Here is a 124892-nt window from a genome sequence, read left to right as displayed (position 1 = left end):
GGGTTGCTTCATCCAACAAACCACACTCTTCCACACTCTTCATCATGACCACACGTCCTCCATGGCTTCCTCTCCCTCTTCTATTTGTTGGCTGCTAATACTAAACTTGATGAGGCAATCTGCACATATGACCATACCATAGTAGCTGTCTAACTGCTACATTCTCTATCAAAAATGATGTGACCTTCATAATTTCTCTTACTCTGTCACTTCTGACTACCCATCAGTGTAACTTGACAACATCTCCTCCAGTACATCATCTCTACAGTCCTCAGTCTTTGTTTCACCATTTCATGTAGAGTCCATAGCTCAGATCCATACACTATACTGCTTTTAACTAAAGGTTTTAAAAATATTGTTTATTTTTCATTGAGATATGGTTATTCCATAAAACCAAATGCAATCTTCTTACAATTCTCTTTCTCTCTACAATCGTATTCATAATATCCATAATATCTCTTCCATCAGATGTTAATGTTATCCCAGGATATTTAAATTCATCAGAATGCTTTACATTTGCTAACAATGTTTCTAAATCCTCTCCTTTTCCTCCGGCCACCTTGCACCATATCTTTTTTACATTAATTTCCAGACCCCATTTCTTGAATTCAGTATTTTAAGCTCTCTATCACGTACAAAATATCACCTTATCCTCTGCCAAAATAACCTGATCATCTGCAAACAATAAATAGTAAATTTAGTTTTCCTCCATCAGAACTTCCATTTGGCCACAATTATGAGTTCAATATTTCAGATCCTTCTGCAAATAAATTTTAAATAACTTTGGGAAAATACAACACTGCTGCCATAAACCCTTAATGACAATGAAGTCATTGAACAAATGTGCACCAACCTTTACCCTACATTTAGAACACTGATAAAAATCTTTAAGTACATTTTTATAAATTTCTAACTCTACAGTCTTTCATAGCAGTCCAAAGCTACTTAAGAACACTATCATACGCTTTTTTCAAGTTAGTAAACACTATATGCAACTCTCTATTACAGTCTAATGACTTTTCAATCCTCCTCTATGAATCATGAGACCTTGCCGTTGGTGAGGGGGCTTGAGTGCTCAGGGATACAGAGTAGCTGGACCGAAGGTGCAACCATATCGGAGAGGTATCTGTTGAGAGCCAGACTAAGGAATGATTCCTGAAAGAGGGCAGCAGCTCTTTCAGTAGTTGTTAGGGGCGTAAGTCACAATGACTTAAACGGCAATATCAACATCACTCAGTCCTCTGAGTACTGCGCAGCTGAAAGCAATGGAAAACTACAGCTGCTTTTTTTCCAAGAAAATGTGGCTCTCTGCATTTTCATATAGCAATGATGGAGGCGCCTTCCTTGGTAAAATATTCCGGAGGTAAACTAGTCCCCCATTCAGATCTCCGGGTGGGGACTACTAAGGAAGGGGTCACCAGAAAATTAAAAAATAACATTCTATGAGTCGGAGCGTGGAATGTTAGAAGCTTAAAAAAGGTTGGTAGGCTAGAAAATTTAAAAAGGGAAATGGATATGATAAATGTGGATGTAGTAGGAATTAGTGAGGTTCGGTGGGAAGAGGAAGGCGACTTTTGGTCAGGTGATTTTAGAGTAATTAACTCAGCTTCAAATAATGGGCAGGCAGGAGTAGGTTTCATAATGAACAAGAAGATAGGGAAGAGAGTAGAGTATTTCAAAACGCATAGTGATAGAATCATTGTAATAAGGATAAAATCAAAACCTAAACCGACAACGATTGTTAACGTCTATATGCCTACAAGCGCCCATGATGATGATGAGGTAGAGTGTGTATACGAAGAGATTGATGAAGCAATTAAACACGTAAAAGGAGATGAAAATTTAATAATAGTTGGAGATTGAAATGCAAGCATTGGAAAAGGCAAGGAAGGAAATATAGTGGGTGAATACGGGCTGGGCAAAAGGAATGAAAGAGGGGATCGACTTATAGAGTTTTGCACGAAGTATAATTTAGTAATTGCCAACACCCAATTTAAAAATCATAATAGAAGAATATACACTTGGGAAAAGCCAGGCGATACTGCAAGGTATCAGATAGATTATATCATGGTTAAGCAAAGATTTAGAAATCAACTCGTTGACTGCAAAACTTACCCTGGAGCAGACATTGATAGCGACCATAATTTGGTGATAATGAAATGTACATTGGGGTTTAAAAACCTGAAGAAAAGGTGTCAGATGAGTCGGTGGAATTTAGAGAAGCTTGAGGAAGAGGAGGTAAAGAAGATTTTTGAGGAGGACATTGCAAGAGGTCTGAGTAAAAAAGATAAGGTAGAAAATGTAGAAGAAGAATGGGAGAATGTTAAAAAGGAAATTCTTAAATCAGCAGAAGCAAACTTAGGCGGAATAAAGAGAACTGGTAGAAAACCTTGGGTTTCAGACGATATATTGCATCTGATGGATGAACATAGAAAATATAAGAATGCTAGGGATGAAGAAAGTAAAAGGAACTATCGGCAATTAAGAAATGCTATAAACAGGAAGTGCAAACTGGCGAAAGAAGAATGGATTAAAGAAAAGTGTTCAGAAGTGGAAAGAGAAATGAACATTGGTAAAATAGACGGAGCATACAGGAAAGTTAAGGAAAATTTTGTGGGGTACATAAATTAAAATCTAATAATGTGTTAAACAAAGATGGTACACCAATATATAATACGAAAGGTAAAGTCGATAGATAGGTGGAATATATTGAGGAGTTATACGTTGAAAATGAATTAGAAAATGGTGTTATAGAGGAAGAAGAGGAAGTTGAGGAGGATGAAATTGGAGAAACAATACTGAGATCTGAATTTAAGAGAGCATTAAAAGATTTAAATGGCAGAAAGGCTCCTGGAATAGACGGAACACCTGTAGAATTACTGCGCAGTGCAGATGAGGAAACGACTGATACAATTTTACAAACTGGCATGTAATATTTATGAAAAAGAGGAAGTTCTGTCAGACTTCAAAAAGAGTTATAGTCATGATACCAAAGAAAGTAGGAGCAGATAAATGTGAAGAATACAGAGCAATTAGCTTAACTAGCCATGCATCAAAAAATTTTAGCTAGAATTCTATACAGAAGAATTGAGAGGAGTGGAAGAAGTGTTAGGAAAAGACCAATTTGGTTTCAGAAAAAGTGTAGGGACAAGGGAAGCAATTTTGGCCTCAGATTAATAGTTGAAGGAAGATTAAAGAAAAACAAACCAACATACTTGGCATTTACAGACTTAGAAAAGGCATTCGATAACATAGTCTGGAATAAAATGTTCAGCATTTTAAAAAATTAGGGTTCAAATACAGAGATAGAAGAATGATTGCTAATATTTACAGAAACCAAACAGCAACACCGATAATTGAAGAACATAAGAAAGAAGCCGTAATAAGAAAGGGAGTCTGACAAAGATGTTCCCTATTCCCATTACTTTTTAATCTTTACATAGATCTAGCAGTTAATGAGGTTAAAGAATAACTTCGATCCGGAGTAACAGTACAAGGTGAAAAGATAAAGATGCTACGATTTGCTGATTATATAGTAATTCTAGCCGAGAGTAAAAAGGATTTAGAAGGAACAATGAACGGCATGGATGAAGACCTACACTAGAACTACCGCATGAAAATAAACAAGAGCAAAAGAAAAGTAATGAAATGTAGTAGAAATAACGAAGATGGACCACTGTATGCGAATAGAGGAAGAGAAAAGATTATGGAGGTAGAAGAATTTTGTTATTTGGGAAGTAGAATTACTAAAGATGAACAAAACAGGAGCAATATAAAATGCCGAATAGCACAGGCGAAACAAGTCTTCAGTCAGTCAGCAATATAGTTTGTTTGCATCAAAAATTAATTTAAATGTCAGGAAAAGATTTTTGAAAGTGTATGTTTGGAGTGTCGCTTTATATGGAAGTGAAACTTGGACAATCGGAGTATCTGAGAAGAAAAGATTAGAAGCTTTTGAAATGTGGTGCTATAGGAGAATGTTAAAAATCAGATGGGTGGATAAGGTGACAAATGAAAAGGTATTGCGGCAAACAGATGAAGAAAGAAGCATTTGGAAAAATATAGTTAAAAGAAGGCAGACTTATAGGCCACATACTAAGGCATCCTGGAATAGTCGCTTTAATATTGGAAGGACAGGTAGAAGGAAAAAATTATGTAGGCAGGCCACGTTTGGAATATGTAAAACAAATTGTTAGGGATGTAGGATGTAGAGGGTATACTGAAATGAAACGACTAGCACTAGATAGGGAATCTTGGAGAGCTGCATCAAACCAGTCAAATGACTGAAGACAAAAAAAAAAAAAGACTTTTCAATAAGCTGTTTTATGCAGAATTATCTATACAAGAACAGCTAGGATTAAAACCACTCTGCTCCTCCAGTTCCTGCATCTGACCCACCAAACTTGTCCCACTGATACCTCTGTAATTTCTACAGTCAGATTTATCACCTTTTTTATTGATGATTTTTTTCTAATTTCCATTGATGTGGAATGTTGTCATCCTTAAGACAAGCAGTGAACAAATCAGCAATTGATTCCAGCACCACTAGTGGAGCATTCTTAACCTGCTCAATGAGTATCCCTCCAGGGCCTGGTGACCTATTGTTTTTCAAACCCCACAAAGCATTCATTCTTCATCTCCTCCACCAATACATTAATGGAACTAGAATCCACCATTTCTGGGGCATAATCTATCTCTAATTTTTTTCCTTTCCTCTAACAATATCTGTTGGTAATATGTTTTTCACTCTTCAATGCTAATTGGTTCTATCCTTAAATTCTGTCTGACATCTATTTTCATCAAATTCAATATCTTCCACACTTCTCTTAATTGAGAGCTTCCCAACAAAGCATTTATTTTATTACATGATCCTTCCCAAAAACCATTTTTAACCTTTTTAACTTCATAGTTACATCTTAAATAAGTTTTTCTATCCTCAAGGTCTCCAGAGAGAAGCCACATTTGGTAAGTGCTCTTCTATAGTTCCACCAAGCCTGCCAATTCTTCAAACCCCAATAATCATTTTTCTTCCTCTCACTTTTAATTTTTTTCTCCCAATACTTCTTTGGTGGTGCTATGAATAATGCCCTTTATCTTTCTATGCTGCTGCTCTGTATCACCCCACTGGAAAGATCTTATTCTCTCTACTAAGCGTATCTTGTATAAGAAGACTGTAGTAGAATCATCCCTCAAAGAATCCAGATTATACTTAATATCATCTCACAAATTTTAGGCTGAATCAATTGAGTAAATAATAAATAAAGTACATTCATACTTATGCACACTGTATTTGCTTGTCGTTTTTGGGCCTTTTTTAAACACAACAAGGGATGACCGGTAACTGCCTAAAAAGATGTTGCCTCGATCGCACATTAGAAGTAACACAATTATAGCTAGTATTCATATGGACAATGGTAAGTGAACAATCTATCTACAGGGTACAGTACACCACATTATGCATAAGTAATACACTGATGGACCATGTGTCAATTAACCATTTACCTGTAGACTGTTGTGTTATGATAAAGTTCTAACTGTGTTAATATAAAGTTAGATAACTTTGTATTAACACAGTTAGAACTGTGATAAAATCTTTTTTTCACACTCCCTCTCAATTATGAACATTTCCAAAGAGCAGCTTTAATTTTTGTCCCCATTAATGTTTGTCACTCAAAGGTTTCACTGTAAAACATTAGTGTTACACAAAGTTTGTAACACAAAATTATAATATAAATCATCAGTGTTTTTCAATTAACAAATAACTTCATACTTTACAAATAGTATTTGTAGACAAAACTGAGAAAATTTCTTTTGATAATCCAACTTACTCTAAATCCATAATGAAAACATACCATTTGTATGAATATACACAAATTAATTAATTTAAAATATTTAATGTAAAATTAAATATTTTATATTAGTGCCTATGAAGTAACTTTGATACAGATATGATAAACTGGCTCCTACCCTACCAAGCAGTTTGGCACTAGTGCTCAATAGCTAGGTATGTTATAATATGGTTTTAATAGTACGAATACCTTCCTCTCTACAACATTCCCTTATTTTGATTTTTTAAAAGTAATTTAAAGCTACTAACAAAATAAAAATTCCCCACACCTTTTAAGTAATCAATTTTACCAGCTTTAATCAGCTGTAGCATGTCTAAGATTGTTTAAAAATAAATACTAAGAGTAAGAAATGTTAAAATGATGTGCTCTACTAAAAAAAAATCAATAAAAAAATAGATGTTACATTTTTACTAAAATGGCAGACAGCATACTTTATAAATTGGCTGTGTAGTGCTTTAAGGATTTGGTTTAAAAAAATTTCAAGATAGAAATTAGTCATTTTAATTATTATGTTTGTTCCTTAGTGGAAAAATGGACAGTTACACTTAATTAGTAAGCCTCGCATAGGATTTTCTTATCTTGACACTGGCTATCCCAGTTTTAAGAGTGGCATTGTGTAATTCATGTCATAACACTTTTTTCATTATGGTGTCTTACAAACGTGTACACACTTCAGGATGCTGGAAAAAGTTTACATGACTTGAAAAAATTTTAATAAGTACAGATTAGATTAAATAAACAACAGTTCAGTTGTTTAGAAACCAGATCACATAGCACTTTGTTCTTCTGAAAAATAAAAACTATCTGATACATGCACCTCATTTTGCAGACTACTTTTACTTAACTTTTATTTTTTAAATTAGAATTTGTAAAATTAATTTTCTAAAAAATATATTTCTATATCTTCATTATTATAATTATATATAATTGTATCATCATTATTTATTTATCTTGAACGCTGAGTTGACAGTGAGAAAAAAATAATAATGCATTTCTATGAAATATAGGATACCTATAAAAAAAGTAGTAACTCTTGTTAATTTTAAGTACTATTTTTAAAAAATATCTTCTAGCTGACACGTCACTTCTGTACGTGTCAGTCAACTTGCTTGAATATTCACTACAACAGGACAGGGAAACAGAAACAGCTAGCAGTACGATTAAAAATTTCAGAATCATTGATTTAATACAGTAATAATGGATCTCTTCAGACTGCTGTTTACCTGGTATTCGCTTCTGACAAATATTGTGGAGCACATCAGTAGTATTCAATGAACCCACCCACCCGGTCGGTCGGTCATTTCTCCGACCAAATATTTTGTTTTTTTTTTTTTTTGATTTTTTGTAAAAATCGATTTACACTGATTTATAGTGTATGATATGATAAATGAAATACTCGAAACTTTTATATAATTATGAAATACAAAAAATATGAAATGTAAGTTTTTTGTACAGATTAATTAAAAAAAAAACACCAGTGTTGAGTGATATGATTTAAATCTAATTCATTACTGATTGAACCCGTAACATTCCATAAATGGTTTATCACTCTTCTCTAGATACCATATAAAAGTTCTCAGAATGTGTATTTAATTATTTTTTTACAATTTTTAATAATTAAATAATATTAATTTAGATTCTTTTATTTCAGTGTTTTGGAACATTTTCTTAAAATTTTCATCAAAAACTTTCCCGCTTTATATTGTTATATAAACACTATTATGAATATTACAAATTCTTTTATCATTATGTAAAAATGTACAAAAAATTTCGTTAATTCGTAGTTTACTATCACTATTTTTTTCTCTCAAAAAACAAAAGTTAATTCGAAAAAATTTCTGTTATATATAATTTATCTAGAGATCATACAAATCATTATTACTTATGCAGATTTCAAATATGCAGCTTTAATATTGATTATTTGTTTTCATGGAAGTCCTATTCTCCTGGTATGTTTTTTAGTAGTTATAACGGCTAGATTGCCATTGTTCCTTCATTTAAGTAAATTATTGTAAAATGAATGAATGGATCACCTCAAAGTTCAGAAGAAAATTATTTAAATGTAAATCAAAAAGCCCATGTCGATTTTTAAATAATCATCATTAGTAGACAATAAGGAAACATATAAGTAAACAATAAATAAATGTCAACAAAAATGAATTTATTTTTTGTTATATCCAATATTTTTTCGTTTTACACACTGCTTCCTCACTTTTGACTGATGATAATTGTTTGTTTAACAACACAATTTTTTTTTGAGCAACTTATTTTTACAATTGGCCACCAATAGGATTTCGACCGTAAGTAAAGGTAATAAGTAACGTTTCAGGAGACGACACCAACGAAGCAATAACAAAAAGCAAACAGATAACAAATAAAGTCAGATAAAACCAGTAAAGTCACAAAACAATAAAGAAACAGAATTTCAGCAGAGAATCAGACCGCCGATTCAGAGCCATCCATCACATATGTCAAATTTCAGTATAGATGGTCAGAGTTTAAACTATTTTTGACATAATGACCACTGTAAAAATCTCACGGGTCATATACTTAAACGATAATCCATGCCCTCAAAGATCAGCGAGTTCCACGTGTAACCTCCTTAATCGTCTTCCTCACCATTATCAAGCAGATTCAGCTCCAGATGATTCACGTGCTTTGATATATAATCCCTACCGGTCCTCCATATCTCCTCACGAACACACAGCACTCCAAGATATCTGTGCACCTCACCGACAATACAAATAGCCATATATTTTAATTTAAGGTTTAGTTGTACTTTTTTACTAAATGGTCTAAAAGCACTTTTTGTTTTTTACTGTATTCAACTACTGTTGAATAAAAAACTCTTCTTTGTATTTTACTTTTAAATTATTTATTTAAAAATTTATTTTACAGTTTTTCAATTTTAATTTACGTACATTAAATTTTTTAAAATTCATTAAATTTAATTACAAAAGTAATTTAATTACTCATTTTTTTTATTACTTTAGTAAATTAATTAATAATTTATTTGTTTTCTGTTTTACAGAAAACAGGAGTTTCACTTTATATAGCTAAATTTGTAATTAATTTGGTACAGAAAAACTGAATTAATAAGTTTTATCACAATTAATATTACTTTTGTTTATTTATTTATTTTTGTTTTGACATGTACTAACACCAGCTGACTTTTGAAAAACAAGCCGTATTTTATTTGCTTTATGTAACGAATTTCCTCAACTATATCTTATATATAAACCCGAAAGTTTGTTTGTTTGTTTATTTGTTGGTACGTTTTCGTATCACGCGAGATGGAAATTTGCTTTAAAAATTTACAGGATACATATGTGTTATCCCAAGGAAGGTCATAGACCGAGGCCCTAGCCCGTATGGAAATAAATTTGTCACTTAAAGGTAATCATTAAAAAACAAAAAAATTAAAAATTAAGTTAATCTCTGTCACCATGGCAACAAAAATAATCTGTGAAGTTTTCTTCGTCGAAGGTATGTGTACTTCAATTACCATAATTACTACTACTACTCCTTGGTCTACTCCTACTACTCCTTGGTCTAGTGGTGAACTCGTCTTCCTAAATCAGCTGATTTGGAAGTCGAGAGTTTAAGAGTTCAAGTCATAGTAAAGGCAGTTACTTTTATACGGATTTGAATATTAGATCGTGGATACCGGTGTTCTTTGGTGGCTGGGTTTCAATTAACCACACATCTCAGGAATTTTCGAACTGAGACTGTGCAAGACTACACTTCATTTATACTCATATATATCATCCTCATTCTTCCTTTGAAGTAATACCTGAACGATAATTCTCGGAGGCTAAACAGGAAAAGAAAAAAAAGAAAAAGTTACTACTACTGTTCTCTCTTCTCTAATTTAGTTTCTTTTTCAGATTTCTATAGAACCTGAATCCTTTAATTTTATTTATCAGTGTTATTCTCACAACGATGAGGGTAAGGAACCCTGTGGAGGTCCTGGCTACACAGGAATGGCGAACGAAGCTAGCTCTGCGGCCCCGGGACCGTCTCTCAGACGTCTTGAAGAGCCCTTGGGTCGGCTCCGGGGGGCAGGAGGTGCAGCCCCGACAGGCTAGTTTTTACATAAAATAAAACATTATTATAAATAAATAATAATTTTTTATCTATATTCAAGTACTACTCTTCATCAAACGCACTGACTAGATGAATTTTTTTTTTTTAATTTTGTAGAGAAACGTTTTTTAATGGACCTGCACTAAGTTGTTTTCAAAAAGCTTAAATGAAAAATCCTTTTAAGGAAAAATTATATTATTTACATAGACAATTTGAACACATTTTTGAATGATTGCTTGATAATAATGATAATCATTTTTATATTAAAAAATTTTTATATTCACACAAGTTTAGCTCGTAAAAATTCAATAAAATTAAGTGGTAGACAAAAGATTAAAAAGAAAAATTACTTATATATTTCTGCACTCTAGAAAACCTTAGTTCAAAACTAGAGCAGTCTTTTTATATCGTTCATCACTTTTCATATTTTTTTAATTTCATTAATACAATTTTTTTCGCATTTACGTTTCTTGTGAACGAACAGTAAAAAATCAAATTAACTTTAAAAAATAATGATAATACAATCTACTTAAAAAAATCGCATAAAATAATTGTTTTTTTTTTCAATTCTTCAACTTCATATAGTTTGATTTAAAGAATCGAAACTAAAAGGAAATTAGTATTCCTTTTTAGTACGGCTTTTTTAAAGTGGGTGTTTTTGTTTTTCACGTTTACCTTTTATAAAAAAGACGCATAACTAGACTTCCACTTATAAATGTTGAGTAAACAGTTCCGCTCTGTTTGGAGTCGACCACTCAGTTACGTATAGACTGTATAGAATTTTCAACTTAATTGTAATAGCAAAAATAATAATAAACACTCTAACCATCATTTAACCGCACGTTTTATCAAGTTTAAATAGAAAAAATCATACATCGGTAAATAAATGCCATTATTAAAAAAAGTAGTGACATAACTTATATAATACCGGTACTCATAATCTCAAATGAGACGAACACAATAAAAAAGAGTTATCCAAGCAGTTTGCGCAGAAATATTGCAGGATAGTACTATATATTTTTTCCTAAGTACACACTTTCTTCACCTGTGCTCATAGACTACATTCTATAAAATGGTGAATTATCTCTTATCATTTAAAACCATATTTATTATTTATACCATAAGTAATTAAAAACAAATAAGAATATAGTAAATACACATATTATTATTTTAATATTGCATTATTATGAATATTTTTATTAATTGGAGCATGAATTAATATAAATTATTTAGGTTAATTAAATCTTAGAATGAATGAATTCCTTACACAATTGTTGTAATAGTTTATATAACAATAAACAATCCAAAAATGTTTACAAACTTTTTTTCATATAAGTTACGAAGTTTAAAAAAAAAAAAATAAATGAATTACGGTCCATCGAAGGATTTTCATCCTTTCTATCTTTCATCTGGAAGGTTTTGGATTTAAACCGTAGTCTAGCATTTTGGCTTTTTTCACGCGCAAAAAATTTCATTTTTTATCCACCTAAAGAAGGTAATTCGGCGCCAATCTGTCGATAATAAATGACTGAATTAATAATACAAAAAGATGAAACTCCAAGTAAAAATGTGAATTTATATAGGTTTTAATTAATTAATCTATTTTAGTACGTTATTACCGTCTAACTTGTCAAAAAAAAGATAACACGCAACACTTTTTAATAAAAGTAAAAATCATGAATTAGATGCTCAAATGCTCAAATATATATATATATATATATATATATATATATATATATTTGAGCAAATATTATACTTACGTTAATAATAAATATTATAAAAAAATACTTCATATTTTTTTTATAAAAAAGTCTAATTATAAAGACTATTGACGTATGAATGTTTTCGTTATAATCCAGGCTTAATTAATTTTTTCTGATTCAATAAAAACTACGCTGATATGTAAAATAAAAATAAAAAAAAAACCTCCCCGGCGGGGAATCGAACCCCGGTCTCCCGCGTGACAGGCGGGGATACTGGCCACTATACTACCGAGGACTGTTGAGCACCTTCCAACATTACTTACAACTTAGATTATAGAAGAATTAAAGATTAAATAAAAAATAATAATTACAAAGCAATATAAACAAATTTTGCAAATATTTCTAAAAAAAAAAACAGGACAATTATCGTATAATATTTTACTACAGATACATTTATTGAAATCCATAAACAGAATTTTACAGAAGTGACGTTTCTTTTAAAAATGTAAGTTATAACGGGCTATTCTTGTATGTAACAAAAATAGGCCTCAAATGTCAAAAGTTAATCCATTAATTTTTACTAATTTTTTTTACATATACATCTATATTAGAAAATAATTATTCCATAAAATGACACTTTAAATTAAAAATTTTAATTTATACAAAATTAATATTTATTTGAAATTATCGTTATTTAAAACGACAAATTAAGCTCCCTCGTTTACGCTAAATTTTAGTTTGAGTTGTTATCTCTCTGCCTTTCATCCGGAGGTTTCGGATTCGAATCCCGGTCAGGCATTTTTCTCACGTTACAAAAATTCATTATCATCCATAATAATTATTACTGGGTCTGTGTTTCTGTTAGATAAGGAAATAAATGTGATGAATAGCAGGTTATTTTTATCTTTCCCTCCTTTCTGACAAACTACCGCCTTCAATCTGTTAAATGTATATATATATATACATTTAACAGCAATTATGAGCAAATATTATACTTACGTTAATAATAAATATTATTATAAAAAAATAATTCTTTTTTTTTTTTTTATAAAAAAGTCTACTTATAAAGACTATTGACGTATGAATGTTTTCGTTATAATCCAGGCTTAATTAATTTTTTCTGATTCAATAAAAACTACGCTGATATGTAAAATAAAAATAAAAAAAAAACCTCCCCGGCGGGGAATCGAACCCCGGTCTCCCGCGTGACAGGCGGGGATACTGGCCACTATACTACCGAGGACTGTTGAGCACCTTCCAACATTACTTACAACTTAGATGTTTGATAATGAAATTCATGATTTTATAGATTTTATACGTGTATTAAAAGCGAGTATTCTACAAAATAAATTTTGAATAGTCGTGTATAAAATAAAACTAAATATCAAAGTCGTAATAAAACATTAAGAATGAGAATAATAATGAACAGGCAATTTAAATTTAATTATTCGAAATTCCTTAGAAAAATAAAACGAAATTTTTTATTGAAAAAAGCAGAAGAGAAAGACGGTCATATTATAAATGAAATTGACAAATATGATTCTACATTTTAAACAAATTCTGAGTTTTTTCATTGATGCATCAAATTCTACGTTTCAGTCTACAAACCCACAATATATATATATATATATATATATATATATATACTTTTACGTTTATCACCTAAAAGTAGTCTTCGTCTTGAGAATCTCATCATCACTAATATGTTTTTCTCCTTTCTTTTTTTTTATAATAAAAGTAATTTTGTTTACGTTTCCAACAAAAGTAACAGCTACGTCTTGCTAATCCTTGTCATAAGGAATAATATTTTGTAGCGTATAAAAATGTCAAAAGCCTAACCGAAAGATTCGAACTCAAAACATTTTAGATGAAAGTCAAAAATTCTGCAACTCCATCACAAAGATCAAAGAGTCATTCATAAAAACTCATTAAAAATCGACCATAAGTGGTTTTTACTTCGTTATTTTTTAACACACCACTTATTTTATTCAAAAATATTTTATCATAAGGGAAAATTGAAAATTAAATCTAAAGAAAAACCAAGATTTAAAAAAAAAACGCCAGAAAAGTTTACTCGGCTATTTACACAAAGTTATTAAGATATTCAATTTCTTTACTAAAATTGTTCTTAAAAAATGGAAAAAAGTAAAAAAAAACTTTTAAATCCTTTCGGCACGCCGGAAGGCGGAGGTAGATTTCACCGGTGCTAAGTAGAGAAAAAAAGATTTCCGCCTTAAAGAAAGGTGGAATTTACTCAATACGACAATGGTTACGTGAAAAAGGTTTCACGTGTTTAGTATACGAAAAGCCCCATCTTCTTACAATTTCAACAATATTTTGGTCATCCCTTGCCGTAAAGATTGGTCATATCAAAGCTTGTTTCAGGCAAAAGATTTAGGTTACGTTTAGAGGACTAACGCCCTCTTAAACCGATTTCACACTGTGCCTGTTAATGGAGGTATGATTTTTTTTGTCTTCAAAACCGCATTTTTTCACTCCCTGGGCCAATGGCTGGTGATATCAAAAAACTTTACTTTGATAAGTTTTAGCCCCTTATCCAAAAAAAATAGTAGGAACTTAAACGAATTCAATATTTACTTAATAAGAAAGTTATATAGATATTTTGTTTTTTCGAAACATTTTCATCCCCATAGTCCCATTTTGCCCATTAACGAACCTGACCGAAAATTTGGATCATTATATTTTATGTATCAATTTGAAGGTGATTGGCGCAAAATTACAGCAGTTATCGTGTCTACATGAAAGTGAAATATATATATATATATATATTTCACTATATAAACTTTTGAACTGACGGTGATTTTGGGGTCTGGGGGATGTTAAAAGCGAAGATATGTTGAAATTTTCCGAAAGTCGAATCATGGTACCCATTACAACAGGAAGCTTTGTTATGAGATCTACCTAAAAAGCATATTTTGCATTTTGACTACTTTTCAACTTAATACGGATTCAGAACTGTGTGAACATGTTAAGAAATTCTATGTCTACGTCCTAATAACAGCTTAGTAATCAATTTTTTCTTACTGTTCGCCTATTTTTCGCCTTAATTTGGCTATTTTTCGGCCACTGCTTTCCAACACCAGCCTTTTTATTTAAAAATAATAATTTAAAGTTAACACATTACTAAAACGGAAAGAAATTAAAATTAAATAAAATTGTTTTAAAATGTTTCCTACACAACTTCTTGCGAAAAGAGAAGGTACTTCAACTATTTCCTGTTGCTCACCAGACAGCGCACCGACTAATAAATAGCTTTCTTAAGAATACATTGATCGCTCTTACTAGCGCAACATTATTTCATTAAATACACACACACACACACACGCGCATATATATTATTTTTTTCTTTTTTTTTATTAAATTCATCCGCGAAGGATAAAAAGATAGTTGCTTTCCATTTCTACACACAATTCCTTACTCATGTTTTCATTATGGACATACCGGTTCAGTTAATTCTAAAATCAACCGTTCCTAACTGATATTACTTTAAAGATTGACGATAAACTGAGAACCTTTAATTAAAAAAAGGCTTAAATTTGGCAAAGATACTAAAAGAAGGTTTATTGTAAGGTTAATAGGGTATAATTTGAATTTTTTTGTGGGTTTCAAACACAAAGTCAACTTAAACGCGTACTTGGAAAACGGTTTTTTTTTATAAGATTCCATTAATGAAATGAGATTGCATAATTTGTCAGAAAAAAAGAGATTTTGGAAATAAATTAAAGCCACTCTTGATATTTTACTGTTACAAAGAAAATTGTTAAGCCTCAAAGTCATCGGCAAATTTGGCATGTCACGCAGATTCACACTTCGACTGCCAAATAATGATCTTACCGCATATAAAGAAACAGATCAAAATAAATATAAATACAAAAGAAAAACAGAAATAAACAAATAAAACAGTTTAATTTCTCTTCAAGTATTAAAAAAGGTCCTTTAAGTGTATAAAATATTTCTGTAAAAAGTACAAGTCAAAAGTATCAATTTTTAAATTTACTCTTAGATTGGAACATCTAAGTCTATTTTTAAAAATTAGGAACAGATTTTTTACTTTTTATCAACTGTTCTAGACCACTTCTTTGTTATCTTATTTTAATAATTGTGAACATTTGATCTAGTTCTTCTTTGGGCTTAATTTATAACTATTCTTACTTCAAATTAATTTTTAAAGGTGTTTTTAGAAATTATTTACCGATTACAATACAAACCAACTTACTAAGAGAACTATGAAGATTTCTGGTACATTACAATTAATTTAAAAGGCTAAAAACTACCCAATACGGAAGAGGAACAAACAGTTAACTCCCTATGTTTTTCCTATTGTGTACGTTGCAATCTGTTCAACTAGTGAACAATAAGCAATACCTCCACGGCCCAGTAAAATGAGGATAATATGTAAATGAAGTTTAGGCTTGTACAAACTCAGGCAGACCGTTCCTGAGACGTTTGGTTAATTGAACTTCGACACCAAAGTTCACCGGTATCCACCGTCTAGTATTTACATACGTATAAAAGCGATTAACCTTTACTAAACTTTGAACCTCAGAACCTACAACTTCGAAAATCAGCTGTTAACTGATTTGCGACGACGAGTTAACCGCTAGACCGATCCGGTGGACTGACTATTTAAAAAAACCTGATGTGAACACCACATGACTTCCTTGTACGCCTATTAAATTATACAATTTTTTTTTTAATGAAAAGTACATAAAATTTTATTTCATTAATAACTTCAGATATTTTTTTTTTTTTTTGTTATTGAATTATTATTCACTGTAAAACTTTTTTTTATAATCAGAGGTTAATAATTATTAATAAATAAATATATATATTTAAATTTTAAAAAAAAGTTTAAAAAAACGAGATGAAGTCTGATTCGAACCGATTCACCTTCCCCTTTTAAGATCGAAATATTTCATCAATTAAAATTTTATTTGGCTATAACTCTGGAACCAATGAAAATAACTACCACTTATGATATATCGTTGAAAATCTCTCAATGAGGGCTTATTACTGCAGTTAAGAAAAAGTCCAAAATCAGATTTTTGGATTTTGGGCTTTTTTGAACGTTTTTGGTTCAGTCGATTACAATCAAAAGGGGAGTTGCCCAACTAGATGTTGCAACAGTCCTAAATCCAAAATTTCAACATCCTCCGGCTAATCGTTTTTAAGTTATGCGAGACACATACGTACGTACAGACTCACACCGAAACTAATCAAAATGGATTCAGGGATGATCAAAATGGATATATCCGTTGAAATCTGAAAACCGAAATTTTTCGCGATCACAATACTTCCTTTACGTCGTACAAGAAAGTAATAACTGATTTGTGACGACGAGTTAATCGCTACACCGATCCGGTGGGCTGACTCTCTACTTAAAAAAATAAATATCAAAAATATTTACACTTGTAAAATCTTCCAAATCAGAATCATTAGTCTGTTCTAGATGCCGAACTTATTCTTGAGAGAGCCATGGATGGCTTCAAATCCCGTAATGATCCCTAATCTATTTACTAAAATTTACATTGTACAAATTATAATCTCTGGCATCACCCTTATCATATTTTTATGAAAAATCTTGAATCGTATAATATTTTACTATTATTATATTTAAAATAATATGAATAATCAATTTCAAAATTTTGAGAAACCAATTTATATTAAATTTAACTCATTAAATCGATTTTAATTTCCATTATAATATGTACATAAACTTAAATAATTTAGAATTTTGTACGGAACGCAATACCAAACTACCTAACTACAACCGTAGGATTTACAGCTAAAAATATTTTTATCTAAAAAAACGTTAATAAAAATGTAACCAACTTTAGCCTAAAAATCACTAAATGCACAAAATTTACTTCTTTGAAAAAAAATGTTTATCCATAATATTTAATGAAAACAAATATTTATATAAAACAAGCTACACAAATTTGTAATAATGTTATTAAATCAGTCTACTAATACTTACGCTGATATATTATGTTGATACAAAAGTCTCGCGTGACTGATTACATGAGTAGAACGGACACTCTTCAACTGAACTGACTAACGACGGTTTCTTACATTTAGTTATAACAAATTTCCCACTCAAACAATACTACCATTTTGTTACATGATTTTTAATTCAGCAATACGATTTATTATAAAATGATAAATGAACGTTTTAATAAATCAAATATAAAAAATTTCTTCCGGTTTGTATAATTTTTATTTTTATTTCAGTTAAATTATTTTGATGGTAGAATCTAGGCTAATTGTTTCTAATAAGTTTAAATATCTTTTTTATACTCACTTAGATATATAAACACTTTTTTATATCTCTGCACCAAATTTTTAAAATTCTTTGTAAAATGTATTATAATTAAAAATTAATCTTTCATTCGATTTCCAATTAAAGTTCGTACCGTTTCAAAAATGAAAATAATGAGATAATTCATACAAGGTGAAACTGTTTTCTAGCAACATTCTGAATTTTTCATTCATTACCCCGCTTTAACAGAGAAGCAAGAGAATTCTTAAATTCTGAATTTCCAGAAAAATGGAAAGATTGAAAAGGATCAGTGGAATGCCCAGTAAGTGGTGTTTTCCCTTATGTGATTCGGATTTACTTATGGAGGTAAAGCGACTGTTTACAAAGCTTTTGTAGCAGTTATTAAAGATCTTAAGGACAGGACAACCGACGCGTGTCAATCCATTAACTTACCTTTGATATGCTTAAAAATATAAAGAGTGCATTTCGAGATAACATACTACTGCCTAGAGATTAGAAGATTCCATTTTTAGAACCTTCCTCCTAATAATAATAATAACTATAAATAACAAAATAATAAAAATGTTTAAAATTTTTTATAAATATTAGTTTTAAAAATTAATAAAACCGCAAATTTCAAATCTGGAACAAAAAATAAACAAAAAGCTTCTGTTTTAACAACTTTAAATACTAAAATCGTTTTCAGCGCCCTTGAAAATGTATAAATTTATACCTCACATGACAAGCAAGTTTGTACTTTTTGCGCGAACCCCAAAGTGGGATTCAAAATACAATTTTATAAAAAATCTTTTTTTAAAGCAGTGTTAATTATAATAAAAAAGGGAAAGAAGAGAAATTTCAAAAAATACATGACTTTTGGTCGGGTCGGGCCACTTGGTGGGGTTTGGGACTCCCAATTTAGTAAATAATTGCATTTTAAATAAATAATTAATTTTCAGATATAATGATTCAAATTTTCACAGTATTTTATATTTCCGCTAGGATTATCATAATTGATTTGAGTGTTATTTTCTGCCCTTCCTAGCACTGACATACATTTGTAGTTGACATTTTCAGAGGACTTCCATTCTCAGAACTACTTTTAGTACCTCATTCGTTTACTAATATAAGTGATTCCTTTAGTTATAAAATTATAAGACATATTGAAAAGTAAAAAAATATTTAATATTAATAACGATTCTGTATAATTTATATTAATATTTTTTAGGCTCCTTTAATAGAAAGTTTTTATATTTTTTTTCTTATTAAATAGAACACACGCACAATATATATATATATATATATATATATGTAGATAGTGTGCCTTAAAAGTACGGTGGGTTTTCAATCCCACAACAAATATACCTCAACGTAAACAGGAAGTAAAACTAGATATAGAAAACCATTAATCAACAGTTCAAAAGCTGCTTCAATATTTTAAAGATCATTATTTCTTAAAGTTTAGTGACTTCCAATAAGTACTGGGAAACAAAAATTTATAATTTTTAAAAGGTTTTATTATATTTCGTAAAGTATCCGTATTAATATGTGTATTAATGTAATATTATGGGTGTATGGAAAGGTCAAAAGACTACATAAGAATATGAGGAACAGAAAACCCTAGAAAAAGAATTTTTGCAATATATATGCAATTCATCTAAAGTGATCAGTGTTTTATCCAATTTCCCGTAAATAGGTGTATAGACTGTTTTGTTTTCTTTTTTCTTAATATATAGTAACGGAATGAATTTAACTACATGTTAAATGAAGATTAATACATCAATTCGACTAAGATACTGAAAACTTCATTGTTCCACCTCCCTAGCATATAAAAGTTTTAAATTAATCTGGATAAAACATCTTCGAAGAAATCAAATTGGCTGAGCAAATGACAAAAACATCAAACTGATACGTCGCCACCAAGAAGACCACTTATGTCTTGTAACTACTTTATGTGTGGTTTTATAAAATTTTTTGTAGTCCTCCCTCTTCCTGCTAATAACTCTATGAAAGCGGAGATATACTTTCTCATTTTTAGGATGATTGAACTACTATGTTGATATCTGTCGCGTGACTCCCGGAGCACACGCAGAACACTTATAGAGATATAAACTAAGAAATTCTTTTGTAAAATCATCCAAGTAAAATAATCTTCATAATTGAAAAATATAATTTTTATAAATCTTCAAAAGTGTAATTTCAACTGTAATCACCCTTAATAAATTTACTATAAACAAAATCGCCACCGCCTACTAACATGTAAGAATGCAATTATTAAACATTTTTTTAACTGCAACAAATAAATATATTTCTTTTTTTTTAAAGTAAATTAATTATTTAATTTTTAAAGCTCACAAGATATATATTCGTAGAACTGTATATGGTATCATATATATCGTAATCATATATATATAAAAATAAATAAATATATATAAAATATATAGTATAGTAAATATAGTATATACACACACATATATATGTATATATATATATATATATATATATATATATATATATATATATATATATACACATATATATATATAGAACTGTATATGGTATCATATATATCGTAATCATATATATATAAAAATAAATAAATATATATAAAATATATAGTATAGTAAATATAGTATATACACACATATATATATATATACACATATATATATATATGTGTATATATAATATATATATATATATTTTTTTTTTTTTTTTGTCTTCAGTCATTTGACTGGTTTGATGCAGCTCTCCAAGATTCCCTATCTAGTGCTAGTCGTTTCATTTCAGTATACCCTCTACATCCTACATCCCCAACAATTTGTTTTACATACTCCAAACGTGGCCTGCCTACACAATTTTTCCCTTCTACCTGTCCTTCCAATATTAAAGCGACTATTCCAGGATGCCTTAGTATGTGGCCTATAAGTCTGTCTCTTCTTTTAGCTATATTTTTCCAAATGCTACTTTCTTCACCTATTTGCCGCAATACCTCTTCATTTGTCACTTTATCCACCCATCTGATTCTTAACATTCTCCTATAGCACCACATTTCAAAAGCTTCTAATCTTTTCTTCTCAGATACTCCGATTGTCCAAGTTTCACTTCCATATAAAGCGACACTCCAAACATACACTTTCAAAAATCTTTTCCTGACATTTAAATTCATTTTTGATGTAAACAAATTATATTTCTTACTGAAGGCTCGTTTAGCTTGTGCTATTCGGCATTTTATATCGCTCCTGCTTCGTCCATCTTTAGTAATTTTACTTCCCAAATAACAAAATTCTTCTACCTCCGTAATCTTTTCTCCTCCTATTTTCACATTCAGTGGTCCATCTTTGTTATTTCTACTACATTTCATTACTTTTGTTTTGTTCTTGTTTATTTTCATGCGATAGTTTTTGCGTAGGACTTCATCTATACCGTTCATTGTTTCTTCTAAATCCTTTTTACTCTCGGCTAGAATTACTATATCATCAGCAAATCGTAGCTTCTTTATCTTTTCACCTTGTACTGTTACTCCGAATCTAAATTGTTCTTTAACATCATTAACTGCTAGTTCCATGTAAAGATTAAAAAGTAACGGCGATAGGGAACATCCTTGTCGGACTCCCTTTCTTATTAGGGCTTCTTTCTTATGTTCTTCAATTGTTATTGTTGCTGTTTGGTTCCTGTACATGTTAGCAATTGTTCTTCTATCTCTGTATTTGAACCCTAATTTTTTTAAAATGCTGAACATTTTATTCCAGTCTACGTTATCAAAAGCCTTTTCTAGGTCTATAAACGCCAAGTATGTTGGTTTGTTTTTCTTTAATTTTCCTTCTACTATTAATCTGAGGCCTAAAATTGCTTCTCTTGTCCCTATACTTTTCCTGAAACCAAATTGGTCTTCTCCTAACACTTCTTCCACTCTCCTCTCAATTCTTCTGTATAAAATTCTAGTTAAGATTTTTGATGCATGACTAGTTAAACTAATTGTTCTGTATTCTTCACATTTATCTGCCCCTGCTTTCTTTGGTATCATAACTATAACACTTTTTTGAAGTCTGATGGAAATTCCCCATTTTCATAAATATTACACACCAGTTTGTATAATCTATCAATCGCTTCTCACCTGCACTGCGCAGTAATTCTACAGGTATTCCGTCTATTCCAGGAGCTTTTCTGCCATTTAAATCTTTTAATGCTCTCTTAAATTCAGATCTCAGTATTGTTTCTCCCATTTCATCCTCCTCAACTTCCTCTTCTTCATCTATAACACCATTTTCTAATTCATTTCCTCCGTATAACTCTTCAATATATTCCACCCATCTATCGACTTTACCTTTCGTATTATATATTGGTGTACCATCTTTGTTTAACACATTATTAGATTTTAATTTATGTACCCCAAAATTTTCCTTAACTTTCCTGTATGCTCCGTCTATTTTACCAATGTTCATTTCTCTTTCCACTTCTGAACACTTTTCTTTAATCCACTCTTCTTTCGCCAGTTCCTGCACTTCCTGTTTATAGCATTTCTTAATTGCCGATAGTTCCTTTTACTTTCTTCATCACTAGCATTCTTATATTTTCTACGTTCATTCATCAGCTGCAATATATCGTCTGAAACCCAAGGTTTTCTACCAGTTCTCTTTATTCTGCCTAAGTTTGCTTCTGCTGATTTAAGAATTTCCTTTTTAACATTCTCCCATTCTTCTTCTACATTTTCTACCTTATCTTTTTTACTCAGACCTCTTGCGATGTCCTCCTCAAAAATCTTCTTTACCTCCTCTTCCTCAAGCTTCTCTAAATTCCACCGATTCATCTGACACCTTTTCTTCAGGTTTTTAAACCCCAATCTACATTTCATTATCACCAAATTATGGTCGCTATCAATGTCTGCTCCAGGGTAAGTTTTGCAGTCAACGAGTTGATTTCTAAATCTTTGCTTAACCATGATATAATCTATCTGATACCTTGCAGTATCGCCTGGCTTTTTCCAAGTGTATATTCTTCTGTTATGATTTTTAAATTGGGTGTTGGCAATTACTAAATTATACTTCGTGCAAAACTCTATAAGTCGGTCCCCTCTTTCATTCCTTTTGCCCAGCCCGTATTCACCCACTATATTTCCTTCCTTGCCTTCTCCAATGCTTGCATTCCAATCACCAACTATTATTAAAATGTCATCTCCTTTTACGTGTTTAATTGCTTCATCAATCTCTTCGTATACACACTCTACCGCATCATCATCATGGGCGCTTGTAGGCATATAGACGTTAACAATCGTTGTCGGTTTAGGTTTTGATTTTATCCTTATTACAATGATTCTATCGCTATGCGTTTTGAAATACTCCACTCTCCTCCCTATCTTCTTGTTCATCACGAAACCTACTCCTGCCTGCCCATTATTTGACGCTGAGTTAATTACTCTAAAATCACCTGACCAAAAGTCGCCTTCCTCTTCCCACCGAACCTCACTAATTACTACTATATCCACATTTGTCCTACCCATTTCCTTTTTTAAATTTTCTAGCCTACCAACCTTTTTTAAGCTTCTAACATTCCACGCTCCGACTCGTAGAATGTTATTTTTTAACTTTCTGGTGACCCCTTCCTTAGTAGTCCCCACCCGGAGATCCGAACGGGGGACTATTTTACCTCCGGAATATTTTACCAAGGAAGGCGCCTCCATTATTGGTATGTGAAAATGCAGAGAGCCACATTTTCTTGGAAAAAAAGCAGCTGTAGTTTTCCATTGCTTTCAGCTGCGCAGTACACAGAGGACTGAGTGATGTTGATACGGCCGTTTAAGTCGTCCTGACTCACGCCCCTAACAACTACTGAAAGAGCTGCTGCCCTCTTTCAGGAATCATTCCTTAGTCTGGCTCTCAACAGATACCTCTCCGATATGGTTGCACCTTCGGTCCAGCTACTCTGTATCCCTGAGCACTCAAGCCCCCTCACCAACGGCAAGGTCTCATGATTCATAGAGGAGGTATATATATATATATATATATATATATATATATATATATATATATATATATATATAGTAAATTTCTTTACATATATATATATATATATATATATATATATGTGTGTAAAGAAATTTACTTTGTTTAATATTGAATTTGGCGCGCTGTCCGTATACAGAGTAGTGACGGACTTACACAGTAGAGGGGGCTAATGTTGGAAAAAGCCACGTGTGGATTGAATGTAATTATGTGTAATATAAAGTGAAAATAAATTAATTTACAAAGATTGTTAAAAAGTAATTGACACAACAAAGAATAAGCTTTAAATGTCGTTTCTTTGTTTACAGGTGAAAATTTGCGTAAATAGTGTAAATAGAATCTAGGATTAATGAAAATAAAACTTTGTTTACAAAGCAACGTCTTTATTAGAAAATCTTAAATAAAAATTAAACGACTAATACATCAATTTATCACCGATAATATCAAATCTGCTTTCTTGTAAGTATGACAAAGTACCAAATCCATAGTATATCACATCATTTCATGTATTAAATTAACATCGTATTGAATTGGGTTAAAATTGCTGAATTATGAGCGTATTAGATTTTTCATTTACTAATCTTAAATATTAATGTTGTAACAGTCAAGATGATTCCGTATTGCGGTTGATCAAAACTTGAGTTCTGGAAGTTTCATGTATAAATCCTTACGACTGATAAAATAAAAGGGCCTATGATTGGCTGGAATATGATATTATTAGTGTTCAGAAGAAGATCGTTAAAGCGCCGTTTAGTTTTGTGATGATTTCTATTATTTATTCCAAAAATAATTTTTTTTTTTTCAAGTGTACATGCCATTGTTACACAGATTCAGAGAATTATTTAAAGAACCATCCTCAGTCTCTTTAATGGCTATTTGAAAACTGTTAGCGATATCAATGCTCAATTTCGCCATCGATCTTTTCGTTAAATTTTACATCTTAATGATACGTCATATGACCATAGTGCCATTTGAAAAAAGCTGTCAATAAAATTGTTATACTGTCCTGGCATACGTTATTTATTCTTATATAGAGAAAATATAATGATATACGTATGAAGAATTTTTAAAAATTAAAAAAAAAATCGGTATTTTTTACTTTCTTCTGCTCCCAATCTGCAAAAATCATCTGCAAAAAAGTTTTTTTTTTATTTTTCCACGTTTACTATGTTAAATGAAAAAAATAAAAACAATTCACTGAAGAATTTGCCTAAGATTTTTTTTTAAGGGTGGGATTGAAGGTGAATTTTGATGAAATTTTACTGTAATATTAAAAAACTTAATATTTTTAAACTTTTATGGGTTCCCCTAACCCCAATATTGCCTTAATGTATTGTTTTTGAGTCACTTGCACCTCTAGTATGCCTTGGAAGACATAAAAAAAAATATACAATAACTAAAAAAACGTTTTTATTTTGATTTTGGGGAAGGGGGGAAATTTGGGGGGGGGCCATTTTTCTAATGGTAAGATAAGCATCTACAAATGTACTGAGCTTAATATTAATTGGGGTTATGTTAACAAAATTTTGGGAAAATTGACCCCAACGAAACTTACCACACTCTCTGGAGATACTGACCCCAAATCTTTATCAACAAATTGCCCCATATACAACAGCCTCTGTGCCAAATTTCATCAAAATCTCACCAATACACGTACTTAGATATGAACATTAGCTACTACATTTTTCTGTTTTGGGGTTAGTGGGCCATGAAACATCAAAAAATGCAAAAAACCCACACCCCATTTTTTGACTCATTACCATGCTTCCCTTCTTGCAGCATAGCTCTAGAGTTATGATGCCAGGAAAGTAAAAATAAAGTGAATCCAATGTGGCGGAAATAACATGGCAGCCAAAATGTTAGATTAGGGTAAAGAATACATTTTATGTCCAAAATAGATATGGCATTGGTCAAGATTCTTTAAATTAACAAATATTAAAAAAATGGGATCAAAATTGATCAATACTTTAGTTCTGAGAGTTTCATGTATAAGTTCTTATGACTGATAAAAAAGAGCCTATGGTTGGTTGGAATTTGATGTTATTAATGTTCAGAATAATCAAGAAGAACTTACTTTATGTATACTCTGAATATTCATATAATGAGCATGGTATTTAATATAAGCAATTTTGAATTGGCAATACTGCTTATGTGGGTGTGAGAGTGGTCAGCAGTGATTTGGTCTGTTTGTGTGTGACCTTGGATTCAGTGAACAATGGAAAACTGGTTCGTGCAGCAACCCAGATTTTGTGTGGAACTGTTCTTTTTAAGTAAATCGATCATATCCATGCAAAGAGAGTTTCGTTGGACATTTGGTAATATCAACAATTAAAGCTTCGATCAAATGAAAATATCAAGTATGTGGAGCAATCTTGAAGAGAATTCCACTTTGATCAGTGCAGTGATGTTTATTACACTTGAATTTTTCGAACAGTAATGTGGGAAGAATTCTACACCATAATATGTATTTTCAACTGTATTAACTGCGAACTGCCCTAATATGTTTTTGACAAGCACAAAGTGTTGTGTAGACATAGTCATCAACAGATGCTGCAGATGTGCAGCTGTATCGCAGACAAACTGTATCAACAGGTGCCTCATCGTAAGTGACAAAGCAATATTTTCGTTCAACTACTCTGTAAAAAATGTATCTGTCAAAAATGGAGGTCTACAAAATTCAAATTTTGCAAACTTCAGAAGTTTGCAAATTTTATTCAAGATAGTCTATATTTCGTCATGATGAATTTACCTGGAACATGGGAGCAATGCCTTAGGAGATCTCACATGTCCTGAGAAATTTCATAGAGGACATCTCTAAAAGGACGTATTCAACACGTGAGACTTGAATACATGAATTGTATTTATTACTGGGTACAATAAAAGTATTATACTACTTTGAAAATGAGTAATGTTAAATGCCACATTACTAAACTAAAACTCAAAAAAACTTTGCAACAATTTTTGTCTATCTTTTCATAACAAACTACTTAAAATTGAATTCTTCCCTTTTTAATAAAAACTAAAATGAAATTTTTTTAGAATAATAACTCAAATTAATTTTTACGAATATTTTTAATTTTACCATCTACCATTGTAACATAGTCCAAAAAATATCTCCTTTCTGAATCCCTGTAATTTTTTTTATTGGTTTCAAATTGATACATCGAAACCAAAGAAAGTATGAAAAATTGAAAGGAATCTTATTTTTAGAGGTGTATATTTTATTACTACCAGTTTAGTAGTGGTATTCGTAACGGTTAAAATCTCTTTCCACCTAGTTAAAAACCTGTTTCCATAACATCACATTTAGAGAAAAATAATTAAAAAATTCAAGTCATTAGGTCTATGAAACAATCTAGAACTAGAGAAATGTATAAAAATCAAAGTTAAGTACTGGTGGGTATATATAGATCTCTAAAACGTTTTAATGGTATTACTTTCAATGATATTTCACATTATATTTTTTTTATAATCTAAAAAAAATAAGTCAGATTTTAATATCTCCCCACCACAACATTCAGTTAAAAAAGTATAACTAAATTTAATTAATTAAGTAAATTCTCAAAATAGTCAAGGCTAAATTTTGTGACTAGCTGAAACTGTTCCTTAAGTTAAAACCAGACATGAACACGTACATGCACTTTCATATACAGAATTTTTTTAACTTATTTTACAAAATCAAGGTACTAAACGATAAGAAATGCAATTTTTGTTGAAAAATTAAACTCAAAAATAAAAAATTGCAAAAAATTAACTTAAAAACAGTCGAAACGACTCACATTTAAAGTCAAATCACAGAATTCTAAAATGAATAAAGGGCTTGATGTGAAAAGTTTTACTGGTTTAGATTGCTGATAAGCTAATCATTCTTTAAACTGTGTTTATCTAGAACAGTATCTCATTTTTTGGAGACAGTTATTTGTTGTATTTTGTAAAAATTGTTCAATTATTTTATTATTATGCTTTCATATTTCTTTACTATTTATATATATATATATATATATATATATATATATATATATAAATACTAATATTAGATAATTTATTTATGACTATCTAACAATCGAAATGGTTATCTTTTTACATATTAAATCATTTTTCATAAACTGTTTTTTCTTGTTATTAGATTTATTTAAAAAATAATTTTAAATTTACTAATTTTTACTGTGTAATAAAATTTTTAAGTTGATATTTTTTTTAAATTATTTTATAACATAATTGAGAGAAACCTGTTTCTTAATAGAAGTATGAAACAGGGCTGATAGATAAACAATGCAAGAGATTATCACTAAACATGAACATTAAGGCTCTTAAAATGGTTGCTGGATTCTGAGAATACATACTATATTTTTTCTTACTGGATTTATAAAATATATAAGATTATATTAGAAAATAGAAAAGATTTAATTAAGAATATAAGGATTTTCCTAGTGATTTTGTTGGTTTTGAATGAAAATACTTTGAATAACAGTACTAAAAATCAGATTAAAGAAAACGTTTGCTAATTAAAATTAGTTACACTCATATATTCCTAAAGAAAAAACTTCTTTTAAAAACAGACATTATGCTTCAATTTCTATTTTTTTTTAATAAATTACCAAACAGTCTATAAGATCTTATACTACAGGTAATTTATTTAAGAAGAAACTAAAAGATTTTCTTTTACAGAAATAATATTTTTCTGTTGAGAAGTTCTTAAATCACGGTTACGAATAAACCTGAATTTTTTGTTTACTTCTTTAACCTGTAATCAAATAATTTTAAACATTTTTTTTACTCTATACAGGTTTTATTTATTTATTTATAATCTCCACAATACTGTAACTTTATTATTTCATAAAATAATTATTTCTATGTATCTTCATGGACATTTATAAAATATATTTTTTTAATTTTGTTCTTTATAATTCTGCGCTAAGGTTTTTCTGCTATTTTGCTGATCCTTCTGCACAAATGCTAGAGCAGTTACTCTCTATTATTCAAAGGATATCACATTTGCCATTACTGACATCTTTTTCACATACAATTATGTATGAATAAGTATATATATATAAAGCAATCATCCATTCAGACCATGACTTTTTTTTTTTTTAAATTCAGTTTAGTGATCTAGAAGAAATATAATACAGGACTATAAAGAAAAATTCCTGTGCAAAATAAAAAGAATTTTTGAAATAAGAGTATTTAATAAAGAGTAAGACTTAAAAATGCTTGAAAAAACAAAGATTAAATTGAGAACCCCTTCTTTTGATGTCAGTTAAAATGCTTTGAATATTCCTACTTTATTATTCAATGAATATTCATGAAATGAGCTCTGAAACTTTTGAAATGAAATCAGAAACAGGATAGTTTTAAAATTACACATCATTAATATTTTATTTCATATTTGTAAAGCGAACAGTTAAATAAAAAAATGAAAGCGGATGTTAAATATATATATATATATATATATATATATATATATATATATATATATATATATACATATCTTAAAAGAAAATATTGACAGATACTAAAAAAGAGCTGTGTAATTTAGCTAGTTATGAAATTATATAACTTGTTTGTATAACATGCACTTAATTTGACTAAGAGAGTCAATATATTATTAATGGATGAAAAATATTAGCTGTCCTAGATAAATTACCTTAAAAAATAAATAACAATAATTATTTCATAATTAACAAATAATAAATAGGTAAGTAATTTTTAGGATATGCAATTCAGAAGAATAATATTTAATATACTTTACTGTAAAAATATTATTACTTTTTTCTAGAAATTTCTGATACAATAATTTTTTTGACAGTGATTTAATATAATCATGTTTTCTTAATGGATGTGCTCATTATTAGAAAAAAAAACTCTTGACTGCAGACTAGCACATTATATAAAAATAAGTAAATAAATTTATGAAAACAAAATTATAAGCTAGATTTACTACCACACACTCAAATACCTTCTTTAACATATACACACACATACATACATACATACACAAAATTATCCAAGTAATAACTGTACAGACCAAACTAATATAGCTGTACAGTATCTGACAAAAAAGTGAATAAAACAAAGGCATCAATCACTTTCTGAACAGACGAACAGTAAGCAAAATTTAATTTAATAATACAATGTAACTCAATCCATACAAAAATATGTTTAATGTTAATTTTAAACGAGTTTGCAAATATAAAATGAGTGTATTTATGGTTTTAGCAGTGTAAAAGACAGGACTTTCTCTTATCACCTGATTATCTGACTACTACTTTTCTCTAAAAACATAGGATTTGAATTTTGAATAAGCATGATTCTGTTATTTATTTCATATTCTAATTTAATCTATCACATCCATCTAAATTACTCATCTGACTTCAAAAAAAGGAAAAAGTTTTCAATTCGCCCATGTGTTATTTTACTTTTTTGTTTATTTCATGTATGATCACTTCTTACAATCTTCTTAAACAGACTGATTATAATGAGGTCTTCCTTTAATTTTGTACAGAGAATTTACTTAGTGTTCCACTATAACCTCTTTCAATGTAACTTAGCTGGAAAATTTTATCAAATGAAGAAATATATACATTGTCTGCATATATAATTGAAAGAAATTTTTCATTTTTTTATAATCAATGATATATACAATCCATCATCAACAATGTAATATTAAAGATACACTGCCTGATATGACCATGATACTCAACCATTTTCATTCAAAACGTTTTTTGGAAATTATTAGAAAACTTATTGTAAAAAAATAATTCACATTCTCAGATACCAAAGACACTCAATAACTCAATAACAATCTCTCCCATAGTTTCTTTTAAATCATTTTCTCATTTTTTTCAAGACACATTTCTTGCCTTATGTTTCTTGTGAACAACTTTTTGTCACATATTGATTTTTTGTTGATCTATCCAAATTTTTAATAAAATGGAACTAGAAATGTAAAAGAATAAAGATTAAAAAAGTTAAATCACCTTCAAAAAACACCACAAAAACTAAAAATAATTATATTTTTTAATTTGTCATTATTTGAAGTTGACCCCAAACTACGAACAACTTACTAATCCAAAGCGATGTATATGAACTGCAGACTGATTACAACATTCTTACTCTCTTGGCTTTTATAATATTTAACAGAAAAAAATGTTTCAGTCAAAAATTAACTGTCCAAAAAAAATTTTGGATGGTTACTATTCAATTCATTGAGTAGTTAATTTTTCCTCCTAAAGCAGAATTTTCAAACTTCTCCTAAAAACCTAATTTCTCCTCCCAAAACATTAAAATCTCTCCTCCCAAAACATTAAAATCTCAGTATAAAATTTTGTGTGCAGGTATTATTTTTATTTAAACTTCAAAATCTTAAACTAAAATCCAGAGAAATGGTTATAGCAAATGATTATTGAAATAAAGTTAAATAAAAAAACACTCAAAAACCATTTATAACAAATTTTATTTTAAATGTAAAACTGTGGTTGTTTCAAATGTTAAACAATAATACTGACAAAACAGAGTAAAAGTAAAATAAAATTAAAATACTACATATATGATTTATAGAATAAAATAAAAAATATGAATAATTGCTTTAAGCAATCTTGATCAGAGTAAAAATTTAGCAATGATCTAAATCACTGAACCTCATCTCAGATTGTCCACCACGACCTTATTGTCAAAAATATCATTATAATTATTGTAAAAACAGGAAATTATGAACATTATTTCTGAGTTTATTGCATTCCTGTTATTATATGATACATTAACACAGGTATGCAAATAAAGTTAGAAAATAGAAACTTAAAAGTGGGTTAAGTATGCACTTTATTCTTTTATTACTGCCATTTAAAAGCATTTAGCTGTTTCATTTAGCTAAATTGTATCAGCAAAAAATATATTTTTTTATGTCACAGCCTCAACTAAAAATTACCAACAGTTTAAGATAAATACTGTTACAAAAAAAAATGTTTACATTTTTAGTTATTTTTTTAAAAATATACTTTATAGAAAAAAAAACCTGAAATATTCTTTTAATGTTTCACCATTAGGGAACACTTTTTATGAAATTTTTTTAATAATTCAAACTAATATTTAATCCCCACTAAATTACATTAAAACATGCTTAACCAATTTTTTAACAAATTTAGACATTCATGAAAAATAACTAAATTTGTATTTACAGCATAAGGATATAGAAGAAAAGAACCATGAAAAGATTTTCAATATATAGTGAGACATCACTTTAATTTTATTTTATGACCGAGATTTTCAGTTTTGACCAATATGTTCAGGGTTATTTTATTTTAGGTAAATTAGCTTTTTAATGACTAAAAATGTGTTATTAGTGTATAGTTAGTTTATTATACATTACAAACATCACTATCACAGTTCTGCATGCATACACACATGTACGCATGCTTGAAGAACTTCCTCATTAAAATGCCTTAAGTACAACAGGCACATTTACAAACTTATCACATCCTTGGCAACCGACTCAAATCATAATTTCGCAGAACAATGGGCAAGTGTTTGTTGATGATCCAAACTCCTAGTGTTCCCAAATCACCAGACTTAATAGTATTAGATTTTTGTAAAAAGAAATACGTTAACATATATACAACTCTAAAGTACCCATTAAGCATCACTTGCATGCATTGTGAATGATACTGCACAATTCATGGACAGCCTTGAGGAACTACAATTCAATGTATCAGTTAAATGTACTATAATAGAGGGATGTATTTTGAAAATTTATTACAATCGAACCTCCTCAATTTGAATAACTCCCTAAATTGAATATTTACTTTGTCCCTCTGAAAAATCCTCTTTAAATTGAATTAAATCACCTCTTTATTTGAAAATTTCAAGCGCTTTATATACATAATTCATTGATGAAAACATTTTTTTAAACATTTTCACAAAATATACATAGTGTACACAATTTCCAAAGAAGCATAGATAGCAGTAAATTCAGTTTAATATTATATAGCGATTGTTAGTATGGAATGTGAATTTTTATCCGGTACTGTATGCCTAATGTTAATAAACTTCTGATTTGTTTATTTCTGTCCCCAGTTGCCGGAGTAGTTGATAACAAAACTACGTGCATGGTGCCACTGTATGAGTAATATCCAGTCTTATTCCTTCACTGACAAAGCATGGAGTCTGCCCTGAAACAATTGTTAATTGCTTCAAAACTTCTGGATTTTCATTTGGAAAAAATCAAGATAAATTTGTAGACCCTTTATCAATTTCAGAAGAATGGAGTGTAATTTGTAAAAACTTTAATGGATGTACAAAATTTCATTTGACTTGTTCGCACACTTTGATGATGATAATGCGGTTAGTGCCACTCCAGCCAATGATGGTATCATCACATCTATATCACATTCAACTATTCATAAGGATTCCTATGAAGAAGACAAAACGGAACAAGTAGAAATTACAATTACAGCAAAAGACGCGAAATCAGCAATAAATAACCTTAATAATCAAGCGAAGTAGAAGAAAAAAATAAATATATATTTAATGCATTTGTGAATATTGAAAATGCCCTTGATTTTCAAATCCAGAAGAAAACTAAAAAAAAAAATGACAAGACTTTTTTTTCACGAAATAATTAAAGGTATTTCACTTTTTTTATTTAACATAATACTATATACATTTAGTCTTTTCTAATGTAATTTAGTACTGAAGTACATTATTATAGATTAACATAAATTTTTATTAAATTATGAAATTCTTCTGTACAATTTTTGAGTTTCATTATTTTACCTCTCTAAAAAAAATTGGTCCCTTGAGATTCGAAGAGAAGTTTGATTGTATAAGGATTAATACACTAAGGATTTAATAGTTGAAAAATATAGATGTGTTGATAAAAATCAGTGGGGACAATTGTCTCATATGCTTGGTGATGACAATAAAAATTGCTCTTAGAAAAATACAACATAGATATGTTTTTCTTTCTTCAGTAAGCTCGAATTCATTTTCATTTTGTATTAATTATTTATCTTTTACTAGAAAGTAAATTCTAATCCCAAATATTAGCATATTACCAAAAAATTCAGAATTGGTTAATCAAATCTGATACGTTTAAACTTTTTAAGAATATTGTTATGAAGGTTAACTTACATTACTTTGGCTATGAAGGTTACTTTGCATTAGGCTTTATGTTTATTTGCTTTATATTAAAGAAAGCCAAATCTACAACTGTTTTATTGTTAGATGATTTATTTTTGGTTAGGTTTAGAATCAACTTTATTTTTGAGGATTTGACCCATTCTGCTTGAAACATATAATTTTTTTAAATTTGTATTTGTTTTCTGCTCACTTTACATCAATTTTTCTCAAAATTAGATTTCCCATAAATTTTGTTGCAAGTATTTGTTTACTAGTTAACAAAGTTAATCAAAACAAACTTAAGAAGCACTTTTTTAATTTTAGTTATTTTTAGCTTTACAGTACCTTTCTCAAAAACTGCTGGTTCTGAGAGCCAACTTTTTCAAAGTCAAAAAACATACTATAACAGGTAGAGAAGTTTCCAGAAAGAGGAAAGAAAAATTTAGAAGGAATAACAAAAACATTCTTTCTAGAAAAGGACTTATAGAAAAGAGTAGAAGGCTCAAACAATAAAATTTATTCCACTACAAAAATCAAAATGATGGTCGGGTGGTACTGCAGGTCAGGTAACATAAACAGTGCCAGGAACTAATGGAGGACAGTTAGTAATTTTTCAAGTTCAGTGCAGTGTGCGACCGTAATGTCAAGTGTTCAGTAACAAATGAAGAGTGTGTTACAAGTATTCTATTTTGAACAATGGTTGAAAACAAGAAGCTGTTGAGTGTTTTGTGAACAGGAGTGAGTGAGAGTAACAGTATTCTATTCAGGGTAGGGTAGTTCTTATGTAAACAGTAAAAGTAAATAATACTTGAAGAAAGTGAATTGTATGAACTTTAACTATTGTTACCATATTGTTAATTAATTATTAGTTTTTATTAGTCAATAAAGTTTTTAGTAAACCTGATTGTATTTTGGTATTTATAATTTAATCATTATTAGATTAATTTTGTTTTTAACTTGAAATTACTATTTTTTTATATTTATTATATAATTATATTATTATGTATTTGAGAGTAATAAATTGTATTTAAAAGAAATTTTTCCATGTGTAATTTTTCAATATCCTTGTCAAACCATGACACGTGACAACACTACACCATTAATTTTTCAAAATATTTTACAAGCCAAAACTCAAAAAAGCATTTCCAGATCTATGTTTAAACAAATCTATACTTACAAAACATGAGCTGAAAGTTTGCCCCTCACAAACTGCTGTCTAGTATACTAGTCTGTTGTGCTTGCATTCTATACACAAATATGTCATATTAATATTGGATGATATCTGCTTAGATAGTACAACAAACCCCTCACCTTTGGTTGACAAAGACAGAAACAAACCTTCACCTCACTTAGTACACTCTCAGAAAATGTGCATGTTAATCCAAAGTTAAAACTAAACAAGATACCTAAAGGAATAACTATCAAATTTTATTTGGAAAAAAGGAAAATTAGTTAACTAGTGAAGTTCTTCACTTGAATTCATGAATCCTTGAATTTCACAATAAATATACTTGAATTACAAGATAAACATATTTGAATTTCATGAATTTATATGATAAATCCTTGTTTTAAGTGTCCTTATAATCCTATTATAAAAACTTACAACCTCTATTAAAAGTGTACAGAATATTAATATAAAAAAAGACTAAGCTTTTTTATACTATTTCTAGATTTTTTTCCACGACTTGAGTGAACATATAATGTTGTAGGTATGAATAAATAGGTAAATTGCAGTAATACATTGAAAGTAGCATTGCTAGCCTATCAGACACTGCAACTAAAACACAACATTAAAAATTAGTTTTCATTAGATGAAGCACCAATCAACCTCAATGTAAACTAACCTGACACAAAATGAAGTGTACTTAAATTTACCCCTACGATTGAAAAACTTACCTTTAATTTACACTATTTAAAATAAAAGTATGCATATTAGTCTTAAAACAAAATTATTATTTATTAATATTAACAAAATATAACAATGTAAGAAAAGAGATTATGCACAATCACTGACTTCAAGGATCCCATTACATAAAATTACTAGGCAGCAAACTTTTAATCACAAGTCCATACCCTTTTACAATCATTCTCTATCTTAAGCAAATCTGGTTAATTATTGTATAATTTAACATCTCGCAATATTATTAGCACGAAATATTGGGCTCAATCCAATTTAAAGTGTAAATTTTGTGCAGTGATTACATAAAAACTTGTTCAATTAAACTTTATCCAGCTTATACTTTACATAACTAATCAATTCATAAATGTAAATTGAGCTATTTTTTTTAATTTCTAAGCAGGATTCAACTATTATGGGCATTATCAACTTCTCTCACTAGTCTTCAATATTTCATCCTAATGATATCCTTCCAGAATTAAAGAAATATATATGTACTTTTTTTTAAAGAATTATTTAGTTAAATAACAAGATAGTATGAGCATGCCCAAAGTAGTCTGTAACAGATGATGACATGCAAAACTTATTTTAGTACAATGTTAAACAAAGTCCAACACATTGAACATGTTTGTTTTCTTTACAATGAAAGCCTACTTTAATTTATTCCGTTATTTACAAATTGTAAATGGGAAAAATTCCTTTCTGATTAGCTATTAATATCGGTTAATAAATACAAGACATCAACTTTTTAAAAAATCAAACTCTACGAGAGATCTACAAAGTTGGTGGGAAATTACTAAAAAGGTATCCTACAAATTGCAGCAGAAATATTAACAAATAATTTAAAAAATTGGCAGGACTTTTGCTGGAATAAACTAATTTTTAACAAGGATTTCTATTTAATAATTGTTTTTATTAGATGTTCAATAACCCTTCCCACCAAAATTATTTTCATTGTGAATTTAGTATCAAATACTGAAACTTCTTTTGTTAATGTAATTACACTGGTGTACAAAATTTTTGTCCCAGAACAAGTAGAAGTGGTTTATATGTATTTTCCCCATGAATTCAAAAATGTTAACAGGATTTTTCTATCACCCTTAGTTTTCAAGTTATACCCTGTTCAGTGTTATATACATTATGAAATTAAGTTATCATACTACACATATGAATAGTGTTAGGAGAAGACCAATTTGGTTTCAGGAAAAGTATAGGGACAAGAGAAGCAATTTTAGGCCTCAGATTAATAGTAGAAGGAAAATTAAAGAAAAACAAACCAACATACTTGGCGTTTATAGACCTAGAAAAGGCTTTCGATAACGTAGACTGGAATAAAATGTTCAGCATTTTAAAAAAATTAGGGTTCAAATACAGAGATAGAAGAACAATTGCTAACATGTACAGGAACCAAACAGCAACAATAACAATTGAAGAACATAAGAAAGAAGCCCTAATAAGAAAGGGAGTCCGACAAGGATGTTCCCTATCGCCGTTACTTTTTAATCTTTACATGGAACTAGCAGTTAATGATGTTAAAGAACAATTTAGATTCGGAGTAACAGTACAAGGTGAAAAGATAAAGATGCTACGATTTGCTGATGATATAGTGATTCTAGCCGAGAGTAAAAAGGATTTAGAAGAAACAATGAACGGCATAGATGAAGTCCTACGCAAAAACTATCGCATGAAAATAAACAAGAACAAAAGAAAAGTAATGAAATGTAGTAGAAATAACAAAGATGGACCACTGAATGTGAAAATAGGAGGAGAAAAGATTATGGAGGTAGAAGAATTTTGTTATTTGGGAAGTAAAATTACTAAAGATGGACGAAGCAGGAGCGATATAAAATGCCAAATAGCACAAGCTAAACAAGCCTTCAGTAAGAAATATAATTTGTTTACATCAAAAATGAATTTAAATGTCAGGAAAAGATTTTTGAAAGTGTATGTTTGGAGTGTCGCTTTATATGGAAGTGAAACTTGGACAATCGGAGTATCTGAGAAGAAAAGATTAGAAGCTTTTGAAATGTGGTGCTATAGGAGAATGTTAAAAATCAGATGGGTGGATAAAGTGACAAATGAAGAGGTATTGCGGCAAATAGATGAAGAAGGTACCATTTGGAAAAATATAGTTAAAAGAAGAGACAGACTTATAGGCCACATACTAAGGCATCCTGGAATAGTCGCTTTAATATTGGAAGGACAGGTAGAAGGGAAAAATTGTGTAGGCAGGCCACGTTTGGAGTATGTAAAACAAATTGTTGGGGATGTAGGATGTAGAGGGTATACTGAAATGAAACGACTAGCACTAGATAGGGAATCTTGGAGAGCTGCATCAAACCAGTCAAATGACTGAAGACAAAAAAAAAAAAAACATGAATAAAAAAATTATATTGATTAAACATTTAAAAATGATTAGTTTGTTACAAAAGGTCTGCAATGGCATAAAACATTAGTCAAAACTGCTGGATGATGCAATTCTAAAATGAATCAGATGGCTTTCTTACAGAGTTAGTCATCACTGTTTATCAAAGTGATGTCATAAGAATTACCTGTTTTGTATGTCGTGAGTTACTGGTTCAAGCCAAAGCCAGTCTGTGTTCAATGTTCACTCTGTTGACATCTGGATCTTTCATTTGGACGTGCTGATATAATTCATTGTAAACATTTCTCAGTTACAACATATTCTAAATTTATATTTCGGCTTTCGAATTCAAGACGTGTGATGAATAGTTTTTGTAATAAATATTAAATATTTTTTGTAGTGTTTGTATATTGTGCAATTTTTGAAAATGCCTAGAAATTGTGTAAACCCCCCCCCCCCACCCCAAAGACAGCTTTTGCTACATTTTTGGTGAAGTAACATTTAAACTTCAGAAAGTTTTTTACTCCTCTCATCAAAAAATGTTATGAGCTTTATTTTGGATGCTAAGTTGGTAACAAAGACACTAAAAGAAAGAATAATGTTGCTAAAGCACCACTTGATTAAAAAAAATTATTTACCGCCACTTCATACAAAGATGGGGCTATGAAAAACTTTGTGAAAGCAATGGATCAAAGTGGGTATGGATTCCCTTACTTTAAACATATGTTTCCAAAGATCAGTGAAGCAAAACTCAAAGAAAGAACCTTTATAGAACCTCGATGACAACTTCGACTACATTAGATGTGGAGAAAGCGGCATGGAAGTCTTTTGAGAGCATTTTCCAAAACCTCTTAGGAAACCATAAACTCAAAAATTACAAAAAAAAACTATCTTATAAAATCATAGGTTGCAACATGTCACTGAAGATTTACTTCACGGATTTACACTTTGATTTCTTCCCACCAAATTCAGATGACAGTAATGAAAATGGTGAATGGTTCCATTAAGAGATTTCAGATATGGAAAAGTGGTACTAAGGCAAGTGGGGGTCCAAGCATGCTAGCAGACTATTGTTGGACCATAAAGAGAGATGTTCATGATGCAAAATATTGTAGAAAATCAAATATTACGACTGTATGTAAGATTATATTATACTAAGAATGCATTTTAAATATATTTTGTAAAATTAAAATAGTTCTCCAAAAATCCTTACATGATAAAACTAATTCTGAACCATATTTGAATTCAGTGTGAAAAACTATTAGTTAACCATTTTTCAAGGCCAACCAATCAGTTCATCAGTGGCCTACCTTTATTTCACATATTACTAAACACAGTATTTTTAATTTTTTGTACAAAATTACTGTTTGTACATTTATGCTTGAACTGCCACATTATGAACTGTTTATTTTTCAACAAACCTCTTTAAAAGAGTAAATCTTGCTCATGTTTCTCAAGTTTAGCTCCACACATGATGATTTACATTCCAATTCAATGCAATTAATCCCCTGAAGAGGTGAAAGTAGGATTTGTAAAGGACTAAAATGCTTATGAAGGTAGAGTGTGGTACGTAACCCTAAATTATTAATTATTTAGTCTGAGGTGTATTAGCAACTCCAATACACACCATCTTTTCCAAATTAAAGAACGATAACACAAGTTAAAATTTTATCACTAATATAATTTCATCCTCGCATAACAATTTGATAGAAGCTCTACTTGGTAAATCAGAAATAATAATGACCTAACTATAGTTGCATTCATTACAAAAAAAAAATTTATTAGACAGAAAATATTTATAAGACAAGGGTGTACAAATAACACAAGCATCTATCTACAAACAAGGATGTAATATCTTACTTAAAACTGGATATAAGCAAATGTCAATAAATAATCAATGGATAGCCTACCAAACCAAGTGAACAATATAAGTTTTATTAAAAGCTGACAAAGGCCAACTGAGAAAATGATTTGGCGGTTTTAATTGAGATCCTCAAACAGATTAAGAAAATTTTATAAATGAAGTCCGGTGGTGTAATACTTTTTAATGAAGTAATTAACAAAAACATAAATAATCTCATTTGCTTATGTTTTATAATATGGTTGTAAAAAAGGATACTTTAAACATAACAGAAGTCACAACAGAGAATTTTGATTTGTATTCAGGCACAATATACTCACTATGTATTGATCAATAGATACTGTACATAAAAAATTGATGATGCACCTATGCAAAGATCCAATTGTGATCTGGCAGTAACTGTACAATGAAAATCACAAATTGTACACTGGTAGAACGAATGACGGATTCATCTATGAAAATCAAAAGTTAGCAACAAATGATTTCTCTCCTATATGTACAGATTGTAAACACAAAATTAGCTGATCACAATTCAAAATTATTTGATCAGGAATGTATGTATGCAATCCAGAAGAAAAATGAAGCAGACCAAAAATTATAGACAACAGAATTGGGAATAGACAGCTAAAATAAACTGGACAAGGAAAAGAGGATCTACTGTTAGAAGTAGAAGGGGTTAAGTTATTTTAGGAAGTTTTTAGACATAGTTATGCCAGTAACTAATAAAAACCTAGAAACAGAACTATGTAATAGAATAAACTTTAACTGTATTCGCATTCCAAGTTTGCACCCCTTACCTAGAAATATCATATCAGCTGTTGAAAAAAATCTCTATTTCAAAATTTGGTTCCCCTTGAAACATGTACCATGGAAGAAAATTTTATAAAACGCTTCTTTTTTTTACTCAAGGTGTAAAACCAGCCAAAGTTCACTGCAGTTGATAAAAGAGTACATTAAAAGTGGATTGGATAATTTAAATTGAAACAAAACAAGCGTAAATAGATTTTTATCGTAGCAGAAGTCTGGTGTAAGTTTTGACACTCAACAAAAGTGCATTAATGATCTTATTTGCAAAGGACAAATGCATAAAAATTTGAGAAATTGCTGAAAGTTGTAGGCTGAGCATTGATACTGTCCATTCAATTTTTCATGATAAGCTGAATTACTGAAAAACATGGTTCAAAGACTCAAAAATCACCAATACCCAAATTCACATTTGCACAGAACTTAAACAATGGTTTTTGTTTGAAGGTAAATAATCAAAATTGTATAACCTGAAACTAGGATTCATAATTTTGAGTCACAATCCAAAAATCAAAGCACGAAATGGAAACATCAATCTTCACCCATCAGCAAAAAATGTAAAACCTAAGCAACAGCCAGTAGTAACAATAACCTTACTTTAAAACTATGAAGGCTCAATTTCTTGTGATTATTTGGAAGAACAACATACAACAGCAATTATTGTGGCATGCAAGAAAATAACATAAAACCCAGAATAAAGTAGAAACATCCTGGTTCTCTCTCAAAAGGCTTAATTTTTCTACATGATAACGCTCGCCCCACACCTCTCAAGACATGAGAAGTTATCAAGAGACAAATGTTAAAATTTTTTTCAATGATAGTGTGAGACACCAGAATAATTCCTGTGTAAAGTAATAAATAGCCAGCCATTACACTCAATTGGGTTTGCATCCTGTCAGGTTTTCTACAGAATTTACATTTTGACAGCACTTAATAAATTTGACTAAAACTGTGCCAAAAACTAAACTCCATGAAAAATAAAATTAAAAAATATCTTTAATTACTTTTTACAGACATATCCACATTATGACTAAGTCTCTTCTAATTTAATTTTTTTATAAATGAGTTTTGCTTTTTACACAAAATAAAATTCTAATGAACAATATGCTTCTATAAGAATTGTTTTAATGGCTGGTCCCATTTGAAACCAGACAAAAATCTTATGAAAAATACAACACTTCATTCAATTTATTTTATTGATTTTTACAATTCTGATAAAAACTTGAGTTCAATATGCTTAACACATTAAGACCTAGGGAATCATTTTTACCAGCTCAAACATTCATTCTGTAAGAGTTTTTCATTTATATTACAAAAAAGGCTTCATACTTATCTTTCAAGTTATTTTATCTTCAATGAAATAATTTCCTTATAACACTGGTGTACCACACTTAGTGAAGTGAATAAACTATACTTTTTACTTTAAAGTAAATACTGGTCAAGTAAAGTTACAAACACTTGTAACATTTGTAGTTGTCCAAGTATTTGCCAGTAGTTTTCCCATTTTGCTTTTACTTATCCAGTATTCTCTTTACTTATCAAGTAAACACTTATATGATTCATATCCTGTACATCATCATGTTCAGACACGTTTGTCAATACATCAAACGTTTCTTTTGTTTTAATCTTTTCCCATCACAATGATCCGCGGTTGATTGGTATCTGCGAAAATATGTTGGTATCTGATTGACTCAAAAATTACGATAATTTAATTGCAGAATTATTTTGCACATTTCTACCGCGTTTTTTATTAGCAAATTTTTTATTTTTTTTTGCTTTCTGTTATGAAACATAGTTTGTTGATTTTAAAAATAATACTTTCAAGCAAATCGGTTGAAAATTGGGCAAAATATTATGAAAAACCCGTGTCATAAATCACAGATTAGTAACATATGTTAGTATAAGTGAACGTAGATTCAGAAAACTACGTTTTATAAAAATTCCCACCACTCAAAAGGCTATTCATATTGACAAACAACCATTTTTACTGTGAACTCTTATTCATTATGAATCATTACGTGTTACATGTTTACAGATATCATTTGTCAGAAAAGATATTTATAGACAAGTAAAGTGACGTATTTATGACCACAAATTCCTTCTTTTTTTTAGCCGTTTGATATCCTCACAAGCGTAAAACGTAAATGATTCTTATTTTTTGCTCTAAGCAAAGTTTAGAACAACAAGTTAGCTTATTCTTTACTATTGTGAACAAATGGTTTTGCATAAACTGCCTTATGAAAGTAGGAGGATTATATTAAACTAAATAATGATTTAATTTCCGTTACACAGATAGGCGTTTTGTTTTTAATAGAGTACCGTAGAAATAGGATTTAAAAATTTTTTTTTAATGAGATTTTTGTTGAACATAAACAAAATTTTTCCTGTTTATAATGTTAACATCAGCATTGCCGTTGAAAACTAGTCGATAAACAACTGAAATTGATAAAGTAAACATACTACTTTAAAATTTATTCACTTCATCCATTGAAGAGAACAGAGATTTTGATCCCAGCCAATACATATTGTTGAAGTAATCCTTATTTTGTATTTCTGTAAAAAAAAATGTATGTATTTAATTTTGTATTTGTAAGCCTTAATAAAATAAAATAAAAACCTATCACTTCCAAAAAAAAAATAAAAAATTGATTTATACTTGCGGGGGCCGCGTGCGTATGTGTGCTAACACACTCATTCATTCGTGTGAACACATGCACGCACACACACCAGTATAAAATAGAAACATCCAGTATAAATGATTAATTTTGTTTTTTTCTCTTGTACTGATTTTTCTCTTTATTTATACTTATTACATTTTTTTATCTACAAAATGAGGTAAGGAAAAGGGTAACAAATTTATAATAATAAATTTTATTAAAGTTTAATAATAAATGATAAATATAAAAATGGTAAAATGATGAGGAGTTTATTCCAAATCAATTTTTCAACAACAAAGCCATGATTTCATTTCTTCTTGCTTGCCCTCTGAGACGAATTCCATCCTCTTCAAGTTCTTCATTTTCATCCTCTTCTCTTTCATAATTGATATTTTCTTCTAACTCACAATATTCGTTATTTAAATGTTTTGCAACATTGTGTAAAACAGAACAAGCCACAAATAATTTCGGAATTTTTCCCAATTTTACACGAACAAGATTCGCCAATATCGGGAACCGTTTCTTAAGTTGACCAATAATGTGTTCAATAACAACTCTTTCTTTAGAATGTTGTTTATTGAACACTTCTTCCTGCTGGTTTAAAAGGTGTTATTAACCATGGGGCAATTCCGTACCCACTGTCCCCAAAAGGCATACCGTACCATTAAATTTAGCCATGGTTTGGCAAACACTGATCCGTTTCCAAATGCGACTGTCATGGGTGCTACCCGGCCAAGAAGCATCAACGCTAGTGATTTTTTTCAGTGGAATCACATGTTACCTGAACGTTGATGCTGGGATACTTCTTACGGTTTACGTAACAGTCTCCGTAGCGTGCTGGTTTATTTATTTCTGTGCATGCAATCCACAGCACCTATTACGCTCGGCATTTTAAAGTGAGAACTCCATTTTCTCTTGGCTTCATTTAACTCATGAGCATTCTGTGGAAAGTGAATCCACTCAGATGCCTTTTCGTTTATTTTATTCAGAACGTAATCGAAAGTTTTGCATACTGTAGAACGGTGAATGCCGAAGTCTTCACTGACACCGTTTTGAAATCTAGGGTCTGATAAATACCGCAAAAATAATTCCATCTTCTGTTGCGATGACAGAGCACCTCCTCGCTTTTCATTACTTTCTTCCAAAAAAGCGTTCGTCAAAAATTCAACTGATTCTTTTGTAAAACGAATTAGTTCTTCATATCTTCTTGGACTCAATACTCGCCTTTCTTTGTAAGTTTTTGGCTGACGAATGTTGACAAAGGCAGCCTTACCAAGTATAAAAAATTAAATGAAAGTATGATAAGGTTACTAAATAAGCTACCTTGAAATTCAACCAGTAAATACTTGAATACTCTTCCGAACTTAGGATTTTATTCACTCGTTTTAAGTAAAGTCTGACCGGAATCAGTAATTGCATGTAGTTACAAGTAAAGGTTATTAACTTCCCTATTTTACAATTTAAGAGAATACTTGTCAAGTATTTGGTTTACCGTTGTTTATTCACAGAACTGCAAGTAAACACTTGTATAATTGCAAGTAAAAGTAAATACTGGTTTTTATTCACTTCACTAACTATTTATAATGCTTACAGTACCAAATTCTTTTTCTTTGTAACAATTTTTATATGTGCGTTTCCCCTCATATACTTTACACAATATATTCACTAGTGCATATATATAAAATATTCCAATTATCCCACAAGCTAATAGTGTGATTGAAATATATTTGTAATGCATAAATGTTTATATTAGCCTAAAATTCTACATAATTTTTATTAATATCAATTTTTGTGGGGAATTCAATAGTCTTTAGATGTGACATAGAACAGTGTCACACGATTTGCAATAGTCATCACATCTTGTTTCCATCCTTATTTTCTTGTCTTCAATCCACACTTACTCAGAGCAAACTTTAAACTTTACAACATCCAGTATTTTTTTTTGGGGGGGGGCGAAAAACACCTGTGCATTATCATCGCTTCTCGGATAATAAAATTAAGAACAAAAACAATCAAAATTGAAAGTAAAGGAAAAAAATTATCAAAAACTCTTCTAGCATAAAAATATATATAATATTAAATTTTTTGCAGTAACCTGATACTACACAAAAACAGAAACATCCGGTTCAAAATTTCATTATTATTGTACAAGATACCACGGATGTTTCTGGGTAGATTAAATTTACAACGCAACACCGCATAACATATGCAGTCTATGAGAATGTGGTGCAGTCATGCGGCAGTTGCATTGTGTTTATAAGGGGTTTTTCTGCAAGAGGAATCCCACGGTAACACTGAATCTTTAATCCGTCGGAGTTTATTATCGACGGTAGTCACCCAGTCACTTTGCCACCTTGCTCTCAGTGATTGTTTTACACGATTAATAAAATCAAAGGTAGTAACTCGGGTGGTGAAAGGAGGTTGAATATACACTTCTTTGGCAGCATTATCTGCTTGTTCATTACCTGGAATCCCTACGTGGCTAGGGACCCAGCAAAATCGTACTCCTGTGTTGCGATTACTCAACTCAGCAATTGCATTGTAAAGCATTGCATTGAGAGCACTACACGAGTCACTGCAAATAAGGTTTCTATATTTAGGGTTAATGATATTTAGAGCATATAAGTTATTTCATTGACAACAAAAGCACAACCAATATCGTCTTGTTTCGATCCATCAGTGTATATCACCCCATCTGGGTTCGTCTTGGTGAGAATACACTATCCAGTATTTGCTGACTGGTTGTTTTTCTGGGAAGTGGTATCTTTACAACAGATTTTTATACTTAAAGAACCAGGTTTCACTATGGCTGAGCTCAATTCCTACTGATAAACACACTAATTCACTAATATAGAACTAAAGTATTACTTGGGATACATGCTTTATAACACACAGAATTAGTGAACACAACCAAACATTATGGCAGACTACTTGTTATAATGAACTGATGTAGTACATTATATAATATAATGAACTATTATATAATATATAATGAACTATCATGGCAGAGAAAATCAATCTCCTCTGTGGGTTGATTCTTTTTCTCTTTCCTTTCTTTTCTTGGATTAACAGATTCCAGTGCATTTATAGTTTAAAAAAATACTAAGACTGCTATCATAAAATGAGATGCCAGTCATACAGTTTGACTGGCATCTCTGACTGACTTTCAGGACATACTCCAGTATGTCCTGAAAGTTTCATTTTAAGCTAGGCTTCACAGGATTTATGATTTTTAACAGGGAAAACAAACACACTTCTCAATTCAAAGAAAAACATTTATTTCCTAAAAATGAAATACAAAAATGAAGTTAGTCTGTTAGCAGGAATGAGCATTTGTTAAAATATCCCTGCAGGCTAAATCTTTTCAAAACAAAATGATTCTGTAATAAAAAGTAAAAAGATAATCTTCGCCATACAAGAACAGCACACTATATAATTATGTATTTATCAATAGTATTACACAAAATGAATCAACATTGTAAACTCTATTAGTAATAATAGTGAAAAACTAACCTTGTATTTTAATCTGTATAAATTATAAATGCAAATGTTCATGAAAAAATTTGGCAATCTGTTCTTTTTACTATATATATTAAATAGTATGAATAATTATATCTAAATTTATGGTTTATTTGACAGACAATTTACCAGAAAACTACAATAATTGTAATAAATCTATAAATTCATTAATACAAATACAAAAATTAAATGGAATGGAATAAGAAATAGCAGATCATGTTACACAAGGTTTGTTTCTTCACTTATGATGTTTATAATTGACCACAGTCCCCAATAGAAATCTTTGCCGAGGTCTTTCCACTCTGAGACCCGTAAGACTCTAATTTCTTAACGACATCCATGCCCTCAACAACAATACCAAACACAACGTGCCTGTTATCAAGCCAGCTGGTTTTTACAGTCGTTATAAAAAACTGACTTCCATTAGTATTTGGTCCAGCATTAGCCATCGATAAAACACCTGAAATAAAAATAAAATTTAATGAACAATAAATAATTTTTTATGTTTCTTCTACCTTTTATATATATATATATTTTTTAAACAGGTATCAATAATTTAAACCTTTCAATACTCTTAACTGAAATAGATTCTGCTTGTAAACGTACAATTGCACACAATAATTTAAGAAACTATATCTAACAAGTACATGCATACTCTAAATACATAATTTAATAAAATAATCTAACAAAGAAAATAATCTTATCAATAAAACAAGAGATACACAAAATTTACTGAGTAATATTTGGATTTTACAGAATTTTCTCTTTAATTAAAGTTATTTACTAATCAATAAAATCTCGAAAAAATCTATTAATCACTTGGTCAAATTTAATATTTTGAAAAAACTGAAGTAACCAGAATAATCTTATAAAACTGAGTCACTAGTATTAAAGGCAATATAATTACTAGTAGGAAGAATTAAATATATATAAACTGAAGCCAGAAACTTATCAGAAAATTGGGACTTAGTATGTATAAAAATATTATTAGATAATTTAGCAAGCCTATACCTAATTCAGTTAGCTTATATAGTTCAAGTAAACAGACTGCGCATGCCAGTGTTTAGGCAGGTGATTCATAAACATCTCCTGCAAATCCTGATGCATATACAAGAAACTATGCAACGTTAATATTCAGTAACCACGCACTATTATATTTTACAAAAATTACATTTATATATATATAAAATATATTTTAAACTTAAATATATTAAAACAAGTTTCTTTGAGTTTTTCAGTTATGAAATTGTCAATCCTCCACTAACAGTAAAAGTTCACTAACATTTTAGATTAAATTTCTACGATAATAAGTAATAAATTCAATTCAATTTTCATCATCTGATTGCAGGAAATCTGTAGTGCTGTTTGTATTAAGAAATACAATGAAAATCTCAATTTTGTTTTTTATTATATTACGCAATTCCCAATAATTAGGTTCAACAGTATCCATTACATGTTTTATACAATTTTCCATTCCACCTGGCCTGTTTTATCAATGGCTTTTAAGCATAAATTTTTAACATCAGATATTTTAAAAGTAGTATTGTCTGTCATTACATGACTTGTCATTTCTCCCCAAATTAATTCAATTTGGTCAAGTTCACAATGATAGGGAGGTAATCTAAACACAGTTTTACAATTAGATTTTTCTAACTCAGTTTTACACACATTAAAATTACTTCTATTATGTGAAACCCTTTGCAATAATTGGACCTAAAGTTTATCCTATTCAAAAATCACTCCTTTTGAACTAAACAACATTTTGATATCTATATTTTCCAAGACAAGACAGGAATTTTTTCAGCTTTAATGAATAAGATGCATTGTCTAAGACAACAAACGTCTTCCAGAAGAGGAAACACATCCCTAAACATTTATCAAACAAATAGGATGTTGAAATTTTTTATTTTTAGGACTGCTGTAACATCTAGTTGTGTGCACCTCTCCTTTTGATTGCAATCAACTGAACCATAAGTGTCCAAAAAAGCCCAAAATCCAAAAAAATTTGAATTTTAGATTTGTTTCTTAACAGCAGTAATAAGTTCTCATAGAGACTTTTTCAGTGATATATCATAAGTGGTACTTATTTTCACTGGTTCCATGTTATAGCCAAATAAAATTTTAATTAATGAAATATTGGATCTTAAAAGGGAAGGCACATCGATTCGAATCGGCTTCAACTCCTTTTTTTAACTTTTTTTTTTTAAATTTAAATATACTGATTTATTAATAATTATTAACAACAAATGATTGTAAAAAAATTTTTAGAATAAAAAAAATTAAAAAATATCAGAAGTTATTAATGAAATATACATACTTTTCATTTTAAAAAATGTGTATGTAACAGGCGTGCGTACAAGGAAGTCATGTGATGGTGTCCACATCAGATTTTTTGTATTTAACATTCACATTATTTCATAATTGATAAAATTTTGTTCTTCTGAAATCTGATGGACCATTATTGTCATTTACCACTCGTTAACACTTCGTCTATTATCAACAGTTGGTTTCAAAAATAAAATCCATGTACTTTGTACATATCATATTTTTTATCAAAATTTTTTCTTCAATTGACCTCTGGGATTTTGTTTTCTTATAAGACCATAATTCATTAGTAAAGTTATTCTTGCAAATCACACTGTACACAGAAGCAGCACAACTTCCACTTATGTTAGCTGTTTTATTAATGACATCCAAAATCAATGCTGTTGGATTACTGTGCAATTTGCTTTTGTAAGAACTTAAAATGTGTTTTACCACAGAACTTAAGAGCTTTTTTCACAGCCTTTTTTCAGAGGGGATATCACTAATTATGCACTATTATAAGCTGAATCTGTATCAGACATGGTGTAAAATTAACGGTAACTCAAGTCATACAGACATAAATCTAGGAATACACTACTCAAGTTCCAAAAAACTTTAAAAAAAATTGCATTATATCAACTACAAATAACATTACAGTAACTAAATAAATAAATAACAGAAACAAAAAAATTTAACATGAGAACAAAAGAGTGATCATAGGAAAAGATCAAATGTTTTAATAGAACTGAGAAGATAGAAAATTATATATATTAGATTACAAGACTAATCATAGACTTAGTCATATAAGTCAATTAGTCATATAAGTCATAGACTTATATGACTAATTTATACAATGACTAATATGAGTAGTGATTATAGTGTTGTATATAGATATTGCCACACTATGAATCAGCACTGATACATGGGATGTCACTCAGCAGAATCATGATGAACTCACTCACACAATTGCAATCTTTCTTTATTCTCCTTTATAAGCTAACAGAATGCAGTATGATTATCTTTAGTCTTACTCTTTGTACTTATTTTTAATGCTATGTCTGTATTGATTCTCATGACAAAAAATATGCAAAATCAATTTTGTAATTCTTTAAAACCCAAGTCAAGTTTCTCTAACTGATATATTTTGAATTAATCTTATTAAAACAAAAACTAGCATTAAACTAACAAAAATATCTTAAAACTTCTAGTGTGTTGCTACATGTATTTCTTAGCACAGAATATTTTACCAATTAAATCAAAAACAAACTACCCTCTTAAATATTGCATCGGTAAAATAGACAACTAGCATTAATATGTTTACACACTACTACTCTGACTTCCAAGCCTTCTGATAGATTTACTCTATACTAAAACAGAATGTAAGTCTTAGAGGAGATTGTGCAGGTATATTATTTTGTTCACTACTGTTTACTAACTTGATTTTTATTTTAATTTTTAAAACTTTAAACATTAAAAATCAGTTTTCTCTGATTTCTGATACTAACAGATAGACAATTCCTTATGTAACTGAAAAAATAATATTTGGTCATCTTCTTAGTTTATGCATTCTGTACAATGATACAAGAATTAAAAACATTTTACAAATATAATTTTGTTCTGCAACACTGTTCCACAAACTCAACAAGCATAGTGTCCATTAATTTAGCACAACTCATATTTCTGCAATAACCGACAAGAAACTCACAGATTATACTTCGAAGACGGAACGTCATAGATTATAGTTTGAAAACAGCATGCATTCAGAAACTCAAAGTATTTCCATATATGTGTGACAATATAACTAAGAATTGGACAATTAAGAGCAGAGATTCCTTTACTTATCAAGAGGAAGGAAAAGAATCCACAAACAGAACAAAAACAAATGACATGACGGATGGAAAAACAAGCACAATCCATTTATCTATTATACACAAGGTAGCTTTAAATCCATGGAATCCTCTTAAATAAATATAAATGTATATATAGAATGTCTTGCAATATATTTCCTTCAAAGCAGTTAGCTTCAGCAATTACAACTGCTACCAACTAACAAGTTTCTTGAAATATTCTGTTGTTCATTCTTGAAACTTTGAATTATTCTATTGCATTGATATCACAGGTTTTCATTTCTAAGAAAACTTTTAAATCAAATTCAGTGGCAGTTGTAATTTTTATGTTTTTTTTATTTTTTTTTTTGTTAAAATAACTTCAAGTTTAAATTATCGACTACAGAAAAAACATCAATAAAATAAAAAATCCACAAAAAAATCACTCAAAAATTATAGTTCAAGCTACTTGTTAGTAAAACAAAATTACTTTTTTCCTAGCATACGAAAACTACAAAAAATTATGTATTCTGTAACACAAATATTGTTGCTGTTTAAAGGGTTAAATAATAATTAACTGTTATAATAAATTCTCAATTAAAAATTCAAGAATACAGATCTAAATTGCAACAATACAGTATATTTTCTCAATTTAAGAAAATAATTCTTACAAGATTTAAAACCAATATGATAGAATAATTCACAATAATAATTTATTAACTGATGAATGCACTTTAAATTAATTATTAATTAATCTCTAAATATCAACTGAACTGATAAGAAAGATTTATTACATAAATGGGGAAAATTTTTTTATTTATAATAGATAAAACATCACACTACATAAGTAGATTAACTTCTTAGTTACAGAGAAGAAAATTAAACTATAAATCTCTACAATACTAAATACTGAAATATTTGCTTGAATAAAAGCATCAAGTAAGTATAAGGTTGAGGAACTCACAATGCTTTAGGAAATTTATTATTTTTCATGCCACCATTAAATTTCATTTTAAACTTTACTTATACACAAAATGAGAATTATAAAAATCAGAATAAAATCATTCTCTCAGCTGTCAAAAACCCAGTGTATATGCTGGGTTAATTAAGAATATTTGGTGTTAGCAAAATAAAGAAAACAAAAATGACACTAAGATGTAATTTATAACACTATGATTAAAAATAATCTGCATACAGTACCATAATACCCTATAAAAAAATTTGTGGATATCACAAAAAATGTAGAAAAACTACTTTACACAAATTTCATGACTAATGTACTCATACTGCAGTTGATAAACAAGTTCTGTTACTACACTTTCCTACAGCAAATCAGCAATCAAAAATACAACTTTTCTGGTCGATAGTTTAAATGTTATCTAAATTTTAAAGTACTATATAAACAATTTTAAACAGAAACTGAGAAGAATATATATTTTATGGAAGACTATTTTATATCTTTCTTATGAATGTTTTTAAATCTTTGTAACCACTCGCTAACTTCTATGCATGGGAAGAAACTGAAAATTAGATAAATATGAACTCACTTGACTCCATTTTCAAAAAAAGACTTTTTCAAAAATAATTCTGTCTAAAAAGTTTTAATTAGTTAAAAATATCCATGCAGTAAACCATAATTGTGGTATAGATTTATAAAATATTTGTAAATTCTGAAGAAGTCTTTTGTAATAGGCATTTTATAGTAACAAAAATAAATTTTGTTTTATAATTTTCATAAAATAAACTATTTGTAACAGTCCACATACAGAAATTAAAGTTAAAATAAAAAACTCATTCAATTTCAGAAAGCTTTATATAGTTTGCTATAAATAAATAGTACCCTGTAAATAACCATTACACTAAACAAGTAACTCCTGCCGTAAATACCTAAGTGCAAAAAGTAGCACGTAAGTAGCATGTAAAACTGGTTTCAACAGAGTGAAATACAAAATATCACAGCTTTTAGCATTAAGACGTAGTTGCCATCACCTGAAAGAATGAGTTAGTAAATTTTGTTCTCAGATACAATCTGTTTAAAAGTAGTGATTTTATTGCATTTATAATTTATAAGGTATACTCTAGAAATTTTTAACCATCCATTTATTACTATTAATTACTTAATCAAAAGTCTAAAATTTACCTGGTCCAGTATGCTTCAGAACAAAATTTTCATCCTCAAATTTATTGCCATAAATGGATTTGCCTCCAGTACCATTATGTTTGGTAAAATCACCTCCTTGACACATGAAATTAGGGATGATTCGATGGAAAATACACCCCTTGTACCCAAAACCCTTCTCCCCTGTGCACAAAGCACGGAAGTTTTCAGCTGTCTTCGGTACTACATCACTCCTCAGCTGTGAACACATGTATTTGAATTTATTTTTTAAAAAAAAGAAAAAAAGAGGCACAAGACAAATTTAAATCGTACACACATATGACTATTTAAAAACACACACTAACATGGATTTTCTGTTGTTTCAGCTAGAACAAAACGTGATAATTATAACATGAAACAAAATAAGTAAAACAGCTTCAAAATACATTAGCTATTTATTGCACTCATAAAAAGAAATGTTACACAGATGTAGTACAGGAGGGCTGATTAGTACTAGTTTAGTGCATGTAACAGTTTACTAATATCTGAAACATCCACATTAAAGAAAAAGAATGAAAAAGCCCATTAATAACTGATTTAAAAGTGTTCATGGGAAGACAAAATTTATAAGTCACATTAACAGAAAATGTATATGGAACTATAAAATATTAAAATTTGTGAAAATTCAAACATTCATTGACTTTTACTTTATCAAAACATTCAATTCTACTCCAACGGATTGAATAATAGTAATATTTAAATAAATTCCTTCATTCTGTAGACTTATGTACATTCTTGTTATTTATATCATCAGTTTAATAATCAGACATAGAAATTTGGTAGTTCTTTAAGCCTCATTACAAATTATATTATTCACACTATATTCTACATCAGGTCTGGTTTATACTTAATAAAAAAAATTCTACTACATACACTTCAGTTCTGTTATAACTTATACATTTTAGTCATCAAATTTTCATCTCGCTGAGTAAATATTAATCAATAACACTAAATGGCAAAATCAAGAAATAGATTTAATTATTACGGATTTAAATCACATTTCACTAATTAAGTAAAAGAAAAACATACAAAATGAATTAGAAAATCCTTAAATCTTATCGTGGCTTTAAAATTTTAACTATTAATGCAGCTATGCCTGAAATTAACTAAATATGTTAAAGAAAGATTTTATGAGGAAATAAAAACTTCCATTAAAAAAGTTTAAAAAAAAACACTTTCTTTATTATCTGCAATGACTCATGCATTTGGTTATTTAAATGTGTTAATCTATCATTAATTACAGCTTTTCCTGTACTTAATATCACAAACAATACTATATTACTACTTCTACATATAAAAATGAAACATTCAAGTTCAAAACAATGTAATTGAAATATTGAAAAATGTTTGGTCCAGAAGGATAAAACCAGTATAAACAAATCACAAAAATTAAATAACTATTATACAGATATTAATTTAGAAATTAATTTGGCAATAATAAGAGCACAACATTTAAAATTAATATATAGGCTGTGCACATTCTCATTACTTAACTGCAAACATGTACAAGGTAGGAAGCACACCTACACCTTTTTAAAATGAACAATGATTTCTTTAGAATACTAATATAATACCACATAGCAGTCTTGTTTTGAGCTAGTTTTTCACTATCACTCCTTCTACTATGTGCAATTGGCATATTGCAGGGTAATTTTAAATTTAGTAATTTACAACAATCTTAAGGAATAGCTTGCTGTAATAATAAAAAATCAATTTGCATTATACCACCCAGTCAATTTTTATAATCATAAGGCAATTAATTAGAAGGTATAATCTTTTTCAAAAGATACATGCACTCTAAAGATACTCAAACGCATCTAAAAATTTATTAAAACTTTACTCTATGTAATCTTTAAATTTCTTACTATTGTAACCTTTGTTCGTATGAAACTGTTTGTTCCAAATGGACAAAATTGTACATTGGTGGTTCTTTGAGGCTGCAGCTTTAATACTTTAATTTTACTTACCAGAATTGGGAATGGGCTTGTCTGAGATCCTTTTTCGATCCAGAGGTTATACAAAGGGCACTAGTAAAATAAAAGCCGTCTAAAGGATAACTGTGAGTCTTCAAAAAAAATCTTCACAACTGATAGTAATTATGTATGCGATATTACTGCATGATTATGCCGTCTAAACCTTGCACTTGAAGGGCACTTGACTACTTTAACTACATAATGGGCCAGGAACAAACCCCCACACAAATAAACAATTTACAAGTATATTTTCACTGATAAAATATTCCTACTAAATTATACAATCTTTTCTTTTATGAAATAAAAAAAATTATAAGAAAATCTCATTTCAGCTGTTAAAACAGTACTGTTAAACAATGTCGATTTAGTTTAATAAACATGGGCAGGCTAAATTTACATCACTTACCATTTTCACCGGTACCTTTTAGAATATTTTCACCTGATCTTTCACATAAAAACATATATAAAGACATGCATAAACATATACAGTCTGTTACAACTCACTATTGGCAGAATTCAAGAGATCACAGATCCAATTTGAAATTCTATTTTTAACTTTGATTTTTTTCAAGACCAGTTTTTATTTGTCCTTTACAAAGTTTCATCTTTAATTCAGGTACTCTAGCAACTTTTATGGGAAACTGAGCAGAATTTTTTAACATTCTAATAATAATAACATACATTTCCATTTGAATTTGCAGCATTTATCAATGTAATTAAAAGTACTTTAATACCACAATCATATTTGCAACATAGGTCAAACCCAGCATTAAACAGTTGAAATGAGATATTCTTATTTTTAAGTATTTTTGGTTGTATTACATTCTTTTACATCACTAAAGACCGACAAGCACATTTTCCAACAATTTTAAAATACTGAAAATATAAACTGATAATTAAAAATTTGTAAATAATTTTGATTCTTTAATAGTAAGCTGTTTACATAATTTAACTATATTTTCTCAAATTGTAAAAATAATTAATAGTGTTATTATGTAAACAGGTTATAAACTATTCCTTTTTCAAATAGTTGAAAATGGAATACTTAATTTTTCTGTATTATAAGCATTTGTCTGATAAAAATGAGCCTTTAACATGTAATTTTATATATTTTTCTTACTATGTTAATAGATTTAGTTTTTTCATTTTGTGATTAAGTTTCCAAACAGTATTGTAACATATATTTTAGATTGGCCCGATGTTCAAGTAATAGCTGTTTTGCACATCACAATGCTCTTAAAATGCAATAACTGAGATTAGCTAAGTACAACTCTATGTTTTAAAAATACATTAATTCACAACAAAGCACAGGAAATAAGCAAATTAATTCAAATACAAATACCACTAGAAAAAAAGTGCCCCTTTAGTTTTCAAACATCAGCAAATAGGTAATTAAGATACTAAAACTACAATAGTTTTTGGAAATGCTTGAAGATATTACTAAGCTTTGTAAACTGTCTCCAATTAACAAAAACAACTACAAAACATGCCCCTAAATTCTAAAAAATAGAAATAAGCAACGTGCAATAAAATTTCACTGGAGGATGTGACACCAGAGAAGATAACATTACAAAAAAATCAAAACTGTAACAAGCACACAAATTACTTTAGTTTATTTACTACACTGAATATGAAATAATTTGTAAATTCTAAACAAACAAATCACATAACATAATTTAACAATAACTACTTTTTAATATTTTATAGTTTACTGTAATTAATATTTATAAGATAAAAGTCTCCCTCTATGAATCATGAGACCTTGCCGTTGGTGAGGGAGCTTGAGTGCTCAGTGATACAGAGTAGCTGGACCAAAGATACAACCATATCAGAGAGGTATCTGTTGAGAGCCAGACTAAGGAATGATTCCTGAAGGAGGGCAGCAGCAGCTCTTTCAGAAGTTGTTAAGAGCGTACGTCAGGACGACTTAAACGGCCATATCAACATCACTCAGTCCTCTGAATACTACACAGCTCAAAGAAATGGAAAACTACAGCTGCCTTTTTTCGAAGAAAATTCTGCATTGTTATATAGCAATGATGGAGGCGCCTTCCTTGGTAAAATATTCTGGATAAACTAGTCCTTGTTTGGATCTCCGGGTGGGGACTACTACGGAAGGGGGAATTTAAAAAATAATATTCTATGAGTCTAAGCGTGGAATGTTAGAAGTCTAAAAAAGGTTGGTAAGTTAAAAAATTTAAAGAGGGAAATGGATAAGATAAATGTAGATGTAGTAGGAATTTGCAAGATTCGGTGGAAGAGGAAAACGACTTTTGGTCAGGTGATTTTAGAATAATTAACTCAGCTTCAAATAATGGGCAGGCAGGAGTAAGTTTCATAATGAACAAGAAGATAGGGAAGAGAGTAGATTATTTCAAAATGCATAGCAATAGAATCATTGTAATAAGGATAAAATCGAAACCTAAACCGACGATTGTTAACGTCTATATGCCTACAACCACCCATGATGATGATGGGGTAGTATACAAAGAAATTGACGAAGCAATTAAAACACATAAAAGGAGATGAAAATTTAATAATAGTTGGAGATTGGAATGCAAGCATTGGAAAAGGCAAGGAAGGAAATAGATTGGAATGCAAGCATTGGAAAAGGCAAGGAAGGAAATATAGTGGGTAAATACAGGCTGGGTAAAAGGAATGGAAGAGGGGACTGAGTTTTGCACAAATTATAATTTAGTAATTGCCAATACCCAATTTAAAAATCATAGTAGAAGAATATACACATGGAAAATCCAGGCGATACTGCAAGGTATCATGTTTAAGCCAAGATTTAGAAATCAACTCGTTGACTGCCAAACTTACCCTGAAGCTGATACTGATAGCGACCATAATTTGGTGATAATGAAATGTAGATTGGGGTTTAAAAACCTGAAGAAAAGGTTTCAGATGAATCGGTGGAATTCAGAGAAGCTTGTTGAAGAGGAGGTAAAAAAGATTTTTGAGAACATCGCTAGAGGTCTGCGTAAAAAAGATAAAGTAGAAAATGTACAAGAAGATGGGAGAATGTTAAAAGGAAATTCTTAAATCAGCATAAGCGAACTTAGGTGGAACAAAGAGAACTGGTAGAAAACCTACGATTTCAGACGATATGTTGCAGCTGATGGATGAACGTAGAAAATATAAGAATGCTAGTGATGAAGAAAGTAAAGGAACTATTGACAATTAAGAAATACTATAAACAGGAAGTCAAACTAGCGAAAGAAGAATGGATTAAATTAAATTGTTCAGAAGTGGAAAGAGAAATGAACATTGGTAAGATAGATGGAGTATACAGGAAAGTTAAGAAAAATTTTGGGATACATAAATTAAAATCTAGTAATGTGTTAAACAAAGATTGTAAACAAAGATTTACAATACGAAAGGCAAAGTCAATAGGTGGGCAGAATATATTGAAGCGTTATAGGGAGGAAATGAATTAAACAGTTATAGAGGAAGTCGAAGGGGATGAAAGGGGAAAAACAATCCTGAGATCTGAAATTAAGAGAGAATTAAAAGATTTGAATGTCGGAAGGCTCCTGGAATAGACGGAACACCTGTAGAGTTACTGCGCAGTGCAGATGAGGAAACGACTGATACAATTTTACAAACTGGCATGTAATATTTATGAAAAAGGGGAAGTTCTGTCAGACTTCAAAAAGAGTTATAGTCATGATACTAAAGAAAGCAGGAGCAGATAAATGTGAAGAATACAGAATTAGCTTAACTAGCCATGCATCAAAAAATTTTAGCTAGAATTCTGTACAGAAGAATTGAGAGGAGTGGAAGAAGTGTTAGGAAAAGACCAATTTGGTTTCAGAAAAAGTATGGGGACAAGGGAAGCAATTTTGGCCTCAGATTAATAGTAGAAGGAAGATTAAAGAAAAACAAACCAACATACTTGGCATTTATGGACCTAGCATTTTAAAAAATTAGGGTTCAAATACAGAGATAGAAGAATGATTGCTAATATTTACAGAAGCCAAACAGCAACACCGATAATTGAAGAACATAAGAAAGAAGCCGTAATAAGAAAGGGAGTCTGACAAAGATGTTCCCTATTCCCATTACTTTTTAATCTTTACATGGAACTAGCAGTTAATGAAGTTAATGAACAACTTAGATCCAGAGTACCAGTACAAGGTGAAAAGATAAAGATGCTACGATTTGCTGATTATATAGTAATTCTAGCCGAGAGTAAAAAGGATTTAGAAGGAACAATGAACGGCATGGATGAAGACCTACACTAGAACTACCGCATGAAAATAAACAAGAACAAAAGAAAAGTAATGAAATGTAGTAGAAATAACGAAGATGGACCACTGAATGTGAATATAGGAAGAGAGAAGATTATGGAGGTAGAAGAATTTTGTTATTTGGGAAGTAGAATTACTAAAGATGGACGAAGCAGGAGCGATATAAAATGCCGAATAGCACAAGCTAAACGAGACTTCAGTAAGAAATATAATTTGTTTACATCAAAAATTAATTTAAATGTCAGGAAAAGATTTTTGAAAGTGTATGTTTGGAGTATCGCTTTATATGGAAGTGAAACTTGGACGATCGGAGTATCTGAGAAGAAAAGATTAGAAGCTTTTGAAATGTGGTGCTATAGGAGAATGTTAAAAATCAGATGGGTGGATAAAGTGACAAATGAAGGTTGCGGCAAATTGATGAAGAAAGCATTTGGAAAAATATAGTTAAAAGAAGAGACAGACTTATAGGCCACATATTAAGACATCCTGGAATAGTCACTTTAATATTAGAGGGACAGGTAGAAGGAAAAAATTGTGCAGGCATACAAAGTTTGGAATATGTAAAACAAATTGTTAGGGATGTAGGGGGGGTATACAGAAATGAAACTACTAACACTAGATGGGGAATCTTGGAGATCTGCATCAAACCAGTCACATGACTGAAGACATAAAAATAATAAATAAAAAGTAAGATGGTTTCTTTTAAGTTTCATTATATATAAAAAAAACCTTTAACAAGATAACTCGGCAGAATAAGTTTGGATAAGAAAATACAAATTTGAGTTTAAATTATTTTGTAAAAAGTAGTTATCATATGAATTAATGTAACAGTTTTTAACAATCCATATACCAATATCAAGCCTGTTATCTATACTATTCCATAACTAAGAAATATATAGCTATTCATATAAGTAAGAAATATATATATAGTTTATGTACAAATATTCTATATACTTTTTTACTTTATGTAAGCATAAATTCTAATAATTTTCAACAATTAAAATACAGTAATTTTAATAAAAATGACATTACCATATAGAAAACTAACTTTTGTACCTTTTTACCTTCACGAAATATCAAAATAGTTCAACCACTTTGGCAGTAAGAAGTTGTAAAAACGTTTTCTCAATTCCAGCTCATAACACATCAAAAAAATTTTCACAACAGTAATATCTTATAATCAAAATTTAATGATAAAACTGCTAATAAATTTGAACTGACAGTTAAAAAGAGAAAAGTATTGAAAAATAACTTCTTTTATGAAATAAAAGAAACAAAAAAAATTAAGGCAAAATTGATTAAAAACTTCAAAAAATAAAAACATCTACCCAAAACTTACTAATCCTTAATTTGGTGAAAACAGATTATCTGCAATAACACAAAGCCTGGTTTGACAAAGATAAAAAAAAGGGCAATGAAAACTTTCTTTCTGATATTTGAACTACGGTAAAATTGAAACCATAAATACAATCTAAGTATGAAGGGAACAAAACAATACAATAACATTACTGGTTACAATCAGAATAAACTTGAAGATGCTAAACTAAAATAAGGATTAATATACTGCAAAGAATTACACTAGATAAAAGTAATGGGAATAACAAACATTGGTATACAGGAATATTGTACTGAAGTATGCTACTCAGGGAGGGGCAGTAGACTTTCAAAATCATTGATTTATTTTGCTTTTACAACAAACAGTAAAATTAAATAATTTGTATACTTACTTATGCCATTCTTAAAACAAGATAGAAAAGTGTTATTGTCCACTTTTCACATAATCATTATAATATATTCATTTTCTGTAGTATTCAATTTTTCTAAGGAAAAATACATATTTTGCATTTTACAATTGTATACTTCCATGTAAAAGCATATGAGCACATGTGGACATTAAAGTACCAAAAACTGTATATTTTATTACTACAGTACTTTTTATTTCAACAATTATTTGTATAATTTCTTGGTTAAACTTTATGATAACAGTACAGAACAAAAAAATACATAATTATAATTTTAGAACAGTTATAGTTCTAAATTATAGAACTATGGATATTCCGACATAGTATAGGGTAAATATTATTAATTGTAATTGAAATACATAAGAAATATGCACAAAATAATTTTTTTTATAGCAAACCTTTAACTTTAGTTAATGTGAATGTATAACCAAACTTCAGGCAGCAAATACTAATGCCATTTTGTGTAAGAGATTCTGAGCAAAGCGGTTTTTTACAATTTTGTTTTTATTTACTCTAAATTATGAAAACCAGGAAGTGGGAAAAAGTTGCATTCAGATACCTGATAAGGAGTTAAAAAAATACCATTATGAATAATAATTCAATTAATTTTTTCTGTGATATCGACTTAAAACTTTATTTATCATATTTTTTACATTAATATTTGTGCAAGAAAAAAAGTTAAGTTCACTGACAGAAGCAACATAGGCCTGTTTTAACATTTTAAATTGATATTTAAATGTTAAATACTTTAATTTAATTTTTTTTAAGTTAGAATATTTAATATCATTATTCAAACAACTTTAACAAGAATACATAAAATGTCTGTTACTATCTTAAGTATATGAACATTCTTATTCTAATTACAAGGTAAAATTAATTGTTTGATAGCCGGGTTTTAAAAGAAAACAGTTTTGCTTGAAATAACTTTTAAATTGGCCTTCTTTATAGGTTAATTTTATGATTGAGCACAGCATGTCATCATGTATATTAAGTAATATCAGTATTATTAGTAAATTGCTTAAGGCCAGCCAGTATTCTCCCACTGTCCTTGGTTGTTGGAAATTTATATATATTTTTTTACATTAAAAAATCTATTTCTTATTTTTTCTCAAAACAAATCAATGATGAGAAATCAATCAACACAGTCTTTTATCATTAATTTAAAAATAGACAAATTACTACAAGGACAAAACAAATAGCCCATAAGTACAGAGGGGAGAAAAAAAGTACAGAGGGGAGAAAAAAAGTACAGTACAGGTTATTATCAGGCTTATTATCTGATATATTTCAATAACATCTGTAAATAAAATCTATGGTAGTAACTTACACTTAAGTTATTAACATAAATTTTAATTACAGACCTTGAAATTTTTAAATTATATAAAAAACAGCTCTGTAAATAAATATGTCAATTAAACAATGGCAAATTAAATCTAATATGAATTATGACATAGAAAAAAAGCAATCGCATCACAGCAGAGATTGTAGAATAAAATAGTATTCTAAAAATCACCAAATTAAGAAACATCGATAGTTTTACCAATCAATAGCAAAGAAGAATACATAACATATACAGATTATCACAAAAATTAGTCTCAATGAAAAAAATTAAATACATTAATTATTATTCAGTTAGTTTAGTTATAACGCTAAATATAAGTTTGTTATAGTATTAACAAAGCTAATAAAAATCTGAGATAAAAACATTTGATGGAAAAAATAAAAAGTGAATCTTAAAATTTTACATCATCTAATAAAATTAGGGTTATTACAAGACTGAAAGGAATTTGTGGATTTTCAATATGATTTTTATGTATGCTGTTGCATTTATCTTTAATAAAATACGAAGAGAATATGTTCCCTTATATCTATATCAGATTCAATAATGTCACCTTAACAAATAACCATGCAGATATCAAACAAATAACAGTGAATTATTATTTTTCATAAAGAACTTGATTAAACCCTTTAGTAATCAAAACAGCCTACGTAAGTGCCGGTACTTTTATAATAGAGCCAAAAATTTATAATAATCTGCCAATCTTTCAAAGGAAAACCCAAGGGAGAACTTGATTTCACAATAAAGAAACCAATGTTTTTAAATGATAAGATTAACACTTAGCTTATAAGCCATCTTCATTTATTAAAAAACAAAAAATGTATCTATTACAACTATTAAAACCAATTAACACTCATAAGCTATCTTTATCCATCAATAAAAAAATAAATCACAATTATTAAACTGCCGAAAAAAAAACAAACACCAGTTCATTACAAAATGTTTATTTTAAATGTTTATTTCTCGCAAAAAGAAATAAGCTTTTGTAATTTTAGACCTCTGGAAAAAAAATAAATTTAAAAAAATAATTCTAATGCTCAAATCTAATAGCTTTTCAAGACTAGATAAACAATGTTCCAGAAAAGTCTAAATCGAATCATCGATATATCATTAATAATTAAACAAATAAACCACATTGAAGTTCAGTCCAAAGCAAACAGAAATTTATTTAAGAAAGAATCTTCCATAACCCACTTACATGAAATAATTTTAATATAGAAACTACTTATATAATATTACTAATATGGAAATGTAAGTGGTCACCAATTAAGATTTCTTTAATTTATTCATAGCTAAAATGCCAAAAAAATTAAACTACAATAAGTTTTTGAAATTGGTAATTCTTTAAATTTGATTAAACAAATCCTTTTGTACTTTTAGATTATCCTATAAATAAACAAATTTTTAATACACAGAACAATTAATTTGTTTTCAAAACAATGTAAAAACATGATCCCAAAGCAAATAAAAGAATATAATCTTTACACAGTATTTATGTATAGTATTCTTTATTAATCGATCTAAAATGGCAAGAATCCTAAATTTCAAAAACATTTTTTTAATATATTAATGTAGCATTTTTGTTTAGTACGATTTAACTTAACTGCTATTAGTACAGTAATCTAGAGATACAATCTGGCAACTTGACAAAGGAAAAGAATGGTTACTCTAACACTACCACATCCCACACAAAATCTGTAACATTCCACACAGTATAAGTCACTGAACTGCATTATGTTCTGTAACTACTAAAAAAAAATCATATTAGTAGCACAATAATAAAATCTGAATTCAATTTTTAGCATTATAATTATTATTAGGTCAACTCAGTTTTATACTTGAATAATTCATTTACTTACTAATCAATAGAGTGGTCAAGGAGATTAAGAACACTATCTAATCGAATAAAACAGAAATAACTACATAAAGTAGTGAAATATTCACTAACTTCCTAATAAAAATTTAACTGAAATGAACTAATAACTTAAGGCACAACAATCCGGCATAAGAATTTTATAAAAACCCAGATAATCCAATCCATCCAGCTTTATCAGTTACACATATATTAGTTCTCTATAATGAATTTTTAACATTAAATTCATTTTAATGTTACTCAAATTTTAATACTTTTAGAACAATTAATATGACATTTTTGATCAATCTATTTCAGTTTAAAGGTGGTTGCTTGCTGGTAACATTTTTTTTTGTTATTATAGTCAGCTGCATCTATACAGCCAATCTTAGTCATATATATCCTCTCTTTTTCTGTTAAGCCTCTGGAACCACAGTAAGGTATTACTTCAGAGGATGATATGTATAAATGTAAGTGAAATAGAGTCTTGTACAGTCTGAAGTACAATACCTGAGATGTGTGATTAATTGAAAAGTAACTTAAAATTATCAGGATTTGAGCTTTAGAACTCTTGACTTCAAAATCCGCTGATTTGCAATGACGAGTTAACCACTAGACCACCTCGATAAGCTAGTTGTATATACCTTGATTTTTCAATTTACCGTAATTTAATTTTTCTTATTCAGTTGAACTATGAGTATGCTAATCTTCATAAACAAATTGTTTTCTCAAATCTAACTGCACTTAATTAAAGATATAATTTTTATAAAATATATTCCAAATGGCTGTACTGAGAGCTGATTTTCTATTGGCTATGTATGTTTTATCATTATATTATAATCACTTTTATTAGATATGTTTGTTGTTAACACATTCGTTGTGCAAGAAGCAAAATTACAATGAAAGTGAAAACAAAATGAGTGAAGCTATAGTCAACAAAAAATATTACAGCATGAACTTCATGCCTGAAAGAAAAACAATGCTCATCGCATCAATAGCCAAATATAAAGGCAACCTGAGAAACTTTTAAATTGATGCTAGAGTATTAAAAAAAAAGAGTAAAGAAACTATCCTAGTGCATAAGCAAACAGATAAATAGCAACAGGTTTTTTGAAAATTATATAAGAACAAAACAAAAATTTGACTACACAGGTTAAATCTATTTACAATGAGAAGACAGGGACAATGTCACACTTACACTGAATGATATGGAAGACATTGTTGAGCATTATGAAGACAAGCATTGATCCTCTAATGAACTCTTAAGTGATGCTACTACTTAACAATTTTAATAGGCAAGCTAAATTGTTAATGTTATTCAAAAAATTATTTGTTTTAGTCATAAAATAAAATGTATAAGCATGAGCTAATGAACTGTAATTATATGTATATAGACTAACAATTTTTCTAAAACACTGTTTTACAGAACCCTGTTGTACAGTCTTAGGTAGATAAATATTGTAACTGAGCATCATAATGATATTTTAAAATTTAATTTAAATCAACTTGTCCTTAAATGCCATAAATTATCAATAATTTATGAATTTTATTTAGTTTACCGTAATCTTTTTTCTGTTTAGCCTGCGGGAATCACCATCAGGTATTACTTCAGAGGATGAATGAGGATAATATGTATGAGTGTATGACTGTATGTATGAATGTATGAATGACTGTATGAGTATAATATATATGACTGTCTTCTACAGTCTCACGTCAACCATTACTGGGATGTGTGGTTAATTGAAACCCAACCATCAAAGAACACCGGTATCCAGAATCTAGTATTCAAACACATGCAAAAGTAACTGCCTTTACTAGGACTTGAACTCTCGTCTTCGAAATCAACTTATTTGCAAAGACATGGGTTTTACCATAATCTTGCCATACCACAACTGAAAGCCCGAAAATTAATATAGATTATATTAAAAATATGAAATTTATAACAATTTGACGATGAAACTAAAGCATTGACTTTAAATATGCTGCAACCTAGTATACCGAACTATACTTAAGTTAATGTACATAGATCAAATTAACAAGCAAATGTTAGTCTTGTCTTGCAATTTTGTTTTATACAAGCTAAAGAAAATTATTTCAATTAGTCCATATAACCAACCAAAGCATTAAAATTAACTAACTTCAGGCTCTAAATTGTATAAATTGAGATGTGCATAAATGAAAGTGTCAGGTCAAAGACATGAACGAAATATTAACTATGGTTATAGACCTATCTGTTAGGCCTACCTTATAGTATAATCTAATCTATATACTATAATCTAACTTTTAAACCTCCTACAGCAGCCTGTTTAAAAAATAAGTAATGTGCTTAAATTTTTTATAAAAAAATAACCTAATGTCTATCAAGTTTGAATTATGCTGACTTTGTGTAAAATATAAAATTAATTTATAAACAAAAGGTTAAAACTGTTGCCCTGTTAATTTATATTTAGGTACTTATGTATTAACGCCACCGAAGCTACAGCTGTTTAGGTTATGTTGACTTCGTATACTGACAAATTGTACATATATCAAAATAACCTAACTAAATATAACCTACGCTCGCTTCGCTCGCTAATCTCTTACGTATTAACGCCACAGCAGCTACAGCTTTATTTAAAAACAAAGTAGTCAATCGGATTTCAGTGGATTAACATTAATTGGTTTTCGGTGCTATAACATTAAGGTTATATTATTAATAAGTTGTATATATTATGCATATTTAATGTTAATTATAAGAGGTTAGCGAGCAAAGCGAGCGTAGGTTATATTTAGTTAGGTTATTTTGATATACGTATTATTTGTCAGTACATGAAGTCAACATATCCTAAACAGCAGCTGTAGCTGCGGTGGCGTTTATACGTAAGTACCTTATATTTAATATAATAGTGGTGAATTTAGAACTGCTGAAGACTGAGAAATGTTTCCAACAGCTAACAGGTGTAACAAGTTCAACTGAAGTTACTGTTAGGAAAGCAATTATTACAATGAATATTTTTATGACATTTGGGGAAGAATTATTTCTATACAATCAGTGAAATAGGAACAGGTTTAATTTATAATTTCTTATACTGAATAGAAAAAACATGTACTATAAATTAATGTAATACAACTTGGCAATGAATAATCTCTCATTAATTAATTACTTGATTAGCAAGACATTTCATGAGTGTCAGAGAAATATAGGTTGATGGAAATATTAATAAACATGTGTAGATAACATAATTTTTATTGCAAAAATATTACTTATTCAACAATGTAAGATAAGGTGTAAAAGATTAATGTAAAGATAAATAAAATTACCCAGAATCTGTTTTCTTTTTTTAATTAAAACAATATTATTAAACTACAATTTGAAAAATATTCTGAAACACGAAAACTTAAGTTCTTATGTATATGTACACAAAGAAAATAAATAAAATTCATAAAACAAAAGCATATAGGTGTACACACAAAAAAAATTATTAAAAAGGTAAGATTGGTAGATAAACCATATACTTCAGGAGTGCTGTAAACTATCCATTTTTCATTTTAACTGTATATTACAATCAACTTTTACAGATTCTTTGAATTAGAGATTGCAATAATACATAACATACCCCAGCTACCTCTAATTTGTCTATATTAATTTTATTACTAATTTTCTTGGATCATCACACCACAGACCAGTACACCTATAAAGGAAAATTGCAGAGAGAAAAATGAAGAATGAGACACAGGAAAGTCTCAAAAAAGATTTGAAGCAGCCAAGTACTTAAAAATATTAAGTTGTCTGAGGCTCTTAATAAAATTAACTCAAATGGAAGAAAAACATTCACCTAACCTGCAATTGCAACTAAAAATGGAACATAAAACATTTTTTAAAGGAAAATAAAAGCTCTCAAGGACATAATATTAAAAAAAAATGTAATTTTTTTTAACACGACTGATACAGAACCTGATATCAAACCTCGTTGAGACTATACTTAAGCAAAACTATGCTTATACTTCAGTTGAATTACAATATTATGTAGTAAAATTGTTGAAACAATAATTAACTATGTAGCATACATTAATATTAGATTATTAATGACGGAAAACCCATCCAGACTTTTGTCTGCATTTCTCATCCAAATGTGGAATATGTTATAACTTTCTTCAGATCTTTTTGTTTATCTGTCTACATAAGTTTTTAAATAGATTAAAATGAATTTATCAAATGAAATAAATGAAAAATTATCCAAGTACTCACCCTCGAGTAAAAATAGAAATTAAAAAGCAAGTATAAATTAAACCAGTTAAGTTAAAATAATATAATAACGGTAATCAACCTATTTATATAACTTAGAAACTTTGAAAACGAAGGTAAGCTAACTGCAACTTGGTTTACACATTGTATACAGTTTCACAGAGTTATTTGTACAGACAAGTTGTTGACAAGAATTTAATTTGTTTGAAATTTTATAACTGCAAACACAATAAATTTTTTTTCTTTCAACACCATATAATGTTTTGCATAACCTTTTATAAATTCCAATTCAGAGATAAAAAAATTCAACAAAAAATTTTTTCTTCAATAATTTACAGGTTTAGAAATTTGTGAATAAATTACGTGTTACTCTACCAATAAATAGCATCTTATTTTCTGATTTAAAATTTCATTTGTACTTTACTTACAAAAATATAGTTCTGGACATAAAATACATGTGTACAATTATAGACTCATTCTAACAATCAGCCAGCAGTTTAATATTTAAGGTTAATCCTACAAATTAGCAAATGAAGCAAACATTAGGTGATGTTGATATATGAAGTTCAGTAAACAGAATCATTAGTTACCTAGCCTAAACCTAACTAAATTTAACTTACATAAAGTTATTTACTCCGTTACTGCATTTAACTTAATTTAACATAGTCTTAGGTGAATCTAATCTCAATCTTAGCTTAATTATCAAACTTAATCAAAATTATTTAGTCCGAAAATAATGTATATTATACTTGTAGTGTTGAATCACAAAATTCTTGATAAAGGTACTTTTTAACTTATGAGGAATGTAACTCAGGTGAAAGGAATTTCTGACGAATAATTTCAATTATAATGAACAAATTGGATCCTAAATAGAGTATATTCAAAGTTTCATCAAAATCAGAGGCGAGTCCCTAGTTGTATGGAATTACCTAATACAGCACTTTTACAACTTTTAATACATAGCTTATGAAATGTTCTATTTGTATATAATGAGTGTTTAGGTTAACTAGTTCTGTGTAAAAGATTTAAATATTTTTTTGGTTGTACAGGTTTTAGAGGGACTTATTCTTTTACAGAAAAAGAATATCTTAAAATATGCTTCATGTGAGAATTGACATAAAATAAAAGATGGAAATATGTTCAATGATGCAAATTTTTAGGTTAATAACTTAAATGGCAGTAAAAATGTACTACCATTTGTAGATCGACATGATGAATTGATGTATTGCTATAAAATAATAAAAATCATTACAAACTTTCTAAATACCTGGAAATATGCTTCCAGGCCTTTTCCAGATTATAGAAAATCATGATCTCTTCTTTCCTTTGTTATTACTATTTAAATTGAACTACCTTTAAAAATATTGTATAAAAACATATCTCCAGTAAATTTAGTTGTAATGTTTATTATTTTATAAAAATTTATTCATAAATGACAATGAAATTCTTGTAACTGAAAATAAACTTTACAGTAGTTTAGAAGTAAATTTCTACACATCTTATGAATCTGTTAAAGACCGATGAAATGGGAAAGTTAACAGATAAAAAAGAGAAACAAAAACAGTGTTCAGCTGAATCTGATTAATAAATAAATATTTTAATGAAAAGAAAAAAGGACAATACATTTACTATTACAGAAGCAGCAAATAAATACAGCCTAGTAAACTATTTTAAGAAAATACTTTATATTATAAAAAGTTCTGTTTTAGTTCCAGTTAACACCATGGACACTGAGATTACATACTAAAATATATGTTAAATTCCCCCCCCCCCCCAAAAACCATTATAAAATTAAACATTTTATGTCTTATTAAGTCTTAATAAATTGTAAGTGAACATTTTGTCTTACTCTGCATGAAAGTTTGCTAACAAACTAAAAATAAAGGGAAACAAAAGAAAAGGAGGGTAAATTTAATTTACATTGCACAATAAAAAATACACCTCAGTAATCTTTTAGCTTAATACATATGAATTTGAGAAAACATATACACAGTATTCTACAACCAGTGTTAAAACAATTTAAGCAGTCAACACAAAATTTAGCACTATAACAAATTGCAATTGACCTTCAAGAAACAGATAACATAAAACTTTCATCACAATAGGCTATGATGTAATTCAAACCTACACACTTACATGCAAACTTAATTATAACTACAAACAAAATAAATCCTAGGCTATTATATTATACAAATGCAAAAGTGAAGCTAATACAGTTTAGACTTAAGTAAATTCAATTTAAACTCAACTCTACACAAAATCACATGGGCTTGAACGGTTACAATACAGTTTTCATAAAAATCTTAATACTAATTTAAATAGTACATTTACATTCTATTAAATTACAGACTGATAAGAAAAAACTAATTGACTCTACCTATAATTATAAAAGTTAAAATTATTAACCATTTTTAATAAAAAATTAACTTTTTATTAGGTTTACAATGTTATCTTTTAAGGATCAAATAAATAATCTTCACGCTGATAAAATTTGTATTAACATAATTATTTCTCAACAAGCACAATTAAAACAGTTAAAGAATAAAATAAAAAATAATCTCCCTTCCCATTCTAACAGCCTGCAAATTTAGTTTTCATAATTTGTATAATACATAATGATTAAGTAAGAATTGCCATTTTTGTTGGCAAATTTTGGGTGTGGTTGCATTGAAAAATGAGGGGGGTTTGATAAAATATCTTAGTGCCCATTAAAGTAACTCCTACTCACAATAAATTCTAAATGAACTGAAAAAGATCCCTCTTACAAGTCAGAAATAAAATTGAAAATATCATAACAGCATTACAATAATTGGTAACAGACTCTTATAATTATAAAATTCACTTCAAAGTTAAAATAAATATTAAATTCAATATGAAAATGTCTCCAAAAAAATGATAATTTTTAATCTGTTTAGCAAATCAGCATATTCCAGTATTGTTATCTAGTAGCTCAAACAATAATGTAAACATACAAAGAAACATTCATACTAGTTCTACTGAAATAATACAATCTTTTATTTTTAATTTGGGGGGTATAAGAAAAATTTTAACAGAAAAGCTTTTAGAACTAAAATTTAATTAAAAATTAAATAAAGGATTATCACACAGATACAAAGTGGAATTGAACTGCCAAAAGCATATAATTACTGATAATGCTTCATCATCCCTGCAGGTAAATGATTGATTCATGGGTTAGGTAAGATAGTTTGTATCTTACACCTTAACTACGAAAGTTCAGCAATCACGGGTTCTTTACCTTCACACATGCACATTATCTTAATATACATATATTTTCAATTGCAGTTAAACGAACATAAGGACAATATGGGTTACCCTAATCGCAAGTATTCAGCTTAACTTATTCAACTTTAATTAGACAGACCCGAACATCAAAACCAATTCACATAAGAATTTGGGAATAAGCTAGCTTTACATAAAATAAAGTTTTTGATGAAAAAATCCGATCTGTAATTAAAAGTTGCTGATTAATCAATTAAAACGTGTCTTAATCGAGAAATATCAACAGGGCAAGAACAGAAAACACTATCGTGAAGGCCACGCCATTCCATTCATCGGCATGCTTCATCCGGCAATTAGGACTTCAGTAAAGAATTCTATGATTTTACTCCAAAGAACACTACATACCTCCATCACAATTCTTCCAACATGCTGATCATTAGCCGACATGTCGAAATATACTCTTGGAAGTGCCGACATCTTTTTAGAATATTCTCTAATAATCCACTGCGAATACCCCGACTGCAGCCACCTACTACGCTCTGCTAACGCTGAGAGAGAGCGGAATTGGCGGCAGAGAATAAAACCAGGTAGGGCCATGTTACAATCGGAAGTAATTACCAATAAATGTACAGTAAAACGTTTTAACTAAATAATTAAAATTAAAAGAATATAAAAATAAAATAAAAAGATAATTAAATTACATAGAAAGTTATTGCAACGACCTTTAACCAGTAATAAATATAAATAGATCTTATAAATACGGAACTATTTTTTACGCAAGAAACACTTAGTCATAACAGCATTTAAAATTTGCAGGAAGTAAAAAAAATTAACCTAGAATAAATATTTGTACACTTTATCGTAGAACGTTGTTTGCTACATAAAAAAATAATCCATTACCCTGAAAAAAATTGTTTAGGGTACATTGACTCAGTTCTCAAACATTTTACGTTGTCTTCTGCAAACATTTACTATAATTATTAAAATTAAAAAATAATAATAATAAATAGAGACAAATTAAATTAAAAATTGCAGTATCGTTAGCCCAGATTAATACATAAATTGTACGTATATACATGTACACATATGTATATGTGTGGATGTATACATACCTACACATTCATATATAGATAGTATACTTTACAAAATTATTCGAATATTTTTATTTTATAGTATTAAAACTTCATAATCATTATTCAGTAAAGTATTTTTTCAATTCCATGATCGAACTTGAACATTCCAGGATACACTTCCCGCGCCATTTGCGTCGAATTCAAAATAGCTAAACATTCAATTGTGTCTTAGGTTAGGTTAATGTAAGAAACAATTTTTGGTTTTCTGCAACTAAAAAATCCTTTAAAGTGGCATTATCTCTCAACATTAACAAAATATATCTAATTTTTGCTGGTAACTTATTAAAAATTTGGTAAGTTACAGGATGAGAGATATTTGCTGTCATATAATTAGTATTGTTTTTTCTTTCTCCAATGACAATATTAAACTACTCTGACAGTATGTTTTTAAATACTCAAAAGTAAAATACTATTAACAAAAACAAGGGTTTCAATATTATAATATTTTAATTATTCTTATGTTAATTCAGAGGGTTATATACTTGTCACACAAACCCCCCCACCCCAGCGAAAATCCCCATTTTAGACCACGGGAATATATATTTTGGTATTTGACAAACTTTTAAAAGATTTTTCTAACACGTATCATAGATCTAGTACTTGTCAATGAACCAATGCAATTTAATTTACGTTATTGAGCAAAACATGACTATTTTAAAATGGAAACTTTTTAGCACTACATGTTGGCTCAGCGCTTCTAATGGAACCACAAAGTTAATTTAATTTTTTAGTTATCTTGGAGGGTTTCATATCATGGAACAATGGCTTGAGCATGATCATATTGTAACCTTTAAATTATTTATCACACAGAAACAGTGATATTCTATTAGGCATCAAAATAATGTTGCATCTTATAATACAGTTATTTTGAGAAGATTCTGTTATTATAAAACCATCCCTTCTACACTTTTACAAAAATCTGTTCACAAAGGTAATCTTACATTAACAAAGTGTAAGTATCCTCATCCACAGTTCAAGAAAATCAATATTATAAAGAAAAAATGCCAAAGACATTGTCATGATGAATATTTCCATGATATTAATGGATATTAATTCCAATGCCTACTTGAAAATTCAAGTAGTACAGCTGTTAGCATTATTACGGCCAAGTAAATAAACAGAAACAAGTAAAAATTTAATTACCCCATTAAATATGATACAAAAACACTCTGAAATATTTTTTTTATAAATAAATTTACATCTCTACAGTGTGATTAAGAGACAGATCTGACTCATTAAGCAGTTGAAAAAATCATCTGCAGTCTGAATAATCTGAAAACTGTAGTCAATATTTTGGATAACCAAACATTTCTTTGAAGATTATGATAGAATTTGACAGTGGCAGCGAGTACAAATGCTATACAAATATATTAAACTTTTTTTCTCAAAATCAATAGTATATGAATTAGGAAAAAGTATCATTTCAGCACAACAGGGCAAGAGGTACCTGAGTATGTTTAAGATGACTGCTGAACAATTCATGATTTAGAATTATCAATTGGCTACCTGATCCAAATTCCACGTACTACTTTTTTTTTTTTTTTTTTTTTTTTTTTAGTGACACTTAAAGGATGTAATAAAAAAAAGTCAAATTAGCCAATCTAATCTTTTTTTTTTCCCATATATTTGGCTTAATTTGAGTTTGGATATTCAAGCATAATATATATTTTATAAACAAACAGCACTTGTTAAGACAGTTAATCAAATACATAATTCCACGTGGTTTAAAATTTAATATGAGACTACTTTCACTGTTCATGTTCAAAAAAAAGTTACATTTGAAAAATATCTAAAAGTGGTATCTAATGATAATATCAAACTATTGATATGGTACCATTAAATAGTATCTAACGGTTTGAATGCCAGTGATGCATTTTCATACACTATAAAAGCTCCATTCTACATTCCCATGTAGAACCTTTGAGCTTATGGAATGAATTATAATTATCAGCAAAAACAGTCTTAAAAACAGGAAATGAAGAAAAATGAAAACTGATAAAAGAGAACTTTTTTTAGTTTTTTCAGTGAATAGATTCAGATTCTCATAAGTCAGAATTGCTGATCACAATATCAACATCTCAACAACAATATTTAATTTGATTAGCATGGAATTACTAATGAAGATGATTTGGTTAGCCAGTCAACAACCATAATGTCAGTTGGTTTTATTTAGAATAAACTGTGTTCTTTTCTAATTTATTAACGCATTTTGAAAATATCTTTTTGTTGTACAGATTAATAGTGAACTGCAAACTATAAAAGATTTAAGACAAAATTATAAATTAATAGAAAATCAAATCCCAAAGAAACTTTAATTGTATTCTATTGAATAAGAGCTACTTTTTTATAATTTGAAAAATTAAATATTTTAAACACAAAACAATAGCAGTCTCAAATGAAAATTTCTCATTATGTACAAGAAAAACACATTAACAACAAAAAAAATAGTTCTTTTACTAACATTTTTAGACAATAAAAAAATTGTAGGTACAATAATAATACAAATACATATTGTTATAGCAATATAAAAGTAACCTACACATCGATTAGTATAATCATTTTACTACAGCAATGTAAAACAGAACCCTTGTGAACAAAATTATTACAACTCAACTTTTGTAATTATGATGGAAACAAAAATTAACTACAAAAAGCAATAATTTTATTCATCACATTCAATTTCCACTAGATCATAATCAACATTTCCTCTATCAGCTGTTGACCTTAGTTGGTTAAAAATAATGAAAAACTAGTAGTGCATGGAAAACCTGATTACATAAGTCGTGCCTCTTTTCTACAGAAATTGATACCACTTTTAAGAGAAGAATATTATATAGATCTATTTTCTTACTCTGTAGAAAGTTCAGTTATTTAAAGGGAACTTCAAATAAACTTCTCTAGTTTGTTTTCCTCCTTCTTTATTGTAGTACTATATCTACTGTATCTTTTGTCCCTTAAAAGATTCTACTTTTTTTTTTTTCCTGGCTACTAGTGTAATTTCAAAAAAGTAATGCAAAATTTAAAAAAAATAATTTTGTTTTACTTCTTTAACAGCAAACTGTTTGAGGCTTTGCTTAGCAGTAGATCTAAATTGTTGGTATCAGTCACCACCTTGCTAACTACAGGGGATGCAGGGTATATAAAGAGATTTTGTGAGGAAGCAGAAGCAAAGGACATAAGATGTGACAAGAACTGCTAATCCACTACAGAATTGGGAGAAACGGGAACATGTTAGATCCAAGCACTGCCAATTTCTCTTCATTGGGTGAAAGAAAAAGTAGGAATCCGAGTAACCATTCTGACACTCGTCTGAAAGCATATGGTGTGGCTATTTAATGCAATACCTGCAGCAAACTACTGAGGATAAACTAGAGAAACAAACATCAAATATAGAGTTCCTGATTCAGCAAATAGTTAACCTAGTAAGCCTACTCATGATGATGATCTCCAAACTACATAATATGGCCAGATTCCTCAGGATTACTATGTGGAATGTGAATAGGCTCACTTGTCGACATCAGGAATTAAACGCTTGATGTTTATTTAACCGTTGGATGCTATATTAATATTGGAAACATACTTTACTGATTGAAATTGTTTCCATCTTCAAAGATACTCGGTTTACATAACCAACCACCCCCAAATGGTAGGACCCATGGTGGTACTGCAATCCTTGTCAAAAATGTTATAAACCATCAACTACTGAAGTATAGGATCGATCACATCCAGGCAACCTCAGTTGAGATTCTTGCCTAGAATTTGCCTTTAATAAGTGATCTTTTAAACTGAGCACAAAATTCACAGATTGTGGTGGTAACATTGATTTTGTTTTGTTAATTTTTTTTCAATAGTTTATGACAAATCATCACGGAATGGTACATGATTCTCAAGATGCTCAACAATATTCACAACCATAAAAATTTATTATTGAAATATGGAATCGATTACAGCTACATATCATATACTTCACAATATTTATGGTTTCATTAATTGGCCAAACAAAAGCACAATTCATCGTTTGGTTAAAAAATTAGAAGAGAACTTAATATTGAAATACCATTTCATAAAAGAAATACAGGTGTCAAGGGAATAATGCTGCTGAAGTGCAAGTGTTCGTGAAATCAAAATTTATCGGTTTCACATTGTTCGCAAGAATTGGGGTCTTCAACTACAACATGGTGAATTTTGCATCAATATTTTGGTCTACAACTATATAAGATACAACTAACTCAAGAATTAAAGCCACAGGACCATTTTCTTCATAGACGGTTTGGTAACTGGACTAGAGCTGCTCAAAGCAGATCCAAATTTTCATTTAAAAAAATCATCTCTACAAATGAGGCTCATTTTTGACTTTATGACTTTCTAAGAAAGCAGAATTGTCATATTGAACAGTAGTAGAATTGGAGTGTAGGTAGATCACTCACCAAGGCTCATGTCATAACTTACTTCGCACTGATGCATCAATGGCTATCATTAAGCCTATATTTTATGTATGTACTTTATGTTTCAGTAGTAAATGTACTACTGAAAAACTTACCAAAATTAGCCATAAAATTTTATTTAGCTAATTGTCATTTTTCATCCTAGTAACATTAAAAAGCACAGGTTATGTAAAAGTAAAAAAGAGTAACAGTTAAAAATACTGCTTAGTGATATTAAGAATATCACTATCTGCATATAGTTAATCTCATAGATTATGCCAAGATAGTCCATCTATTTGAATGAAGAAAAACAGATACTGGAATTCAGAACAAATTTTTTTACTTCTGCAGTAATACTAAAAAATGCTATAGGTTCATCAATAAGTATGTACACACAATTTAAAGGTAAAATATAGAAAATTAAATTTCAATCTTTCATTGAATTTCAAAAAATAATTTTAATTGAATAGCACTGCCGTAACAAAATTACTGCAAACATAGAAATAAACATATTTAAATATAAATGAATACCTCAGATAAAAATATTACTATTAAAAAAAAGGACTCGCTTCATGTTTAAACATATATGGCAAGCTGATATTTTTGAAGTTATTATGCAATTTTTTCATTTGTGACAATCTACACATAGCAATATATTTCCATGAATATAAAAGTGGTTTTTTTTTTTATATTTTTAAACCAAATTTCATTAGGTTATTCATAATAAATAATATTCTTTTCTTAAACATCTGCAGCAATGATTTTTTTAAAATACAAATGAATCAATATTCAGATTAATATAATAATTAATGTATAATACAAAATAACACGTAATAGAAGATTGTACATCCTTTATAATAAAAATTTTGACTTTAGTTTTAACAATAAAATAGAATAGTACAACATCCAATCGGGATATTCTGTTAATAGACACTATTACATAGTGCTATTTTATAGTAGTTATGTCAACATAAAAAATAAACAATTTTTATAGCTGAGTATATAGTTTACTGAATTCAAATGCTATATTTTTAAACCAAAACAGTTAAATCATTAAGAATTCATAGGCGCTTGTCAACACTGTCACTTACTCATTCTCCTGGCAGACAGAAAGAATGTTATGTGTCAGATTTTCTTACAACTAATTGCTATAAATTTTAAAACATCATGTTTGTTGGTCCAATATAAGACTGATAAATTAATTGATGAGTGCAATTAAACCATAAATTAGATTTATTAAGTCACTAAAAATTCTAACAGTTGTGCTAATTTTTATTAAGTCCTAGCAAGCAGGAGGGAAAAGAATGGCTCTGCATCATTCAACAGTTCCATGTTAGACAAAGTAAGCTTGCAGTGACTGCATAAAGTTACTGGTGACTAGGAAATATAATTTTATCCAAATGTTATTTGATCATTATTATCAATCAATATATAAGGATAATTTGTTAGTTCACATACATAAGTTAATTTGTTGGAATATATATGAATCTCGCTATATAAGTAATAAAAATATGTTTATTAAAGTGCAGTATGGATTCTAATAACTGGAAGTTCCAATAACTAACAAAAAGCCTCATTGTGAAATATAAAACTTACTAATTATGGAAAAATATAACATATGAATGTACATGATATGTTCTATATTTATAAAAGATAACACTGTTAAAAATTAATATATTATAACTGATGATGTAAATTTATTAGCAAAAAGAATGATTAGGGAAATGTTAATAATAAATATACATAATGCTATAAGTATCAATATAATATTAAGGCAACATGGTAACATTATAGTAATCTGATTATTATGTAAAAAAAAGTATATCTTCAATTATTTACTACAGGAAGTAGCTATTACTGTTATGGAATAAAAATATTTCTCCATGAAATACTTCAAATGAAAAAAAAATTAAATCAAATTACTCAGTTACAGATGAGAAAATTCTCAAGTTAAATCACAAAGTGAAATTGAAAACATAGCATACTAATAAATAAATTATATGTTATTGTTGGGCCAATTAACTGGTGACACATGCTAACTGTTTTATAGTAGCATATCATGGCAACAGTGTCCATTAGTATGCGCAATGGACATTGTTTGTAATTTTAAAGATTTATTATTTTAATAGTTTATTCACAACACACAGCAATTGCATTATCAGTTCAAATGTCAGTACCATTCTAATTTGAATACTATTAATTAAATTAGTGTGGTAAAACAATCACCTAAATTAAAATGATTACAGTACACACATAATATACAGATGGTTCTGAATTCAGGTTCCTACTGGCAAATCTCACAGTTAATCAGCAAGTTACATTGCATAATGGATGCATGTACAATAATAGAAAATAATTCACTACAGTGCATACCTAACATTAGTATAGAATATTTTGTCCCAACATATGAAAAGCGTGGAACTAATTCCTAACCTAGGGTGAATTATTTGTTACTTCTTAGTCTATAGTGCCAGGTATATTCATTCTTACATACTTTTTATATATTTTGCACCCTTCTCTAAAATCAGGGTGATTAACCATGAGGCAACATTGAAAATTATAGAGATTGTAATTTCTGATCTGGAGCACAAAATTATACAAATAATCAAATGTCTTACCATAGTTCAAGCCCAGTACAAAACATTAACAATTAACAAATTTATCAAAGCAGTAAAAATTTATGGAGATTTCTCACTGACATAACGCTGTTCAGGATTAGTTAAATAATATTTACCTGAACTACTGGATCAGTCAGCAAGGACCTGATCTGATCCCCTGTGATTTTTTCCTTTGGGGTTTTATTTATAACGAATCTTGTGTATGTGCCTCCACAACTTAATATTACCTAATTTGAGGCAAAGAACTGAAGCACTTGTTCCTTCTATTACTCACAAATATGTCACATATTACTCACATATGTCACAAATACAAGCTAGTAGTCACAAGTATGTGATAAATTCTCATATCTGTTGGATGTGTGCTGTGCGACAGAAGGTGCTCAAAATAACCACTTGTAGGGAAAAATTGTAAGAATTATTCTTTCATTTTACTTGTGATCCATTACCAAAAGTCAAAGTTAAGAGATATAAATAGCTTTAGAACTCTGATATTTTTTTTGTACATCTGTATATTTACTAATGTAAAACCAACAGGAATCTAAAACAGGACTTCCAAAACATTTGAGAGAAATAAAAATATAAACATATTTAACATAATCAAGCACATCTTAAAAATAAACAAATTACAAATAGTTATAAGGTAAATGAAACATTAATGAATTAAGAGCAGTAAAAAAAATTATATTTTTACGATTTAAAGTAGATATAAGTTAAATGATTTGAGAGAGTATTTTGTTTAAATAATCTGAAAAAGTACAATAGATCTAACGAAACTGGCTACAATATAATAAATGCAAAAAAGTTTTTAAAATTAAATGTAAATCTTTAATAAAATAATCTGGTTATTTAAAATTTGCTGAATGTTTTATTATGACATAATTAAAAATTTAATATTTTTTTTAAAGAAGTGATAGTGATATGATGTTGATAGAAGTGATCTGAAAATGGATTCTATAAATATCAGTTTTTTTTATTTTTTTTTTAATATATTTCTTCAATTTTATTATGAGTAATATACACAATAGAATGAATAATTTGTAAAACATAAAAATATATTAATAATACAAAATAATAAACATAATAATACAATATAATACATATATAAGAAAACCCAGATACATAAACACATGCATGTATACACAGATTTACATATGTGTGTGCACACAGAGCTTACTTACATACAAATGCTTTTTTCTAATTTCACATCACAATAAATCTTTATGACAAATTTGAAGACAGATGTTGAACAACAGTTAAATTATTTGCAAAAATTAATGTAATAATGAATCAATAATTGAACTAAAAACATAATTTTTCATTATATGTTAATGATACACCTAATTTTTAGGTAATCTTATACCTATAGTCTAATAAACGGCTTTACCACACATCCTTAATTATTCGATTAACCCATTGCCTACTGACCATGCAGCAATTGTGTGGTTGTGATGTTGCAATATGGTTCAGAATACGCAGGGTCTGCATGGTCTTTTTTTGTAAAATAGTACTTGTGTAAAATTCTACTTGCCTTACAGTTGTATTTTTGTTGATTCTACAATTCATTTAGTGTTTGATTTGTGTACATTTCACATCGTTCTAGTGTTCAATCATTTTTTACCAGATCAGACAGTCAATTTTCAAGTGTATAGCTCCAAAGTAAGTTTTACCATTTTATAAGGTTATTTTAAGTTTTTTATTTTATAATATATCTATTTTCTTACTGCAGTATCAATTCATAAGTTCTAGCAGATATTTATATTGTTTTATATGACTTAATTTTTTTTTTTTATACAATAACTTGTGAAAAAAACTCTTCGTTGGTATGTAAAGTTAGGAATACATATATTTCATATAATAATGAATAATAGTTATCTAATGTTTAAAAACCAACCATACTAAATCCATGATGAAATTAATAGATTTCAGAGACAAAGTTATTAGTGAGTGTTCTTCTTGGACCAAGAGAACTACCAATACTACAAGTTTCTGCAACAACAAAAAATTCATTTGCCTTCAAAATTAAGTGGGAAAAGAAAAGCCTGTACGATATGCAAAAAAAAAAAAAAACAAACTGAGAAAATTGACACCATTTGGCTGCAAAGATTGCCTTGGTGAACCAGGCCTCTGCTTGGAACCACGTTTTAGACTGTTTCATAAATATTGATATAATAAAAGTGCTTTATTATATAAACATTTATTTGTTTTTACTGTTATAACAATTATTATGTTTTATATAGTACAGATTTTTCTTTAATATTAAGTTGCAAGTAGACTAATGTACTTCCATGGTTTACTATTATTCCACAGTTTTATATTTATTGTTTTACAAAATTTGACATAGCCTATGTGTATTTTTTATTTTTGAAATTATTTCAATTTTAAGTGTGATGCTGTATACATATATGTTTTTATACTTTTTGAGCCAAGTAGTTTTACATCATCTGACTTTATTTTTAAATTTTGTTACTAAAAATATACTAACTGCTTTATAAATACGAGAAAAAATGTATTAAAACTGTTTAAATTTTACTTATTATTAGTATTCTTAATGTTTACATTTATTTTTTTAGGTATTTGTAATAAATTCACTACGATGGACAGAAAATTTTTTTATTTTATTATAATATTGACAAATAATTGCCATTTAGTATTTTATAAAAAAAATCTAGATTTTAACTTTTTAATGTTTTATTATATAAAACGTAATATTTTTTTAAAAAATATTTTGTAAATAAATTAAACAAATTGTAAATTGCAATAGTAATTATAAATAAAATAAAAAATTAGTAAATTTATTTTAATGAATGTTATTATATTTTTCATGTTTTATGAACAGCAAAAAATATTCATAAAATATGTTATATATTACTTTTTATCCTTATTTTCACAATATATTATTAAAGATGAATTTACATGCCTACACTACAGGAGTAAAATCACTTCATGAGGCAAACCACGCAACAGGTGTATAGTGAAAATTTCCTTTGTTTTCCATCTTTATAATCACTTTTACCAAGAAATCAAGTTAATGCATAATCAAAAACACTGATTTAACAAGAAAAAAAAGAAGAAATTCCCTCCCTTAAATTAAGAATTTGATTACAAGTCCCGCAGTCAGTGGGTTAAGACATACTGTTTAAATAAAAAAGTTGCAGTTTTATTACAAACTTATATATAAAAATACACATTTAAACTGAGATATATTATTCTTTACATGATTGGTTTACTGTTTCTTCAGTCAAATCATCAGTAGATGGTTCAGAATTACTTAAAATGTAACATTTTGATGTACTAGAGTCAACATCATTATTATTTTCCTTGGATCTGAAATGACAACAAACCACACTAATTAGCAAATTTAAAGACATACCACAGTGATTGATCCTAAGCTATGTTAGTGGATATAGTTTTGTTTATAAAAAAAAAAAACTTCTTGACATTTACTGTCTAATAATGTAAAGTAATGTTTAATAATTATTTTGGATTTATAAATAAATGTTTTTATAATCTTGTGTTATATTAAAACATAACTGTTGTATTCGTATTATGGTGTTTATCTTCTGTCATGAGTTAGATCTGTAATAAACAATTACATTGTTATTTTAGAAAAAATTATACCATGAAAATATAATTAGATCCACAAAAGAGACAGAAAAAAACTGCTATAAAATTAGGCATGCCACAGACTGCAGATGTAGGCAGTAAAAAAGTCATAGTATGAAACAGGTACAACTGGAAGTAAAGAAAAGGAAAGTATGAAGATTGGCAAATACAAAAAATTTAGTGAGGATTTAAAAATATAGTTTCTATTACAGAGGAATAATCACATTCCCACAGAGGGAGGAAGAGAGAGAAAGGTATGTCTATGTGTAAGGTAAGGTATGTGTATGTATGTATGTATATATCATGCAACTGAATCTATAATAAAAGAACTAGGCTTCACATTCACTATGAATTTCAAGATAAATGGGAGCCAGTGTTCATTATTACGCCTAATCAGATTGACTAGTGGAAGAAACACAGGCAACTGACAAACTATAGACAAAAATTTTCATCAAATAAAGAAAATTTAGATAACTTAAAAAAATTCAGTTAATTGAAAAAAAGGTTCTCTCAAGATGATCACACTTATTATCGAAAAAAGTCAGGTATTAATTTCTGTATATTGTTATCACACAATTTCTAAGAAAAAGAAGTATCTGTACTAATAGATAAGAGAATTAAAAATATTGATATGATTGCAACAGCTACAATCATAAACTAAAACCTGCACTGAAAGAAAAATCAAAACTCCTAGAATAATAAAAAGAACACAAATAATAATGGAAATTTTTGTGAAATGCCTATTTAGTATAGGAGTTAACAAAACTCTATGATAGACAGCAAAATACAAAAAGGAGTAGTTTTTTATCAGTCGTACCTCAGTAAATGTATTTCAGTAAAAAGGTTTCCTGTAGGAAAGCTTTCAATCCTCTCCAACTCTTCATCACACAGTAATACTAAAGAGCATTGTTACGAAGACATATGGACTCTTACTTCTGATACAAAATGTAACATTCCTATTTCATCAAATGAATAAAGCTACATTATATTTCATCAAATATAATGGCTGCAAGAAAAAGAAAATATCAAATATCTCTCATCGATACAATCTTCTCATGCTTAAACTTATAAATTAAAATAAGTGAAAATATATAGTATATATATATATATATAGACTAGATATATACGATTGGATGAACTCCATTCCAAATAACATGCTCCTCACATAAAAAAAAGAACTTTTCAGTAAGTAATAGTTTATTTTTATACTGTTAGAGAAAGTAACTTGTACGATCAACAAGCAGAAAATATTCACTTACTATTTATTTTACTTAAATTTTTAAGCAAAATTTACACCTTTTCAAATAAAAATATAGAAAAATTATTAAATTATTTAATAAAAATGTTATTATTACTTACCTATGGGTCTTTTGATGTCTTATCATAGTACCTTTGCTACTAAAAGTTCTTTTACACACAGGACATGGAATCAGTCTAACTACAGAATGCATCATTTTTACATGTTTACTTTGATTAGAACGTGTTTTGAATGTCACTCCACATAATTCACACAGGAATGGACGCTGAGTCGTATGTACAGTCTGCAACAAAGTAAATTATCATAATAATTATAGTACATCAGTGAATAGTATAACAACACAAAACATTTAAACAGAAATATAAATAATTAACAGTACTTATTACTCAGATATAAGACAAAGAGTTAAAACTAAAAAACTGTCATTCAACCTGGAATTTTATTTGTACGTTCAAGTTTTGTACAACTAAGACATCAGGCGTCTACCAAATTTCCTGGATGCAATTCCTTAATTTGTAATTGTACCCCCACAATAATCTCATTCCCAGTACACTCTTAAACAGAACTGCATTGAATTTCACTAATCTATTCTACAATCAATCTACTGATAATGAAAATAATATCCTACTTGTTTCCTCATTAAAATCTGAAAACACAATTTTCACCATCTTTTATAATAAATAACAATCAACTTGGTAAAATGTTTATTTACTGACCATCAAACGATCAATGTATGACAGAGACTGTAATTCTATTCAAGGAGAATACAGTATATTTTTACATTTTGATAATATTTATATTAAATTACACTCCTCTTAGTACTTTTCTTTTTTAAAAAAAGAAGATTATTACTGAAGGAATAAAAAAATAAATTATTTTATAAATTATTATAAATTTCTTATTTATATATCAACAACAGGCTAATAGTTACTGATAGACAATAATGAATTATGAAGTGTGTGAAAAATACCATGCCAGACCAGGATTTGGTGTCAAAATCGCCAAGCAAATTTTGTAAAAATCAACACCTCAGCCAAACACAGAAAAATGTTATTTTTATTCAGTAAGGAACTATTTTGGATTATCTAAAACAAAAAAGGGAAATTATTTTGATAAAAATTGATTTTTAATGTGTGCCAATCACAATGTAGGCAAATCTAACTACTAAAGCTTAGCTGACTCGACACCTGTTAAATAAATATACACATATATTGCTTATTTATCTTCTCACACATTTACTATACTTTATAAAATACATTGCTATTCTCCAATTATAAAAAAATAAGAGATCCCACAAAAAGTATATAATTAATTGTACTTCACTTTAAAATTAAGATCAGTTTTATTTATTTATTTTTTATTAAAAAATGTAGTTTATTTATTTACTTTACTTTTTTATTATTGAAGTAATAATTAAATTTTTCTCCAAACAAAAAATCATAGATTTACTGTAAACTGTTTTTAATCTTGCAACTAAGACTTAACGAGAATTAATAGATTATTTTATAAAAATATCAATAAGATCTATTTTTAAATGCGAAGTTTGACAAATAAAAATCAAGATAACTGGCTAATTCAGTTCAGTTTTTAAATAAACAAAATAATGCAAAAATTATTTTTTTAGTTACTCCTCCTTACTTTTCTCTTATAAATTAATTTTTCTACAACTGAAACGTCTCTGAATGTTGGAGAATAAAAGGATGTAAAGATAAAATGGCCAGATTTACATACATATAACAAAAATTAAAAATTAAACATTCCTGGCAAGATGGAGACATGCATAGTGTTGAAGAAAATATACCTCCCGACATTCTGTTGAAATGTCACAATAAACAATTCACTGGTGTAGTTATATGTATAATATGTAATAGTCATATCACAAGTGATTATAACAAGTAAAAAAATCAATTTTATGTGACAAATGTACTCATAATTTGTGAAGAACATCAAAACCTTAACCTAACCTCAATTTCCAAACAAGAGTTAATGCTGACAGAATTATAACAAAATTGAAAAATTTAAAAAGATAAAAGCAAAATAAAAAAACTTGAAGAGAATAACAAGTATAAAAATACATATATAAAACCTTAAAACAGGCATATAATGAATTGAAAGCAAAACAAAATACTAGAGTAGATGACACAAACTCATAATTTACTGTTAACAAAAAAACCAAAATAATATTCACATAAAAGTACAACATTTAGAAAAAATAAATACTAAATAAAAAAAAAATATATATATTCTGAATAAAAACAGAACTTGCCGAGCATAATAAATATCTCAAAGATAAATTAAAAAACATCAAGCAGTAACACTTTTAAAAGCAAACAAATCAAGTGTGATATTGAAACCTATAGATACATCAAGTGATACAGAAACCATGTATACAAAGGCAAAGGAAATACTGAATGGAGCTTAAAAATTCAAATAAACAATATCTTTACTGCAAGAGAAAAGATTACTGTTAAATGCAATATTGCTACTGATGTTATAAAAGTGCAGAGTACATTAAGTAATGATGCAATAGGGTTAAATACTGAAATTGTAACATTAAAACACCTAGATTAAAAATATTAAATATCGACTTGAATGTAACTTATAAAATAAAGAAGGCATTGAAAAAGACATAATCACAGAAATAAAGTGGCAGATGATGGAGCAAGTAAAAATACTGCAACAAATATTTTAGCAAAAATTCTACCTGTTGGAATTTCACAATATGAGAAAGTAATAATATATCATACCAGAAGATAATGAGTGAAAAATGAATATTTATAGAATATAATAGGTTTCAAATGGTGAAAGATTTCAAATTAAATACATGTTACAAATGTGATAATTATGGACAGAGTGGCAGTAAATGTATGTCTGATTAGATGACACAATTGTTCAATGAATCATCTCGATAGAGAATGTAAAAATAAATCTAGTCCCAAGTGTATAAATTGCTTACACTCTTGGAAAATTTAATGAAAAATTTAACATCAAAAGGAATGCTGAACATACTGCTACCAATTACAAAACCAGAGTAACCTATGAATATTTACTTCACAGAGTAATTCAAAAGACTGACTACCCATTTATATTCAGAAATGGAAAGTAAAAACACACAGTAAAATGAAATACAAGAAGCATTTTGTGAAATAATTTTTGATCCACAGGATGAAACCACAGATGATATCATAATAGAAGAGTTAACTGCAAAATAATGTAAAAGATTTAAACAAATTACGTGATGTATGTAACTTTACAATCAATAAATGTATAAACTTTAATCAATAATGACTTTTTTTATGAGTTTATTTTGCATTTTTAGATAATTATTATTTTCTTACAAATCATATATAGGTTTTATTTAATTTAAATTTTTTTTTTTTGTAAATTTTATAACTGTAATAATAATTATTTTCTTGTTTTAAAGGACAATGTTATCAATAATTTCTTCTAATAGCCATGAAAAGTAATAATGTATTGTTTTAATTAATGATAATTTATTTTATTATGCAAACAATGAGTAAATTAATAACGATAGATCAAACTTCATTAGTGATTTCATTTAGTTTTGATAGCCATTATTTTTCATTTTGCTTTCACTATAAATTTATTTTTCATTGTTATTACAAAACTTTGGATTTTCATAATAGGCTACGTTAAATTACATAGTTTTTGATACACCAATTTTAAATTTTGTTTAGCATTTATAATTTTTTATTAGTTTTTTGATATAAATATGGTATTTAGTAAATAATTAATCAAAATTCTTTCTTTTGTTAAATTATTTACATTTCTTTTACTTTAGAAATCATAAATGAAAAAGTACATAAAATGAATTGATAAAATATTTATTATTTTGCATTATTGTTGTACCTTATTCTTCTTCTAATAAAGGACGTAGTGCTTTTTTCCTCAAACATCTTCTATAACAATTTTCATTTTTTACTACAGAGGTAAAAATGTCCTGTATTTTGAAAACAAACTGAAATTTTAAAAAAACTGAAAACGTAGTGTTAAACTTGATTATAAGGTTGTAATGACTGACCTAACAAAACCGGAAAATAACTTTTCTAGAAAAAGAGCCAGCTGGACAAATGTAAAAAAAAACTTTCATTTAGCTCTCCTGTAAAATTTGCATTTTGTGACATGATGCTCTTGACCTCCCATAAACAGAACTATGAAAATGAGAAAATGTTCATAATAAAGTTATCAAGTGTCTCAAAAAAAAAAAAAATAGTAACAAAACTCAGTTACTCAATAGTTACAAAAAAAAAGTACATATTAGAAAAAATCACATTACACTATAAAGAACTATCACATAAATATGTTCATAACAGTTCTATTACATGAAAAAAAACAATACTTTGCCTAAAGTCAACAATGAAAAACAAAAAAATAACATGTATTTATATAAATCAGTATTTTATTTCAATTTGTTACCACATGAACTTAAAAATAAACGCTTCAAATATATTGGTTAAGTTTTTCCAGGCTGTTTACAGATGATTAAGCATCTCTGCAGGGTTCAATGTATAGTTATGTAATATTTTATGTAATTATGTATGGTATCTTATTCTGTAACCTGGTAATGACCAATAAATAAATACAAAACTGTTTTTAAAAACAAATCTCAAGATATTTACTTCAATTTAAGTTTTTTAAACCAAGTAACTTTTTACTCACTCTTGCAACTATCTGCAATGATACATGAACTTTATTCAATACTTGTGGCATCAGCTGATGTAATTGAACTTTTTTTTTTAGTTAGGAAGTCATACATTTAGCAGATAGTTTATGTTAACTGCCAGGAATAATTTCAGCTGATACAATAAACACAATAGCACTAATGTCACTAAAATTGATCCAGTTGAGAAGGTAACCTCTTCTGCAAGTTCTCTGACAGTCAATTGGTGATTTTCATGCACCAGTTCATTGATTTTCTGAATGTGGGTGTCATCAGTTGAAATCAAAGGCCTTCCTGGTTCAGGGTCATCTTCAACTGACCGATAACCACTTTTAAATCGTGAAAACCATTCGTAACATTGCATACAACCCAGAGCTCTGTAAGCTTGTTTCAAAAGTTGAAACATTTCTGTGAAAGTTTTCCCCAGTTTCATGCAAAATTTTACATTGTATCGTTCCTACTGAAAATCACACATTACAAAAATCACTACTAACACATTGCATTCAAATAATAACACGAAAACTAAACGTGATATCAGCAATCCAAGAACATGTGGTTACAGGGGAGTTTATGTGGACACAATGCTCCCAACTGCATATCACTAAATATCTCTGTTGACGCATAATTAAAAATGTTCGGTTATTTTATGAACAGACCTCGTAATAATCTCAAAACAGTTTCTAAATAAACAGAAATAAAAAGTAAAAAAAATTAATTTTACCATATGTTCCTTCAACTGTGTAGATGAACGGCATACTTTATTACAATGAGGGCAAGTAAAAGTTGGTCCACTTTCACCATGAATCATCTTATGTTGCTTTAATGTGTCATGTCGTTTAAATGATTTTCCACAGTGATGACATAGAAATGGTCTCATTAATTTATGCACATCATTTGTATGCCTCTGTAAATGGCCCTTATTCTGTGTCTTATAAGCACACTGAAAAATAATAGCATCAAAATTATATTTTTTCCATAAAATAATAATCAGTTTACAAACATTCAAAAATTAAAAATGAATTTTTATGAGCTATAAAATATATAGATATTTTTTTCTTTTAACTAGATGACATGTACATATTCTGCCAATACTCAATTTTATTTATTTTTTCACGTTTCTTAAGGAAAAAGTAAATTTAAGATAAACAGACCACAAAACATAAACCTAAGAAAACAGATATAATACATATTTATGTAAAATAAATTTTATTAAAATCTTCTTGACCGATAAAACAAACTGAATGGAAATAAGTCACGTCTAACACAACAGCACTCCTTCAGAAGGATCACAATATTGGTTTTTTTAAAAATATATTTAAATAACTTCTAACTTCACAATTAAACACATATTTTAAATTCCCCTTTCTAATGACCGACACAAAAATATATCAATTAATTACACAACATTTATAAATGAGAAGCATATCCATGTGCAAGATTAAAATGATTATTTGAAATCAATCCATTGCCTGGTTTAACAGACACAGATATAGTTTATAATATCAAATGTGATGCTGTTTCTTAAAGGCAAAATGGTGCTCTTTTCAGATTATCTTATTATTATTTTGATTTTCAATCACATTCTTATAAATATATATCTTTTGCTTTTTTTTCTAATGATAATAAAGTATGGCAATACTAATTAAATATGAGAATAAATGTGGTTCAAAATAACCAATTAACATGATTTAACCATACACTTCTAATTATATAAATTCAATATATGCCATCTAAGAAAAAAAAAATCAACATGTACTTTCTTATTATTATCATAATCTTAATTACATTCCTTTCCTTTTATCTAACTACTACACGTCAAGCTGCAGATTGAGACCTCCTCTTAACTTTACTTCTCCTATATTCTTCATTGAAACCTTCTTTACCTCTGTTTTCTTTTCAGGTCTTCCTTCACATTATCTATCAATTTTTTTTCTAAATCTTTTTTGTATTATAACTAAATAAAATATTTATTTTGTTACTATTCACTTGGCTATGTCTGAAATATACACTTTTTATTAACTTCAATTCATAAAAAGTGTTCAACTTAAAAGAGGCCCCATCACTTAGTAGTTTATATTAAATGCATATTTTTGTTAAAATGCATATACTGGTGTGAGATGGGTAAAATAATATGGAAGATGTTGATACGATTGGAGCTGGAGTGATGATGGCTGTCTACTGCCTACACATTTGAGTATTTCCAGTCTGTGACAAGCACTGGCTTTTGAATAAGGTTGTGTAATTGTGTATTGTTTGTTAAAATGCAGTTAACTATTGAAGAATGTGTATTTGTGACGGAAACTTATTTAAAGACAAAATCTCATGTTGTGTGTAAGCAAATTTTCAGGGAAAAATCTGAAAAGGAAGCACCAGTGAAAAGTGTTTTCAAAAGTTAGTTAAAAAATCACACATGACAGGAGTTGCCAGGAACTCAGTCAAACATTTTGACAAGTGTATAGATGTGGATGAACATCATTTTCAACACCTTCGGTAAATTATTATATAAATGGTTTGTCAATGAGCTATTATTTATAAATTAAACTAAGTGAAAGGAGCCTCGTTTAAGTTCAACACCCTGTAACTTAGCTAATAATCATCACAGCTTTATTTCAATTTCATCATCTCTTCATCCTTCAGTTTGATTTTGATTTCATAAATTTAAAATGAAAATATAACAAAAAATTTAATTCATTTAATAGGTTTTTAAAATTTCTTACAGAAAATTCATCAAATATAATTTCTCACAGTGAATAGAAATTCACTAATACAAGAAAACATGTTTAATGTTATCTAGGATAAAATTTAATTTAATTTTTAAAGTGAAATTTATTTCTTTTTTTTTCAAACTTCAAATTTTCTATTTATTTATTAGTACAGGTGAATAAATCAGAATTTATCAATTCAGCAAACACGTGAGTTTTCAGAATGATAAGAAAAATAAGACAAGCACATGAAATTTCAAATATCAAGCTGATTTACAAATAAGTTAAGGTTCATAGCACAAACCTCCTTTTATTTATTTTGCACACAGCCCTTCATACCAGTAAAATATAAGTCAATAAAAACTATTAAATGTTTTCTGCAGGGCATCCACACACCCTATATATTTTACTGTCTGTTCTACAAATGTGAAAAAGCAACAGCCAATCTTTGTAAATACAGATATACACTTTTCTAAAATTTCAAGATTCGGATTGAAAGATACCTCATTAGCCGTTTTCAAATCTCTCATTCTGTTTTTAAGGCAAATTAGTAATTACTCAAACAAACAAGTAAATTGATGTCCAACAGATTTGTAGGACAAGTGAAAACCAAAGATATAAATATTGGCACCAGTATGTTTAATAATCAGTTTAAAGATGTAGCTATTTAAGATTTTTTTATATTAATTTTTAGGAAATTCCAACAGTCTATGAAGTAAGTACCAGACATGTTAGATTCCTAATGAATTTTTTCTGGACAAGTTCTACTTCATTCCTTGTTAATATGATGTCATAATTACAAATCACACAGCATTAACCTACAATCAGAATAAGTCAAATAATCCTTCACAGAATTTTGATATTTGTGCTGATTCATTCAATCAATCTAAGATTCTTCTTGCTAGAAATGGCTTATTTAACTGAAAATTATGCTCTCAATGTGATCAGTAAAATGAAATACTGTAACACTCTCAATATCCAGTTAACTTGATGTTAACAGTAGGTTCCCCATGAAACAGTTACACTTCTTTGACAGCACCATCTTTCTAATGAAGGTACAGTTTTTTTGAAATGAAGCAGTGTTGAATTATATCTACAAAATTTAATTAATATCATCTTACAATATAATTTTTACCTAGTTCACTATTTATCTCATAGCTTATCTTAAAGTCATCTGCAAAAAATAAAAAGTTCAATATTTTCCCTGAGATAATAAATAGAACAAACAGAAGAAGTCTAAGATTCAAGTCCTGGGGAGTGCTGCGTTTAGTATGGAATTATTTTGATAAGTAAAGTATCTCTTTAAAGGTAGACAATGTATGACTGCAACCAACAGTGATTTTAAATAAATCACTTCTTAAAACTTTTAAGCAAGAAAAATACGGTTTTACTGAAAATACAGATCAACTGTTAAAAAAGTGGTCAGGCATGTACAACAAACAATCTAAATCCATTAAATAAAACCCTAATTGTCAGAACTAAATAGGTAATATTATCATCATCATTTACTCCTTAACATAAATGTATTAATGACAAATATCTTATTATTATTGAATTTAAAAATATTCTAAAAATTTACAGTAAAACTTTGAAGAAATATCTCAATTTGCTTACAGTGATCTACAGCCAGTAACAAGCTCATTCTTATACAAGAAATGATATAAAGAATTCATACACATTTTTAAAAGAATCAGGAACAAGGGTGGAAGGAAGTCCAAGGAAGATAAACTGCAACAAAAAAAGCGGTTTGTTCGTATGGTTGGACAATTTTTTTTTTAATAATTTATTATCTATTTTTAAATTGTTCAACCAGTTCAGCATCTATACCATATTATTAACCAGCAAAGATGAAACTTTCTAATATGTTCACATATGCAACTACCAAATTGTACAACAAAAACTGCTTTACATTTTTTCTCTTTATTCATTCTTTTTTTTTCTAAAACAATAACATAAATACATAGATTATATCTATGCAGAGCCCAATTTAATCTAAATTTTAAAATAACAGTATTAGTCCAGAGCTGCCTACTGTGTTGCCCACAGTGACACCAAATTTTCACACAAGTCGGGTATTATTTTTTTGAGATAACTTAAAAACCAGACAATCTCTGTTCTCCCACATGTTAATATAGTTTATTTTTAAACAACTAAGATTACGAGACAACCAAACTGATAAAATTCATTGTATACCAAAAGATATATATATACTAATAATTTAAACTGATCAGTCAATAGCAGTAACCAAATTTTACAAACTTGAAAGTATAATTTAAATAATCACCAAATAAATAAATAAAAAATAAATCTTTTATACTACAGTTAAATCTCATAAAAAGGACATCATAAAGTCAGTTTATTTAAACTTTACTTTGAAAAGTATGTTATACTTAGTTGTAATGAAGAAAAAATCGCATATTATGCAATGCAATTATTCTGTCTTATCTTTCACCTAGACCTACTGTAGTTGCATTCCAGTGATAACAAAATCAGCAGATAAAAGAAAATCTTAAGGCTTTTACAATATTCCATGTAATAACACATGGAGATTTAGAAAATAACATGCACCATAATGCTGAAAAAAAAAGTAGTAAATAAAAAGGTTCGTAATTACAACAAAAAAAAATTGTACATGACTTAAAGAAGTCAATGATGCTTGTTGTATTGTTTTCTTTGGGTAAATATTCTATTTCAAATAATAAATTGAGAACTGTCTGTGGAACATCTTTGGTTTTTGGACATAAATTTTTAAACTTTCAACTTCTCAAGATGCTTCACTACCTCTGTTGAAGATACAGTTTCAAATTTTTTTCTTCCTCCTCTTCATTAGTTTCTTGCAATTGTGCCATGGTCACAAATTCAACAACTTCACTCTCTGTTAGGCGGTGACTTGTTTCAATTCCAGTATCAATGTTGATGTAAGTCATCAAAAATGTTAATGATGATGATTGCAGCCCTCCAATACACCAATCCATTTGTATTCCCTGCACGATGTTGATTTCTGTGGGGACTTTCAATTCAACATGGATAAGAATGCATTGAACTAGTAGATACTTATGAAAGTAGAACTTTACATTACAAATAATTTCCTGGTGCAGTAGCTGCAATACAGATATGCAGTTAGCCGGGTGGAATTTAAGTTTAATATTTTCTAATTTGCAACCTTTTTAATGAGCAGAGAAATTATTCACCAACAATAGAATTTTCAGTTTTTGTTTACCCAAGTTTTTGTCCATTTCAAGATCCAGTCTACAAATAATTCTTTGGTCAATCATGTTCTACTATTGGCTGCTTATTTTACTGGCAGAGATGCCACACCTTTAAAGCATCTAGGCTTTGTAAATTACTCTACAACCATGGTTTTCAGTTTGTCTATACCATTAACACTGTAACAAAATAATGCTGATAGTCTTTTTTTTGACTGTTTGCTACCTACACACTTCTCTCCACTGTTGATGTTATTTTATTATATAACATCTGACAAAAAAATGCAGTTTCATCTGCATTGAAAATATCTTTTGGATTGTAATTTTCAATCACATTATTTTGATGATCTTCCTTCCACTCACAAGCAGCATCCATATCATCTTTAGCTTCCTAACAGTCTTCCAAGAGTAATTGCTTGAAAATCCTGTACATTTAACAATGTTGCAAATTTTCTTGTTCTGCTTGAAGCACTAGCCCAGAAACAGTAATGCTACTAGATCTAACCTCTTTAAACCATGTGTCTACTGTCTCTTCCGTTTCATGACAGTCCCAAAGACAAATCTTCTTCTTACTGGGGCAGATTACAGTATTTATAAATTTTTAGTTTTTCCCTTGTCTTTTATTACTGCCAATAAAGATGTTGACTTCATATTGTAAGCACGTGTTACATCAACCTGCTTTATATCACTTTTGATCTTTTATATTGTCTCCACTTTCCATTCTATGTGAACTGCTTTCTTTTTTTTATTTCCATTGCAATAGGGCAGTAAACCAACAATTATCAAAAGTCCTGATATATCTCTTTTCAAATTCCATACATGAACACAACTACAAAATTTACTTATAAGATTAAAGTGTATTTACCATCTTTATGAAGATTTACAGAGCCATTCATGCTTCAAACAGTATTATTGATTAGCTCCAATAGATGTTATCAATAGCTGAACGCTGCATACATACCAAAGAACATATTAACAGAAGTCTTACATGTGTAATGTGTAAAAGTGAAATATCCGTGTAATGTGTTTAAGTAAATATGAAGTCCATTATTATTACATTTCACTATATTTCAATGCATATCAGGTAGATAAAAAAAAATTAATTTCACATATAAATTTTCAAATAAAATTAATAGTGGAGACACCTTTAAATAAAATATGATTTATTTAACATATTGCACTGTTGATTTTACATATAATTGATAAAGTCTTTTTAATAACCAGCTGATGATGAAGTAAAATAATATGCAGCACTCCTATAAGAAATTCTCATTTTTTTTAGAGATTTGAGGTATTTCAATATTTTGCAACATACACATCAGTAGTGGTTACATTGAATAACCCTCTGCCTCAAACATGAATATTCAGCAGTAGTTAATTTTTTTTAAGTTAACTAAATTTTTTAAATTTCAATGAACAGCATGAAAAACATAACATTTAAAATTATTAAATATTACAATAAACTTTCTTCTTTGTTTCTGAAAATGAATCATTTAATACTTTTAAATTATATGAATGGAACTAACATAATTTTAAATATTGAAAAACATAGAAAAATAGAAAATTAGACTATATAAAGTGAGGATAAGATAATATTTTATTCCTCACAATATTCTGGACTTTAATAAAAAGCATATGACTTATCAGATAATTTAAGAAAAAAAAAAATTAAAGTAAAGCAGCTTGTCTCAATTTATTCCTGTTTCTGCATAAATAAATTCGCACAGAAATTGCAACCAGTGGTTCACCAGAGGTCTGCAATAGTTCAATTAAACTTTTCTTAATGGACTTAACACAACCTGAGATAAAAAAAAAAAAAAAAACAGAATTTTCAAACCGTTTCCAAATAGAAATTATTTATATTACCACAACACTACTTTTTTTTTTAATGATGATGTCATATGGCTAGAATAGATTATGTACTTATACCCAACACACATTGAAATAAAATTATAACACAAGTGTTCAATAAAATTAAATTGCAGTAAGAAAAAAATCAACCAAGAAATTAATTACTTTTATACTATAAAACATATAGAAAAACATAGCTTAATTTAACAGCTTACTAAATAAATAAAAAGTTGAAAACTGAGGTCAGTGTAAGTCTACAAAGCTGCTTTCAATCACAGAATTTATCGAACCAAATTACCTAAACAGTGACTAAAAGAAACTAAAGAAAAGCCATGAAAGATCAAATGAACAGGATTAGATAAGCACATATTACAGTAATACTCATACATGTACCTGTTTTTAGTGTGGTAAAAGAAACAGATTCTTTAATTCAATTTCAGATTTGGGTTCATTTTCAAATTCACAGCTACATTAAAAAAATGATTCCCCTGTGAACCCACCTTTTTCCTTCTTCAAAATTGGTTTACATTTGGATGGCTTGAATAAGAACAACACATAAATATTTTTTTCAAATATTCAAAGTGGTGTTTTTTTGGTAATTAGGAAAAATGTTAATTTTGGAATAAAACTGTAAAATTTGATTTCTCTTGGTTGAGTTCTGCTGCATAACAAATTAAAACCTACTAAAAGAAAATTGTATAATCTAAAAACCGTAAAAAAATCTACAGATTGGAAAAAACTAAAAATTTAGATTTTCAATATGATTTACAGCAGTGGTTCCCAAACTTTTCTGAGTCGTAGCACCCTTTTTCAATTAAAATGTTTCCATGGCGCCCCACCCTAAGTAAAAGTATGACTACTCATAAGTTAGAGATAAAAATAAATAAAATTCATGTATCTTCATTATTTTTTTACTTTATTAACATTAAATTAATAATTATAAATGTCTTGGTTCAATTAATTATGAAGCTTTTACAATATTTGACGGCACCCTGTGAAGAAGTCGCAGCTCCCCGGGCACCATGGCACACAGTTTGTGATCACTGATTAACAGGAACAATTTGTAAACCAAAACTTATTGTAATCTCTATCATGAAAATTAAAAAAAAAAAAATTCCTCACTCAGTTGATTTATGTGAAATGAGCCTGTCTTCTGTAAGTTTTAAACAAATGAAATCACATATTAATCAGAGTGATACAGACATTGTGATCACTATCTTATTAAAGTGAATTAAATAGTTCTTGAAAAAGTGTAAAGACACAATGACATGGTTTACTTTTCCTAATACAACACCCAAATCACAAAAAATTATTTTTGATTCCAAAACATTAAAGAATATTTTTTTAAAGCAGATCAATAATATATACCATTACATGATAAAAAATGAATGAAATAAAACATAAAATCCATATTTTAATTTTGTTTTTTTAGATGTAAAAACTACTTAAGAGAGATAAAAGATACACTAATTTTTTTTTAAATATTCAATAAATTCTCCTTTACCAGATTGCAATTCCAAAACATTTTTGGTTTTATTTGATTGTGTACATGACTATGACTCTTCAATTCACGCATTGATCCACCCACAAAATTACACTGACAACACTGAAAGTTAGGTTTCTGAAAAAAAAAAAAAAATTTTTAAATAATTCATACACATCACTTTTTTTTAAATTTTATTTACCTAATAACTGTAACATAAAGCTGCAAATTAAATACAGATGTAGTCTCAAATCCAAACATTTGCAATTATAAAAATATTGATCTGAAAATACATCACTTAATTATGAATTTATGTTTTAACTAGACCTAAAAAACTGTATAATACAAGCCATAGTGTATAATAAAAATATAAAAACAAACCAGATACTTAATTGATGGATAGATTAAACAATAAATAAATTATTAAAGCTGGCTTTAATTGTGAGAGGACTTGAGTGCTCAGTGATACAGAGTAACTGGACCAAAGGTGCAATCATATCGAAGAGTTATCTGTTGAGAGCCAGACTAAGGAATGATTCCTGAAAGAGGGTAGCAGCTCTTTCAGTAGTTGTTAAGGGCTTTGTCAGGAGAACTTAAAAGGGCCATATCAACATCACTCAATCTTCTGAGTTCTGCACAGCTGAAAGCAATGGAAAACGTAGCTCTTTGCATTTTCATGTAACAAAGATGGAGGTGCCTTCCTTGGTAAAATATTCCGGAAGTAAACTAGTACCCCACTCGGATCTCCAGGTGGGGACTACTAAAGAAGGGGTCACCAAAAAATTAAAAAATAAAATTCTATGAGTTGGAGTCAGGAATGTTAGAAATCTAAAAAAAGGTTGGTAGGTGAAAAAATTTAAAGAGGGAAATGGATAGGTTAAATGTAGATATAATAGGAATTAGCGAGGTTCAGTGGGGAAAGGACCTACTTTTGGTCAGGTGGTTTTAGAATAATTAACTTAATGATAATGAAATGTAGATTGAGGTTTAAAAATGTGAAGAAAAGGTGTCAGATAAATCAGTGGAATTTGGAAAAGCTTGAGGAAGAGGAGGTAAAGAAGATTTTTGAGGAATATATCACAAAAGGTCTGAGTAAAAACAATAAGGCAGAAAATATAGAAGAACAATGGGAGAATGTTAAAAAGGACATTCTTAAATCATCAGAAGCAAACTTAGGCTGAACAAAGAGAACTGGTAGAAAACCTTGGATATCAAAGGATATATTGGAGCTGATGAATGAACACAGAAAGTATAAGAATGCTGGCCTCCAGTATTACGAACTGCAGACCATGTCACCTAGATATACACAACAGACCTTTTGCCAACAAGAAATCTTGGACCTTCGGTCTGAATTTGCCACATAAATATGGAAAGCATAAGTTACTTTAAGAGCCAGTATTTATCTAAACTACTGAAGAACGAAAAAACTGAACTGGTCGCAATCCAGCACATTGTAACACTGAGGAACAATTGCAAAAAAGAGGCAAAATATCTGGATATGAATTGCTTGGTGCCACATATCATGATGCGTACGACGTCACTACTTATGTTAGACGCGATACAGAAAACACTACTCTCATCCCACCTCCACAGGCAATAAAATTCATAATGTTGTAGTTAAAATCGGAAGTATAACAGTGTCCAACATCTTACTCCTTTATTTTTCCTGTTTAGCCTCCGGTAACTACCGTTTAGATAATTCTTCAGAGGATGAATGAGGATGATATGTATGAGTGTAAATGAAGTGTAGTCTTGTACATTCTCAGTTCGACCAAGACTACATCTATAAACCACCAGCTGTCTCGTGGCCAACGTCAGTAATCCAAATACAATCTCACTCTGCAGTCTACTTGGGCGATTTTAATAGCCACCATGAGCAATGGAAATATAAAGACTGTGATGCGAACAGTGAGGCTCTAGTGAGATGGGCGAGGATGAGAATCTTAGTCCTGTCTTTGATGCTAAAGACCGATTTACTTTTAAATCAGCGCCTTGGAGGCAGGAATATAACCCGGATCTATGTTTCATCTCAACTAACCTGAGACCTTGCGTCAAGAATGGACCACAAAGCAGAATAACCAAATCCCATGTATTACTCAAAAGCTGCCGGGTTTTGACTTGCCACATAAGACATGGTCAACGCTAAAAAGAATACGAACTCAGCATGGTAGGTGTGCCTATTTCCTATATAAATGGGGTAAAACACTGATGCCCCTTTGCGAGTGTGGTAAAAATCAAACTGTTAAACACAGGAAGATTTCCTGATGGCAACTCCAGAATCAGTACCTTGTATTAATTTGTTAGATGTTTGTTTGCAATTTTTAACTGTAATTGTTGTTGTGTCTTGGTACCATACGCTAAATAAATAAATAATTTATTGTGTAATGTTTTTTTTTACAATTAAAGGTTAATAATTATTAATAAATCAATATATTTCAATTAAAAAAAAAAAAAAAAAAAGTTAAAAAAAACGAAATTAAATCATGTGCCCTCCCCCTTGTAAGCCAAAATATTTCATTAATTAAAATTTTATTTGGCTATAACTCCAGAACTATTGAAAATAAATACCATATACTGTTGAAAAGCTCTCAATGAGGGTATTACTGTAGTTAAGAAAACATCCAAAATCCAAATTTCTGTAGATTTTGTAGATCAGCGAATCGTTTTTGAGTTATGCGAGATACATTGTACGTACGTATAGACATCACGCCAAAACTAATCAAAATGGATTCAGGGATGGTCAAAATGGATATTTCTGTTGAAATGTGAAATTTTTCATGATTAATTAATTTGTACAAAGAAGTATTGGATTGTAATTGTATTAAGCTGTATCATATGCATTCAAAAATTTAAAAACAGAGGAATCACTTCTGTATGGTATATAGGTGGCAGAACAAAGTTCAGTTTATACCTTCCCTTACCACAAATAAGCTGGGTTGATAATGACTTGAGATATATAGTTATACTTGTAATATTTCCTTAGTGGCTTCCTAGCCAGCTTCCAGCTAACTCTTTCACAACTTTCAGAGTTTTTAGCTATTTAATGTATCGGAAGCATATTTGTCATTCAATTCTCTGTATGACTCAACAAAAAAACAACAAAAATCAAAGTTACGCTGAACAACAACCAGATCACATTCAAGATCACATTCAAGTAAATAGAAAAAATTAAACGTACCTATTTCAAAGAGCCAAACATATCATTATAGTATAGCAATGTGACAAGCCCACTCAGATTACCAGAGGGACTGGTTACATAGTGAAAATCATTATCAGTATCTGGAAAATACTCTATCTGACCAGTACCTCAAGTACAAAAATACTTTAAATGTGTTACAACTATTACGAAGCAGGAATACTAATGTAAATCAACAAGTTAAAATGTATGGTATAAGTATTTTATCAACATTTAATATTTCTTTACAAATCAAAGGATAAGGATGTATACTCACATCTGTAGAATGCTTTGCCTGCACATGTCTTCTAAGAAATTTTAAGCTATCAGTTTCATATGGACAATGGGGGCAATTTAGAAGATGACCTTCATTATGCTGCAATTCATGTCTACGTAATGTGCTAACTCGAATTGTTGAAAACTGGCAATGGTTACAATGATAAATAACCTTATGCTGCAATATAGAATACAATGAATGAATTTAAAATATGAGATATAATCATATGAGATATTTTAATTTTAATTAAAATATTTTAGGAAAATTAGAATTAGTTAAGATGATTCTTTATGAAAAAGAATACACATCTACACTGATACAATCCAAACAAAATGTCAATTCAAGAAACAAAGAGAATTAGCATATTAACAATAAATGGCACAAAATAATCTCTGCTGTAAAAATCTCCAGTTGCTTGAAACAGTATAGATCTCTAGGAAAATCTGAAACTGAAGACAATTAAACAAGGTCACAAAAAGTACACAGAAAAAGCATTTGAATTTATGTTACTGTACAAGGATACAATAATTCTTATCTTTATAGAACAAAGTATAGGTATACTAAAACCCATTAAACATAGGTAATAACTTGTCACTTATTTCTAATATTCTTTATCAGAATCCATAATTAATGTAACAACTGTCAAACAAATTGCCAGTAATTTACAATATAATGCTCTTGGTACTACTGTAAGGGAATGTTGCTGAAAAGTACAGCAGAGAATCATTTGTACTACCCATAAGCTAAGGAAATAAAAGAAATTAACTGGAATGAGCTACAGTTCTCACATGAATTATAGCATTAAGCTCATATGAATTAGCACATATTTTCCCACATCCACAAAACAGTTAAGCCTATCTACTCATGATAAATAAAAGATTACCTGCTAATCTTAATTTAATCTTTATTTATTATAATCCAAAGCATTTATATACCTCATTCATAAAGTATAAAGTAGTTCTCCTACCCTGCAGCACTGAGAAAAAAATATGTATCTGTGTATATCTACATCTACCTCGTAATTCTCACAGTTGTAAGGTTTCATTTTTCTCTAAGTCAAAAATGTCAGATGGCATAAATCATGAGTCAAGACAAAAAAAAGAATGACAAAAGTGAGTCAGACTAAGCATGCACAGTATCTAGTATCTTCAATTGCTTCATTAGGTAGCACTCCAAATTTCCTAATAAATCTGTCATGATCTCATTTCCCTCACACCAATGTGTAACAATGATTAAAAAAAAAAAATTTATCATTTGTAAGGGATCAGGGTATATGATATTATTCTTAAATGTAAACAAAATTCATCATGAATTGTTATATATATATATATATATATATATATAACAATTTCCTATATAAATGGGGTAAAACACTGATGCCCCTTTGCGAGTGTGGTAAAAATCAAACTGTTAAACACAGGAAGATTTCCTGATGGCAACTCCAGAATCAGTACCTTGTATTAATTTGTTAGATTGATTAATTTTTGGGTTGTGTTTTGAATTTTTAAGTCATGCAATAGTACTTTAAAAAATAACCAGTACATAAAAATATACAAATGATTAATGATTTTTAATGTAGGCTTATATATATATATAAGCCTACATTAATGAGTGGAAGGAAGATGAAATAAAATCACCAAGAATGTCAATGACTAGAATTATTAATCCTTTAGTCAAGAATCTAATGAAGCTCATAAAAATAATTCTAATGAAGAAAAGACAATTGGCCTTTCACACTCTCCTGTCTGTTCAGACAGACAAGTTTGTTGTTGTAGTAAATGAGATGAAATACTCAAAGAAAATTATTACTTCATGATTGGTGTTAATGCCACAGAGTTTCCAAATGCATCATAGAAAACAGTTTACAGAATTCATACTGAAAATCTAAGTTATCATGAACCAAGTGCAATATGTTAATCGATCCACAAAAAATTAAGAATGTCATAAACGTAAGCATTTTTGGATCATTCAGGAGACAGAGAAAAGTCTTTCTCCACATGACTTGCGATGAATTGTGGCCTTAATAAATCGATGAGTCAAAACAACAATCTACATAATGCTTTCATTTAAGTTACATTCAAGTAAACTTACCAGGTATATTATGGTACCATTTACTGAAAGTGTTTTTGAGTCGTTTTGTTGAATTTTATGCTTCTATGTAAAACAACTACGAGGGTTATTTTTTTTTCAAGGTCTGATCGGTCACGAAATTAAAATCACAGTGAAAATAAAAAATTTTTTATTTGTAACAAGAGCTGCAGACCAGGATAGAAACATGACTGAAAACACAGGCGGCTCTGTTCTATGACGAGGGTATTGGAAAGATGGTACCACGCTACGACAAATGTCCAAATCGGAGTGGCAACTATGTAGAGAAATAGCGTAACTATGTAAGTACTGGTTACAAATAAAAATTTTTTTATTTTCACTGTGGTTTTAATTTCATGACCAATCAGACCTTGAAAAAAAAATAACACTCGTATAAATAACATATACTGTGAAATGCTTTCAAAACTGAACTGTCACTCAGTACTGGCAATATAAGATCCTGATATCAAGAATTAAGATTCCTGACTATAAATAAGAAGTAAGAGGGTTTGTATACATAAAAAAGGATAGTAAAATGAAACAAATATGGCATAAAAGTGCATTTTATATTCTACAACAACTTACAATTATTTCTCTATACATTCACCATTTACAGTCTCTCAATATATCATTATCTCAGCTGTCACCATAACACATCTCTCTCAATGGTGAACCAATTTTCTCTCATTTTATCAATTAAGAATTCTGGCAGCCTTTCCTTCACCCACAACCTCATTGGGCCCTTCAGTTCATCCATGGTGAAATGAATACCCTTAATATTCCTCTTTAATTGTAGAAACAAGTGAAAAACACAGGGTATCAAATCAGGTGAATGTGGAGTATGTGGAATACGTTCAAATTTCAACTTCAAACAACAGCTGTGGCAGCTGCACATGCCGTGTAACTAGGTGATCACTAACAGTTGAAGAACTGTCTATTCCGTGAATTGTTGGACATATATATATACATCTCCTGGTATTTTGACATTTCTATTGACCCAGCTTCCAGGTAGTAAATCATGTACATGTGTTTTGATTCCCAGAATACTACCAGGAGAATTTTTGGGTTGTGTTTTGAATTTTTAAGCCATGCAATAGTACTTTAAAAAATAACCAGTACATAAAAATATACAAATGATTAAACTGAAATGCATAATAATTGCTGTACAACTAGAAACTAAATTGACAAAATTAAAAAAGTACAGTACATACTTTTTCATGAAGTTTTATATGTTTCAAAAACTGGTTTTCTCTTTTGGTTTTAAATGAGCAATTGGAACAGAAATATTTAAAAGGCATATTCTCCTCATAACGACGTCTCCTTTCAAACTCCACACATTTCTCTTCAGTCACTTCATTTGCAATTTCTTCCTCATCTATTCTTAACAACTGACATAATTTATCTAATGGATTTTCTTTTTTTTCACTTTTCAACTTCTCTTCCTTTTTTTTCACTTCTTTTGAGCGTGCATTAAAATTTTTTCCTGAGGCAAGCACTATGTTCATATACAACTCCTCTTGTTTCTTTTCAATTTTTGCAGTATCAGTCTACAACAATAGATATATATTTCAATAAGATGATTCAATGAACCACAAAAAGCATTTACATGGTGGGTCATTTAAAATATTTTAATTTAATAACTGCAAAGCTAATAACTTTAAAGCTAATACTTTTTTTTAATTTTATCAACATTTTCACAAAAAACAAATATAATTATTGTTACTGAATAAACAGTAATAAAACTGTTAATAGTATTTTAAATTGAATTTTATATAAGATGAAAAAAATTACATATACTGAACATAGGAAAAAATAAACCAATATTTGCAAGAGAGAAAAAACATATATAGAATGTAATATATAATTGTACTGTAAAATCGAAATAAAATCAGGAATTAATTTCATTATGCCAGTAAGAAACGTAAAACACAAAAATGCAGTATTTGTTATTTAACAAATGATATATAGGCATTATATTTAATTTTGATCCTTCCTACATTACATAAATATATATTATTGTACTAATGAATATAAGTGCCACAATCTCAATGGTTGTGGGCAAACAGACATGTATTACAAGTCATTATCACTTATGGAAGACATTTTTAAGAATAACAAGCATCCCAAGCCTGGCTTACTACAGAGAGTTAGGCGTTTCCTATTTATTCCCCTTCTTCACAGAGCCAAATATAAAATTGCATATTATTACAATGAGCCTACCAAAATGCAAGTCACAATCAGTCCTACAAATACTTTCTGCAAATGAACTGTTTGTAGAGCAAACATCATTATTTTCAAAGAAATCATCCCTGTGCTGGTTCCTCTTCTACTTCATGTGCTTTACACACAGCCATAAACACCGAAACAGACAGTGTAAAGCAATAAATAGGTCCCTTTCTGCTAAAATCAATGCATATTATATGTTGCATCTATTAAGCAGGATAAACATTACTACATACATTAATCTCAAACAGCAAATAATTCTTATGTGTTTACCTCCCAATCAAAAGTTTTTGTATTGGTTCTGATTAAATAAAAACTGAAACATTTTTCTCTGTTAATTTTACAAGCCAGATTGAATACTTAATTGAAAGTGAGAAACTGTAAAACTGGGAAATACAACAATATTCTGAATGTATCAGACTACAGTAATGTACCGTTGTAGATAAGGTAAAAATTAAAATAAGATTTTACAAAACAGATAATACGGTAACATTCATAATGAGATGATATATTTAAATAAAATTAAAAAGCAGAGAAAAGTGAAGAGCTGCTTCAAATCAGTCAAATAGCACTGTTATAAAAAAGAATTACTAATAACATTAAGTTAAAAAATAAATTATTAATATTTTTTTTTAAAGGATCTTTGCTTACTCAGTAATAAATATTATGTACAACATAAATCATTAGATATAATTTACCTTAGCATCAGTTTTAACAACAGCACCAGTTGTCACAAGAATAACTTGTGAATTATTATTTACTGACATTGTAACATGGTCAACACGTTGTTCATCAGAAGAAGATGGCTGCTGCATAGCAGAAGGAACAGTGCAGGTTAAAGATGGAATTATATTTAGCTGGCTACAATCATCAGATAAAACAAATACACTATGAACATCTTGTTCCAACTTTCTTCCATCAGAATTATCATCAGATAATGAAATATTTTTTTCTAATTCAACTGATGTTTCCTGTAAATTCTCTGGTTTCGATGCAGATAATAAACAATTATCGGTGGAATTATTTTGTGAAAATTCAGAAACACTGTCGTCTAAATCTTTAGGGACCTTTGAATCAGAATTACTGTACACTATATGATTAGTATTATTATTGTTATTATTACTATGTACAGAAGAAAGTGAGTTTTTTTTGCTGTTTGCTTGCCATTTTGTCAGTAAATCAATAAGTTTTATCTGAAAATAAAAAATTTCATTAATATTAAAGAAAAAGAAAAAACTCCAGAACACATATACTGTAATAACACAAATGCATAAAAATCAAGTCTATAAATATAATTTTTTATCATCTGAAATGAAGTAAATACTAGTTATAACAAGAAAAATATTATGATGTTAATTTATCATTGTTCCTTTGATTACAACAGTGATAATTCAAATAAAAACATAAATGAATTAGAAACAAGAAACACAAGTTAAAAAGAATGGAAGATTCAAGTAACAGATATTAAGTTTGGCAGAAGTATGACATGTAGAGGAAAAATATAAGGAATAAAGCAACAAGAATTTTAAAATATAACAACAGGATTGAACAGACTCAATTATGGTGGTTTAAGCAAATCACGTGAAAAAGTGAGAGAACAACAGAAATAGTTCTTGACAAAGAATAGTGAAAGAATAAGATCAATTAGAGATTCTTGATTCATTATCCAACCCAATAAGTTGGATAAGGCAGAGGAGAATGATGATAAAAAGTTTTATAAATCGAGTAATTGTATGTTAAAACAATAGATTTAAGGATGAAAAAAAAATTTTAATTACTATTTTAAACAAATTAAAGTTAGTAACAGTGAATAAGAGTTCTGAATAAGGTGGTTAATTTACAGACCCCGAATGACTCAATGGTTCCTCAGCACATGGTATACCTCAGGGAATAGTAAACAGAAAAGTGAAGGGTGTAAAGTAAGATAAAATGTAGATAGCAAACATCATTTTTCATAAACTGTTTTCCATAGGTTACTGAAGTTAAACAATTTTGAGAACAGCTAACTCCACTTAGCTGACACTTAACAGTTAATCCCCATGCTACTTAAGAAAAAATTGTTGAATCCATATAATTTATAACTAAAAATAATATTGTTCTAATTCTATCATATAAGGGGCACTCAAAACATTATCTACCTACCTCAAAAAGAGTGTAGGTGGAGAGGTAGTATTATTTTTATTTTTCAATATAGGTCCCTTGCACTTCCACACACTTGCTCCATTTAGTCTATACAGAGGTTATGCCAGAGTAAAAAAAAATTTTATCATGCTCCTCAAAATACCCTGAAACAGCTGCGTTCAATTCATCATTGCTGTGAAAATGTCTGTCCTGAAGGTTATTCCTGAGGTTTCTGAAGAGGAAAAAAATCACTCAGGGCCAGGTTGGAACTGTAAGGAGGAAGATGAGGAAGTTCTTGAAATCCACACTCCCTCAAAGTTTGCTTTGCAACATGTGATGAGTGGACTGGAGCACTGTCATGCAAAAGCAAGACACTTTCGGTTAGCTTCCCTCAGCGTTTTTCCTTTATTGCTGCCCATAGCTTCTGAAGACACTCAGCACATACATTACCAGTGATAGTCTGCTTGTGCTCCATGTATTCAGTTAACAAAATTCCCTCACTATCCCAAAAAATTGTGGCCATGATCTTCCCAGCCAATGGCTGGGAATTTTTTGGGTGTTGGGGATCCTTTGTGTTTCCACCGTATGGACTCTTGTTTGGTTTCAGGATCCCAATAATGAACAATCCATGTTTCAACACCAGTAACTATCCTGCTGAAAAAATCCATAGGATTCCTTTCACACAGCTGCAAGTTCTCTGCACAACATTGCTTCTGACGTGGTTTCATGGGACCAATCGGGAACTGACTTTTGTCATGTGTAAATGGTCATGAAGTATTGTTATAATCATTCCTTCAGACACTTCACATTCTGCAGCAAGTATTGGAATCCTAACACGCCTGTCTTCCATAACCAATCTGTCCACTTTCTGGCAGAGGTCAAGTGTGTTGCTTCCACAGGTCTTCTGCTGCATCATTTTTTATGGATTCCCTCCCTCACTTGAAGTGTTTGGACTAGAATTTCACTTGGTCTTGTGAAGGTGCATTATCACCATCCTACTTTCAACCTCTGTAGGGGAAGACACCCACCTTGTGATGATACCAGCTGTTACACCTCCTAGCCCTAATGGGCTTTAACAAGAAACGTCTTCAGACCTTCTAACTGATTACACTTCACAGTAATAAACTGGGCCTTGGTTGGGATGCCACTGATATAAATGCCTCGGTAGACATTTATATCAGTGCTTTTAACTCAGCTTTTGCCTTCACTGCAGGCCTCCTCCGGACATCTTGACTGTCCTACATCGTTGTCCTCTGAACTAGCTAACAGAGTTCGCAGAAGCACCCCACGCTTAGTTCTAAATTTAAATAAGCTTGTGATTGTAAATGTCTCATATCGTATGAGTCTATTTGGTAAATATAATGCATACCACCAGCAATGTTCGCAACAACAGAATTTATTCCTATTTCCCTTAATGTTCTCATCGCTTTCTGATCTAAGCTTCAATCTGATTACAACTACAGACTCTGGTGTGGTCTACCAGGGAGAGGTGGACAGACCGCCAACTCCCACTCAGCTCCATTGCAGAGTCCCACGTGACATTTACTTCAACACCTAAAACAACCATCGTCGAGATGGTGCTACACCCCACAGCTGCACGGATACCCATGCCCTCGGCAGTGCAGTCACCATCTTGCCAGCAGCTTATTCTTTATATAATTCCCAATATATTTCTAACTTACCGAGGCGCAATGCCAATGCGCCTATCTCTGGCTAATCTAACTGTCCAGGCAGTACCCTAGCCACCCGGGGTAGTACTCTACTCATACCCACTCACCTGATCTGCTCAGTGCGAGATATTTCAGGAAACCAGCCATTATTATCCATTCTCTACGGGTCTTCCAACTGACCCGCAGATCCAAAAGGGAATATACTCTCTTGAGCTCCCTAGCGACTCTGGTATGTTCAGCCTCATATCGGGGACAAACATAAAAGAAACGGTTCGCAGTGTCATCAACTCCACAATCCGGGCAAAGATCCAAATTGACCACAACAAACCTAAGCAAATTGTCCCAAAATGCACCATCTCCTAATAGAAATTGTGTTATGTTCCAATTCGGGAAACCCCTTAACCACTCTCAATTCTCTAACATCTGCAAATATACCATGCATATTTCGACCAGTAGAAGATTCGTTCCACCTAACTTGCCAAGAGTCAAAACCTTGGTCTTCAATTTCTTGCATACGCCCTGGGAGTAAAAGTCCTTCCTTCTTTGAAACATACCTCTTGCTACATTCCACAGCCAGAATATCTATGGGTTTATTGCCAGCGATTACAGCCCCCGACAACAGCTAGCAATAGAAGACGCTGGGCTCGCAATACAATATCCCTATAACACTGAAATTACATATGATGAGCCCGTATGGGCACAGTGTACAACAATATGGGCTCACAGACACCTTTATAAAGAATCCACATAGTACGGAAATTCAACCCCCAATCAGGGTGGACTATCCTACAAACACCAAAAAAAGCATCAATTGCCTTTCTTGCGATATGCTGTAAGTGCTCCTTGAATTGAAGTTTTTCATCAAGGATTACACCCAAATATTTCTGAATGGAGAAATACCTTATGGAAAGGCCGCCCATTATGACTCATGGATGATAAGTCGCAGCTAAGCGACCTTTCAGAATCTTCATAGTGGTCTTCTCTGGGCTAAAAAGCATCTTATGTTGAACCAGCAGCAACCCATCATCCCTTCTACCCTTCAACCAGCAGCAACCCATCATCGGCATAAGCGATAATGCAGTAGCCACTGGGGAATCTCTACCGCATCAGAGAGTCAAATCCGACAATCCAGATGAGGGGACCAAAAACACTGCCCTGTGGACATCCTTTTGACAGGGTCTTTCCTATTTACAAACCACCAATATGAAGAACGACGGTTCAGTTGCTGAAGTAGCTCGAATTCGATCACCATCCTACTATGGAGCCCTTGGACATTTTCCTTCTTTGGTGTAAAACTTTGTGACTGATTGATGCTCCAATTTCTGCAAATCCATTGCCATAGCCGGGTTACTAACTCTGGAGGACTACTGCATCAACACTTGTAAAAGAAATCCAATCACAATCAGGTCACAGCATACACATATTATAAACTACATACAGGTACCAAACACATCTCAATACATAACTTGTAACACCTCTAGGTAGATAACCTTTTGAGTGCTCCTCGTAATTTCACCCAAAACTGCATAATCTACAGATCATAGCATTTAAATTTTTGTCCTCTAATTGTTTTTATAGGGTCAAATTTTTGTTTTGAAATTCTTTTATTTCTAACTCCAAGTACAAACTGAACAGCAATGATAATAGATTATTACTACCTGGTCCTCTTAATACTGCTCTTTATACTGTAACTTGTCCTTTCCTCATTTCTAATCTTTGTACAGCTATACAGCTACTTCAATCTTGTGGAAATAGTAAATTAAGACTTCTTTACATTACAACTCTATTTTTCTTTAAATTTAACATTCTTTCTCATCTGCCTTTTCAAATATGTAAATGCAAATTGATAAGGCACGCATTAATAATTTTACGAATTAATTTCAGCTTTTCAAAACTGATCTGCAGATTAACTGACTTTTTCTAAAAAAACTGCAACGAATGTTCTCTAAATGTCTTTTCTAATATGCTTTGTTAGGGGTACCTAGTCAAAAAACCACTTTTCATTCTAACCTTCAGTTTTTTTCTAACCTTCAGTTAGTAACCTAACTTCTAACCTTCTGTTGGCAAGTTAGTAATTTAAATCCATGAGATGTCAAACTTTTAATCCTGCAGATTCTTACATTAATGGTTCTCAACTTGATAGCACTACAAGTGAAACATCTTAAGACAGTAGTATTCTGAAAACTGAAGATTAAGATGCAAGGTAAATTCTAACATAAACTATATTCAATAAACCAATTTCCCTATCAATAAAATAACCACATTGAGTGTAGTTTCAACGTTTCCTGTTGTTAGCATTTATCAGATGTTAAATAAGCAGAAACATTGTTTCCAATTAAATAATGGAGTATTGTGATAAATCAAGATATTCAAGAATATTACTAATATAACTACTATGTGGAATTTGGTACTATATTGCAAAATATGTAATGTATAAAAACCAAATATATAATGTACAGGTATATAATGTAAATATATATTATAATAAGGTATATAATTATATATATAAAATGTGCAGGTTTTAAGTATCAAAATTTAAGGTTTTAAGTGTTGAATATAAGTGCCATAATCTCAATGGTCGTGGGAAAACAAATTTGTATTATAAGTCATTACCAATTACAGAAAAAGACATTTTTAAGAATAACAAACATTACATGCCAGGCTTACTACAGAAAGTTAAGCATTTCCTGTTCCCTTATTCAAAGAGCCAAATATAAAATTGCATATTACCACCCGAGCCTACAGAAATGCAAGTCAATCAGTCCTACAAATACTTTCTCCATACAAACTGTTTGTACAGCAAACATCATTATTTTCAAAGAAAGCTTCCTTGACTGGTGCCTCTTCTACCTCATGTGCTTTACACCCACCATGTCCATAAACACCAAAGTAGACAGTGTAAAGCAATAAATAGGTTCCTTTCTGCTAAAATCAATGTAAAATATATTTTGCATCTATTAAGCAGGATAAACATTATTACTACTATTACATTATTACTTACACTTATAAAAATAAATTAGTAAAAAAAAGCATTTGTTGCAGTTTTTTTTTATGCATAATTCTTATGCGTTTACCTCCCAATCAAAGGTTTTTGAATTTGTTTTGATTAAATATAAACTGAAATATTTTTCTATGTTTATTATACAAGATTTTTAAAAATCTTGTATATATATTATCTATAAATTTGAGTGAAACAATTTTTGCAGAACAGAGCTTATTTAACACATCTACTACACCTTTACTATTAGCTGTATAATTAGAATTTTCCGAAGTTTCAGAAAAATTTAAGTAAATAGATTTTGCAAGGACAATTATTTTATGCACATAATAACAGTTTTTAATTATTTTTTTGAAGAAAATAAAAGCTATGATACATAATTTAAAAAGACAGAATTTTTTATTGATGACAGCAGCAGAACATATCATAATAAAATAATTTCTATTTCATGAGCCACAAAGAATATTACACATCGTAGATTTTTAAAATTTACACAAAATATGCAACGATACATAAAACACAGTACCTAAAACATAAAAAATTTTGGCTATACTATTCAATACTAATTTGTTACTAATCTTGGTAGAAATACCTGAGCACACAAAATATCTTCCCACTGTCCCTGCAAAGCTGGAGAATCCATATCAGAAGATAAATCTGCAGTTAACTGAAGTCCAGCTGTAACATCTGATAACAAGGTAGCACGGTCAACATCAGATGGTATCAGAGAAAGAAACTGAGGGCTAAGAACAGCTTTAGCCCACTGAAACACCTGAAATGCAAATTGTAAAACCGCATTAGGTTGATATTATTAGGTCAATGGTTACTAAACATTTCAATTGTATTTCATTTTTGTATTTTACTATATCTATGGATCCAAAATGTTTTAAAATATTAATTTATTAATATTTATGTTATTAAATATAATAACAAAAAGCATCGTCAAGGAAAACACGTGCAAGAATAGTTATTTAAAATTTTGGATAATATAACAAGGCAAACCTAAGCATAGTTGCGCATTTTTTGATTTTAACCGACGTACAATTAAATTTCATAAAACTCTTTAAGTCAATAGGCAATACCCAATGGAACGTCACAATAAACAATATATGATAATATGTTATTTCAGTCAACATCAAACTCGCTTATTACAATATTACACTATTTTAATCTAGAGATAATGATGATAAAAACTTATGCAATAAAAGAAAAATCTATCGTTTTTAAACATTTGAATAATTATAACCTAATATTCTTTTGTTAATTTTATTTATTGTACAATAAACAACTGAAATATAAACAGACATACCACACACGTTCCCATTTCACAAATATATAATTTAATTAATTACTTCCAATTTAAAAAATGTATTAAATAAAGTAAGCAAAACAAAACAAAAATTACACAGTACGACAAAGTCAAACTTTATAACGTGACATAAACCTCAGTGACTCCATCAATTGAATGAACTATAACGGGAAAACCGTGAACGAGTCATTCCATTGACACGATTATTTATACTGAACGAAAGAATCGGTTTGCGGGAGAAACCGATTCTGTTTGCGATTCTCAACAATGATTTGGGTAGGATATAGGAAACCAAATCTTTCTCAGTTACGATTTGATTAGATTCATCTATCTCAAGAAGTCGAATAAGAGTTGAAAAGAGAAGAATCGAAGACATTTAGTAAGTATGCTCATGCATCAGTTGAGTCAAACAGGAGTATGAAGAGAGATGAACCGCAAAACATGGGTGAAGAAGAGAAAGAGAGCACGCGCATTAGAGTTTACAACTCTGGTAGTGTGAATAAGGAAAATCGAATCCTTTCTGAGAATCAAATCAAAAGAATCGATTCCTAAAAAATAATCGTATATCATACCACAAATGAACACATTTCCATTTAGATTTCAGGATGCCAGTCATAGATGTAAATCAATGAGATTTAAATACGAAATATGACCGTTTAAAACGGGGGATTAATGTAAGTGTCAGTAGTTCATAAAAAAATCTACCATATTTTTAAATTTAAGTTATCTTTGCTAGTGATATTAATGGATTTTATTCAGTAAGTAGATTCAAAAGACCAGGCTTTTCAAAATGCTCATTTCACTTTGTAACAATATGTCACTCAAAAGCATCCATAATTTTATGTGTAGGATTGAAATTTTTTATTTGACCCCCAATCCCAGCTGATTAGAAGAGTTCGTGCTATATTTTTCACCACAAACCGTTTTATTTTATTTACAGCTGTGTTTTCAGTTCTTGTTTCGGACTATTAGTTTAGTTTAATTGTTGTCATTTACAACAATTACATTTCAGCTTGTCATTTACAAGCCAAAATAATTTCGGTTTGTTCTATTATTATTATTTATGCAAGTTTAAAGTTCTTTAATTTGTCATCTAACTAGCAAATTAGATGCAAGGTAAAGAATTTAAAACTGAAAATTATTTACGAGTACTCAGTTTTACTGAGCAAAACTACGAAAATTAAAATAAATGATAAACCTGAGTATCATAATTCGCAGAGCACTTCGATAAAATCAGATTTATTATTTTATTACATGGTTCTGAACAGATTACCTAAATCTTTTTTAGTATTTAGACACTTAAGTCTAATAAAATTTATATTTTATGACGATCATCACAGTTAACTTTTAAGTTGTTGATTTGATTCAAAAACTTACATACATGTAATTACAAACTGTTTTTAGTTATTTAGTTTATTACTCATTAGTATGAGAATAAGATACAATATTTGATGTAGGCTGTAGCAATATGTTTGTTGTAATAAGCAATTCTAAGTTGTTACATAATTGTTCTTACATAGGACACAGTATAGAAATCCTGTCGCTCACTTTCTTCATAACTTTGTAAAGAATATTTTTGTTTGTCTTTATTTTTACAGACTGCCTTTATTTTACAATAACATTTTTTCAACCACCTTTTTTGGACAAGAATGAATCTTGATTGCACTTGTAGTAAAAAAATGAGTTTCTCAAAACCGTTTGCTGAATGTACAAACTTTATACAGTAGTGGTTTCTAACAAAATTTTCAATAACATGAAGGTATAAAAAGCTATGATGGCAGTTCAAGAAGTGAGGTGAATTTGTGATGTTAAGTGTGATTATCGACTTCCGTGACGCAAGTGATGGCTCAGTCTTAACAGAAGTCCTGAGTTCAAATCCCTGTTAGGCATGGCATTTTTACATGCCACTAAATTTCCATTTCATCTCATCCTATAAAGCAACACCTAACACTGGTCTCAGAGGCTTAAAAAAATAATAAGTGAGATTGCCATGTTTATTAAATGTTAACTAAACTTATATCACTTTGGTTTATATCAATCTATAATATAAAATACTGATAACGGGCCAGCGTTGATAGGAAGCATAGAGTAGAAACGGCATCAAAGAGAGAGGGAGAGAGAGAATACATGCTGTATATGAGAGTTCTTATTTGATAAGAACTTTTATTAAATTGTATTTAAAGGAAACTGCTGATCATTAATTATGTATTTATTTAAAGCACTCTATAGCAGGTTATGGGCCCAGGCATATAACTGCAAATGGAGGTCATGAAAATTTTTAGATTGTTATCAGATTTGTAACCATGTGGATTACATCAATATGTAATCACAGTGTTTGAGATAAACAAAAATAACTGGAACATCTGGAAATTCCAGGTGAGAGTAGTACTGATAGCTAAAGATCTCTTCAACATTACCAATAGAAATATACAGAAGCCAGATGCTTCAAAAGCTGCGGAATTGAAAAAGTATGATATTATGATGCATGTGCACAGGAAGTGTTAGTAGCATGCATGGAATCCAAGCCTTTATCACGTATATTAATGTGCAAAACTGCGAATGAAATATGGATTAAACTGAAAACAATATATGAGCATCAATCAAGTGTAAGTATCCATCTATTACAGAAGCAATTTTTTATTTTGAAATTTTAAAACTGTGTTATGGACTTTCTATCAAAAATTAAAATTTAAGGCAGCAGACCAATTTGTGTGCAAGTATTAGTATTTGAAGCAGATACCAAAGTTGTGCTAGTAATGATTTATTAATGTCTAACAGTAGTGTAACATTATATTAAAGCAGTGATTCTCAATCTTTTTAGCTCCACAGCCCTCAAAAAGAAAAAAATATATATAATGAATAATTACAATCCCACAACCCCAACCCAATGAAACCCAGTTAAAGCTATTTAGCAGCTTTGGTAGCTAAGGGTATGATTTTTTTTGGGGGGGGGGCGAAAAACACCTGAAGGGTATGATATGATAGGATATGAGCATGCATGTATGAAGTGTTCAAACATGAGCAATTTAAAGGTTCCAACTCTATGTGTACGTGCTCCTTGTGATTTGGTTTGCTTTCATAATATTTGTCTTGAGAGTATCATGTTCGAACATGTGTATGATACATTTGAAAACATTGTGCTCTCAGCAGTATAAAAGAGGTGTAAGGGATTGCAGAACATAGTTTAGTTTTGAATGCAAAACATGCATCTGGTGACTTTATTTAAGTTTTTAAAAGTGTAGTTACATTGAAAATAATAATAATTGAAGTTTCGGTTTTTAGGTGTGCGGTCAAAAAGTATAACTGTTTTTTTTTCAATTAAATTTTATGCAAAATGAATAAATTTGTGAAAAAACAAAGTGATCCATCTACATCCATAAATTGATTGGTAAAAAGCCAAGATTGTACAATGACAGATATTTAAATTATGGTTTTACCTAATTGGATGGAAAGCCACAGTGAATTCTTTGCTTTCAAGTCCTCTCTGATGAAATCATGAAACCATCAAAATTAATTCAACACTTGAAAACTAAACATCTGGATCATAAAAGCAAACCCTTGGAATTTTTCAAAAGAAAATTACATACTTTGAGAATCAACAACAAGCTTCTATTTGTAAATCAAGCCATACTGATAAAAGTACACTTGAAGCATCTTACCTCGTAGCATTAAGAGTAGCTAAGATGTCCAAACCCCCATACAATAACAGAAAACCAAACATTGCCTGCTACAACTGATATGATCAATGTATTAGCAGGCCTGGAAGTAGCAAAAAATCCTGCTTTCTAACAACAGAGTATCAAGCAAATCGATGACGTGGTTGCCGATGTTCGTGATCAATAATTCAGTAATTGAGTTCGAGTGAATTTTTTAGTATTCCATTTGATGAATCAACAGATTTGACAAACATTTCTCAGTTCTTATGTTTTATGAGGTATGAATGCAATAAGGTCAGATCAATCAAATTAAGTATGTTTTTTCATGGCTTACCTCTGTGAAAAGGGTTTATCGTCTTCAGTTGCACAAAAAATTAAACATAGGAATCATCATTTATCACTTGAAAACAATTTGCTTTTGAGTGTGTTTCTAATGTAGATCTACAAACGGAGAAATGTTTAAATGAAATAAGAAACGCAACCATCTCATTAATTTATTTTCTTCACATGTGTAATTAAAAATGAAAGTAAAACATTTATAATGATTTTTTTCTCATAAAATGATTTCATTAGTGTTTGCATCTAAAGTTGTAGGCTAATTTGGTTGAGAAATGCTGCATTAAAGGAACTGAAATTAGTTTCTAGTAAAAAATTCTACTACTGATATTATCAAAGGTTTTGTAGATGTTGACTGGGGTGGTGGCACGACTGACAGAAAGTCCACCAGTGGATATTGTTTTACAATTTTTAATTGTACGTGTCTTTGTGTTCAAAGAAACAGTCTTGTGTTGCTCTGTCTTCCACTGAAGCAGAATATGTAGTTCTCAGTCAATGTCAGTGAAGCTTGCTGGTTTCAAAATATTTTAATTAAATTAGATGTGATGGAAAATTTAAGTGATTGAGATGTACTTTTATTTGAAGACAATCTGTCTACTATAGAAATTAGTAAATCATTCAAACAGCTTAAACACATTGACATCAAGTATCATTTTATTCAAAAGAAAATTAAGCTAGATATAAGAAAGTATATTGGATCTTTTCCATTAAGTGGCACCATTTTCATTTTCTTGGAAATAGTGAAAATGCACCTCTGTATGAAATAAATTATTTTTTTTGTCTTCAGTCATTTGACTGGTTTGATGCAGCTCTCCAAGATTCCCTATCTAGTGCTAGTCGTTTCATTTCAGTATACCCTCTACATCCTACATCCCTAACAATTTGTTTTACATATTCCAAATGTTGCCTGTGTGCACAATTTTTTTCCTTCTACCTGTCCTTCCAATATTAAAGCGACTATTCCAGTATGCCTTAGTATGTGGCCTATAAGTCTGTCTCTTCTTTTAACTACATTTTTCCGAATGCTTCTTTCTTCATCTATTTGCCGCAATACCTCTTCATTTGTCACTTTATCCACCCATCTGATTTTTAACATTCTCCTATAGCACCACATTTCAAAAGCTTCAAATCTTTTCTTCTCAGATACTCCGATCGTCCAAGTTTCACTTCCATATAAAGCGACACTCCAAACATATACTTTCAAAAATCTTTTCCTGATGTTTAAATTAATTTTTTATGTAAACAAATTATATTTCTGGCTGAAGGCTTGTTTCGCCTGTGTTATTCAGCATTTTATACCACTCCTGCTTTGTCCATCTTTAGTAATGCTACTTCCCAAATAACAAAATTCTTCTACCTCCATAATCTTTTCGCTTCCTATTTTTACATTCAGTGGTTCATCTTTGTTATTTCTACTACATTTCATTACTTTCGTTTTGTTCTTGTTTATCTTCACGCAGTAGTGAAGGACTTCATCCATGCCGTTCATTGTTCCTTCTAAATCTTTTTTACTCTCAGATAGAATTGCTGTATCAGCAAATCATAGCATCTTTATTAAAAATAAATTATTTTAAACAATATTTAAATCCACCAGTTACAGTTAAAATAAAACGTAAGAACAGCCACCTATCTACAGCACTTTCAAAGATTTACTCCATCATCAGCAGATAAAGTGTATAAATTACACACAATTGTAAATTAAAATATATACTTAAAATTTATAAAAATTAATCATTAGTATATATACAGATGGTATCACAAAGTTCTCCTAGGACTATCGTAACCTATTCCATTTGTGAAAATAATAGAAAAAGTTCATACAAACACGTCATAAAATACTTTGTTTGCAAGTTACAGCCAATGAAAGATTTCGCTCTGATTTCAGTTATCCCATCAAACCAAACTGTTTTTAGGTTGTTAATTAAGGAGCAGAATTAGTGATTTCTTATGGTTTTCAACCTGAAAAATCTATTAAAATATGTCCCAGAACCGTATCTATAGTAATTTTCTAGAAATCTGAGGTGAAAACCAATTAATTGGGAAAAAACCCTGTTTTTTTATGTTTGACATAGAATAAATGGGATTAAACACATAAAACATTTAAACTAAATTTGTAGAGAATTTAATTTTGAACAAAATTCTGTAAGATAAGTTGAATAAAATAAAAAAAATGTTAGAAAACTTTGTATCTTATTTAAAAACATTCCACTAGACCAAAGAGCATTATGCGTACCAGTTTATAATAAATGTTTAAAAATGAGTCCACCATTTTCAGTACATTTCTTGGCACGCTTCTGTACTACTTTCGTTTCTCTTTTCAGTTCTTCAGGGCTGTCCTTATGTTGCTCAGCTGCATCCATAATGTGAACAATTAATTCCTCACATATACAGTATTTTTCAACCATCACCAGACAATAATCTAAAAGTGTTAGATCAGGCGATCTTGGTGGTCAAGAATATGGACCTCCATGACCAACCCATTTCTCAGCGAAATGATGATTTAAGTGAATGGAAACGACATGAGAAAAGTTGGTGGGGGGAGGTGCACCATAGTGATGGAGTACACTTTGCGTCTGAGTGCTAGAAGAACATCTCTTCAAGTAGCTGTGGCAATTCTTCTTGAAGAAAGTATAAATAGATCTCATCATCTAAGCAGCCAGGTAATATGAACGGTCCAAACAGCTGGTCATGAAGAAACCCGCATTATACATTAATGATGCTAAATTGATATTGATAATTGCTATCCACTGTTTACAGTTTTATTTGGATTTACTTTTTCTGTATGCTCATTGCGTAAGTAGCCACGATGAGGCAAATCTCAAAGAACTCTTTGAGATTCTTTAGATCTTGTAGATCTACACCAATAGGGTATTGCATATTATTAATCAGTTGTTGTTTTATTACTAACTTTGAAATACAGTTGAGTCTCACAGTAATCCGCCACTAATAATGTCATGACGCATGTACGTTATTTGAAAAATTTCTGCATTTTGATAAAATTGTTGTGACAAGTTTATAAATATGTACTGTAATTCACTTAGGGAAAAATATGAACAGTAAGTATTGTATAGATAGACTTATATGCATGCCTGTTTAAATATAACTCTTGTAACAACGGAAATTATGTTCTGTTAAACAATTACAACTTAGGCTATGATCAGTTCCGTCAATCACAGACGTAAATAGGCGGGGCTTGGATTAGATAGCCGGGCATAAACAAGTACCATTATTTATCTATGGTACTTTAACGTGACAGCGTTGTGTCTCCTATACACAACTGCAGCTAATATAAGAAAGCCGGATTTTAGTCGCATTTAATTCGTTTTATATTTCTAACATTTGATTTTTTTTACGTCACTCGTACGGCGTATGTGTGCTAAGGTGTGTCACAGTATGTTAGTGTACCAGTGTGTTTTTAAACAGCTTATTACAGTACGTATAAAATGTCACAACCAGTTAAACGTAAGCTCAAAACTCTAAATTTAAAACAGAAATTTGAAATTTTGGAAACACTGGATAAATGTCTGTTAAACAAACAGATTTGGCCAACAAGTACCAACTTGGTCGTACTACGATATACGATGTTCACAAAAAACGAAAATCTCATAAAAACTACGACATCTGGCTCTGGAAAAAGACAGACTTAGGACTGGCGATTTTCCTCAAGTGAAGAAAACTGTGTATGCTTGGTTCCTACAAGAACGAAGTAGACAAAATCCAATAAACGGTTACATTCTTTATGAAAAATCAAAATTCTTTTATTGAAAAATTATCAACAAGGATGATTTCCATGCAAGTATTGGGTGGCTTGACAAATTTAAAAAACGGTTCGTTTTTTGTGTGTGACTGTAAAAATTAGCGAGTGATTCTTCAACTGTAACTCCTTTCATGGAGGAGTAAAAAGATAAAATAAAATCAATGAACCTTGTCTTCGAACAAATTTACAATAGTGATGAATGTGGGCGTAATTGCAGATTGTTACCGAATAAAGCTTTTGTTCATAAAGGAGAAAAGTGTACTCCTGGTCGTAAAATAGCAAAAGAACATATAATATTCATGCCATGCTCAAATTTATAATGTACACGCAAGTTTGATTTATTAGTCATCGGTAAATAAAAAAAACCTCGACCGTTTAAGAACGTAACAATGAATAAACTTCCAGTTAAATACATAAACCAAACCCGAGCGTCAGTGACATCAGAAATGTTTGAAGATTGGTACCAAGATTATTTCATTAATTCTGTAAAACAGTATGTAAGGGAACACAGTCATTCTCAGAAAGGTCTCTTGCTTATGGATAATGCTCCTGCCCATTCCAGAGAAGTCGACGACTTGAAAGTTAAAATCAAGGACGGGATGATTGAGGTTATGTACCGCCAACTAATACGATGGCACCTATTCTGTTAATCGACCAGAATGTGATAAAAAAGAGTTACTGATGGATATAGTAAGTCATGAGTCTGATATTTCTGCTAGCTTGTCAAACTACAATATGAAAGATGCCGTTTATAACTAGACATATGCTTGAAGTACCCGCGAATATTATAAGTCATGGAGGTCATTGTGGCCATCACATCGACTTTTAATTGAAGATGAAAATGAGAATCTTAATTAGTTATGGAAATTTTATCAACAATTCCGTCGGATACAAACACGAATAAGCCTATGGAAAATACAGTTTAGAGGAAGTACGGTATTGGTTTGAAGAAGATCCGAACTCTCTGACGATGATATAATCGCCGAAATTTTACAAAATGATAAATATGAAGAAGAAACAACTGTGGATCAAACTTTGCCGAAAATTATTGTACGATGCGAAGAAGCTTTATCAGCGTTCAGCAATCTGCATTAAATGGGCTGAAGAAAGAAACATTGACGCAGACGAATAACTTTTATTAAAAAAATTACGGGAAAAGGTTTTCCAAGAATCATTCATGACAAAAACCATATATTTTTTCAAGCTCGTGTAACCGAAAATTACTCATGTTTTGTCGCACAAGTTTTATTCAGTATGTTAAATTAATTAATTACTGTAAGATTGTACTATAAAATATTTTATTGTAACATTGTAGGTTATTAATGTTATTGTTTTGTTCGCGCCGTAAGTGTTGTTTTCATCGACCAAATATCGCGCAATAATAGTTGCAATACCGCACAAATATTGTATTTTTTTAATTTGTAGAAAGGTTATTATTCTTCATAAAGTTTTTTTTAATACAAACAAATACGATTTTTTTGTGGTGTAATTATCACAATAATTAGTCAACGTATTATTTTTTAAAGAATCCAGTACGGTAACTTAAAATTCTTGTGTTTTTAAGATTTTTTAGCTAATACTGTTCTGTACTAAATACGAATTTTTTGTTAATATTACGTTAAGATATAGTTATTACAATGATTATTTTAATAAAAAAACAGTAATTTATATAAAATTCAAATGTCGTTTCATTATTTTCTATAAATTGTACTGAACTATACAGTAGTAGTATAAGTATTTGTAAAAAATCATTAATCCGGCATTTTAGGTTATTCGGCACCCTCTCATTCACGGCCACCACCGGATTTCTGAGATCACTTTAACAAATTTTTCAAATAATTGTATTTCTGTCATTAATAAAAAAAATATTATCTAAGTAATCTTTATTTAATTTAGTTCTGTAATTTCCAGTTTTTTTTTATTACATCAGTTTTAAACAATAAAATTTGTTTTTACAAATTTTTCATATCACCAAAAAAAGAATTTAGTTTTTGTATACTTTGAATAAGTACTTTTCTGTCAAATGTAGTAATGTGTTGATTGTAAATAAAATTCACACCTTTCTTTGTTTTACTTAAAATATCTTAGAAGTTTGTTTAAAAGTTTTACTTGTTTACTACCCATTTAAAAAAGTTATTGTATGTCAAACACAAAAAAACAATTTATTGGTTTTCACACCAGATTTCTCAAAACTTACTGCAGATATGGTTCTGGGACTTATTTCATTCGATTTTGAAAGTTAAAAACCATAAGAGTCCATTAATTAATTCCATCC

General features: G+C 29.5%; 2 protein-coding genes and 2 non-coding genes across 5 annotated transcripts; all 4 read right to left on the bottom strand.

Annotated features, from left to right (window-relative positions):
• Nucleotides 1–11861: 11861 nt before the first annotated feature.
• Nucleotides 11862–11933, bottom strand: TRNAD-GUC (transfer RNA aspartic acid (anticodon GUC)). Its single transcript has one exon. It is a non-coding gene; the product is annotated as a tRNA-Asp (tRNA).
• An 876-nt stretch (nucleotides 11934–12809) lies between these two features.
• On the bottom strand, nucleotides 12810–12881 carry TRNAD-GUC (transfer RNA aspartic acid (anticodon GUC)). The gene has a single exon. It is a non-coding gene; the product is annotated as a tRNA-Asp (tRNA).
• A 33997-nt stretch (nucleotides 12882–46878) lies between these two features.
• On the bottom strand, nucleotides 46879–72707 carry LOC142322139 (peptidyl-prolyl cis-trans isomerase-like). The gene is made up of 3 exons (XM_075360870.1): nucleotides 72454–72707; nucleotides 53407–53623; nucleotides 46879–47596 (listed from the first exon to the last, which is right to left on the bottom strand). Exons 1-3 carry the CDS (start codon nucleotides 72643–72645, stop codon nucleotides 47388–47390), a joined length of 618 nt encoding a protein of 205 aa, XP_075216985.1. The 5' UTR covers nucleotides 72646–72707; the 3' UTR covers nucleotides 46879–47387.
• Nucleotides 72708–80900: 8193 nt separating this feature from the next.
• LOC142322138 (uncharacterized) lies at nucleotides 80901–115004 on the bottom strand. 2 transcript variants are annotated; one of them, XM_075360868.1, is made up of 9 exons: nucleotides 114869–115004; nucleotides 114152–114331; nucleotides 107469–107963; nucleotides 105759–106094; nucleotides 102460–102636; nucleotides 99029–99145; nucleotides 90487–90705; nucleotides 85186–85367; nucleotides 80903–83547 (listed from the first exon to the last, which is right to left on the bottom strand). In XM_075360868.1, the coding sequence occupies exons 1-9, from the start codon at nucleotides 114881–114883 to the stop codon at nucleotides 83427–83429; spliced, it is 1842 nt and encodes a 613-aa protein (XP_075216983.1). In that variant the 5' UTR covers nucleotides 114884–115004; the 3' UTR covers nucleotides 80903–83426. The 2 variants fall into 2 exon arrangements, with proteins under 2 accessions (XP_075216984.1, XP_075216983.1); XM_075360869.1 differs by lacking the exon at nucleotides 102460–102636 and having other exon boundaries at nucleotides 80901–83547.
• Between the last annotated feature and the right edge of the window lie 9888 nt (nucleotides 115005–124892).

This window comes from Lycorma delicatula, chromosome 3 (genome assembly GCF_047948215.1).
Source record: "Lycorma delicatula isolate Av1 chromosome 3, ASM4794821v1, whole genome shotgun sequence".
Lineage (NCBI taxonomy): Eukaryota > Metazoa > Arthropoda > Insecta > Hemiptera > Fulgoridae > Lycorma > Lycorma delicatula.
This window is presented reverse-complemented; position numbering and strand designations above follow the sequence as displayed.

What these genes read in the sequence shown, in the direction of transcription:
- LOC142322139 (XM_075360870.1), bottom strand. Translation starts at nt 72,645, where the DNA reads ATGGCCCTACCTGGTTTTATTCTCTGCCGCCAATTCCGCTCTCTCTCA. An exon ending in TTGGAAGAATTGTGATGGAG is followed by an intron (nt 53,624 to 72,453) that starts GTATGTAGTGTT and finishes ATGTGTTCACAG; the next exon opens with CTGAGGAGTGATGTAGTACC. An exon ending in TCTGAAGCATACTGGACCAG is followed by an intron (nt 47,597 to 53,406) that starts GTAAATTTTAGA and finishes TTTTTATTTCAG; the next exon opens with GTGTTTTATCGATGGCTAAT.
- LOC142322138 (XM_075360868.1), bottom strand. An exon ending in ATATAAAACTTCATGAAAAA is followed by an intron (nt 102,637 to 105,758) that starts GTATGTACTGTA and finishes TCTATATTGCAG; the next exon opens with CATAAGGTTATTTATCATTG. An exon ending in AGACATCAAAAGACCCATAG is followed by an intron (nt 83,548 to 85,185) that starts GTAAGTAATAAT and finishes TTGTCATTTCAG; the next exon opens with ATCCAAGGAAAATAATAATG.